This window comes from Podarcis cretensis (genome assembly GCF_951804945.1).
Source record: "Podarcis cretensis genome assembly, chromosome: 6".
NCBI classification, from domain to species: domain Eukaryota; kingdom Metazoa; phylum Chordata; class Lepidosauria; order Squamata; family Lacertidae; genus Podarcis; species Podarcis cretensis.
This window is the reverse complement of record NC_137175.1, coordinates 37133307-37261199: the sequence shown is the minus strand read 5'-3', so window position 1 is coordinate 37261199 and position 127893 is coordinate 37133307. Positions and strand designations below refer to the sequence as shown.

The following is a 127893-nucleotide window of genomic DNA, read 5'->3' as shown; positions in this document are numbered from 1 at the left end:
ATTCTGCAAAATGCAGTCAGGGTGAAGATTAGATTCCAAAGGCACAAGAGCTCAGGGCATGCCTGCTGTTGATTTTGAAAAGCTAAGGTTGTAGTTCTGTATACACTTAGCTGGGAATAAGATGTTTCAGCTAAGATAAGCAAGATCTGTTGAACTCAATAGGGCTTCTAGGATTTGTCCTGTGAAATGCTGGTGTGCTTGCTGCTCCACTCAAATTGTGGTTAAGGTCCTGACGTACATGGTGATAGTTTGCTTGTGTATGTATCCCTTCTTGTGTTGCTGTCAGATTGCAGCAAGGCTGCACATGACCCCATACCCCGGGAAGAAGGGAGTAGGATGGAGAAAGGTAGCCATCACCCTAAGCTTTCTTATGGTTCTGGAGAAATACTGTGCTAGTGTTTTAAAATGTGTCTGTCTCCCTTCACAGAGAACCTCTTTGAAGGGTTTTGTTTTGTTTTGTTTTTTAAATCATTTTAGTTTGTGCTTCCTCAATTGCCATTAATCACGCTGTAAAGGACACTGTGAATGACTCAATTCTTTGCCAGACCTGAGAGGAAATAGTACATTCAAGGTGAGAAGACTACTGGACATATTCTCTTTTCATATTCAGCTCTGGTTTCTGGCCAATTGCTTTGAACTGGTGCCTGTTAGGTGTGAAACAGGCATACAAAGTTTTTATTGAACAAATTGGCATCCTTCTTGCGAGTGCAGGCAAGAAAAATGATGAGGCGTTTGTTTCCCCACCAAGCCCAGTTCTGATCCTTCAGCATTTTGTGCTGCTTATGCCCTTGCTGTACCTGCCCAGAGATAAATGTGCTAAAGCAGCACCTTTCTTGGATTGAAAACCCTGCAGAACAACAAAACAATGATGGCTAGTCAGGGTAATGGGAGAAGGCTATGAAAATGCCTAGTTAAGAAAAGAGGTTGACAGGAAAGTTGTGGGGAACATGACGGCCAGTGTCTTCAGTAAGAAAAAGGAGAAGTCGGCTACAAAAGGGATCTGAGCTGTTGCTCCAGACCACTAAAACATTAGCCAATGAAGCGTGCATGGAATTGGCTCATTTCATTCAGTGGTCCTTCTGCAAAATAGAGAAGATGGATTTTCATAACAAGGGAAACGAGGTGGAGTTGCTTGCATATCTTAAGGAAGAAATGGCACTTGCAGATTCATTAGCACTCTGCATGTCCCAGTTCTTAGAAAAGGCTCAAGGATCACTGCTGCTCCAGTGTGCAGTATGTGTGTGCACCACAAACACACACATGATGAATGAATTGTGAAAATTGAATTTATGTGCATTTATTTAGTGTGCACAGTTCTTCTCAGTTTTACCAATGAATCTGATTTTCTTAAACAACTGAAACTAGAGAGGGAATGGCATCAAATTGAAGTTAGGGTTTTAGAGCATGTTATGTACTAAGCTTAGATTCTACAACAATAGGTAAGTAGGATCCTAGAATGCAACAACTGATTGGCTTGCAGGAGAAGACCAATCAGGCTCCAGGAGGAAGTTAATCAGCCAATCAGATGGGACTCATTGTGTAAATAATGTATATAAAAGCCTGAGGTTTGGGGGGGCAATTAAATCACTGTTTTACAAGCTGCAATAAAGAGCATGAAATCACTACCGGACTCCGAGTATATTTCAGAGCAGAAAGTCTGGATTCTCTGGGTGCTTAATAGGGTGTCCGTTTAACATCCCACGATTACAAGGGAAGCCTCTGGAAAGCACACACCCTCAGACCAGGAAAAGGGCATGTTCATCCTCATTGGTGATCCTTCCTGACGGACAGACAGTATGACCAAACATTGCTAAGGGACAGCAGCAGTAAAAATAATAAAAATCCCAATGCCCAGAGGGCTACTTCTTCTTACAGCTGTGTTACTACTGCAGACAACTCATCATCTTCTCAGTAGCGATTTATTGCAACAGCAATGATAATCATAATTACTTGAACATCCTTTGATCTATGATAACTATCAGACTAATAGTACTACAACTGTCAGTTATGCAACCCTCTTCTGGCATCCTTCATTGAAGATGATAGATGATTCTATTCATTGCAGCAAGTACACATTCAGTTCCATTAAAAAAAGATGAAGATGGCAGCAATCCTATGCTTCCTAGGAGTAAGCTCTTTTGAAGCAAATGGGACTTAGCTCTGTGTGGATATGAATATGATTCTGCTGCTATACTACCATTCCAAACACACTTGCTAGGAAGTAAGCCCCACTGAAAACAGTGCATCTTGCTTCTGAGTTGTGAATGCTTAGGGATGGCCAACATGTATTCTCAAGAGCTGCTTTGTATTTTGCCTTGTAAATTGCCCCTTGTGTGTAATGAAAAAGTTGGTGCAGATACACTTCACATGTCATATATTATCTAGTCTGCCTGTCAGTCTTCCACCACTTTTAAGACCTGGGAGCTAACTTTTTGCACCCATCCACACCCCACACCACCTGCATTCTGGGATTCACTTTTAATTATTTTATTTATTTAGAAAATACTAAAGCGGCTTGCAACCATTATCATACAATTATAAAACTACACAAAAATTAAAAATTACAACCAATAATTAAAAATATCAAACCTAATTTCTGAAATAGCTATCCAAGAGTCTTTGATGGTATCCAGCTAGTTTCCTCTATTCGCAGGGTCAATAATAAAGGTAAAGGTAAAGGTACCCCTGCCCGTACGGGCCAGTCTTGACAGACTCTGGGGTTGTGCGCCCATCTCACTTAAGAGGCCAGGGGCCAGCGCTGTCCGGAGACACTTCCGGGTCACGTGGCCAGCGTGACATCGCTGCTCTGGCCAGAGCCAGAGCCACAGCCGCACACGGAAACGCCGTTTACCTTCCCGCTGGTAAGCGGTCCCTATTTATCTACTTGCACCCGGAGGTGCTTTCGAACTGCTAGGTTGGCAGGCGCTGGGACCGAGCAGCGGGAGCGCACCCCGCCGCAGGGATTCGAACCGCCGACCTTTCGATCGGCAAGCCCTAGGCGCTGAGGCTTTAACCCACAGCGCCACCTGCGTCCCAGGGGGTCAATAATAGGGTGCCATTTATTCTCCAGGTCTATAAGCATATGTAAACTGCCCTGTGATGTTCAGATGAAGGGCGATATATAAATTTATTAAATAATAAAAATATATCCTCATTTCTAGCTTTTCACATTTGCACAGTTACTCTTTTTAAATAACGAGATGCTTTCAAATCTCCACTTTCAAACAGTGCTCTTCTGGCTGCCACCTTTTTGCCACTATCTGTTGAGCAGCTATGACCAAAAAAGCAGTAATTGTGGGTCTTTAGTACTACTTTGGTTCATTATTTTTATATTCTTCCATAACACAATCCCAGAATGTACCCACAACAGTACATTCCCACCCCTTATGAAAAAGCGTTCTGTTCCTTCCACAACCCCACCTTATAATTCCTCATCTTTTGTGTTGTTGTTTTTTTTTTGGGGGGGGGGAACACACCCAAATAAAGAAAGTCCAAAATAAAATGGTGGTGCTCCTGGTGCGTGGATCCATCCTCACTCAGGGTGCAACTCACTCAACAAAGAGCCATGCTCATGAAATTCATAAGTGTAAGAGAAATGCCTGTCCTGGGAGAGGTGATTTCATTTGCTTTGTTGCCTGTTTGTTGTTACAGCACGTTTATTTTGAATTTATGGATGCTCAAATGTGTGTGTTATGGCAATGAATTACAAATCAGATTTATAGCTTTTAATCGGCAAGGTCACTGCAGTATCATGCGTATGCAAGATTAAAACAAGACAATAACGATAAAAGCAGAAGCTACTGTATAACTCCTTCCAGCCAAACGGCAGACATAAATAAAATGATGTAAATGGACGTGCTGGCAATTTATAACAGATATTTCAACACACTTCCTTTTTGGCTTCTGTGCAACTGCTGCAAATTTAGCACCCTTATGCATATAATGTATTTCTTTTTGTTTTATAGGAGATAGATGGTTTCAGAGAGATCACTAGCATTTAGCACACCAGTTAACAATTCTGCTGTAAATTTCTTCCTTACAGGCCACAAGGAAATGACCATTAATTTGTCATTTCATTGCCACACCTGTGTGTGTGTGTGTGTGTGTGTGTGTGCGCGCGTGTGCCGTAAGCCCCACTCCCTTGGGTTAAATATTGTCAGTGTTATCTGTGTGACACTTGTATCTCTCTCTCTCTCTTCAAGGCATGAGTTACATTTTTTAAAAAGCAGTAGTGATATTTTCCCAATGGACATTTCACTGTGCATAACTGGGAGTTTCTTCCAATGTTCCTGCAAAAGACGCTTTTGTGTCTAGGACCTGTGTGAAGATCTGGGTTTCCATGACAACACTGAGCAGTGCATGAAACACCTTCTGCATCTTCACTTTGGAGGTGTGGTTTATAATTAGAAGTCAGGGAGACGGAGAGTAGTGTCAGAGAACCAGCCTCACATAACCAACATGATTAAGTCTGAATGGGTTAATACTATATACTAAGTTGTCCTGCCAGGCTTACTTATGTCCACTTCCCCCCACCCTGGAAGGATATAGGAAATCAAGCCAATTGTTCACCCCTCCCCTGTCTCCATGAGGTGTTCAGTGTGTGAAGAGGTTTTCAGCTAGTTGCTCCAGCTCTGACCGCATGGCTGTTGCCAACCACTCTTGTGTTCCTATACCAATAATTTAGGAACTTTCACCACTTTGGAACTAAACTACGTTTTACTGACTTTGTGACTTATCTGACCGATGTATGGAGCACCACATGAACCTAACCTTTGAAGAGTTTCTACGTAAACCAATTTTTCACTTAACGAAAGTGTGGTCTTTTCCTATGCTGGGAGAAGGGGGAGGTATATTTTAAAGGTCTAACAGCCTATATTTCCACACTTTACTTGGCTGCATATTTTATGATTTTAAGTCTCTTCTGGGGTTCTCTCACCAAAATCTACTTGGATCATGCCACTCAGGAATTATCCTTTTTATACCTATTTTTCCTTGAACCAACATGGGCTTATCTTGCACCACATGAAATTCCTCTTCTGGAAACTGCTAGGAGCATGTTGTGTGATTCTGACCCTCCCAAAAGCATGTGGGGAGATACAGCAGCCACTGCAATATACAGTGGTACCTCGGGTTAAGTACTTAATTCGTTCTGGAGGTCTGTTCTTAACCTGAAGCTGTTCTTAACCTGAAGCACCACTGTAGCTAATGGGGCTTCCTGCTGCCGCTGTGCCACTGCTGCACGATTTCTGTTCTCATCCTGAAGCAAAGTTCTTAACCCGAGGTAATATTTCTGGGTTAGCAGAGTCTGTAGCCTGAAGTGTATGCAACCTGAAGCGTATGTAACCCGAGGTACCACTGTATCTACAAAATAGACTGCCCAGCAATTGAACCACACATACACTTTTTAAACTTTGACATGGAAGAGTATCTAACGTGTGTCACGTGTGTGTGCTTGGCATGTTACATGTACCCAAGGGGAGTCGTCACAAATTAGATTCCATAACAGAAGAGACTTATGTTTGGCTATGCTCCAGGGATCAACGGATACAAAGTGATGAACTTGAAGACAGGGAAAGTCAGCACAAGATGTGTGGTACATTTTGATGAACACAGGAAAGCTAACGAGAGGAACTGCGATAGGCTTTTCTGATGACTCAGAGGAGGAAACACAAGCCCTCGTGAACTTTCCTGAATTGATGTATAACAGTCCAGATCTACTGTCACACCACCTAGCACAGAAGCTGAACAGGAAGGAGAAGCAGGAGAGCAGATTCCAAGAAGCAGCAGAGCCAGAGGGGAGCAGACTGATGATGAGATGCTTGCCTTGGAGACTGATGAGACTCCAGAGTGAGGCGCCAGATGCTCAGCAAAGGTGCTCCAGCCCCACAATTGCCCCACCTCACAAAGTCAGTGCAGTCCTGAGAACTTTCCATTTGGGAAGAGACTGAGCAGATTCCAGCTGCTGAGGCTTGCCTGCAGAGGGATGCAGCACAGGAAGGGATTGATGCACTGCATCAGAAGCAGACCGGTACCCTCACCACCAAGCTGCCTCCTGGCAGGCAGGCAATTGGAAGCCAGTGGGTGTTTAAGGTAAAGCAGCATGCAGAAGGGGAAATTGGGTGCTACAAAGCAAGACTTGTGGCAAACGGTTACTCACAAAAGTGCATATAGGGAAGATGTTATGTACTGAGTTGAATAGGATCCAAAATGCAGTCTGGTTGGTCCTAGAACAATAGGATTCAGAGTGCAGCAGTCTGATTGGTCCTAGAACAATGCAGCAGTATGATTCGTCTGCAGGAGCCACCCAATCCAGCTCCAGATGGAAGTGAATCCACAACCTGATTGGCCTACAGGAGAATCCTGGAATTAGCCAATCATGTGCAGCCCATTGTGTAAATAATGTATATAAAGCAGATACTTTGGGGGAACTTTCATCCCTCCTCACCACTATGAGCTGAATAAAGAGCATGAAATCCATTCTCGACTCCGAGTATATTTCAGAAGACTATAATGAAACTTTTGCAGTTACACCACCATTAGGCTGCTTTTGAGCATAGCAGCTTCCAAGCAAATGGACATTAAAACCACATTTTTCCATGGCCAGATCTCAAAAGAGATTTATATGGAACAGCCCAAAGGTTTTATCAAACCAAAGGAAGGACATCCAGTATGCGAACTTCAGAAGTGTACTTGCCTCAAACGTGGATCTTGACATCTAGGAATTCTCCTTTCATGCCATTTTTTTCCTTGAACCGACAAGCAGGATATAAAGCAGGATCGGTTCCTTCACCATTGGCCATGCTAGATGGGGTCGAATTGTTGGAGTCCACTATGAATACAAATTATTGTGAATGCACAATGAAAATGATGTCTGCAGGGACCCTCTCGTTGTTAATCTACATCAGAGGTGATTTTAGGGTAGCATGACCAGTTTGGCTGCACTGGGCACCACACTGCAGGGAACACTATAACAATGCTATAGAATGGAGCATGAGAGGCAGGGGATCAAGCCAAACTGTCTGCATGTTCTTGTCCTTGCAGTCCTTAGACTTAGAACACAAGGTATCCTGCTTCCTTATTAAGTGTGTGCTTAAGCTAGTAGTAGAGGCTGTTCAACAGCACATAATATTGTTGATCTCACAGCCACTGCCTAGATGGCACAATCAGGTTTCTACAGCCTTACGATAGTGTGTTGTTTTGGGAGCTTTACCTCCAGTCTTGCTGTATGCTACCATCTAGCGGCCAGAAGAAGGAATGCCACTGTTTCTGGTGTGATACTGTCTACCTAACTAACTGGAGAGTATATTCCTAGGACAGAAATAAATTCTGAGTGGGTTCTTAGATGATCTCAGTAATACAGTATTTTCTCCACTCCAGGACTAAAATCAGGTAGGTGTGCGTGTGGATCTTCAAGTTGAAGAAATGCCAAGAGGAGTAGATAACCTGTCTCCCCCAATGCTGTGTTCTCAATCTATTTCTTCCTGCTTTGTTCAGTCTGTTTCTAAATGATCTTGAAAATGTCTTCAATGACCCAGAAGGGCACATTTCAAAACTAGGAGATCAAAAAATCTGTATCCTAATGTATGCCGATGATGCAGTTATTTATTTCACTCTAGACCTGGGTCAAGCACAGTTGTCTAAAAATTGATTATGGGGAATCAAAGATTTCAGTTTTTGAAAAGAAGTTTTCCCAGCATAAATGGGTTTTGGATAACTAAATTCTGGAGCAGGTTAAAAGCTCCTAATACACACACACACACACACACACACACATTTGGGGGGTAGTATTCAAAGCAATACTACCTTCCCAACTCCCTTTCTGAAGCTACTTCTCTCTGCTATTCTGCAGCCCTGCTTTGCCCTCCTGTTCTCACCTTCACGTCCATGCCTCCTCCTCTCCTTTTGTGCAGCTCCCCTTGCACACAACTCCTCCCCATGATAACCCAAATCTCACCCCCCCCCATTGCAAAAAAATACCCTCACCATCCCTTCCCATTCTTCAAGCCCTTTCGTGGCCCTGCTTTCACCTTCCACCCCATTCCCATGCCTCCCATTGCCTCCTTTTTTTGCAAGCCCCTTTGAGTCAGCTCCAATTTCCTAGTTCCCTTCAAATGTCTTACATGGGTCAGCACTCTTGCGTCAGTCTCATCCCCAGTTCTTCCAGAACTAATCTTCATACTTCCCCCATTCCTCTGTCCTGCCTCCGTCCTCCCCAGAGGAATTGGATTTTGCATTGAAATCAAATCGCAGGGTTTTTTATTACAGTAAAAAGCTAGAATTCCTGTACGTTTGCTAACAGTGCCTCATGCAAGTGAAGTGGTGCATAGCTGGACTTCTATTCTCCTTATTTTAAGGAACCACAAAAGAAGTTTTGTTGAATATGGACCCAGGGATAAGACATTTCAACATACGGCCCTGACGTTTTGTAGAACATGACATGGAGGTTAATTTTTCTCATGGGCACAAATGAACCCATGTATTAGATAAGGCAACAGGGGTAGGGGGAGCTGAGCCAGTAGCTATGGCAACAGCCCAGTGCTATCTATATAAGTGAATGAATCATGTCAGCTCATCAGTCAGTCACTGAGTTTTGTGAAGTGAGTCAAAGTCCGTGTTATGTCTTGGAATTGCTGGAACAGAAATACTTTGTGCTTTGTATATATTTGTATCAGCAAAGGCTACAAGCTCTATGTATATATCAATGTCTGGAACTTTATTGCTGAAGCTTTTATCTCCTGCAACAGTAAACTTGTTGGACCTTAAGCTACCTCCGTGTGGTGACTAGAACTTCTGCTGCCTGGGTATCTCACCTCAGATTCCCAACGTTTATTTTTTTGTGGAGGGGGAACAATCTGATTCTTAAGTGGTTCCAGTGTTATAGATAACACTTTTTTTTTTTTTTTTTTTGCAGAGTGTGCAGATCTTCATGTAGGTTTTTTATTTTATTTTTTTAAAAAACAGCTTCCCCACTAATTTGAGGAAAATTCACCCAGTGAGGAGAGCCAAAGAAGAACAGGAACACTAGAGAATGCCAAAACACTTGATATAACTATTGAAGCCAAAATTATATTTTCTGCATGTGTTTCTTTGACTTTCAAGCAAGCAGCTATCACAGAGTGAACCCTAACCCCTTTCCTCCTTAAAAACAAAACAAAAAACAACACCGGAAACTCATTTGTCAAGGCCAATTCTTTCCATGGCAAGGAAGCTTCTCTTTATCCACAACACATGAATGTTGCTGTTGCATGTTGAATGTTGCATGTTGCTGTTGCTTGAAGAGACAGTCTGGCAAGCGAGAAGGGAGAAGCCACAGCTTTACAGCTTTGCCAGAGATTTCCCCAGCCTAGCCAAGTGCTAAGTACTGTTTCCTGCTTACATGCCAGACTGAGTGAACCCCTTTGCCTGTGCTCTGAGAACTCAGCTTGAAAAAAGAGTTTGGGAAGAGCATTTCTCTCTCTCCTTCTGCCCGACTATTTCTCTCTGGAACTAAAACAAAATAAAAAAATTCCTTCCAGTAGCACCTTAAAGACCAACTAAGTTAGTTCTTGGTATGAGCTTTCGTGTGCATGCACACTTCTTCAGATACACTGAAATAGAAGTCACCAGACCCTTCTATATAGTGAGAAGGTGGGGAGGGGTATTACTCAGAAGGGTGGTGGGATTGGGTGATTGGCAGATAGCTGTGATGAGCCTGTTGGCGACTCTTAACGACTGCAATAGGTCTTACAGGAAAAAACAAGGGGTGAGAAGGTGAAAAATGGCTTTGTCATGTATAATGAGATAAGAATCCAATGTCTTTGTTCAGACCAGGTCTCTCCATGGTTTTAAGTTTGGTGATAAGTTGCAATTCAGCAGCTTCTCTTTCCAGTCTATTTCTGAAATTCCTTTGTAATAGAACAGCTACTTTGAGATCTTGTATAGAATGTATAGAATGTATAGAATGATCTTGTATAGAATGTCCTGGGAGATTGAAGTGATTGAAGAGATCTTGTATAGAATGTCCTGGGAGATTGAAGTGTTCTCCTACTGGTTTCTCTGTCTCTCTGGAACTGATACCCATGCCTGTTAGAAGAATGCTGTCCATCACTCAGGTGCTGAAAAAAGAACCAACTATAATATGAGCCTATTTCTTTCTCCTGTTTAGTGAAAGAAAATTCTTAAAATCAGAAGGCTGAAGTTCATGGCCTTGGGCACCATGGCACAGATTTGTAAAGTGAGGACCATGGAAGTAACAGAATTAGACTCCAGCTGGTGGTGAGGAGGAATTATTTGAAGAAGATCACTTCCTTGCACTTGAAGTACCCAGCAACGTCAAAATACCTCTAGCTTCAAAACTAGGGAGATCTTGAGGTAGTGGAAGTAACAACAAAACTGGGATGTATGGTCACAACCACATCACACTTCAAAGCTCGCAGCTTCCCCCAAAGAATGCTGGGAATATATAGTATGCATATTAGTACTGGGAATAAGTTGCAATTCCCAGGATTCTTGGGTGGAAGCCAAGCGCTTCAAAGGTATAACGGGATGTGTCTGATGTTTTCAGAGTGCGCACCTCCCACTCTCACAGGGGCAATGCAGAGCAGACCTCTGTGTACTGACCAGTGTCCACCCTGTGTGCTCTAATGGCTGCTTCCTGTTTGGGCCAAAGCGTTCACCAGACCCATTTGCCACAAGCAAAATAGGCAGTTCCTTTCAGATCCACTCAATCCACGCTGTGGTAGGTGCCCCAGACTGCCTGTGGCAAGTCCACCCCTCACAGGCAAGGAACCCTTGGCCTGTAACTAGCAAGAGGTTTTTGCACACCAACTCTGAAACAGCTAACTCATTTTTCCCCTTCCAGGCTGCCTCCTCCAAAGTACGTGAAGCTTTCATTCTCTCAAAAGGGGAAGAACGGAGTCAAAGGGCCTCAAGGAGCTCATTTTTTCCTTTTTTATGTTCTTTTTGGGCAGATGTCTCTCCATTTTCATCTGTATTTAATGGCTGTGCCCCCCCCTTTTCTTCCCACCACCTGCAAACGGCTTGCACAGAGGAGTGATTCCTCGCAAGCTAGGTGATTCATGCTCCATTAAAGTGTGGAGGGAGGGGAGGGGGGAGAAAATGGCCTCCATGCATCAAGCATGTTATAAGAAGGGAAGCCCCTTCTACCTCCAAGCCCAATTTTAGGCTGACTTGGAAAGGCAGACTATTCCATTCACTGGGTACAAGGAAATGACACACAAAGCTGCCACTTCTCTGTTTTGCCCGTTTCTCTCCCTGTTGCTCTGTACCTACTTCCTGTCCCCGCCCCCCCATTAGTTGTTGGGACTGGGCAGAATAACACACAGCACAATCTTGTCAGCCATGTGTTTGTGTCCCAGGAAGCCCAGGCCATCAGGGAGAAAAGGCCATCTACTCCTGAAAAGGCCATCTACTCCCCATCCACCTGAGAGAGCTGCTACGGTGGCCCTTCTCTGGGCTCCTTCAGAAAGGCTGGTGTGCCCTGACTGAAAGGACAAGTCCACTGGGCTCAGGGCAGGGAAGCGATGCTATCAGCCCGCAAATGAGGTAATGCAGCCCTCAATGCATGAACACCACTGTAATGGTTCTAAGGGGGTTGCTCGTGCGTAAGTTGCCACCACTCCTGGCTAGGTTGCCTGGTTGAACCCTTTCTCTCCGGACAGCCTTGCACTCGTGGCTGTCTCAGTCGCTGGCAGAATCCGTCAGTGGGCGTTTCTTAAACTTCTTCCAGCAAAGAAGTTCTTTGACGCCAAGTCTCCTCCTACTCTCCCTGCACGGAAGTCTTCTGCGCAGGGAGGGTGTGGGCAGCGGAGTACCCGTGCTCTCCCCACTGGTCTCCGCTGAAGAGTCCTGGAGCCTTTTCTCCGATTCCCCCATCTGCCCCCCCGTCACCCCTGGTGTTACGCTGATTTCCTTCCCCAGCAGATGGCCTGCCTCTCTCCCTGCTGGGACCCTCTCCGGCATTGCTCTGGAGCCTTCCCTCTGCCTCTGGCTCCGATGGCAGTTCCCTGACAACCACCATCCTGGGACTCCCCCTACCCAACCTGGCCTGCCGTCTCAAATCTGGTGGGGCACTCCTGTTTTGAGATATTTTTAATTGCATGTCAATTGCACAGGGCATGAAAGTGTGATTACACTTATGACTTGGTATCACTTTTAGCTCAGTCAATATATTACTCCTAGTAAATATTCCTGAAACTTTCTATACCTACCTGAAGATGAAGGCAGGCTATTGCTTGTCCATTTAAGTGCATTTTGAGTTCTAGCTACTGCAAAGCAGTTGTGTGGGGGCATGCACGTAAAAGTTAGTATCTAATCTTGGTGATTATTTCTGCACCCAGAATTCCCGGTAGAATCATCCTTGAGCTCCATGATGTTTTGAATATGTCTTTGACAATTCTGTTCCAGAACTTTTGTAGCATCAGTGAATCGAAGTTCCCAGCAGATGGCGCCACGTTCATCAATGATTAACATGCTGGTAATTTAGGAGCGTTTGAGCCGGAAGAGTCGGCAACAAGAGATTGATTTTTAAAACCACCACCACCTAGCTCTCTAGTGCATAGCAGGGAGGAACTGTCTGATAATAGAGAAGCAATTCAGAACCTAATTTTTGTGTCCATAAAATTCCCAACTCCTTCCCCTGCCTTTCAATATACGATGTCATCTATGTGCTTAACCACCTATTTATCTTTGTAATTCGTATGAATCCTAGTGGTACAGCAATAAAACTGCTAGCACATTTGCAAAGCTAAGCAGGGTCCGGTATGATTTCAAATTGGTTGGGGGACTTGTGTTGAGATTCCTACATTGCACGGGCTTGGATTAGATTATCTTTAGCATTCCTTCCTACTCTACAATTCTATAATATTGCTTGACTGTAAATAAAATCTTGTAGGAGCAAGTATGCAGTTAAGGGGTATTCTGTATCCATTGCTGTCACTTGAGGCTCAGGTGGCCTCAGTGGCTCAGAATGCCTTCCATCAGCTTTGGCTGGTGGCCCAGCTACACTCCTGAGCAGGGATAGCCTAACTACTGTTGTCTATGCTCTGGTAACCCCTAGGTTAGATTACTGCAATGCGTTATATGCAAGGCTGTCTCTGAAGACAGTTTGGAAAGTTCAGCTGGTGTAGAATTCAATGGGCCTTTTCTGTGGTGGCTCCCCATTTGTGGGATGCTCTTTCCAGGGAGGCTCAGCTGGTGCCTTCATTACATATATTTAAGTGCCAGGCAAAACTGTTTTTCTTGAACCAGGTGTTCAGCTGATTAACATTCTATGGCTTTTTTTTGGAGAGGGTTTGTTCAGGGCTGTCTTTAGCAGATGCGGCACCAGGGTGCAAATATCCTCCCAGCGCCCCCAAATTATCACGTATTGGGGGGGGAGCGAAGCTGTGCACTGCCAACCAGTGTGGGGGGGTGCAACTCTTTCCCCATGCCACTGCGGGAGAGCATTCCTTGCAGAGGCTTGGGAGGGAAGTTGCGCCCCGCCAACCATATGGCTGGCAGGTACGCAGCTTCCATCCTAAGTCTCTGTGGGGATCACTCTCCTCCCGAGGAGGCTTGGGAGGGAAGATGCAGGCCCCCAGCCTTATGGTTGGTGGGGCACAGCTGGTGGGCGTGCAGGGAAAGGAGAGGCCACCAGCAAAGCTTTACAGCTCCCCCACTCGCTGGGCGCCCCTGAGAGGCCAGCGCCCTGGCGCGACGCACCACTAAACCCTAAGGGAAAGACAGTTCTGGGTTTGTTTGTTTTTTTATTATGCATTTTGTATTCTCATTTTGTATTTTTCTGTTGTGAACTTTCTTGGGATTTTTGGATGAAGGGCAGTATGCAAATTTTAATAATGATAATGATATAGTTCTGGTCAATCTCTATTAAGAGAGTGAGATGTCAGGGTCAGGCAGGAGTCAGAAGTGTGGGCAGAGGAGGTAAGGGGCAAGAGTGGAAGGAGCCAATGATTTGTGGGCTTCTGAGCCACCCATCAGGCAGGGGAAAGGGGACAAGTGTGGATGGTCAGAGATGGGAGACGAGGAGGTGGGGGAGAGTTACATGAAAGTGCAGAGGTAGAAGAGACAGTCCTAGAGAGAGTTGGGCAGTTCGAATCTCCTCTTTCCCCTTCCCCACTCTTCAATGACACAGAGAGGCTTAAAGTGACGGTAGCAGCTGGAGCTACCATGTAGGGGAAATCACAAGTTGCTTACATGCACTATGTCAGATGAGGGGGGGAGGGGGTTAAATGTGGTTGGGCTGTTGCTGCAACTATCTGGGTTGGAGCACAAGTCTGAAGAAGGAGGTGCCTAGCCAGGCAATTAGCAGGATTGCTGCTTCTATCCCTTGCACCTTAGGAACTGATGTAATTGAGTGCTTTGCCAGTAAAGAACTCAACTTCCAAACGCTTGTCTTCATTGGGGCTGCGTGTGCTCAGAAGATGAGCCCATTTGGATCCTCCACTAACCATGGGGGAGGAATTAGATTCAGTGCACATTTAAAAGCCAATCTACCCAGTTTGCACTTCCTGAAACAATACACAAAGTGAACACACAGCTGCCCTTCGAAATTCACACATTCCCGAATTTTGTGATGCAGGTCTCCAACCAATAATGTGTGCAAAAATGCCCATGCTGGGAGAAGGAGTGCAGAAATGCATGTATGGGTGAACATAACATGCAAAATGCATCGTATTAGGGTGGGGTGCTTGTAAAACTATTGTTATGATTTTTCCAGGGTGTCAGTCCGGCCGGAAACCTGTGCCCCCTTCTGAACCTTTAATCCTATATCTGTGAGGGCATAATGCATAAGAGGAAGCCTGGCAAACTAGCCCCTCTCTCAAGGTAATGGCTTAGCTGACCAGTTGAGTGCTCATCAGCATCTCAACAAATGAGCTAAGTGATGGTGCTCTCTAGGAAAAGGAGCAGGCATTCCTCTCTCCTTCATTCCAAGGGAACCAAACTCCACAAAAGCACCTGGAACCCCCAGAGTCTCTCAGCACTTGGAGATTGGGGTGGAGTGTTAACAATATGCACATTAGGCAAGATTGCATATAGCACTGTGTAAATTGGAGAAAACTATGCATTCCAGGGCAGACAAGTTTTGATGAGGACTTTAATAAGCCCACTAGTTATTATGGGATGCCCATAACTCTATTTGTTATTTGTTGTAACTTGCTCAGCTGCTGCCATGGTGCTCTCTAGCTAGATTTTCAGCAATGCCCACATGAAGACCAGTGGTCATTTGGCCTCTCAATATGCCACGAAGCACGGACGTAAATGCACTTTGTGATGCCTTGGGGCATTTAGTCAGCCTACATTAGACTGTTGCTATATTACCTTTACTTCCACTGACAATAGAGAGCTGTTCCTGGCAAGGTGGATATCTGAGCTATGTGATGACAGATATTTGTATTGTTTAGCTTTGTTCTGCTTTGCAATTTACTTGGATGATCCCCTGCAGACCCAAAGTGGGTCCCAGAGCAAAACAGGGCAGGATGGTTTAGATTACAGCTGTCAGAAGCAGTTATTTGGAAGTAGGATCAGACAGCCAAAGAGATCTGAAGGGAATGAAGGGTGAGGCTATTTATTCCAAATATCCTTACCTATTTGGGATTTGGGAATCATTTGATGGAGGCTAAGCAATATTCTACTATTAGACGAACAGCCTTGGGAGTATTTGCATTTGTGAATTTTTGTGCACACAATGGGAAGAAATCCGCCTGCAGCCTATTTCTGTGGATGTGTGATGAAGTTGCAAACTGAATGGGACAGAAGATCTCTCTGAAGAGTGAGGGAAAGGAGTGATAGACAAATTCAAACAATCAAAAGCTAATAATAATAATAATAATAATAATAATAATAATAATGATGATGATGACTTGGGACATTGGATGTTCTCATGATCTGAGAAGGGGCTTGTGTATGTAGTCGTCTTCTTGGAAAGTATTTTGGTGAACTGCTAGATTGAGAGTGGAAACATTATTTGACCAGAGTAGCCAAGTACAATAAGGAGCTGAAGAGCTTTTCCTGATATATGATTAAATAAATAAATGGAGAAACACAAGACAGCCTTAAGCCATCTAGCCATCTTCCCCTGCTGCAATAGGAATCACATGCTGAGAGGGATGCTTATACTGTGAAAACCAGGAATGCCTCTGACTTGTCCAAAGTACGTCTTCCACATCGCATTGTACTTTAGATGCAATACTCATCTAGATGAACAAGAAGTGCAAGGCACTGCTGGAGGAGGTAGACAGAGGGATGTCCTGTCTCCTCCCCACTTTTGTAATTTGAGGAATTGGCTGGCACCACATGTAGTGATGGCTACTAACTTGGGTGGTTTTAAAAGGGGAGTTATTAGCTGCTAGTCATGGTCATGAGATTTCTATTACCCCCAAGATCTGAATACCAGTTGCTGGGGAACTTGAGCAGGACAGTTGCTATTGTGCTTGTACTCTGCTTGTGGGCTTCCCAAATGCAACTATGGGAAACAGGACCATTGGTGTGACCCAGCAGTGCTCTCTTTAGAGCATAAGACGGATTGCATTTGTATGTACTGGTAATTTGTGTGTGTGTTGACACATTTTGGGCTGGTTTCAGCTCAATTGTTGCACTAGCAGAAGCCAGGGCAACAAGTCCTGCTAGCACAATGGAGCTTTCTCCCCCTTCTCCTCACTCCATCTCCACCCCCATCACCTCTGGGGAATCAGGGGAACCCCAAGAAACATGGGAGGGGGAAGGAGAGCAGAGATTACTCTCTGGAAAGCAGAAATGTTTGTCCTGTGGAACAATCATAATAGTGCAACATGGAATTCCACTCTTTATATTCAACCTTCACTCAAGTTCTACCCCCCCCACCTCCCACCCCTCCATTTGTCCTCCTAAAAACCCTGTGAGCCAAGCTAGGCTGAGAGGCATGCATGCATATGTATATGTATATGTATATGTATATGTATATGTATATGTATATGTATATGTATATGTTTGTGCATGTGTATTTATAGCCTGCTTTGCAACTAAAAAGCAAGTTCCCAAGGTGGAGAACAATACAATAAGAACAACGTACTGTGGAGACAGCACAGGAACAAAGTGTAAGAAAGTCTTTCCTCCTGAGTAGAAACTGTTGTGCAGAGAATCTCTTGCTAAACCATCAAGCAGTTGGTTCCCTGAGACATTTGTGCACCATTTGTACATTGTAATGATCAGTGTGGGGCAGAGAGGGAGATGAGGATGATAGTAGCAGGTAAGGCCGTCTTAGACCACAGATGGGGACCCTTTAGCTCTCCAGATATTGCTGAACTGCACCTCCCATCATCCTTGGCTGCTGGACATGCTTGCTGGGGCTGATGGAAGTTGTAGTTCAGCAACATCTGAAGGGCCAAAGGGTCCTCACACCCAGTTTAGAGGATGGAATTAAATGTGCAGGTGCCATTTTTCAGCACTCACCTGTTTAATGCAAGGTGCTTCATCCCACACAACTGCTTGTTGTTGGTGTAGCACTAGGCAAACTAGCAGGGCATGGTTACATTGTCTTATACATTTTAATATTATTAGACAAGTGGAGGGATCAAATGTCCAGTTGCCTCCCCCCCCCTTTGCTTCCAAGAGAACCCTTGCCCTTTAACAAGCACCTAACTTTCTCTCTCAGATGTTAAACCCACCTTCATGGCCTGCAGTCTCAGCTGCTGTGCTTCATGCCCTGTTCCTAAATGTTGCCAGTGATTGCAGCCTCTGATGTGGGACTGAGGTTCAGGCTCCTGGTGGGTTCTCTAATGGCAAGGCATATGCCTTGAAGTTTAATTAACCATGTGCTTTGGAATCCAAGCAGCAGTGCACTCTTCTTTGCTTCCCAATAATGATCTTTTCTCACCCCGCCCTTCCCTAAGCCAATCCGTAGATGCCTGGCACACAGGCTGTTTGAATTATAACACTAATTCTCACAAGCCCATCTCTCATAGTGAAGAGCTGCTACATCCTGTTCTGCAAAGCACCCAGGGGCTGCACGGGAATGCTGATTAAAATGCAAGACTGCAAAAGGCACCAAACCCGGTGCGTTCTCTAAATATTTTTCCTTTTTTTAACAGCCCTGCATATGTGCAAATGTAATCAGGCAGCCGGGATGACTGCTGGGCTCCGAAATGCTTTTTAATGAGGCAACCAGGAGTGAGAATTGCTCCGAGTTTGGTGAGTTGCAATCAGTGTTCCGGTACCTGCAGTGCTGGGGCCCTCTCTTGATCCCTATTTATTTGCCCTATTTAATGCCTTCTTTGCTCAGAGGCAGCATTTGCAGTTATTGTATTGTAACAACAGCAGAAATAGGAAAGGCCTGATGCCAACACATCTGTGGAAAGCCACAGTGACATGTTCACTATCAGGCTGCCTGATGCTACCCTGGCCAGAGCATTGCCAGATTCACTATTTGGCTAGGCACTCCTGCTACAACTAAGATAGATGGCAGGTATTGGTTGCTGTCATAGGTATGCCCAGCACATTTCATTAGGGTCTGCACTCAGGAATTATTCATTTCCTTACTTATTTCAATGAAGGAAGAAGGACAAGGAAGAGGTAAAGCGGTAAAAAGCTAACAAAGCAATGACAACAAGAATGGTCAACAAGCCAAAAAATGATATTTTCCCTGCAGATAAAAAGACCCATGCCAAGCTGACCTTGCCAAGCAGGGCAGATCTTGAGGGCTGAGGGTGTGCCACAAAAGCAGTCCCCCACACCCACAGATTTCTCTCCACGGAAGGTGGCCAGAGAGCTCAGACAGAGACAAAGACAGGCACAGGCAGAAGAAAAAGTCTGGAACTGACCTGCAGCTTCTGCCTGCAGAGGATGAATCCATCCTCCCTCAGTGGAGCCAGTCACCACACTACCACTTCCAGAAGATAGATGCCGGCAGAAGCTGCATCTGGTTTGGCTTTCTTCATATGACAAAACTCTAGGGACTTGGGTATTTCTGTAATACTTGCTTGGTTCACAAATATACAGATAGTACATCACTGGAGGGCATTAGCAGGCTCTCTTACAAAGCAGCAGATCTGCTGTCTGGCATCAGAAACAGAGAGAAAACCCTGCACTTACAAGGTGTCCAACTATCTCAGAGTGCTTTTTCTGCCTATTCTGAAACTATCTAATCTCTTCTAAACCTATACACATGCCTATGGAGAGACTGCTGGATTGCACCAGTGGCTCATTGAGGCCAGCCCCCGTTTTCACCATGACCAAGCAGATGCCTGTGGGAAAACTGGAAACAGGATCTGAGCACGAGAGCACTCTCCCCTCCTGTGGTTTCCAGCAACTGGTATTCGGGGCATAACCATCATGGTTAGTAACCATGCCTTCTTACCTTACCTGCCTTCCTTCCTTCGCTGCTGGTGTGTGAGGGAGAGAGGAAGCAAGAGAACTTTCACAAGTTCTGATGCCTGCATTTCCTGTACACCTCCTACAGCAAAGCAGTGTCAAAGTACTAGCATGAAAATACACAGAGGCAGATCCAGATAATTACTGCTGATACAACCCCCTGCGATGCCAGCATGAAAAGCCACAAAGTTCCAGTTTGAAAAGAACACGCAGCACAGCCGCCTTTCCTGAGTCCGAGATGCACCAAGCTTCCAGCTGTGTTGAACTAATTGAATTCTCTGCTCCTGCAACTGGCCCCAGTGATAAGGCCAAGCAAATTAGGATTTAAAAAAAAAAAATGCTTGGGGCATCAGCTTTACCAAAAACAAACAGTGCTGCTGTGAATTGATAACAATAGAGAATCTTTGCTTCAGCTGTGCATGGATGCAAAGACTGATGCTTCTGAACATCAGGGGAGAAAAGCAGGGGTGGCAGAAGCAAGCAGCGTCGTTATTGATTTCTTCTAGACCAGCATGTTGGAAATATGGAAGAACTAATGAAATTAAAACAGCCCAGCCCAGTCTGTGTTCTCAGCAACTATATATACAATCAAAGTGTGCAAGAACCTAACCTCCTTGTGTTACATTTTTGTGTGCAGATTTTGCATTGTACTATTATGGTGCAAATGGGACGTGGGTGGCGCTGTGGGTTAAACCACAGAGCCTAGGACTTGCTGATCAGAAGGTCGGTGGTTCAAATCCCTGTGATGGGGTGAGCTCCCATTGCTCGGTCCCAGCTCCTGCCCACCTAGCAGTTCGAAAGCACATCAAAGTGCAAGTAGATAAATAGGTCCCGCTCCGGCGAGAAGGTAAACGGCGTTTCTGTGCACTGCTCTGGTTTGCCAGAAGCGGCTTAGTCATGCTGGCCACATGACCCAGAATAAAGCGAGATGAGTGCCGCAACCCCAGAGTCAGTCACGACTGGACCTAATGGTCAGGGGTCCCTTTACCTTTTATTATGGTGCAATAGTTTGCTACTACAATAACTTAGCAGTGGGATGCTTTGATATGGTATTGATATGGGCGGCCACTTTAATGGCTCGAAAAGAGGATTAGACAAATTGAGAGAAACCATAATGGATGCCATTTGCCCATTCCGACATGTGACCCTGTTGAACTCCAGTTCCCATCAGCCCTGCCCCAGACAGCATGGTCAATGATGGGGGATAGTGGGAGCTGCAGTGTGACAATGTCTGGAGGGCCGTGGGTTACCTACCCCTGCTCTAGACTCTTGCCCCTTGAGCTACATGTACTTCAGCCCACCGATTTGAATGGATTTAAGGGCACTTAACTCTGTGATGAATTGTGGCCTCAGCTTAGACTTGGCTTCTGTGTCGATGCTCTACAGCCCATGTCAGTTGCGCCATCTTTTCCTATTGGCGCTGCTGTCATTTGGAGGGTTTAATTTTATTCAGGCTGCTGGGCCCACTTTCACGCATGTTGGCTCAGGGTAAATCTATCAAGGCATCCTTAGAGGGCCTCACATTCCCTCTTTATGGTTAAATAGCAGTTTAAGGAGAATTGAGAGAGCCAGCTCATTATTCCTCTTTATTTACAGCCTAGGCAAATGTGAAACAAGGGGAAAGGGCTTGCAAAAAAAAAAAAAAAAAAGGGGGGGGGGAGCTGGCACTGCGAGGCTTGCAAGGGTAGCCAGGGGGCCTCTGGCAATGGCATTCTGAAGTCACAGAGCTAGACTGAGCAGCACCAAGCATGAATTTGCATGCTTATAGCAATGTATTTGTACAGTGGTACCTCAGGTTAAGTACTTAATTCATTCTGGAGGTCCGTTCTTAACCTGAAACTGTTCTTAACCTGAAGCACCACTTTAGCTAATGGGGCCTCCTGCTGCTGCCGCGCCGCCAGAGCATGATTTCTGTTCTCATCCTGAAGCAAAGTTTAACTCGAGGTACTATTTCTGGGTTAGTGGAGTCTGTAAACTGAAGCGTATGTAACCCAAGGTACCACTGTAATGACAAATCTTTTTTAATGAAAAGAGAGAGAGAATGAGTTTTGTGCCAATGTGATTGGTTTAATAGCAGAACCAGACTACAGACTCACCACCCTTTCTTTGCATTTCATTATCAAATTAAAACAAATAAAAAGCTTTAGGAAATTGGATGAACAAATAACAAAGTGACTTAAAGATTAACACATTTAATAATGGCACAAGTTTTTGTGTAGTAGAGTGGACTGCATCAGAGGCAGCAAAGAAAGAAAGCACTCTGGAAAATGGATGAATGAGTGTGAGAAAAGACAACTAGGTTTACACACACACACACACACACACACACACACACACACACACACCAACTAACAACTTACACAACAATATGCTTTTCCAGCTTTGCATATTGGTAATGCTAATGCCAAATCATAACAAAAGGAGTCCATGTTTTGCAGAGTTGTTATAACAGACCATTTTATAGACACACTTTGTCATTATATGCATTTCCATGATCTGCAACTCCAAAATGATCCCTCTCCTAAAAGTCCAAAGACTTGCAGTGTGATCCTGCACATGATTCAGAATCCTGCAGTGTGATCCATCATCCCCCTGGATTTGTGTAGAGATTAGGCAGTGTTGCATATCCCACACTTCACGGTGCCTTTTCTAGTCACTTTTTTATTGCAAAAAGTCCAGATCCTATTAGGGAAGCAGGTTTATCTCAGAAGAGCTCCAAACCATTCTTTAATTTTGCAGTCATAATTTGCTGGGATGGGGCTGAATCCAACCTGAAAAAATAGTGGCAGCCTGGAAGCACCCATAATGTGAAGTTCCAGCTCCATTAACTACCCTTCCTCCTGAGCATCCATTGATGGCCTTTATCATTCTTGTCTGCTTTCCTACCTGCATTATATAGGTTGCTTTACTGAAGTAGCAGAGCTCTTATATGGCTGATCATAAGTGGACAAGCAGACTGAAAATATGATTAATGGCTTCCAGTTTGCCTATTCTTACAGCGCTCCTCTTCCTCTCCCCCACCCAGGTTTTTTTGTTGCTTTTTCACAAGGCTCTCCTGGGCAATTTGTAAAAGTAAACACAGAAACACCGATGCAATATCAGACACAGGTCATTTTCTTCCTGTCAGCCCTGTGTATCATTTGCTAGTTTATTGACATCCCAGGATCATGCAAGGAGGGCTGCCAGAGCTCTTAGCATTATTTATTTATTCCTGAGTTTGCTCAGACCTTTAATCAAAGTGCAAAAGCATTTCAAGAAGAAAAACGGGCTTCCCAAAACTGTTTGTATTCAGGCTTTGTTTTGAGGGGTTCACGGAACGTGCATCTGTCTGTAGATTTTTTCATGTAGGCTTTTTGGATGGGACCATTGCAAGGTCAAATCTATCCATACCTCATTTTCTCCTGACAAACAACCTGATGATACAGGCTAGGCTGATGGACATTTTGCTTTCTGGAATACAGGCATTAAGAATTGTGTTAGAAAATGCATAATAACTTTAGTGTGCGGATGTCACTGTGATTGAAGAGGAGGTTGATGGCATGCCATAATGGCAGCCCCATTGGATCTAGAATGGCACATTTTCATTGCCAGCACTAGCACCTAGGAGTCAGCCATTCTAGTCTATCAGTTTTCCTGAGAGAAAGAGACATTTGCTCTTAAGTTCCCCTGCAGTAGTGTGCCTTCACATTGGTATTAATGGCTTGTATTCAATTCACTACTAAGCAACGGTGTCATCAGCACAAAGGTTTACAGCCCCCCCCCATATACTCCCTAATTCTATTCTGGGTTCCCCTCCAAACCTCTGGATCAGATTTGAAGAGGGTGCAGGACATGCACAGGGGAAGGAGAGGGGAAAGTCCTGTTGCACAAGCATCCATCCTTGCATTGATAGGACTGTTCCTTAGTGCTGCATTGAATACAAGCCAATGTTTCTTTCCCAGAAAACAGTGTTATGCACCACCCCCTTCTCTGAGCACTGAGAAGTTACAAGGGCAGTACTACGGGGTCTAGTTTCCTTTCAATAAGACAGTGCAGGAGATTGATGCTATCTTTGTAATCTCCGCTTTAGTTACAGATCTGCACCCACTCTTGGAGGCACTGGTGCTGTGGTCTAAAGCACTGAGCCTCTTGGGCTTGCCGAGTGGAAGGTCGGCGGTTTGAATCCCCGTGATGGGGTGAGCTCTGTCCCAGCTCCTGCCAACCTAGCAGTTCGAAAGCATGCCAGCGCAAGTAGAGAAATAGGTATTACTGTGGCGGGAAGGTAAATGGCGTTTCTGTGTGCTCTGGTTTCCATCATTGTGTCCCGTTGCGCCAGAAGTGGTTTAGTCATGCTGGCCACATGACACAGAAAGCTGTCTGTGGACAAACGCCGGCTCCCTCGGCCTGAAAGCAAGATGAGCGCTGCAACCCCATAGTTGCCTTTGACTGGACTTAACTGTCCAGGGGTTCTTTACCTTTTTCTTTTTTACCTTGCTTCTGAATACCAGTTACTGAGAATCGCAAGTGGGGAGAGTGCTGCTGCACCCAGCTTCTGCTTGCAGGCTTCTCACAGGCACCAGTCACTCCAGAAACAGGACGATATGATTTGATAGGGCTTTGGCCTGATCCAGCATTGTGGACAAGTGTCCAGTTGAGCAGGGTGAGCATAATCAAGGAACACACTGGGGTGGAAAGCCAAAGTGTTTATTCAGCCATGGCAGAAGGCACAGAATAGGTTAATACCTGAAAAATCTGTTGACTCTAAGGAGCTCACGACACATATTTATACAGTTATACATCATTACACATGAAGAACGTGTGATCACAGACATGCTTTGCTAAAGTCAAGCAGGTAATACCTAGTTGGGTCTCACAGGAAACACCTTGTGGCCAGTCTTCAAGGCTTGAGGGGATTAGTTCCTAAATAAAATGTTTTAGCAGATTCGGTGGTTACGCTCTGTCACAACCTCTTCCCTCCTGGACGCTGCCTTTCCAACAACGCCAGGAACCCCCCAACCACAAAGTCTGAACATTTGTGTTTCCCAAAAGGCACCAGCACTACCAGGAAACTTCCAACCACAAAGTCTGTCGAAAGTGGACAGTTTGACTTTTCTTCTAAAAGCACCTTGTGGACAGCTAAATGGGCCATGCTAAGTAGGTCATGTCAGTTGCAAGCTATCATCATGGACACACTTAGACCAAGGGGGTCTCTCTAGCTCCTTCACCAGCAGGGCTCTTCTTTTGCTCCTGCCAGCATTTTGAGGGCCCTTGAGCAAGAAAGATATCCTCCTTGGATCCCCTTCCTCAGTTTGACTATCTCCTCTTCTCCATTATCACTTCCTGTCCCTCTTGTTCCTCATCATTGCTACCCCTTCCTTACTTCTCTGGCAGAGAGCTGATGAGCAAGCAGGTAGTGCCATCTATTGCTCTTCGTTCTTACCACCACCATCTGTCTAGGCCAGAATGAGAGGTGTGTGAACGAGTGAGCTGTCAGCGGGCCCCCTTCTGGGTATGGGCCCTCAGTAAATGCCCAGCCATGCTGATCCTCTGATGAGCAGAGCATAAACAGAGGCAAAGAGAGATGCCTACAAAGCAGATCCCTAAATTCCATTGAACTGCCTGGTGGTGCCTGTTAGGGGCTGGGATTGCTGCAAAGAATGTTGAATTACAGTGGAGCCTCAGGTTACGTCACCCTTGGCTTGAAATTGGCACAAACCCAGAAGTATTGGAATGGGTGACTTCTGGGTTCGCGCTGTTCGTGCACGTACAGAACCACTAAATCGCGTGTGTGTGGAGATGCGATGCTTTGCGTTGTGTCATTTTAGGGTTGCGGTGGGTCCTCCAGAATGGATCCCCGCTGTAACCCAAGGTTCTACTGTAGCAGATTTTAGTCTGATCTAGGAAAGTGGTTCATAAGTACAAGTGCAGACTCAGGATCCCTTAATCCAGATTAGTTATGCCTGGCTTGAGTAAGTGCCCTACTTTAGAAATGCAGCACACACTCGTGTGTGTGTGTGTGTGTGTGTGTGTTTTTAAGCAGACCATACAAAACTGAAAGTCAGTTCAAACCACGGAATAAAGAAGATGAAAGAATGTTATTTGCTCCACTTCCACACAGAAATTTTCCTGCTGCAGTGCCTTATAAAAGCTTCAAAAGGAGGAGGCTATAGCCCGATGTACAGAACGTTACCTTTGGAGTAGTAATGCACTTTCTGGCAGCTCAGAGTTTTGGAGGGTGGGGAACAGTCCTTCAGCAGTGGCCTTTCAACCAATCCATGAATAAATGAAGCCTCTAGATCACTGGAACACCAGAGGATGCTTCAAAATAGCCTCCTTGGTGCAGTGCATTAGTTGACTACATAGCTTCAGTGTGTGTAATGAGCAATATATTAATTTATAATTAGTGTAATACAGTAGAGCTCAGCAAATAGCTTGGTGCATCCTGGATAATTCATCAAGAAAAGGAGCAGCCCTTAATGGGCTCGAAGGTTTGCCTGTCCCCTGTAATCGGGAAGGGCAGAATTTATTGTGATTCCTTTTACGGGGCAATTTGATTGCAGCCACACATCTTCATTTCGTGCCTCTTTCCTCCTGCTGCTGCTGCATCCTGCACAGAGAAGGCTGCTCCAAAACTAAAGGACTCCACTGTACCTTCTGTGGTCTCATTTGCTACTACGCATTTGCAGAGTGTGCTGCTTCACATAACCTTTGACCTCAAGGACTCCCTCCAGTATAAACTCTTTGCTCCAAAATGTTGCCTTGTCACTTTCATAGCAGTTTCCCAGAAGTGTGCTTTCTCTCTCTCTCTCACTCTCACACACTCTTCTATTTCACTTGCATCCGCCCCACCTATTCTGTTTTATAGGATTTTATAGGATTTTGCCTGGTGGCTCCGATCTTTTTATGATCTGATCATAGGGACAGTAAAAGGCTGAAACTGAGACCACAGGGGAAACGCTATGCAACTGTAGTAACAGTCATGATTCCCGCCACTGATAGATCCACTAATGGAAATTTTCTAAGCATTCTCTCTGCAAGAAGTGAAGTTACAAGGAACCAGGCAGAGGGCCTTCTCAGTAGTGGCGGAATGCCCTTCCACCAGATGTCAAGGAGATAAACAACGACACAACTTTCCAAAGACATCTGCAGGCAGCCCTGTGTCAGGAAGTTTTTAATGTTTGATACTTCACTGTGTTTATTTTATATTATGTTGGACACCACCCAGACTGGCTGGGGCAAACAGTTGAATGGGTGGGGTATAAGTAATAAATCATCGTCATCCAAGGGAGGAGCAGTAGTAGCAAAGCATTTGTTTTGCATGCAGAAGGCCTCTGGGTCAGTCCCTGCTATTTTCTGCTAAGGGACACTGGATTTAAGTTCTGAGAAAGACAGAGTAGCTGGCACTGGCAAAGATGGACCAATGGTTCAAGTTGGGGGATGATTTGCCTCCAAGACCTTTTTAGGGTTAAATCTTAAACAATCTTACAAGTGGCTGCAAACCTCCTTTGGCCCAGTCATGTCTTTACCTGTACCACAGTTGACATCATGCATGACATCAGGAGTAGGGCAGGTGGGTGTGGCCAAAACAATATTGTGGGCAAAATGGGGAGGCCTGGAGGGTCTAATTATGCTCCCGCCCTTTTCCCCTAAAATGGCTATGTCAATCAAGCCCTGTTCTGTCCAGCAACAGGAAGCTCCCCACATAATTCTTGATTTCTGCCGCATGACAAATAGCACATAGGGGGGAATTTAGATCAGGAAAATGACACTGAAGGAACATGTTAAATAACTCCCCCTTCCGCCAGCAATGCTGTACTGATGAAAAGTGTAAGGTCCTAGAGAACAAGGAAACTGCTGAGACTTATAAAAAGCTGCGGGAGAGGGACACTGAGCGACATCATGGGAGGGGTGTTTCTAGGACTAAGCTGAAACTGTGAAGCCCCTTGTTATTTTTCCACTTGGTGGTTGTTTAAGTAATCTTCTATAATGCTTACTTGGAATGCATTTCCTTTTTTCTTTGTTGTAAGCTGCTTTGAGCATGATTTATTGATGGAAAAGTGGCATATGAATGAATGAATCAATGAATGAATGAGCTGGCAGAAGAGGGAAGTGGGATAGCGCAAAGGGACACTTCCTTGCAACCAAATATGGTCAAGGGGATGAAGCGACTCCGCTATGAAGAGAGGTTGCAGCATTTGGAACTTTTTAGTTTAAGAGAAAAGGCAAGTAAGAGGTGGCATGATACAGGTTTATAAAATGATGCCTGGCATGGAGAAAGTGGGTACAGAAATGTTTTTCACTGGTCCAGCATCTTGTTCTCGCGGTGGCCAACTAGATGCCCATGGGAAGCCTGAAATCAAGACCTGAGCACAACAGCACTCTCAGATGTATGGAGATCAGTGAAGGTAGAAAAAAGGTAGCAGATTTAGTAGCCATTGTTCCATCTCCACCAAAGACTCTGGGTAAACTTGAACAAGCCAGTTAATTTTTCTGGGCCTCTTATACAAAACCCATTGATATGGGCTCCTTCTGTACAGCATTAAATGTAAAGGTAAAGGTAAAGGTACCCCTGCCCGTACGGGCCAGTCTTGACAGACTCTGGGGTTGTGCGCCCATCTCACTTAAGAGGCCAGGGGCCAGCGCTGTCCGGAGACACTTCCGGGTCACGTGGCCAGCGCGACATCGCTGCTCTGGCGAGCCAGAGCCGCACACGGAAACGCCGTTTACCTTCCCGCTGGTAAGCGGTCCCTATTTATCTACTTGCACCCGGAGGTGCTTTCGAACTGCTAGGTTGGCAGGCGCTGGGACCGAGCAGCGGGAGCGCACCCCGCTGCAGGGATTCGAACCGCCGACCTTTCGATCGGCAAGCCCTAGGCGCTGAGGCTTTAACCCACAGCGCCACCTGCGTCCCAGCATTAAATGTAGAAGACCATACAAGCCAAACTTAAGGACTTGACCTTTCAGAACCTTAGGAGGCGGTTCTGAAATTGACAAGATCACTTAAGTACTGGTATAAAGAGCAGTGTGGTTTTTCAATAAAATCTACATACATAAAATCAGCGGTTTTGTCCTAAAAGGCCACTTTTGGAGTTTTGGATAGAACGAACTTCATTAGGATTTCATTTTCTTCCTTGCCTGGGGAGCTGTTAGTTGTGAAGAATAAAAACTACCTCGGCTCAGCATGCCTTTTTCTATACCGAAAGATCTTCGTGAAATCTTGAAAGCTGCAGGCTTCTGTGGGAAGGGGATTTCATTTTCTGTGAAATGATTTGGAAACAAACATAATTGTACTTACAGCAATGAAATTTTAATTGTGCAGGCTTCATCCGATGAACAATCTGGTCTAATTTAACAAGAATTTCAGTGATTAAAAAAAAAAGAAATTTATCTGATTTGGTTTCACTTTTGTCAACGAAAACGTTTTTATTTGGAGAGTAACACACTATTGGCTTGTTATCACAGGACTATTAAGGGGTTTCCCTCAATTATTTGATTAGTATTAAAAATGCATTCGATTTAGCTCCCTTGTTCAATAACCGTTAAATTGTTATTGTTGTCTTTTAAGCTTTATGATCTTGGCATCCTGAATAGTAAAATGTTAGAATCACCCAGGGCCCATTTTAAGTGTGTGCATTCTTGTGATATATTGCTCGGCCAAATAATGTTTAAATGTTATCTCATGCTACACATTTACTCTACAGTTGTGATTATACCAAGCATGGGGGGCATGTTACACTGTTTATCCAAATACATACTGGGAAATGGCAGGGACTAGACCACTTACCTATGTGTAGAATAAAACAGGTTTTGTGAACCGGTCCGAAGTTGCAATCCATCCTGGCCCCAGAAGCCCATCAGCTAAAGTAGACCTTGCTGTAGATACGGTTGCATCATGTCATAATGGACTGCCAGCCACTCTGCAGCAGCACCCTGCCTGCATTGACCACCACCCCACTCATTGCAACTGCAACGGGAATCCCCTTCCTGAGCTCCAAGCATCATACAGCTGCAATGGTCAGAATGGCACTGAACAGCTGGGGCTGGAAGGAGACAGAACCAGGCCCTTTATATTTTCTTCAGGCAGCAGAAGGCTGTCAGGAGGAGGAGCAAGAAAGGACACAGGGAGGGAGGCTCTTCACAGTGACCTCTGTAGAAAGCAGGGAGAGTGGTCAGCCATTATATTCTTATTTCACATTTATATCGAAATTGTGAGCAAAGAAAATATTTCACACGTATTCTTGGATTCTTTACAATAACTCTGAAAGGCAGGCCAGTGTGATGCTCCAACATTGCTGGTGGGAGGTGGGAAACAGTGAGTTCCTAATGCCATTTAATGTGTTCACTGCAGAAGCAAAATGTGAACCAGTGGCTTATTAGGCTTTGCACTATGCCAAGAAGTCCTAGCCTAGTGTCTTCTATTTTTCTGCCAGGCTGGCTCTCACTGACATACTGAGCCAATTAGTGATTCCTCTAACGCCTTCCACTAAATTCATTTTATACTTTGAAATTCAGCGCTTTGCCTTTGTTCTCCTTTAAATTTGGCACAATATGCACGCACCCCTGATCCTGTCCCGTGCTGAACCCCAACCCCAATTAAGCGCGGATGGGAGCGCAAACTTGATCGACCTCCAGCGACCCCCAAAATGCAGCTCCTCACCCAAAGGCAAGGAAGGAACTGCATCTCCTTCCTTGTAGCCTTGGAAGCGAAGGGACAACGCAGGCTCGCCACTTTTGCTCTCGAACAGCCTCGCGTCAGGCAGACAGTCACGCTGTCCTTACCTCTGCACCAGCATGCCAGAGAAAAGGCTCCACCTGTTGAATTTCTGCCTGCCACACCGCTGATGATGAAGGTGCAACGACTCTTACCTGCCGCGGGAAGAAGCGCAGCGCCGCCCCTACGCCCAGACGGAAGGGAGGAATCTAGTAAGAGGACCTCGCTAGATCCCTGGAACCTAAGACGCTCCTTCCCCTCCAAAAAAGGGAAGAATGCCCCTGTCGGCCTGTAGGGGTCGCTGCGGTCCTTCCGTGCGCCCGCCTCTGCGCGCCCAGCAGCCCCCGGAGGAGGCTGAGGCTCAGGCTGGCAGCGCGCGGAGCAAAGGCAGCCGGATGCCGTGGCGAGCGGAGCCTCCTGCAAAGGCTGCGCGCGCGTGCCGAGCGGCAGCAGGGAGACGCCGGGCAGCCCCGCCGGAGAGATTGGCCGAGGCGATGCCAGGCGGCCCCGGGCGCCAGAGCCGAGGAGGCGTGGGCACGAGGCACCGCTGCTGACTCGCGGCCGCGACGGACGGATCCCGACGGCCCTCCCGGGGCGCAGCAAGCTGGGCAGAGCGAGAGGGGCGCCAGAGCCGAGGGGGCCCGCCGCCAGGACGCGCCGCCCACCGGTAAGGGAAGCACGTCGGGGATGGCTCGGCGCGGCCGCTTCGGAGGGGGGCGAGCGCGCCAAGTTTCCCCGCGGGCTCGACGGGGCAGCGAGCCGCCTCTGGGCTCCTCTCGCGCAAGTTTGGGGGCTTGGCGGTGGTCCTGCAGCCGGCTGGACGGCGAGAGCTGCGCCGCTCCGTCGCGCCTGCTTGTGCCTGGCCGGCTACCGGGGACGCGGTGGTTTCGGCCAGCAGGCCGGTCAGGGTGCCTGCGTTGCGCGCTCTCGGGGCTGGAGCGACGGGCGAGCTAGTTTGGGAACTGAACTTCAGCGTTCTCAGCGCCGAGCGCGTTGTCGAAATCGGATCTGGGATGGGGGTCTCTTCGCTCTTGCTTCAAGGGAAACTGGAGCGCCGGCAGTCAGAAGAATGAAACGGGGTCTGCTAAGCCAGGCTCCGCTTGCAAGGGACGGCGATCAGAGTTCGCGACGGCTCCGATGCCGTCTGGGCAGGTCTGACGTGCACTCCATTTTGGCTGGGCTTTGGCAGTGCGCACGTTTGAAGACAACTGGTGTTCTTGAGAGGGGTGTGTATGTGTGTGTGTGGGAGAGAGAGAGAGAGAGAATGATTTAAAGCTTTCCGAACACGGTGGAGAGCAAAACTCCGAGTGCAAAACGAAATGACACCGGCCACTAACAAGAAATCCAGGAAATCTAACAACAGCAATTGCTCCTAATACTCCTCGGTCAGCCCTACTGTTAATTCAGCAGTCTTCCATACGTAGAATAGGAAAGCACAGTACGGGCGGGGTATCTGCAAGAGGCAGTGAATCTTTGGAGGTCTTCATACCTTCCCCAACAAGGCTTGCAGGGGGATTTGTTGAGTTCTGGTCCTTAGCATGCAAAATCAGCACCTTGCTCTCCGCAGAGGTCGATCTCGGGCCCGCATAGAACATAGGGAAGAACATTTCTGCCCCACTTGTGTCCTGCCAGTCCCAGATTCCCTTGCTGACTTGCATTCCCCTTGCAGCCTCACCCTCGTGCGATGGAGCTCCCTTAGCTGGCTCGCAGAAGCAATGGACAAGCTCGGGAAGGGTAGGATGGAGGCTGTTGGCATCAACCACAGAATGGAGAGCACCTCCTGGGTCCCATAAGGGTACAGAGGAGACGTGTTTACCTACAAGGGGAGTTGCGCTGGGGGAGGGGTGTTGGATCAAGGTAATTTCTTCTGCAGCGAGAGTGGCATTTTTTTGCATCACTTTAAAGATAACCCTGATGTCACAGTAGGTGTCAGAGAAGCAGGCTGCTGCTGAGGGCTGCAGCACAGCCACATGGAGGGCACCCCTAGCTGGGGCCTCCCTGTTTCCCCTGCTGCTACTTTCTCTCAGGACCACCCAACCTGCAGGTTAAGACACCTGCTTCACCGGATGCTGTTGCAGGGCCAACCCTACTATTAGGCAGAGGGAGGTGGCTGCCTCAGGCAGCTGATTGTGGGTGTTGTGAAAGGGTAGCGGATTCGTAATTAGGCGTGTTGTTGCATTTGTAGTTCCAGGGAGGGGAGGAAGCAGTGCGTGCTGGATTTTCTGCCTCAGATGTCGAAACAGCTTGACTTGCGTGGAGTGTTTCACTTATGATCTGCCCAGGTGGCAAAATGTCTTGGGCTGGCCTTGGAAGCATAAACCAAAATAATTTTCTTTCTCAAATTACACTCAAGGCATCTTGTTACTTTCTAGAAATGCTTTCCCCCTTTATCCTATTATGCACGTAAAGTCACCTGTTTACATGTAGGCCTGTTTTGAGTCTGGGAGCATCTAATCCTACAGTACAGGTGAACTTAGGAGGTGCTGGACCACCCATGCTTGAGTGGGAGACCCCTATGAGCCTCATGGAAAGCCACTCTGAGCTTTCTCAAGGAGGAGCAGGACATAAGTAAGATGATGATGATGATGATAACATAGGCCAACTCATGAAAATGCTGTGGCTTGTGTGCGGTCTAGTGGAGTGATGGTCTCCTCACACCACTTTACATGCCTTGGAATGTGAGTTCTGATGTGCACCATCCAAATTCATATTCCTTTGAAAGCAATGCAGTGTTGATAGACATTCTGCACTGGGATGTATATTTGAAGATGCATACTACTCTAACAGTAGAGGAAAGTTAGATTCAGAGAATGTCTGCTTAAAGCTGCGTATTTTCCAAGACTTATCTCCTTTCTCTCTCCCTCCTTCCACCAATCATTTAAGCTGTATGGGAGCAGGCCTCCTTGCAGCTTAAAACACTGTCCATTGTCTGGCGACCTCTTCTCTTGACTAGCAGAAACTGCTGGTCAAGAGGACCTCAAGAGGGCCATACTGGCCAAGACTATGTGCCCAGTTAGCCTCAGCCAGCACAATTTCCCTGCAGCATTTCAATTGCATTCCCTCTCTTTTCCCTGCCTAATTTTGTAGATGCATGAGAACACCTGGCTTAGCAAAGCAATTGATACAAGTGGCAGGTGCTCTAGGGCTTGTCAAAAGTTCGCTGCTGCTCAGAATTGACAGCAGCTTGTGGCTGCAGTGAGCTGGGCACAGACTGGTACCCTGATCTGTGCTTAAGGGCCACAGGTCTCTCCTGTGTGATTTCAGGAATTGCGAGTCCAATTCTGTGTGCACTTGTATCTGTATAAATGCAGAACATGTTTTAGTTTTTCTTTTCATTTTAATTCATGGGCAGTAGCAGATGAGCCTATGTTGAACTCCACATTTCCTTCCATAATAAATAAATAATGCTGACACCTTTCCTTGATAGGAGGGTGACATCATGGGGTAGAGACATTGCTACTACTTTTTCCTGGAGAAAATATGATGTTTGGAAGACTGCTGTAAATTCAACTCTTTGGCCTTGCAGGTAGCAGCTGAGCCCTGATGCCATCTTACTCAAAATTGTGGCTGTCTCAAATCAGGTAGTCTTGCTGAAATGAGTGGCTTGTGACCATCAGAGTATCTACAAAATTCAGAAATCTTGAGTCGTCTCCTCCTTTTGGCCACTAATCTGTTACACAAATAGAAGAGCAAATATCTTCTTTACAACTGTTTAAAATTATACATGGTCTCAGGCATGCTGAAACCAGGATGCTATGAGGTCACCAGCTGCCCACAACCAGATGATAAATATATTCAGCTGCCAAAGACTGAACCATCACAAAATTGACTGAGGGCAACTTCATGGCCAGATTCCAAAGAAAAGTGCTTGCCCCAAAATGGCTTAGCCGGTGGTTGAACCACAACACTCTCAAGCTCCTTTATCACATAGTGAAGGCAGCAATGGATCTGTAAGATGAAAGAGAGAAAATGGTGGTGGTGATTTGTTAGCATCCTCTGCTCAAGGTTTTTTTAAAATGGAATCACCTGCAGCTTAAGGAGGATACAGTTGAGAACCAGGAGCTCACTAAATTTTATAGTGTAGAAAATTGAGAAACTGATTATTTTTCATAGCGACAATACCGTTTAAGGTGCCTGACCCTCCCACTTTTACCACAAAAGTGTGCTTCTGTAGGTGGTATCCAATTCCTTCATCTCACCACTGCACAGATTTCTGCTTGCGCAGTGGGATCCCTCCCGTCTCCTCCCCCTGTGTGCCCTGTTCCCTCTCTAAATCTGCTCTGGAGATTTCGGAGAACCCCCTGAACAGATGTAGGGGGCGGGTGGAGGGAGGAGGGGAGAAAGTCTTGCGACCCAAGTGAAAAGCCTTGCCTTGACAGGACAGTTACTTACTGCTGCAACTGGATACTGTATAAGCCTATAGAGTGGTACCTTGGGTTAAGTACTTAATTCATTCCAGAGGTCCGTACTTAACCTGAAACTGTTCTTAACCTGAAGCACCACTTTAGCTAATGGGGCCTCCTGCTGCTGTTGTGCTGCCGGAGCATGATTTCTGTTCTCATCCTGAAGCAAAGTGCTTAACCTGAAGCACTATTTCTGAGTTAGCGGAGTCTGTAACCTGAAGCGTATGTAAGCCGAGGTACCACTGTATTTTTCTGTGGTTGTTTTCTATATATTCCTACATACTATTGGAATGTGGGCTAGAAAGATGGAGATGGAGCGACCGTGAACATAGCAATGAGTAGGATAGTTTCCAATCCTGAGGAGTGGAAGGGCTTTGGGAACCGTGTTTGTTAAGCTGAAAACAGAACAAAATGAGTGAGCACTCTATACTGCAACATTTTGCTACAGTCCCACTTGTCTGTAACTATTTTAAGGCATGACAACTTACAAACACAAATTTCCCTTATATTGTTTGTTTTTTTAAGGCCAGGGGAGCTGGAAACTGACACTGGGTTTCTAGTACTGCTGTCAGTATTTCCAGTATTCCATGAGTGGGAAGTGGTCCCAGTTCGTAGGCTCAACTCTCTGGCTCTCCCCTGGCTAAGGATGCCATGAGGCTATTGTGGACAGATGCTGATGGCAAAGGAAACTGTGGAGAGGGACGATGAAGCAAAAGCATAGCATGTGCTGGGAGATGTGATGGTCTAATTTCTGTAAGCCTGTCTGCTCTTGTTTTTATTATGGAATATTCCTTGCAGAAAGGCCCTGGAGTATGTGGTGTTTTCTGAGGCTCTGCTTTCTATACTGGATCCTTCCAGCAGCATTACAAAGAGACTCCCAGGTTCTCAACAGCTACCTGTATTTTGTGGAACTTGCTGCCACAGAATGGCACTGAGGTTTAGGATTCAGCTGTGGGTCCAAGTGGTCATCGGCTGGATAGCCAGTATAGGAAAGCTCATATTTTAAATATATGAGCAACCTTGCATGTAGACAGCTGTGTGGAAAATCTACTTTGTCCTGAGTGTGGACATTAAGGAAATAATGGTGTGTTTGAGGTATCTCTAATGGTTCAGATTAGGGCTGCCAAACCCTGCCTCATGGGTTCTGTATATGGGTGTAGTTTCAGCTGCTGGAGTGGCATGAGAGATTACTCTAAACCTCTGACTAGAACAGGCATGGGCAAACTCGGCCCTCCAGATGTTTTGGGACTACAATTCCCACCATCCCTGACCACTGGTCCTGTTAGCTATGGATGATGGGAGTTGTAGTCCCAAAACATCTGGAGGGCCGAGTTTGCCCATGCCTGGACTAGAGACTTTCCTCCCTCTCTTCCCTCCATGAAAACCCTAAAATTGGCTCTCGGGGCCCCACCCCCTCTCAGAGGCCCCACCAACATGTACTTTTGCTGGGCTGAAATATGTCCCTTGAACTGTATTAATACCTCTTGCTTGCCTGAAAGGAGGAAGGAGAGGTGTGTATGTAAGACCTCTGTCTTTTGCATGGCTGAGATGCAACCTACCGTACAAATGCAAGGATTACATCCATTGCTGTGTCCATTTCATGTCTGGACCCTTTGATCCCTTGTATTAGTGCCACAGAAAGCTATCCACAAGGAAATGTGGCCCCTACTTTTAATGCAATTTCTTGAATGACATTGTACGGTGGTTATTGTTCAAAAACATGTTAGTTGGTGTCTTATTGCTGGCAGTTTTGAGGGCCATTGATGGGAAAGTGCACCATTAAGTAGAATAAATGAAGAAAGCATAATGAGGAAAACATGATGTACCAAAGTGGAGAATGGTGCAGAACTGGCACTTTTTTACTTTTGTCCAAATAATGATATAACTAGCCTTGGCATAATTACCCTGGAGTCATAGTCAGTGATTCATAATTTGTGGGTTCCATTAGAGAAGGTTTCCCCTCCTAAATGTTATTGCTAAGTTTGGTATAAATTTAATGCTGGCATCATGTTTTGTGGAGTAGTGTTAAAGCCCATTATGTACCACTCATCCATTTATGTAGAAGTCCTTCCAGTTGTTCATCTGGAGTCCGTTTCTGCAAGGTGCCAGAAATGACAGAAATCATACTTGGAGATGTAGCTTGGATTGCAAAGACCACAGAATTTGAGAGTTGTTAGATGATCCCTTCTCAGAGCTACATTTCACAGAATTCCCTGGGAAGAATTGTAGCTCTGTGAGGGGACTAGGGGTCTCCTAACAACTCTCACCACCTTTAACAAACTATAGTCCCTAGGATTGTTTGGTGGAAGCCATGAATGTTTAAATAGCTTTAAATATGTAATGTAGATGGGCCTCACTTTCTCAATATTCTGTGCTACTGACACATTAGTATCTCCCACTAACACATTCAAAAACCTCAGGGTTACTTTGAGTCTGCTGGAACCTTTCTCTTGTGTGTGGGTGGTGCAGTTTTGGCTTTATAAACACAAACACGAGGCGACTTGAACTGAAATTAGAAGGAATTGTGATGAACAACATAAGATGTGATACCTGGTTGCAGAGACCATTTGTGTGGCCCAGCAAAGCTAAGCCTCTTCTGGCGAACCAGAGCAGCGCATGGAAACGCTGTTTACCTTCCCGCCGGAACGGTACCTATTTATCTACTTGCACTTTGATGTGCTTTCGAACTGCTAGGTTGGCAGGAGCTGGGACCGAGCAACGGGAGCTCACCCCATCATTGGGATTCGAACCGCCAACCTTCTGATCGCCAAGCCCTAGGCTCAGTCCCTCATTTACATCACGTACTGCCCATCAAGTAGAGTCCTATGCAGTCTGCTGGTAGGTGGAGGGTGTATGTTTTACAGCAACTTTTTTCCATCAGTGGTGGAGGGATGACTTGTTTTTAATGTTCACTCTGGACCATGTAACCTTTTAGAAATGAAATCAACACTTTAGTGCTGAGATCATAATTTCCCTTGACTCTTGGTGATTAGCCCCTGCTAACTCACTGTAGCAATTTATTTCTCGCAGTTCGACGCTGTGGCTCTTTTGAAAAAAGGACTGCATTGAAAAATTAAATAAAATGCTTTAATGATGGTGGCACAATAGGGGCTGAGTGGACCAAGGCTGGAAAATGGAATTTTTTATTATTATTATTTTAAAAAGTGTGCTCTATCGCTTAGTAATTATTAGCCTTTGCTGGAATGGGGGCACTGGATGTGGCTTCTCTTTTATCTTGATAATATAATCTCATCAGTGTCTGACAGCCTCGCTAGCAGCACCCCTGGGGTATTAAATGCTTGGGGGATGAACACATGAAAATCATAAAAGTAAGTTGGAAAGCTGTGAGGGATAGTGAACCCTAGAAGGCATTGTGCCTCTCTGTCTTTAATATTCCTGTCAGAGCCCCTTTTGGCAACTGAGCTGACAGGAGCCCGTAGTATCTTAACTGGCATTGTCACAAAATGCATTGTCTGGCTTGCAAGTCAAGGCTCCATGCCTGGCTTGCCTCATTTGCTGATTACAATAGAGCATTTTGGCAGTGGTCATGCAGGCTTGGGGCTTTGAAGATTTAGGGGGTGGGGAGAAGAGGGGGTGGGCCTGTCACTTCTCCTTCGTGTTTTGCTTTGGGCAAGGCATCTATTCCTATCTGGTTTGTAGGGAGTGAAAGTTCCCCCAGCAGGGATCACGAGAAGCATTATGCACAGTTGTGTGCGGGAAGAAGGGAGGAGGTTTTTCCCTTCCTTTTTTATATTTCTCAAAAAGGGAATCTGTAACACAGGGGCCAAAGGTATCATGTTGATATTGTCTGAAGACACAAATGGTACGCTGATAGGCCAATTTTACTGTGTAGCTCAAGAAACGGGTCTCAGGCCACAGATCCTGGCTTACCTGTGGACACTGACAAATGGATTCTGCATAACTTGAGGCATCTGTTAGAGCTGGCGGTGCCATAATTCAAAAGATGACATCCCCACAGAAACAAGTAATGCAAATGGAGTGCAGCAGTATCATTAATAACAGGGTTGTATCTTCCAATGTACCTTGTAAAAGCTCCATCACAGGTCTTTGCATTGCTGTTTCCTATGTCCACAACTCCAGGTGATGGGAATTGTCTTTGAATCTGTTGTGGAACCAGTATGGATGGATCTTGGGAGTCCTAAATATGCTTCTCCAAGCCTCCCAACAGAAAGAACAGGGTCTAATATTTTTGCCATTGTTTCATGGGGCCCACATCACATGGGAAATGTGTGCAGAAATGTGAGCCAATATTCCCTCTGTATGTCTGGGATGCAGAGGACTGTCTTTGGAAAAATATTCACTGTAATGTATAATAATAATAATAATAGTCATGTGTATTTATATCCCGCCTTTCTCCCAGAACTGGGACAAACCGGGACTCAAGGCAGCTCACAAAAATCAAAACAAACACAAATAGAACTCAGAAAGCTAAAAGCCTATAAAAGATAATGGTAAAAAAAAATTAAAGTATACATGTGTCAAATTCAGATATCCAAGAATCCCTTGCCAAACTAATTAGTGAAAACTGGCTTTTATGATGTGTTCTGCTGCTTTTCTTTTTCTACATTATCTGCTCTGTATTCAACCTTTGTGCTGCTCTTGTGTTTTGTAACTTAGATTATATTTTGCTTATATATTTGATTTTATGTTGAGGAAGAATAACAATAAAATAAAATGCTCAAAGACAGCTGCAGGTAAAGCCAAGAGGACACAAGGCACAAAAACATGTAGTAATTGGTAGGATAAGGGACGTTGGGAGGAGGTTATTTCCGCTGAGCTTGAGATTAGCCTAGGACCACTGAGCAAGCCTCCAGGACTTCTCTTGCACTTCTCTTGCTCTTCTCTTGCCTCAAACAGGTGCTCTGGTTAGCAAATGTGAAAATGGAACACAGATTGTTGTAGTCAAGTTGAAACCCCCTTCAGATCTATCAGCCGATTTCAGTTGAAGGTCTGCCTGGCCCTTAATTACAAGAAGGTGGTGATAAGGCTCCTTCTCCTCCTCCACCACCACCTCCTCCTTCTTCATATTAGTTTAAGTACTGCCTGTTGATTAACCCGATATAAACACATCTTGCAGTCCTGTGGCTGGAGCAAGAGGTCTTCCTTTCAGAAGGAATCTCTTGCTCCTGCCACATGGCTGTACCAGATGAATTTAAAATCCCTGAGTATGGTCACCATCATGCTAGGTAATGAGGCTCAACATTCACTCAGAATGGGGAGTGTCTTTAGCACATATTATTTTCCATGTATTTGGAAGGAAGGGGGTTGAGATTAAGAGTGGAGGGTCAAATAGTTGTGGCTGATGCTGGTAAGATGCTTTCAGGGTGCAGGACAGCATGTGGTGTAAGCTGCCTTGTTGCTCTGTTCTTGCAACCTGGCTATCCCTGTGAGAGAACTGAATTGGCTGCTCTATATGCAGATGCTGCTGCTCAAGTAATTCATTCATGTGATAAGCATTTCTCTGACTTGCTCAAGGACAGAGGCTCACATTTCAATTGCCTGGAGGATCTGCGAACATCTGGCTGTTATTGACTGACCTTCAGCAGATGGATGAGGCACCCAAGCAGGGAAAGGTTGGGAGTCCCTTATGAACTGTCTGCTGTTGTACCTCTTGGGGCTCAGAATAAGGAGGCAGGCTCCTTACTAGAGATGCTTTGAAAAGTGTGCCATATACGGTATATAATTTTCTGGCTACATTCTGGTATGAGGGGAAGAGAAGAAATCAACACTGTGCATCTAGGAAGGTCCACTTCTCTTCTGTCTGATAGCAGAGGACTCTGATTGCAACAGCCACATTGCCATGCTATAAGAACATATACAGTAGTTTCTGTGCCCCTTCTGCTTCTCAGCAACAATAAATGGCATATTCATGTATTTTGTTTTGGAACTGGAAGAAGGTGAAAGTGAGTTGGAGTGGCACTATTTCCCCCATCCTGCTATACAGGGCAAGAGAAGAGCCTTTGCCCATCCCATTTAAACCTGTGCCAGGTGTTTCTCTTCCAGATGCTCTCAGTCTCTTTTCTCTTGGGCCAACTTGGTATGTAGGCAGGACACTGCAGTGTGCAAGAGGATGTGGCTTTGTTCTGCCTTCAGCACCACTGGCTGCGGACAGCTGCCTGACTTCAAGTCCTATTGTAGAAGCAGGAGTGCCCCTAGCTCAGGCATGGCCAAACTTGGCCCTCCAGCTATTTTGGGACTACAATTCCCATCATCCCTGACCACTGGTCCTGTTAGCTAGGAATGATGGGAGTTATAGTCCCAAAACAACTGGAGGGCCAAGTTTGGCCATGCCTATCCCTAGCTGGTCTGATGCATTGTTACTACTTTTGCATTTACCATGTCAAATTGTGAGGGTCTTTCCAAATTATTGTTTCCCCTTCCCAGTACTCTTACAATTATACTGGCTCTAATGCTAATTCAGGCCTGTTGTGGGTGGGATAGGTGGTTAATTCAGAGGTAGAGGAAGAGATTCAGCAAGGGCAAGCAGACTTTAAAGAACCATACCATTTTCTTTTCATGGAGAGATAGGGAACAAGATTCACTTATGAGGTTGAGCACTCTTCTTCCTCTTCTTCTTAAGAGCTAGTGACTGTTTCTATGCTTGAGTGCTAGTACCATCTTCTTGCTCTTCCTTTCAGAGAAGGGATGGGTGGACACCAGGTTTTAAGGATTTACTTTTTCTTTTTAACCAGACCCCTGAGTTTTACCAACCAGAGCCTAGTGCAAAGCAGGGGTGGGCTAAAAAATAGAGAACAGGGTGCCTCTGAGCACATGCTCAGCTCAGAAATTTTGCAATCTGTTCCGGAACCAAGCCCAGAAGTCCCTTTCATGGAAATCCACTCCATTTCTTTTTTTAAATGTTCTTTTCCAGCCACCTAATTTTGGGGATAAACTTTTTAGTTGTTGCTGTTGTTAGACAATTGGCAGCTGATCTGCTGCAACTCACTCAGAGATATACTAGTAGATCTCAATCTACCTTCTGTCCATCCCAGTTTTAGAGGATGGGTCTCTTCCCCCTCCCCCCAATACCTGAGCTTGCTATCAGTTGATACTTTCACCATCCCTCTCAAGCAGGCATGCTGTTTTTTGGTTGTGGAGAGCCCCTTTCACTCGGAGTACAGTGTCTTCTTCCTGTGGCCTGCAGGCATCCAGGAGCTCTGATGGGAAGCTGATAAATCAGCTGTAACATCCCTCTTATAATGCTGAACTGTGGACGACCTTGACAGAGACAGGCATCTGATGGCAGGTTGGTAAGTGCAGCTGACAAGATGTTTAATCCTGCAGAAATAGTGCTATGGAGAAGAGGCTCTTGTGACACTTCGTTCCCCTGCCTTGGTGGATAAAATTGCTCACAGAGGTCAGGAGGTGGTGCTTCGTGAAAAAGAAAACAACTGGGATGCCTGAAAGTAGTTTGGCCACTTCCTCATTACTCTCTCTATCCTAACTGCATCTCAGTAGTGCTGAACACGGAATGCACAATGACTTCTTCACCCTTTTCACAATGGTGTTTATGTGTGAAATAGATTGTTACCCAGACAGGCTTAGATCCCTATATATATTTCACCCAGGCCTGTTTGTCACAGGAGAGATTGGAGATGCATATGGAGTAAATGTTTTGCGAGGGGCTCCCTGGTGAGTGGGTCAATTCCTTCCCAGCTACCCACAGGTCAAAGAAAGCAAATAATGAATTCTCTGCCTCCCCAGAACTGACTTCTCAATAAAGTCTTTTCCCTGCCGGGACATCTTTTGTTCATTACCTTTCTCTCAGAGAGAGCAGGAGAAGGGTGGGGAGAGAGAGAGAGATCCTTGTTCTGTGACTTTCTCTTGTTCTAATTCTCCTTTTCTAAATCTTTTCTATTTCTATTTTTTCCACCAATGATTTGGTGATACTTGGGGGTGGGGGAGAGACTGAGCAAAGGAAATAGGACATAAGGAGAAAAAGGGAATCTTGACAGGAATCCCACTGAAGTTAGATACCAGTGTATATCTACTTTTTTTTGCTTTTTGTCATTTTCAGATTTTAGGGATTCAGACACTCCTGGAATATGCATGCATATTTATTTTATAGACTTTTTCAAAGTTGGTCCTTGTACAACCAAATCTCGTGTGTTTTTGGAGAGTGGGATCAGAGTGGTAAGAGTATCTGGGGAGGCATTAGTTGAAGTTCCCATGCATCCACAAAATCCACTGTGTCTTTGAGCCAATCACTATTGGGATACCTGAGAGGGTTCTTGTCAGGATAAAGTAGGTTATTATTATTATTATTATTATTATTATTATTATTATTATTTCATTTATACACTGCCTCATTGCCAAGGTGGTTTCTAAATGGTTTGCAAGTGTAAAACCAATTACAGAAACACACATAATTAAAATGCATAATAAGACACTTTCATCAAAACATTAAAATAAGCACCTGCAATTAAAATGTACAATGAAACGATCCCACTCAAACAGCACAACAATCAGAAACTGTTTAAACAATCATTAAAACAGGAGTTTTAAGTCAGGAGATCAGAGGAATGCTAACAGGTGTGTCTTCAAGAACTGACAGAATTGCAATATCAGTGGGTGTTTTATATTTCAGTAGGGAGAGCATTCCACAACACTGGTGTCACCAGCGAAAAGCCCTGCCTTTTTGTCAGCGAAAGCCAACAATCATCAGGTCATGACAAAATGACGTGTCGGGTTTCATTTGTTTATCTTAATACCCTTGCTGTGGGTTGAAGGGGAAGACACCCTGCCTCTTTGGAATAAAAGCGGGGGGGGGGGGGGGGAACCCGACACAACAGTTTCTGATTCTTCCAATGCATGCTTGGGGTCAAGTGTGGGTCATGACTTCAGTTGAGTTCTCTGAATTCAGAACTGGGGTAATGGGGCTTAACAGTGGTTGACTGGAAAGGTGTGAGGGACCATGGTGGCTGGAGTGTCAGACTTGGATCAAGAAGACCGGGGTTCAAATGTGAGCTCTGCCGTAACACTGATTGGGCTAGCCAGGTTAGGCAGTGAGGATAAAGTAGCAGTAACCCCCATGTATGCCATCATCAGCTTCCCGTAACGTCAGGATTGTTCTTTGATGAATAAGCAGCTGGAAGGATTATTATTTAAGGGCAGCTAACCAATGCAAATGTGTTAATATCCTATTTCACATGCACTGGGGATTAAATCTAGCATTGAAAATCTATTTGGGAGCCGAGTCCTGGTGATTCAATCAAGCCTGGAGGAAAAGCTGCGTGGGGATTTCAAGTGACTGCAGCTTTCTTTGGACTTTGATGATCAGGGCCTGAAGCCCCTGTGGAATTGCAAATGGTTGCTACAAAAAAGCAGTGTAGTGGCTCTAGTTTGCTATTCCAGACTGTCCCCAGCTTTGGGTAGCTTTGTCCCCAGCCTGGCTCAAGTCTTGCTACTCTCCAGTGTCCCAGATGATTCTTTACAGCCAGGTAACTCCCAATTTATGAGGGGATTACGTTCTGAGGCACCATGCATTTCCGTGAAATTGTGTATATTTGAAAACACTATTGGAAAAGCCTGCAACCACCCTCTAAACTTCTGGAAACCCTTGAAAAACCCTTGGAGAAAAACCAGCAGCGCATACTAGATGCCAAACTTTACTGCAATTGCTCCATCCACACCTCCTTGCCCAAACTCCCAACTCTCCACAGGCCTCAATAGTCAGAACAAAGGCTCCTGGGATTGCTAAGTACTGTTTTCCCACATTTCCTGCCCTTTCTGGACTCTTTTAGGGCTGTTTTTGCCAGTCACTTTCAGTTTTGGTACAATGTGTGCGTAAATTAGAGAAAGAAGCACAGGCTTAGCTTTGAAATGTAATGAGCCCTTCCTGAGCAGTGGTCTTTCCCTGCTGCTTCCACCCAGGAATCTCCCTGGCTTAGCTGCCTCCCCTCTACAGCTCAAACCAAGTCTCTCTTTAAAAACATAAAAGCGCAGAACCCCTTTCATGGTGCATGTTTGCCCCAAACCAGCCCCCCGCTAGAACCCCACATGCACATCTCTAGGTGGACCTAGCATGGGTTGCTCCCCGGTTTCAGAGATGCTCTTGAAAATGGGTTATCTGAGGGGAAGCTCTTGTGATAAGCATTCAAGCTACAATTCTCTTTAGCTTGTCATTTGAACCTCCTGCAAAGATTGCAGTCTCTGTACATTGTAAAAAGAAGACCAGGAATCCCCAGAGGCTGGGATAATATGGAGCATGCCACGCTGGAGTAAGGAATGCAGAAAAGAACATAAAGGGCTTTTTAAAAAGAAAACTAGATCCCTTTGTCATCAGTTAAATACATCAAGCAAGAGGGGTTGGTTTTCTCTTTTGATTTTTTGGGGGAGGGTGTATGTGACTTGCTTCATTGTGTTATCATATGCAACTAAACTTCAGAAATATGGAGCCAATAGAATTTAATATGAGGTCTTCTTTGTCGCGAATTCCTCGCGGCGCTTTTTAGCGAAACATCCCAGGTTTCTTTTCAGTGCAGTCTTTTTAATGTGAGATATATACAAGTATTTACAAAAACAGTCCATACAGAGTACCTGCTCCTTAAGGCAAACAAATACTCTCCACCACAGCACCACCATACCACAGCACAACCACCCCACTTACTGTTGAACAGGCTTTCCTTTTAAAACAGGTGATAGCCAATCATATTCCTGCTGAATCACTCTGACCCAGCACTTCACAGAGTATTGTATCAGCCTGTTGAAGCCTGCAGACTTACTCATCATCCTGTGAATCCCAACATTCTTAACATGAGGAAATTCTCTAAAGTACAGAATCTTTATTGCATTGGGGAAAGAGCTGTTTGAGATAAATATGGGTTTTTAATGCATATGTGGAGAAAACAAAACTTGGGGATGGGCTATAGCTCTGTTGTAGAGCATGTTCTTTGCATGCAGGACGCCCCAAATTCAGTGCCTGACATCTTCCAAGTAGGGCTAGAAAGGAAAACCTGCCTGAAACCCTGGAAAGATGCTGCCACTCAGCATAGACAATACAGTGGTACCTCAGGTTACATACGCTTCAGGTTACACACGCTTCAGGTTACAGACTCTGCTAACCCAGAAATAGTGCTTCAGGTTAAGAACTTTGCTTCAGGATGACAACAGAAATCGTGCTCCGGCAGCACGGCAGCAGCAGGAGGCCCCATTAGCTAAAGTGGTGCTTCAGGTTAAGAACAGTTTCAGGTTAAGAATGGACCTCCAGAACGAATTAAGTACTTAACCCGAGGTACCACTGTATACAGTACTGTTTACTCACTCTCCCACTGCTGGCGTTTGAAACTGAGAACACAAAACATTCTTATTTGTAGGAACCCTCTCCCCCTTCCAGTTCTGTTCAATTAGGATTCTTTCAGCAGCAGTTGTATACAAAAAAAAATCTTTTAAGTTTCTTGCTATCTCTCTATTTACTGTTCCAAGTATAAGAAGGCCTCAGGTTTTTTGGGAAATGTTACTTTTATATTTTTTTTCAGTTCATCATATATAACATTCCAAAACTCTTTTATTTTTGGAAATCCCCACCACATGTGGAGTCTCCTTCTTTGGAGGTCTTTAAGCAGAAGCTTGACAACCATATGTCAGGAGTGCTCTGATGGTGTTTCCTGCTTGGCAGGGGGTTGGACTCGATGGCCCTTGTGGTCTCTTCCAACTCTATGATTCTATGATTCTATGATTCTATGTGGAACATGTTTCTTTCAGATACTCCACACCGTCATCATTCGTTCGAACTGTTTTTGTACATCTTAGATAATTTTGACGGTGTCAGGTACCCATCTAAACTGTATCTTCATGAGAACACATGTTAGCCGCAATCCAGATCTATCCTGTGGTTTCTTGAGAAATACTCCTGTTGGAAACTCCGTTTCCCCTTGAACCAGTTTCCATCCAATTGGAAAACTTTAGCCACATACTCACTTTGCAGTGGAAGCTGAGGTGTGTACAGTTGAGACAGCCATGGCACACATGGAGAGGATAGGCCATGTGCATGGAACAGCTCTATGGGTTGGAGTCTGATGGGGTTGCAGAGGTGGAGAAACAAATCAAGTAATACACATCAAGGGAAGACATCCCTGCCCCTTCTGTAATGTGTACAGCAGTGTGGAATTGAAACCTGAAAAGCAACAGGGCGTGTGTGGAAGCAATAATGCTGCATTTCAAGCCACTAATGTATACATACACTCCCTCCCTCTCTCCTCTCCCTCCCGTTTCAACCATATTCTGCAAGGCAGCTCACAATTTACTTTATGATATATTGTTTTCCAACAAAAACATTTTTGTTAAAGCCAAAACAAACCAGCAATGGCTACTGTCTTAGTCTCCTGAAAGACTAAAAACCCCCAAAACCTGTATGTTTCTCTAGCCTGAAAGCCATCAAATTCTATGCCAGTCCAATAGATATGGGGAGGCAGTAATTCTACACATGTTTGACTGCAGAATGAGGCTTTCACAGTTGGGGTTGTCTTCTTCCCAGGGCTGAACTGCACTGAGAAGCCTGTCCAGGTCCATCCTTGCGCTCTTTTTGCCAGCAAGTGAGTTTAAAGCTGGACTGGGGAGGAATTCAGAAAGGTTTTTCAGCATAATGCTGTTAAATAGCTTAAGTTGAGCTTGATTTTAAATGGAGATTTTATTGCTGCTGGTTCGCTAAACAGCCACTGGTTTGTTTGTTTTTTAAAGAATGCATTGTGTTAAACAGATGCATCTCCCTCCCCTTTTGCTTTGCTGTACATTGCTTCGGGTGTTTTCCAGAGAAGGAGCTAATGCCTTTTTATGAATAAAAATAAATGCTGAGAGAGTATGAATCTTAACCTTTCAGTGGAAATGGGGTACTTTGTAGCAGGGAACGGAAATTGGTTCTGGGAGTTTTGTTTGCTGCCATAATGCCTTTTGGCAGCAAGAGCTCTTGGCTGCTAAAGATGGGCAAGCCTAATCGGCCTAACAGTATAATATCTTTTATGAACACAATGGTATTGGGGTGGGTGGGAACTGGCCTTGCTACAGTAGAAAACTGTGAGGTCTATTGCATGTTTGACCTTTTCAGAACCATGTTAAAAGTGTGCTTAGCCACTTAAGTGTTTAGACAGCCGCCAGAGGCCCTGTTTCTTTCCCCCCAGGTCTTCCCCCCAAAAGTGGGGCAGACCTTGTTAGTGGCTATGCCCCAGCAACTGCCTCCTTTTTAAGGCTTTCCAGTGGAGGGGAAAGTTGCTATTTTAGAATTATCATTATCATTATTATTTCCCGCCCATTTGGCTGGTCTTTTCCCCAGTCACTCTGGGCAGCTTACAGTGCTTCTGTTGTCAAATTTCCCATTATCTGCTGGTCATAGTTTTTACGTTGCTATGTGGGTGAGTTATGTTCTTTGTTGTCATGTTAAATTTATTTGTTTGTTTATATTTTTTAAGGAGAAAATCTTACGACCTTCACATTTTTATTTATGTTTCTCTTATTTAACAAAATTTATACTTGATGGTAAGAACCTCTTAAGTGGTTTACAAAAATATAAAATAAAACATTTTAAAAATAAAAACAGTTAAAGAGGGTATCTAAAAATCTTCAAAAGATGATAAATGTCAAAAAAAGCTAAAAATAAATAAGCATGTAACTTCTACATGTCTGGATAGGCGTGCCTAAACTAAAATGTTTTTAGCAGGTGGTGAAAAGAGTACAGCGAAGGCACCAGCCTGATCTCAATAGACAAGGAATTCCAAAGTGTAAATGTTGCCACGCTAAGCAGTTTCTTACAAGTGCAGAACGAATGTCCAGTTCCACAGATTGAAGAAGTCAAGTGGGCACACATGGGTAAGGGGCTCCTGCAAGTAATTGTGCTTGGGATTTTCAATTTGTTTTTGCCACTTTGAGCATTTTCTATAGAAATATGGGAGAATTATGTTTTCGGCAAATGGAAAAGAGAGCCCACAGCCCACAATGAGGGTGATGCTGGAGATTTTTTTTTTTTTTAAAAAAACCCAACTAAAACAACTTCATGGAATTAAGGGGTAATACTTCTTTTATCTGTCAGTTTTCTCTCCTTCTGTATGTGCTTAAAAAGGTGCCTCTGGCTTAGTGCAGAACAGAGTGTTCAGCCTCTGAGAAGAAATAGGAAAAGCCCATAAAGAATTCCACATCTCAACCTTCCCCATCATCCTTCCCTCTGATGTTTTGCATAGCATGGATTGGACATCTAGCTGTTTTTCTTTTTGTAAGGATTTGAAGACTTGTCACCCTCCATCCTTAAACATGCTCTTCCTGCCTTTACTCCCCGACAGGTCATGGAATGCAGTGCATATGAAGGTTTTGATGAACTCAGGATAGGGCGAGCCATCAGGTAAATGACACTAAGGAAGTCCCAGTAGGTTGAGGCACAAGGACCTAGGGAATGTATGCAGATTATTGGTTTTTTTTTAACCTGAGGGGGACAGCAGAATCAGGCAATCACCTAGTTTTCACATCATGGTAAATCATAGCTACTTGATTATTGTGACTCTGCTGGTATCACTGACTTTGCTTTGGGGTGTGTGGAAGTAACACACCACAATCCACAATCAGCGCGATCTGGTTAATGGCGGATTCCCTCCGAGCTCCGGAGGGAATCGGCTCCACTGGAGAAGGGTTCTACCGCGACGGCGACGCGGGGACCCTCAGAAACCGCAGGTGCTGAAGCCTGCGGACTTGGTGACTCGGCGGGCACCTTAAGCGCCCCCCGACCCACGAAGAGCCTTTTTAAAGGCTGCGGAGAGGGCACGGGGAGCGGCGTGGTGCTGTGAGTGGACCGCTACTGCAGTGGAGCGAAGCCGCGAGCCATGGCCGGAGACCGCTGACTTTCTTCCCTGAAATTTGGACTTTAATTAATCCGTGAGTAGAATGGAATTTGGACTTTAAAATTTCTACCCTTGAATTCGGTACGACCGGGGGATGTGCTAAAGGGAAGTCCGCACCCCCCTGCTTACAGAAGATTTAAAGCAAGGATCGGAGAACTAAGGTGGAGAGTTTTTTCTTTTTGGTGTTTTTTAAAAGATAATATTTTCATGAATTTGACAGAAGAAGATTTGTGCTGGAGAGTAAGAGTGGAATTTTAGAAGCCTTTGTTTAAACCCCCCCAGACCCGGGAGTGTCCTGTATGTGAGCTGGAGAAAAAGGAACAAGGAGTTTGACAGCTGTCAAAGGAGCTGTCAAACGGGCAGTGAAAGTTAAAAATCTTATTATTTAACACCTTTCTGGACTAAATTTGTTACATTTAAATTAAAGTGGTTGGGAACAAAGTAGTGAAATAATAAAGTAACGGACTGTTGGGAAAAGACTATTAAGTAACTAGAATCCCCCTAGGGGAAACATTGAAACACTACAATGGCTGCAGATGGAAAATTACAGGCAGAGATAGAAAGAATGTTTTTTCTCGTGGGAAAGTTGCAGGAGCAGACTACGGCTATGAGTAAACAACTTATAACCTTGAACTCTAAAATAAGTGACTCTGCTGAATGCACAATGGACTTGACCGGGGAAAAATCTGCAGCTGAATTAGAAGAGACAACTTCGGAACAGGAGGAGAGGGAACAAGGGCCAGTACAGATGGAGAGTACCAACCAGAAGCCTACATTGTCAGAACACAAAGAAGAAGACCTTTGGATTACAAATCTGTGAAAGATGCGAAAGAGGAGGGAGGAAGCCCCTGGAACACTTGGAATATTTGAATTTAAAAGAAACAAGAAATATGATTGGGGCTTCCTCTTTGAGTATGGATTAGCTGACCTTTCGCAGCAGCTGGTACCAAGTACTTTGGATGGAAGAAAATCTGATGAGACTGAGCTAGAACTCCTTCGAGACCCGAGGACCAACAAAGAGGGCTACCAACAAAATCGGCAGAGAGAGACTGACAGAGATTTAAAGGCCTCAGATGTGAGGAATCCAGGCTAAAAACTGTTTTTGTAGACATGGGGACATTGGGAAGGGACAGAAACCGGGGCGGGGGGGGGAAAGAATTTTTTTTAAAAAATGTTTATGACCTTTGTGTTTGATTATTATGACCTATTTTTAAGATAAAAGGGAAATTCGTGGAAGGAATTCGAGTCGACCTTAGGAAAGGATTTAATATTTATAAGAAAACTGGAAAAGTAAAATTTGGCCAAGTAATAAGAATTAAGTATTTCTTTAAATATATATATATATATAATAATAATATGTAAAGGATGAGAGATATGAACTTGCTGAGCTAATTTAATTGAATTAGGATGTATGAAGGGGGGGTGGGGGGAGGTCAAGAACTGGGGTTAGGAAAGTAAGGATATGAAACTTTATATGTGTTGTCTTGGTCTGTGTGTGTGTCTGTGTCTGTGTCTATAAAATGTGAAAATTCAATAAAAATTTTATATATATATAAAAAAGTAACACACCACAATCCCTGGTTTGGCGTTCTTGTTGTTACCTTCATTACTTGCCCTTCACCAGCACAGACTTTAGTGCGAATTTCTCCAAATAAGCATTTTTTTGTATGCAGTTTAGCCTAATATACAGTTTCCCCAAGCAATGTCCCCTAATATAATGCATTTTTTAATGTTATTTTCACTAATGCATACTTTACTGTGCAGCGTTTTTGTATACCTTACTTGGCTGGAGACCTGCACTGCAAAATTCAGAAAAGTGTGACTTTCAAAGAGTGGCTGTGTTTCAGTTTGCCTGTTGTTTCAAAAAGTGTGACTTCTGTAGGTTTGCCTTTAAATGCAGACTGAACCTCATTTCTTGCCCAGCCTTTCTTGGGAAGCCTGGGCTTGTGTTATCTTATCTGAGGCATATGGCTTGTTGCCATCCAAGCCATTGGAGCATTCCCTTGTCCCTCTGTCTGCCCTAGAAATAACTCTCAGTGCCATTCTCCAAGCTTGACTGCTTTTTAAAAATAGCATTTGTTATCCCTCACTGGGGATCTTCTTTCCCCTGGTGAATCTCAGGGCGATCTTATTTGAGATGACCTTGGGGCAGGTAAAAAAAAATAAAAAATTGGGTGATTCAGATGGAATAAGCAGGGTGGTGTCGTTGATCTTCATTGGGATCCCCCAGATTCCAGAGTCTGAGTTGCCTTTTCTTTGACACTTTCCAGAGTCACCTAGTATACATTCCTCATTCATTAATATTTGCTGGGCATGGTGTATATTCCCATGCTTCCACAGTACTGTAATAAAATCATCATCTGGGAAGCAAGCAAGGTCTGTTCAGAGTGGCTCACAGTGTACATTACATTTACCACTGCAAATTACCCACACCATCACTTAGCTCTGCTTGAATCATTTATTAAGTTAGGGTGCTCTGTAGCAATGCCTGGATGCTGGAAAGGATAATGAACCCTCCAGTGGTGAGAGTGCCTGGGGGTGCAGTGTGGGGAAACTATCCAGACCTTACAGGATAAATAGAGATCCCTTTGGGACAGGATGCACTTTTTGCTTAAGGGTCTGTGTCACCCCGATCTCATTTCATCTCTCTGCAGGCATAATGACACTGTAAATGACACTGACACTTGCTCTAAGCCTCTTTACACTGACAATCCAATGCAAAGCAGCCTTTGTGTAACCGAGATCTCATCGGCACTCTGTGTATGTGTTTTTTCTTTCCAGAGGATCAATTAACCTGCATTAGTTAATGCAGTTTCACCCTCCCTCCTCTTTTTCTGGCTTTTCCTTGGAGCCTTCTCCGCACATCACATATTTATGAATTCAGAAGAACCCAGGGTCAATTTGTTATTGAATTGAGGCTGTTCAGACTTCAAGAGTTGGTTATTCTGAACTTCCCAAGTTTGGAATCTACTCTCATCACTTACAGAAAAATGTGCTGTAAGATTATGACAAATGCATGTTCAGGTTGGTTGTTAGTATTCAGCTGTCTTGAGAGACAATGGAGTGTGCCTCTGAGGGGGGAAGCCAAACCACTGTTTTAGCAGCACCCAAGTTGTAGCATCACCAAAGTCTCCCCGGGGCAAAAACCTGGGCAGTATGTATGGTGGTCCTGGGCTGCCTAGACAACACATCGCTGATGTGTTAGGGTGGCAAGAAAGGCTGCATGGCCACATCTCTGTTCTAACCTATTCGCTGTGTGGAGGATCCTCACATAATTTAGAACCCTGAGCACTCAAGAGTTCCAACTCCATGGGAAGCCCCCACATACGGAGAAGATACAGATATATCTAAATAGATAGGTGCAGATATTGGGCTCAACACAGCAGTGGAAGAATAATAGGAGTAGAAGGAATGTGGGGTTTTGGGGCCAAACACATGGCTCCACAGCCCCATTCACTTTTCTTGCCCTCTATGCGCAAGTCAAAAGTAAGCAAAGGACCCCTGCACAGTTAAGTCCAGTGAAAGGGTTAAGTCCAGTGAAAGGGGATGCGGCACTCATCTCACTTTCAGGCTGAGGGAGCCGGTGTTTGTCCACAGACAGCTTTCTGGGTCATGTGGCCAGCATGACTAAACCGCTTCTGGTGCAATGGGACACCATGACGAGTGCCAGAGTGCACATAAATGCTGTTTACCTTCCTGCTGCAGTGGTACCTATTTATCTACTCGCACTGGTGTGCTTTCAAACTGCTAGGTTGGCAAGAGCTGGGACAAAGCAATGGGAGCTCACCCTGTCGTGCGGATTCGACCCGCCAACCTTCCACTCGGCAAGCCCAAGAGGCTCAGTGGTTTAGACCACAGCACCACCCGTGTCCCTTAGGTTTGTTGTTAACTCTTTTGGACATCAGGCTTTTCCATGAATACAAACCCACACAATACAGTTGCCCCAAGTGGGATGCTGGCCAAGGCCCTCCAAGGAGTGTTAATTTGGTAGTAAGTAAGGTTTGCTGTCATGTAATGTACTGTGGAAGATGTCTCTCAAGTGAGTTCAAAAAGGCTCTGTTGGTTGCAGAGTCTTGGCATGAGACTGTATCCTTTGATCATCGTAGCCATTTCTCCAGTATGTGTTTTTTCTTCTTAAAGCAAGGGATGATTTGGCTCTTTTCTCAACCTTAATCCATTTAGGGCTGTCCAATCCACCACACACTGTAAGTCAGCACAGCAGGGGGAGGACTTGATGGTGTTGGCTGATGTGGGCTTGCTTTCGGAAGGAAGCAAATTGATGGAGATCCTCTCTTGCTCCTTCTGTGAGCAACACATAGCATGGCAGCTTCCCCATATGGATAGGGTTCTGTCTTTCTTCGGCTGCATAATATAATGGTGTGTTATGTATTACAATCTACTTAAAGGTAAAGGTAAAGGTACCCCTGCCCGTACGGGCCAGTCTTGACAGACTCTGGGGTTGTGCGCCCATCTCACTTAAGAGGCCAGGGGCCAGCGCTGTCCGGAGACACTTCCGGGTCACGTGGCCAGCGTGACATCGCTGCTCTGGCAAGCCAGAGCCGCACACGGAAACGCCGTTTACCTTCCCGCTGGTAAGCGGTCCCTATTTATCTACTTGCACCCGGAGGTGCTTTCGAACTGCTAGGTTGGCAGGCGCTGGGACCGAGCAGCGGGAGCGCACCCCGCCGCAGGGATTCGAACCGCCGACCTTTCGATCAGCAAGCCCTAGGCGCTGAGGCTTTAACCCACAGCGCCACCTGCGTCCCACAATCTACTTAGGAGATGCATATTTTGCAGTGCAAGTACCAGGTGATTTTGAGAGACTTTCAAACTAAACAGAAGTTTCACTGCAAAGAGAGAGGGACTGACCAAGTGCATGTGTGTGTGTTCATTTATCTTTCCTTCATTTAGCTCTTTCACACAATGCTGGCATTTGAGCTTTAGATCTGTAGTGTTTGTAACATGAGCAGCACGGTTCTCATGATATGTTTGCAAGGGGCATTTCTGAGCAATCGGATGCAATCTTTCAGTTCATCCGAAGGTCACAGAGTGTCCGTATTCAGTTGCCATTTGCTCTTGGTCTCTTTGCACTGTGTTAGCAGACAGTCGTGTGATTGGAGGCCTCCATATGGAGGTCTTCTCCATTTGTGGGGGTGCTGTTGACAATGAGGGTCCCGCATATTATGACTCCACAGAACCTAGTCTTATCGTCCCCTACTGACACTTCCGTATCTGTCTGTGAGGTTTAACTGAAGATTATGGGACACACTACTCCATGTTCAGAGCCCACAGGTTCTCAGAGGGTCCAGATTGTGCAGCTGCTCTTATTGTGTTGATACGTGTAAGCTGCTGTTTAATAACAGTTTTCGTGCACTTTCTAAACAGCTGCTTCACCACTTTGATGCATGACCAGATTAGCCGATCTTGTTGTTTCAACAGACATATACCACACAGCAGGGTGTGAGTAGTCCAGGCATGAGAAAATAAGCTTAGTTTTTTAAAAAAAGTTTAAAGAGCTATAATGGAGCATTTTGTATTTCTTAATTTTCTTCTGCATTTTTTTTTTGCTGGGGGGAGGAAAGAAAAGCATTTATATAAACTCACATACTGCTCATATAAACTAAGATATATATTTTTAATGCATCCTATAGGAACATTTTATTATGAAGCATTGCATTATGAAATATATTGTATGTATGTTTATGTGTGTTATAAACATCTACCATTTAGAAAAAGGGCAGCTTGCTGCATCTACTTTCTGTAGCTCTAGTGTGGTGGGTTCCAGATGGATGTATTGCTTGGGGCTGCTGTGAATTGTGGTCTGAAACATCTGGAGGCGATCACATTGGAGGAGACAGTTATAGCAAAATAAAGGGAGGGAAGGGGTCCTGGACCTTTAAAAACACTTGCACAGAAGAGTACAATTCACGAGTACTATATTTTATTATACGTGCTATGTTATTAAAATTGTCAAGGATTTCAAACACTCGATTAAAACCGCAATAAAAAATAATGCAACATTATAAATACAAAGGCTAAAATGGAAGAAGCAGCCGTAAAACAGAACAAGCGTTAAATACAGGAGCGCATTAAAGTTACTCATTCAATGCCTGGACAAATAAATAAATGAAAGTCTGCATTCCAGGTAACAAAGTGAGCCTCTGGCAAGCTACCCTGCATAGAGAGTTTTCCGAAGCTGTGATGTCGCAACCATCAGGCTCTCCACTTTCTGTGGATGCCACTTTCGAAAGGACCTTGGAGACAGGGCTGCTGATTGCAAACAATACATTTAATAAAATACCCTTCCTGTGAAGAGCTTTTTCCTGACCCACTGGTGCCAAGATGTACCCACTTGAAAGTGCAAGGACCTTAGCAATGGGCTGCCCTTGCTCCCTTGCCGCCGCCTTCCATCTTTCTTTTGTCTAAGGTTCTGCACTAGATCTTTGTGTGTGACTTTCAATCAGTCAGAGCCCTAATGGCCACAGCCTCGCAATCTCTCTTAATTTCAAGCATATTAGTACCGCATGCAATCAGCCAATCATGCTAGTTGCCCCCTCAGCAGTGCTAGGAATGTGGGAAGGGCATGTATAATGACAGGTACAGAGCAGAAAGCGCTCAGCTTGATTGCCCTTTGGCCAGTGTTAAATCATTTCAGTGCATGCAAACTGTGCACTGCAAAGCACCAAAGCCATGTGACAAGCCCTGCGCAGGATGATTCTGCCAGAACTTAGGAGCTGAGGGCACGTTTTTTAGTCTGGAGCTCCCAGCTGCTGTGAGCAGCACTGCTGAAAGGACAGTGAGTTAGGGCTACAAGTTTTCAAACAATAATCCACCAAGAGCATACAAATCAATATGGCCAACCTGATCCAAAACACCCACTCACCCCACTCACACACGAAAACAAAGATCACCACAGCCAATCACAAACAACCACACCCTAGGCCAACTCCAACCTCTCTCACCACCAAAGGAACACAAGTGAACAGCACAAGCAACACTGACACCAAACCCTACATACATTAAGCATAACAGAAACATCGCCACCCGACCCCACCCCCACCCATCTTCCCTCCCTCCACCCCTTCTTTCTTTCTTTTTTTTCTCCCCCTAATGTCTCAACAAATGAAACGGATTTGTAAAAATGTTACATGGAAAAAATACGAGAGACATTACACTTACGTCTGTAAAACAAGAAAATCTTTAATAAAAAATTAATAAATAATAATAAAGCATTTATATAAATATCATGCCTGAGACTATAAATTTCCATCCGAACCTGGTAACATTAGGTCAGGAGGTTTTAGTCTTTTAGTCTTTGGGATTTCTAGTACGTACGCCTATACGCTGTGTGGCTCCTTCTTTTCCGCAGCTGGAAACTCTTATGCACACTTCTCATTTTTGGGTCAATGGCTTGTATACTTTATGGGGCAGAGTGTGCATATATGTGTATCTACATGAAGAGTCTGACTGTGAACCTCTGCTTGGTTCAGATGTTCAGTGTTAGTGCTCAGTTAAATAGAGTTCCTCCCCTTTTCCAGCTCCAATCAGAATTAGGCAGAATAAGACTCTTCATTAAGTCAGAACTCTGGCTTAGCTCAATCAAGTTTAACACCCTCTTTAAATTGGTTAAAATTCATGCAAGCACCCCTGCGGTATTTCAGAATCAAGACATACAGAATAATCAAAATAATAAATCCTGACCAGTAGATGGAGTAATATTAAATTAGCAAATAGCTGAGGTCAAATGTGTCTTTGGGAGCAAGACACATTTCTATTCCTTTGCAAAAACTTTTTTGCCAGAGATTGCCAAGAAGAACAAGCAAATCAGCAGTGCAGATTTGCATCAGTGAGTTTGGAAAAAAACCATCCCAACAATGCTTTAAATTACTTCCAGTGGCTGTGATATCTAATACAAACAATGGAGATTTGATCACGTAGGCACTGCTGTTTTCATACATTTCATGAAGAAGAGGAGCAGGTGAAGTTCAAATGCACTCTCCGGAGAATGAAAATATCTCACAGGGCAAGTCACTATTGTGATGCTTAATTTCATCCTAGGTGGACTGGCTTAAAACTGTTGTGGAGAGGAATGCTGCCAGGTTAAAAGATGCTACCTGATAGTTTCCCTGGGTTGCCCTACCACCCACTCCTGCTCATCATGCTTTCTCTGGCATGGCATGCTCAGCACAGGATGCTCCAAGGAGCCGTTCACCTGGCTACCACCCCCATCGCCTGCTTTGCTCCTCTTGGGGTTGCAGACACAGGGAAGTGCCCCAGCTGGGACAGAGCATTGGTGGGTGGACTAGCTAGCTGGCAGCTGCCTCCTTGCTTGCTCCCGGTCTCCTTGCTTAGTGGGGTTTGGCTGTGTTCTGTGCTGCTATTGCCTGTAAAGGGATGAGATTCCTGGCTGGCTAGGCCCACTATGAGTCCACTTCAGGGTACTGGGAGGCAACAGGCTAGCAGCCTGTTGCTTAATATGAAAATGGAACTGAGAGGAAGTGGGAATGACAAATAGTTCAGAAAGACCCTGAGTTGAGCTGGGCAACCTATGAAGAGCCTCGGACTGAGGTAGGCTGTTTTCTGACATCCCAAATCAAGGTCAGAATTTATGTAAAAAGTTGGGTCTCAGTAGGTGCTCCATTAACTTTTTTGTGGTTGAGTGGGCAATGGATCTGTGTTGGTCATAGGATTACCATTGAAAAAGTACATGAAAACCACTTGTTTCAACACGCATGAATTCACAAGAACACATTTAGAAGTCATCTTGTGTACACCTGGTTCCGTGCTGGATTCGGCTGTTCCCTCTTTCCAACATTCCTCCTCATGAGATTATTGTTGCGTGAGAAGGGAGTGTGAGGCTCTGCTTCCTGGTTCCTTTCCTTCTGTTGCAATTCGCATAGCCCTCTATGTGTTGGGAGCTTTTTCTATTCTAGGCTCCCCTTGTGAGTTCTGAATAAGCTTGTAGCTAGAATCATATAAAATTGGGTCACTAAAAGGATCCCAAATGGCTGTGAGTCAACATTTTCCTTATTAGTTTGGAAATTCATGCAGGACCTTTTTATACTACCACTTTGCAAGTGGATCTCACAATTGTCTGACTAGAAAAATGCGAAGAAGGCTGTTTGAATTGAACATTAGTCTCTGTAATGTCTGTGTCATTGATTCCCATGCCATAGCATGACTTGCATGTTATGAGACCTTACAAAAAATTATCTGAGAATAGCATAGCTATAAGACAGCAGGCGCTGGGGAGTAGGGCTATAAGAAGGCAGCAAGTTCCAATCCAACCTGTATTGATCATAATCCACATGGTTTCTGCTCTGCTGCAGTTCAGTTTCTGCCAAATACTGTGTTAGCCATCTCACAATCTGCTAGTTAACATAAGTTATGCAATTTATGAAACTATTCGTGTAACTTGCATTCATTTCAATGTAAAGGAAATGTCAAAAACAATGTATTCAAAGTAATGAATTATGTATCATTTGCATATTTAAAACAACATCAATGCGAATGAATACAGATTATATTGGCTGGATTGAGTTCCGTTCCTGACCACAGGTCAGGAACCTACAACCTGCAGCCTTTCCACTTCCCTTTGCTGTTTTTGTCAGAATCCTCCAGCATCTCTACTGAGGGGATGGTGCAGTTGGTCATCAAGTAAACGGCATCCATTGAGACTCATAGCTCTTCTCATATTAAGCAACAAGCCCTCTTGCTAATGTGGCCCTAATTTTGTCCCCATGCTCCTCACAGATGAATTGAACAAGGGCAACACTGAGTCTGTGGGGGATGAAACCAGCAGGCACTGCCACACCCTGGGCTACATCTAAGTAAGAAAGCAGTCAAGGAAGGGCTCTCTGAGGGCAGGTGGGGGTTGGTAGGGCAATGCCTCATCCACTGTAATGGATCGGCCCCCCACTACTGGCCTTGCTTAACAAATACAACTCAGTAACATGGTGCATACACAAACTATGCTCCCCCTTCTGTGCATTCGCTACAGCCGTTTCAGAGTTTGGAAGGAGATTAGTTCTCATCCAAGAAGCCTTTCAGGCAGCCTCATAGCAAATACTGTACTATGATTCCTGAAGAACAAGCAAATTAGAATAGTGGGCCACAATAAAACAAGAGTTTAAGAATTGCTGTCATAGAATGACAGATTAAAATGCTTACAGATAAATCATTAGAGATCCAATGTTATGTTTTGACAAGGAACAGTTGTGAGCTGGCCCTGTGCCCAGGAAGGGCTCTCCATCACCACAAACAACATACACTCGCTCTCCAGCTCCCTGTTAATAAATTCTGATTGGGCACTAAAGTTTTACAGCTTCTGTGGTTGTTCACTCTGGACCCCGTTAAATCGCAGCAGGTGATATACAAGGCTGTGAATTGTCGTTTCCCCCCCATCCCTGGTAAATGGAGACTGCACAGGCAAGAAGACTATGCTCTGCAACTGCTTGCTGTCCCTTAACATTTCTACATCCTCATTCATGGGACTGAAACTGCATGGGTCACGCTGGCTGATGATCTCCGGTGGGCTAGGGACAAAGGTGAAAGCTGTTTTCTATTGCTGGTGGATCTCTCAGTGGCCTTTGATACCATTGACCATGAAATCCTTCTGGACCGCCTAGAGGAGCTGGGGGCACTGTTATACAGTGGTTCCGCTCCTTCCTCCTGGGCCTTGTCCAGAAAATGGTGTTGGAGGATGAGTGTTCAGACCCCTGAGTGTTCAGACTTGTGGGGTGCCTCAGGGTTTCGCCCTCTCCCCCATGCTTTTTAACATCTATATAAAGCTACTGGGAGAGATCATCAGGGGGTTTGGCCTGGGTGTTCATCAGTATGCGGATGATACCCAGCTCTACCTCTCTTTTAAATCTGAAACAGTGAAAGCGGTGGATGTCCTGTGTGAGTGTCTGGATGTGGTTGGAGGATGGATGGCAGCTATAGGCTTGCCGTAGGGTCTGGCGCTCTGGACAGCAGACAAAAAAAGAAAGGAAACAAAATGCAAGAACTTTAGGTGCTAGAAATGCACTTTACAATAAGCGCAACCTGTTTTGGGAAAAATCACTTCCGCAAGGGCCCATTTTTAACAACATTTCTCACATCCAAGGTATAGAGCAGTTTGACTGTGATCCCCATATAGATGTATTCCAGCTGGAGTTACATGAATGGACACGCCCCTTTCACCTATTGCCCTTTAGCTGCTGCTCTCAGCCAGTCATTTTGTAGAGTCCAGAAAGAACTGGAAAATGTTCCTAGCAGCAAGCTGCCTGGTGCATCCTCTTCTCCCCAATCTGCCTCACAGAACGTGACACAGTGCAAATGTCCCATTTATCCTATGAGTGGGCTACCCTGGCAAAAATAGCTGCCACCACTGTCCTCAAGGGAAGAAGGGAAGAATAATACCTGACAGTCTTGCAGCTAAGGAGGACAGAGTGCTGGACTAGGCAGGTCTTTGGTTTCCTTCAGCAGCGATCTTGTGCCCTTTTATCACTTTCCTGCCTTCCCAGATTTCTGTTCAGGTGTTCTATTCAACCCTTCAAAGAGAGGACTGTCCTCTGTAAAATAAGCACCCATGATGTTAGTTTAAATATGAGGAGGGCAGGAGAAAGACTAATAATAATAATAATAATAATAATAATAATAATAATAATAAACAACCCACTGTTTCTGCAAAGAGGATTAGCCTCTGTTTACAAGCTACTGTATGTGTTATTCTAGAGTTTTGTCTTGGGCAGTATGATTCACTGGTGCTTTTAGGCAGACGCTGTCCACTGTAAATTTAAGTAGCTGTTTGTTTGTTTGTTTTCATTTTTTAGATGTCCTGATGTTTGCCCTTCTTTGCAAATACCGAGTCTATATGAGATTGGCCAATGCACAGACAATAGCTGTGAAGCCCCAGTAGGAGGTAAGTATCATTATTCAAATACTTATTTCTATTATTTCACAAGAAAGCTTGTTGTTAAAAGGCTGAATGAATCTTGGCAAAATGGTGTTTTTTTTAAAGTGGCAGGAATCTATTTGGAACACACAGATCTTCCTTTATGCCACCAATTCCCTTTTCCTGGGCTGAATTTTGGACCAACTTATTTTGGCACCAAAAAGAAGCTCATTTTGCTCCGAAGTTATTTGGACTATATTTGTACAACTACTTGTGAAAAGAGAAAATACAAACATAGTCGTTGTGTGCTATGGACTACTGCAATGCGCTCTATGTGGGGCTACCTTTGAAGGTGACCTGGAAACTACAACTAATCCAGAATGCGGCAGCTAGACTGGTGACTGGGGGCGGCCGCCGAGACCACATAACACCAGTCTTGAAAGACCTACATTGGCTCCCAGTACGTTTCCGAACACAATTCAAAGTGTTGGTGTTGACCTTTAAAGTCCTAAACGGCCTCGGCCCAGTATACCTGAAGGAGCGTCTCCACCCCCATCGTTCTGCCTGGACGCTGAGGTCCAGCACTGAGGGCCTTCTGGCGGTTCCCTCATTGCGAGAAGTGAGGCTACAGGGAACCAGGCAGAGGGCCTTCTCGGTAGTGGCGCCCGCCCTGTGGAACGCCCTCCCATCAGATGTCAAAGAGAAAAACAACTACCTGACATTCAGAAGACATCTTAAGGCAGCCCTGTTCAGTGAAGTTTTTAATGTGTGACATTTTAGTGTATTTTTGGTCTCTGTGGAAGCCACCCAGAGTGGCTGGGGAAACCCAGCCAGATGGGTGGGGTACAAATAATAAATTATGATGATGATGATGATGATGATGATGATGATGATGGCTGTGTGAGGGCATGGCCATGTTCAGGCCTGGATGCAGGCCCTGCCCCCAGCATCTCTGGACATACCTCTCCCTGTGTATGTTGGCCTGACCTTCCCACTTTCCGAGGGAAATATCTTCTGGGACTTTAATTTACATTTGCTGGAAAGTAAATCCTGGTTTATCAGGATCCCCAATTGTGCCATATGCTCCACTCATTTAGTTTTGAAATGCTGAAATATGTTAAAATAAAGCTTGTTTGTTTCAGAAACAGCAACTTGATCTAGTCTGAGATACTGGGATTTTTCTGACCTGTAGATGCCCTATCCATGACATGTGGATCTTAATGCAATTTCTTTTTCCTTGGCAGAATGAGTGAGAGGGACATCCGAAGCTTGAGCAAAGGGGTATTGGTGCTCTCTCTCTGCCTTATAACGCTATGGGGAAGGCTGACTCTAGCCTCATCACACCACAGAAGCCATTCAGGTAAGCCAAACAATCTCTCTTGAATCTGCCCTTGCTTCTTATTGCAGCGCTTTGACTAAAAGTGTGTGTGCAGGATTAGACTTCTTGCATCTCCAGACCTTCTGAGGACTTGCAAGATGCTACCAACTGGACTTCTGAAGAAGGTTCAGTTTTTTATGTTGAGAGGTTTAGAGCAGGAGTCACCCGTGTGTCCAGAAGCACCTCCTATGGCACCTGCAAGAAGTCTCCATAAATACTCCTCAGAAATCTACAGTGCAGCAGAGATTGTTTTCTCTTCCAGTTCAGTTGCTGTTTACACTGGTTTGGCTTCTCCTATACACAGCATCCATTTTGTGACTGGTGCCCTTGGTACTTTCTCAGAATTTCAAGTCTGTTCAAAATTCCAGGTGTGAGGGATGTACTCAGATGTACTCTAGAGACAGAACACCACCATTATTTTAGAATTCTTTCTCAGAGCATGCTCTCTCAATGCTCTTAGCAGCTGCATAAAGCCAGCAGGTATTTGACACTGGGCACAGAGGGAGGGGGAAGCCAGCCACTTACTGAACTCAGTAAAAATGAACCTCAGACCCTCATCCCTTCCTCCTCTCTGCAAAAGGCCATTTTAATGATTGGAGAAGGTGGAAGAAACGACATTACATAGGTTCTTGCCTCAACACTGTCTCCTGCTGGGTGGAGTTCACATGAGCACATGAGGTTTGGCACCTGCCAAGTCTCAAAGAAGAGCCTGGCTGCAGGGTGATTTCCTGGCTGCCCAAGCCAAGAAAGGCTTGGGCAAATTGCGAGTGTACCTTAGGAAAAAAGATGCACAAACTTCAGAACCCTTGAGTTTTTCCTCAACATAAACCTCCTTTCTGAGACAGACTCAAGCCCCTTTCACACCTATAATGTGCATTGTGGAGAATGGTGAGCAGCATTGCAGCAGCAGGCTTAGTCCCTGAATGACAGACATTCATTGTAATATTTGAAATGACTTCCTCATATGTGATTGTACACATGGGCAGCTTTTCTCTGCTCGCTTGGTAGTCCTGTTTTTTCAGGGTTTCTAAATGCATGGACAGAGTTATCTGTGTCTGCAGTTGTTCTCATAGTAGTGTTTTCAGAAACTACAACGAATGTGCATGGGGTGGCTGGGTAGAACTTGCTGGAATGCTGCAGGCACTCTCCCATTTGTGCTTATTGTACCTGAAATAGCCTCTGAAAATGACACCAGGCAAATGCAACTCCCAAGTGGACATCTCTGCAACAGAGCTCAATGTTCCATGTGCAGAGAAGGGTCTTCTCCCTGCAAGAAGTGCAGTCGCTTTGCTGGAATAGGTATCTGGTTGACCACTGTGAAAACAGGCTGGTGGATGAGATGAGTCTTTGGGATGGTCTAGCGGGGCTCTTCTTATGCTATTATTGTGTTTTAAATGGAATGCAAAACTCAACAGAATCTGATTCAGCTAATGATTTATCATGGATGTGCAGGTGATTCCTGCTTTGCTTCTCCCTTGCTGTCGGTGGGAACAGTAAACATGACCTCTGGCTTAGCTTTATGTTCAAACCAGGGTTGCTCCAAACAAACCATGGTGTGTAGCCAAGGTGTGTTATTGAGAGTTAAGAGTTTGAGCAAAATAAACCACTATTCCTGGTTCAGATGTCAGGATACTCCAGGCATTGTGTATTATTGCTTGTGCTAGGCGAGGAGCAAAGCAGGAGTCATCTCTGCTCTTGTGGTGTACCATCTGACACACTCAGATGTGTCAACTGGGCAATAACAAACTATGGAGAACTTCTGCTCACTAAGGTATAAAACTATTGTCTGTCCCCCACCCCCCAAGCTTAGGGCTTTCAGCTGAAGCTTAGCCTTATGATATTTACATTTTGACCTGTTCATTGTGTCAAGTGGGAATACTGTAGCGACATGCCTTTTTGCCAGAACAAGTAGTAAATAAACCTCAGAAATCGATGAATGTTCCCATGATTCTTGTATTTTAGTTTTTGGATTTTAAAACTGATTCTTAGGTTTTAATTCTAAGGAACTGGAAGTGTTCTTTAGTTGGGTTATTCTTTATTTGTGTTAGTCATAGGGCTGACTCAAGTTGCAAATCCCACAAATTTTCTTATCGTGGGTAGCCATTTGGTCATCGCTGGTATTTTCCTCGGCTGTTGACTCAGTTTTGCAGCCTGTAATTTCTGTTGCATTTCTGGCCTGGTGCTGTATATGCAGGTGGCAGTTCTTGTCAAGAGTGCTTTCTGCCTGTTCCAGCGAAGCTTGGTTAAGATTAGAAGTCATATTATGGCTTTATTCCTTGAAACTTCATCTGATGGAGAATGTGAGGAGCTTTGGTATCTGGCACTTCCACAAACTGTACCTAGTTACAAATTTATTTTTCTGTCTATTTGAAGGTACAGTTCTAATGCTTAAAGCTGTAAACAGCTTTGAATCAGACTCCCCCCCCCCAAATCACTAAACAATCTATCTCTCCTTGCCTTACTTGCCTTACTATCGCTAGATTTGGCCCCAAACTCTACCCTCAAATCTAAAGAATTAATGTCCTTCCTGTTCGGAGCAGCTAAACTAGTTATTGCCCAACGATGGAAGAAAGCCTCTAATATACCAATAAAGGCTTGGATTATAATAACACCTGGAGCATTGCTTTATTAGAATGCCTCACATACCATTGGCAACTAATCAAAGGCATCTCCAAGAAAGATACCTTTGGCATGATTTGATCTCCTTTTTTCTCTTTTATTGAAAAAGAACAGGATATTTTAATGCCACCATTATCACAGAGGTGCTGTGGAGGGGATATATTAATTTAAAATGTCCAGTAAACCAGATTGAGAGTATTTGGTGAGCCAACATGACAGTGACATGGGATTGAGGAATGGAGTGATCATTCTGTGATATTATGGTGATATTATGGCAGTGGATGAAGCTGTGTTGTAACTTTTGAATAAATGTGTTTTAATAAAGAGGGGGGAGAGAGAGCTTTTCCTGGAGGCTTTAAAATGAGTGGCATTGGCAATTTGTGGGACGCAGGTGGCGCTGTGGTCTAAACCACTGAGCCTCTTGGGTTTGCCGATCAGAAGGTTGGCTGTTCGAATCCCCGCGACGGGGTGAGCTCCTGTTGTTCGGTCTCAGCTCCTGCCAACCTAGCAGTTCAAAAGCACGTCAAAGTGCAAGTAGATAAATAGGTACCACTCTGGCAGGAAGGTAAATGGTGTTTCTGTGTGCTCCTCTGGTTTCGCCAGAAGTGGCTTAGTCATGTGGGCCACATGACCCGGAAAAACAGTCTGCGGACAAACGCCGGCTCCCTCAACCTGTAAAGCGAGATGAGCGCCGCAACCCCAGAGTCTTCTGCAACTGGACATAACTGTCAGGGGTCCCTTTGCCAATTTTTATTGGCAATTTAGGCATGTTTTATAGGCGCTGCTATGCAATTATGCCAAATAAGGCAAAGGGGTCACTTGATGTTCTTTCAGACTGGGACCTGCATACAAAGAACAACAAGAATAAAGTCTTGAAATGTATTCAGCCTTAAAAAGCAGCAGTACAATGTGTGTGCTTTTTCTGTTAGGAATATGCATCTGGGAATATGAATCTATACCTGACCTACTTGCTTCTGTCATTGTCAGCATGGGTCATTCCCAAGTATGCCGTTGGGTGGAGGATGAGCTTCTGCTACACACAGAGTCATCTAAACATGGCAATGTAGAATTTAGATTTTTCAGAGGTGGGCAGTCGTGAACATAGTTAGCACACAACGGCATTAATGTGTCGTGCATGCCAAAAACCTGTCCCACTGTTTTCTGCTGTATCTGAACCGAGAGCTATGGAGCTGCAGGCAGTTGGAGTTCAGGATATGAGGACTTCAAAGGATTTCTGCCTGAGAGTTGCTTCCCTAATTGCTCCATGCTACAGGGAGCAATTAAAAGTGAGTAGCTGCTCTGGTGCTCTTCCTATTCACAGGCTTGGGGGAGCCTCTTTAGTTTACCGCAGGTGCCTAAATCCCATTTCTGCTGTCTAGCATGTGTCTCGAAGTGTGGTTGGAATTTAGAGAAAGAGAGATGCATAATAAACACCTGTCTGCGGGGAATAAAGGCAAATGATGCTCCCGTCTCAGAGGTATGCTTGCATTGCAGCCATCCAATTTGTTCGGGTCCTGCCTTCTGGAGCAGGAGAAAACAAGCCTGCTCCATCTTTCATTTCCTTTAAAAGTTGCAATACTCCTGGTTTTGCTCCACCTCGCTTAGGGCTATATTAATGAGTCCATACGTAGGAATTACTGTATTTTTTGCTCTATAAGACGCACCAGACCACAAGACGCACCTAGTTTTTGGAGGAGAAAAACAAGAAAAAAAAATATATTCTGAATCTCAGAAGCCAGAACAGCAAGAGGGATCATCCGCTGCACAGCGAAAGCAGCAATCCCTCTTGCTGCTCTAGCTTCTGGGATAGCTGCGCAGCCTGCATTTGCTCCATAAGACACACACACATTTCCCCTTACTTTTTAGGAGGGAAAAAGTGAGTCTTATAGAGCAAAAAATATGTACTTACAGAAGTACTCCCATGTGTGGTGATTATTTATTTATCTATGTATTTATTTATCAAGTTCTCTGTACTACTTCTGTGGAAAATGTGGTACATAATAAACCAATAATGCACTGCATTCAGTTTTACATATGAGCACAGAAAATTGCTTTAGGCCTTCTCAGTCTGTAGATTCTTTTCAAAATCCCGTCTGCATCCAGAAGCTGCTGATTTTACCATCTGTGGGACATATTTGGGCCACACATTGATGTTTTTCAATTTAATTTTAGCAATGTAAATTTGTGCATCAAGTATATGAGGGAAGATGCAGAAGAGTTAGACTGCAGCTGCATTTGCTAATGTATGACCTTACGTAGACCCCTATTCCACTTCTGCCATTCCCCGCTATAGATAAAACAATTCTAATCCTATAATCCCTGATATCACTGCTCACAACTAACCTATATCTCCCAGTGTGACTATTCCAAACAATCAATGAGCATTCAGCCCCTTTATCATCTTGCTAACCTGCAGCCAGGTACATATGAAGATAAACGTAACAATAATAATATCATTTTTGGAGAGAATGCAGAACTTGCCTACAATAGCTGCAGTTTCCGCAAGTGATCTCATGGGTGCGATCCATCAGGGGATTCCTAGGAAGGAGAATAGTTGCTGTAAATGAAGATAGCCCCAGTTTTGGGAAGATTTTGCATAGGGGGAGCTGGCATTCTGTGGATAGGAAAGGCTTGCAGTATTTAGATATTCATCATATTTGCATGTCACAGCAAGCCATAAGACATAGCTTACTGTGTGATTTGCTTCCTGACGCTCCCTGCCCTTGCTAGAAGGAAACAAACCATGACTGCTGACTCAGAATCATATCAGGAAAAAAGGGATTGAGGTTTGGTTTGCTCTGTAGGTAAGGGTTGGTTTTTTTGGCTTATTGATTGCAGTTTGTTTGTATTTTGAGCAAAGCCATGATCCCTGATTTGGGCAAGGTACTGAGCTTTGTTTCCGCTTTGTATCATCATGACACTAGGTGACTTAACTTCAAAGGAAGCGCCAAATGTTGGAGGGATTAGCTCTGAAGGAGAAGTGATCCTAGTATGTAATGGATCTGATCTTTTGCTACCCTGTACAGATCTGGCCTCAAAACTCTGTGAACCACCCTGACGTCTTATGATGAATGGCAGTATATAAGTCTAATAAATAAAATAAAATCAGAAGTAAAAATTAATTTGGTGGCCAATTCAGAAGGCAAACCCTTTTCATGAGTCCCATTGAGACTTCTTTGCAGGGCTTTTCTGAAGCAGGAGGAGGACTGGGATGAGAATGCAGAGCTTGGATCTAGGGGAAGGGCCCTGTGGTTTGGGAGGTGCTGATCTGGATGCTAGGGAGAGGCTCGGTGAGTTGCCTGGCGACAGTCACAACTCAGTGTCATTAGATGCCCCAAATGTCATGGTAGATTCTCCTGATGTGATTGCGCTTCCTGAAGCTAAATTGGATAGTGAGCTGGCTATGCTGACTCCTTCTCGAAGAATGTTGTGATGGCTGAGACCATGCAAGTAGACCATGCAACCTACTTGCAGGAATGCCTGCTTGCTTGCCCAGTCCTGTGGCTCAGGACAACCACCACATGGATGGCTGCTCTTCCAAAGGGAAGCTCTTAGCATGCATCTAGCTTGTTCCTTAGAGCTCTGCTATGAACTTCTGAACCATGTAACCCAGGCTTCCTCAAACTCAGCCCTCCAGATGTTTTGAGACTACAGTTCCCACCATCCCTGACCACTGGTCCTGCTAGCTAGGGATTATGGGAGTTGTAGACCAAAAACATCTGGAGGGCCGAGTTTGAGGAAGCCTGGTGTTGCCTGTAGCCTGATCAATGTTTGGGCATTGTAGTGATTTTTGGAATAAAGCAACAACTGAGCTGTGAGTCCAAGACAGGCAAAAACACCCAAGCAGGCTGCAATGCAGGGCCAGGGAGGGGTGTGGCTTGGAGAAAGGGGGTGGAGTCTGGGGAGAGTTCCGAGCACCAGGTTAAGAAGCTGGGAGGGCTGCATTTGGCCCTGAGCCTGAGATTCTCCGCTCCTGCTGGTAAATAGCTTGATTGCTTTGTGAATTTATCCACTAGATTTCCTGCTGCTGAACAGAGCACCTGTTAAAGATCTACCCACTCACCCACTCCCCACTCCTCATCGACAGTGATAGATTTTTATTAAAGTAAGAATGGTATTATGATGAGGACTAATGATCGCAAGCCAAAGCTGCTTGACTGCATCCATTTAGGCAACTTAGGCTGGAAATTCATTGCCTTGCTGAGCCTAATGCCACCCCTATTTCATGTGGAAATACCTTAATCGCATTGTTTGATGTATGCATCTATTTAAATGCAGCTGCTTGTTGAAAGCAGCTCTGTGGTGCCTTCTCATCGTGCGCTGCTTGGGCCTGACTGATTGGATTCAGTTTCAGAAAACCGATTTTAGAAAAATGATTGTTCTTGAACAAGCACATGCTAAACAGGAAGGTGGTGATTAGACAAGGCGACAGATCTAAAAGCCCTAAACAGTCATCTCGTTTCCAGATTCCTAAGTAAAGAAATCTATTTTGTTGAAATGCCATAGAATTACTGAGGGCATCTCCCTCTCTTAGCTCACATTGGATTGGACTGGAAAATAAGTAATGTTTGTTTTTTGTTTTTTGTTTTTTTTAAAGGAGGGGGACATAATAGCTGACTTTTGGAGCCATAGCTTTGGATATCAAATTTGGAATTGCTGTGGAAATGGGAAAAGTTGCATGTCTTAAGTAGCTCTTTTTTCCTCGTGCACTAACAGCCTGATGGAAAGGAGAGGATAGTGAATGTTGGATATGATAGTTTGGCTGCCGCCACACCTGGGTAAATGTTGTGGGAGGGGGAAGTGTTTGGAGGCGTTGGAAATGGTAGGTGAGTACACTGGAAATTCTTCTTCAGGTTGGATGTTAATCCGAGACAGGTAAGAATTTTGGGGGCCTCTCATAAATTCATAGAATTGCAAAATTGGAAGGGCCCCCAAGGGTCATCTAATCTAACCCCCTGAAATGCAGGAATCTCAACTAGTTTATACATGACAGATGGCCATCCAACCTCTCCTTTTGAAGTGACAATTATAAACCCCTGAATCTTGTAATTCTCACCTCTCCTTTGAGCAATGAGGTCAGTATCTAAGCTGGTGAACTTCACTAGCAGTTTTACTTGGAGTCAACAAAACTATTGTTATTTTGCTGTGTAGATTTTGTACAGTGGCTCTGCAGAGCCTCTAGTAGTATGTTTAAGCTGGGAACCATTGATTATGTTTATTGTAATAGGTTTTAGTATTTCTGGTCGGTTCGTAAGTAGCTTTGAGTAATTTCTATGAGTAAAGTGTCATTTCTGCCTCTGGCAGGGAACAGTGCAGCTGCTCCCTTTGAGGGTCTGGATCTGGGCAAGAGTCTGTCAGTTTCAGGACCTCTACCACAGAATTTTCTAGAGGGGTCTGGGTAGCTATCCTCTACGGATGATGGCAAAGAACAGAGAAATCACTCTGGTTGGAACCTGTAAGTCTAGAAAGAAACCCTTCTCCTGGAATAGAAGCTGTTGGGTTTGAAACTGTTTCAGAGAATCTTTGTACTGTGTGGCCACCCAATTCAACCAGTCCACATTTATTTATATATTTAAAATACGTTTATATTGCCTGTGGTCATACTGGATTACTGGAAAGCTGTGATTGGCAGAGAGTTTTCAGTATCTATATGTGAGATAAGATGGAATTTATGCTTACAGTCCTCACCAAGGATGGTTGATATGGTTTAGCTGCAACCATTTTGCCAGCCCGATGGCAGACATTCATGTGCATACTTCATATAAATGGTGGCATAAAAGCTGAGTGCATGTATCATCCCCATGCAGATTATTTTTGCAATATGCTCTGCAGTTGATGTGACAAGATGATAAAAATATGTTTCCCCCCCCTCTGTGCTCAGTTAAGGTGTTAGTAGTAATGAGCAGTAAAAACAGGTCTAGTTCTCTCTAGTAGCCATTTAATAATACATGTGTGAAAGGCAGAAGTGAGTTTAAAAACTTTAATTATTCATTGAATATTAGTAGTAGCGATGTGCTGTGCCGAGCACGGAATACAGATTTCTCACTTGGCCTCTAACTGGGATGGAAATGAGTGTGGGATCCTTCTATGGTAGAATTCATTATTTGATTTGATGTTTGGCTGTCAGAGAGCTAAGGAGCAGACGTTTACCACATCTCAGGTCAGTAGCCTGAAAAGCTTAGAATCATTAGCAGTGTGGTGGTAGTGCCAAAAGAAAAATGGGGGCCCCTCCAACCATATACTGAAAAGCACTGATTCTACTCTGGAATGCATAAATCATGGCAAAAATAGCATAGCCCCCATTCAGTTTGGGACCTGAATTTTGAGGTGGTCCCAATCTGACTCAGGATGATCCAGCAATGACCCAACCTGTATCCATGTCCTGAATCAAATAAAGGGGGCTTGCACAATGTTTATTTAGGGCTTTAAGCCACAATTAAGCATGTGGCTGAGAGTGGAGAGGGGAGGAGACACAGGCATCTTGTGTTTCCTTCATTACCCCATTTCCTCATCACCCAACTTTTGGCCATCCTGGCTTGTTCCAGGTGGATCTGATCCAACCTGGTGCAATTCAGGGCTACTTCAACCTCCTCCGGTTGAATTTCAGGTTGACATGAATTGGACTGATTTGGTTTGGGATCTGAGTTTTGGCTGCAACAGTTCCACAGCCCTAAAAAGCAGCCTATTGTTTGATCTAGAGCAGGGGCCCAGGGTGGCCTGGGCCTGTTTTGCTGTGGTTGGCAGAATCCAGCCTATTTTGCTGCTTGCACTGCCACTGGCCCCACCACCACAACTGCACCTCACCTGCAGCTGCGCCTCTTCTGCTGCCACAATGCAGTGCAAGCCATGATAGTGCCGTGTTAGCAGCGACTGCAAAGGTGCTGTGGCGCCAGTGGCAGTGGCGCAACAGCAGGAAGGGGGAGGCAGTCAGATCACCCCATGGAAGTGCCAGCCTTGGCAGGGACAGACAAACTTCATGCTTGTTGAATCTAATTCATATCTTACTAGGATTCCAAGGGGTACCAGCCACTTTTTTAAAATGAATGAATGAATGAATGAATGAATAAAAAAATACTAGAATTGCAAGTTTTAGATGTGTGTGTGTGTATTTTAACAAGAAACCCAAGATTTACCTAGCAGAGCCAGATGGAAAAGAGGCATATTTTGAAGAAGAGGGTTCCTTTGAGCATATTATGAGTCAAGGGAGTTGTTTTCAGTAGCAGAACTGAACTGAGATCAAAAAGTCCACTCCTATTTATTTATTTCAGCAGCCTATTTTCAGCGGGCAAAGTAGTTTTATTGATGTTATTGCCATCATGGCAGACAATCTTCCCCCTTCTCTCGAGAAGGACCAGTGACAGAGTACCAGCTTTGCATGGAAGAAGGTCCCATGTTCAGTCTCTCGCATCTCCCCTGCCTGACACCTTGGAGAGCTGCTCCGAGTCCTGATGTAGGCAATACTGAACTAGATGGAAGAATGGTCTGACTCGGTATAAGGCTGAAGCAAGCAGAGGGTTCTTGCTTTGGTTGCTTATGATGTTTATGAGGAATGAACATGTAATTCCTCCTGATGCTCAGCCTTGCTTCCAGTCCTAGCCCTTCTCTTCTGGGACTAGGGATGGAAACAGGCTACTGATCCTGTTTAAAGCAGCAGATAAAAGTGAACTAGTTGCTCCCACCTTGATCAGGCTTGCAATTGAGAGCAGGGGCAGGGGTTGCAGAGAGAAGGAAAGGCTGCTCTGCCTTCCCCCCCTTTTTCCTTTGACCCAGAAAGGCATCAATAAAACTGCTAGCACAGTTGCAAAGCTAGGCAGTGTCCAGTATGGTTTCAGATAGATAAATTAGATAAGATGGGGAACTGCATGTTGAAATTCCTGCATTGCGGGGGTTGGACTAAGATGATTCTCAGGATCCCTTCCAAATCTACAATTCTACGATTCTATGAGTAGTGTTCTGGAAGTGAAATTATCCCACACTGTATGTCAAAGGCAGAAGTGGTATTTCACACCCACTACAGACATCAGATATTTAGGGCCACCCCCAGCAAATGTTTCCATTGTTCATGCCTCAGATTCGCCAAGCATTGAATAAGTAAAACTTTTTTTCAAATCAGAATGAGGCTGGCTTGTGGGAAACCACATGAAAACACAGGGGGGTGGTTGTTTTCTGAGAAACTCTGCCTGTAGGTGCCTGTGGATCCTTGCTAACATCATGTGTTCAGGACAGAAGTGGGAACACACTGGATCCAGATGAACCACTGAGATTAACCACTGATGTATACAGAGCCAAAGACTATGTATCACACATGGGAGACAGAATTCCCCACTGTGAGTTAAGTCTGGCAACACAGTAATTGTCTGTGAATTTCTTAAAACAATTTGTGGATGATGCTGTTTCTGTCTGTCTGTATTTGTGTGACAAGTGATATGAGGAGCAATTGCAGATCTCTGGAGAAAGACTTTGTCCTTCTAAGTAATGGCACAAAGAACGTGTTTGGCTGCTCAGTTAAAGGTCAGTCAGAATCGGGCATGGTTTTAATTTTATTTTGTACATCCAGGCTTCAAAAGCTCTGTGCTTTTACAATGCATATATGCTCCTGCAAAGTTCTGGAGGGAAAATAACAGCTAAACTGGAGTGAAAAGCATTGCATACAGTGCAGGAAATTGCCCCAGGCTCTCAAAGGGTTTCCTGCTGCTCAGCATTAAACACTCTCTGATTTGCCTTCTCAGATAGAACTGATAGGAGGTTTCTTCCAGCTCAGCAAGAAACGGAAAGGGGGGCAGTTGCAGGAGAAGAAAAAACTATTACTCTCATTATACATGCTCTCTAGAGCAGGATCCTCTCTTTGCACAGATGCATAATATGAAATGAAAGCCGCATGCAGATCACTGGAGTTTTGTGGCAATGTTAGCTGCCACTAACAAGATAGACCCATTCCCATTGTCATCTGGCCATTACCATCTATGCCCCAATGTGTGACCATGAATATACTCCCCCTGACTAGGGATGTTTCAATAATTTGTTTTTTGCAAATATGAACCACTTGATCTGCATCTCTTCTTTATCTTATTTATTTATTAACTTTCTATACTGTCCTTCATCCAAAGATTGCAGGGCAGTTTACAATATAATAACACAAAAGCACATACAATTATAACAAACGAAAACAATATTCCCCACCACAGTTTGTTTAATTAGCCAAAGGCCTGGAAGAAGAAGAATGCTTTTTCTGGGTACCTAAAGATATGTAACAAAGGCACAGAAAAGGCCCGTTCTGTGTTGCCATTCTCTGAACTTTTCTGGGCACACAAAGAAGGCCCTTAGATTATAGTTGCAGGGTCTGGGTCAGATACATCCTTGAGGAATTGCGGTCCTGAGCTGTTTAAGGCTTTATAGGTCAAAACAAGCACTTTTAATTGTGCCTGGAGATGAATTGGCAGCCAGTGCAGTTGGGCCAGGATTATAGAATTTTGAGGCTGCAAAATGATCTCTTGAGGCTGATTCAATTTAAGCACATGGGATCCCACAACTGGATATTCTATATAATTTAAAGTCATGGCATTCCAAATTAGAGGATCAATTTGCTTGTTAATTGTACCCATTGTTATGGTATGAGGTTCCATTACATTATGCTTTTCAATTCTGGCATCATAGCCTACAGATTTAAGCTGAATATATCCTTTTTCAAATCACAGTATGTTTCTTTCAAAGGGAACAGCCAATATGGGGGTCCCGCAGTACCTATTTTACTTGTTTTAACAAACCCCCTAAAGTTCTTCCAATTAAAAGGAGTTATTGAGTACTTTTGTCTCATAGAAGAAGCCATGGTTAAAGATAAACTGTCGGCAGATCTCCACTCTCTCTTAGTTAACACAACAATTTGGAACTGTACTGGAGAATTAGGTTCCCAGGTAACTGCAGAAACTACCATGATGTTGCAGAATGGTTCCTCAAAAATATAATATCCATGGGTAACATTAAATTGAGGGTGACAGAGAAGCTTGGAATTCCAGGTATCATCCTTCTCCACAAAGCAATAGTTTACAGATAACGCTTCCTCTACAAAAGTCTACTTAATCAGCAGGGTGTCATCACACTGAGTGGTAGACACAATTGAAAATGGATGTGGGGGGACCAGGAACTTTTCCTTTCATGGATTCTCTCATTGGGTCTGTCAGTTCGCATTTCAGCTTCACATCACTCTTCCATCCTCAAAGCACTTCCAAAAATTAGTAATCTCCCACATCTCAAGCGTCACTTGTATTGGTCTAGGTATTATGCATTTGGGGGCATAATCTGTCCTTAAGGTGAAAAATGTGTTGGTTCCTTGAGAGTGTTGATTAATTCTCTTGGACTACTAATATGCAGATCAGGATGCAGCTTATCCTTCAGATTTCACACTTCTCTGGATTTTGCAAAGCACTTCTTGACTCAGATCCCCCCATCAAAATGTAACTTATTTCAATACGCATATGTCATGAGATATGCATTTGAAAACCCTTTGATTAGGTTATCCCCCCCCTTTTCCTCCCTGCATGTGCCCCAGGTGAATGAAGAAAGGAGTGGTTATTGCCATCTTGGTATGCACCCACCCAAGACATCACTGGGCAAGTGCGGCTACATGGCCTCCATTGCTGGGGGGCTCTACAGCTGTTTTCAAATGGACACACTGAAGGGTAGTGCAGAATCAGTCTGCAATGAGCTTTTATTTTTTGGAATGAAACCAGTTTCCCAAAAAGCTCTTTTCAGGGGTAAGAAATATGCAATAAATTTAGACTGTGTGCCGATTATGTAGGAAAAAAGTACTTGGCCACCAGTGATTGCAGAATAAAACATTGTGTGTATGCAGCCCAAGTCATCTTATGATGCTGAAGCAGAGCTGGCATTTCTAAGGAGCTGATGTCAGTGGGTCTGGTCTGAGCATGACTTCGTCAAATACCACGCATTAATTATACAACTAGCGAATAACACAAAGAGCAGATGAAAACCAGCACATGATTTTTTAAAAAGTTAAGCTTCTACTTTTATCACATTCCACTCACCTATCTGCCAAATAATTCTTTAAATTGTCATAGTGCTGTGTAACAGCTTATCTTCCATTGTGAATCGAAACACCTCTTTATGCTGGTTATGTGTACTTTTCATAATGTTCCTTGCAAAACTACAGCAGACTATCTGCGCAATAAAGTTTGCACAGGGAAATAAAGTTTTCATGATTTTATGGATCCATGTTGTTATGTCTGCGGGAGCTGGAGTAAACGTGGTCTCGAGCTGCCCAAAATTAGCATGCTAGCTCTCCAGGAATAAATTTTGCTGACTGCTTAACTTCCCTTCCCTGGGAAAAGGCCTCTGCTCCACTGTCATGCCAGGTGCCTAATTTTCTTATGCCACTGCTGACCCACTTTTTTCTTTTATTTTTATCCTGGTGTGGCTTGGGGCTCTTTGGTTTTTTATGGCTCCTTGCCGGAGATCTGGAGCTCATTAGCAGGTGGGAAAATGCAATTAGCCACAGAAGAATGATCTGGCAGCAGGATAAATAGCGTGCCCTGACAGCACCCACTCCAGCATAGGGAATCAGAGCAGTTTCATACCTATTCTTTATGGCCTAATCTCCTCTCTGTGTCACCTGTTTACACTGCCTATCGATTCTGTGCTCTGCACAGCCTGTTCTCCGATTGTTATTACAGCTACAGATGAAGCATGGTCTATGTATCTTTCAGAGAAGGTAGCCTGGAACAAGCCCAATTTGCTGCAGGAAGAGAAGCTTGCAGTGATGGCAGATTGCTTAAATTTCAAATGCCTCTCGCTTTCTAAGAAATTCTCTTCCCTGTTTCAGTCTTAGACCAAGACATTAACTAACACAAAATAGCTGTTTATGACCACTTAGTTTAACAGAATGAGAAGGTTCCTGCAATCTTCAGAAATCCCTCACCGTGAAGTACAAGTATTACTGAGATGGAGATGTGCACCGATTGGCTAGTGCCTGTGTTGTCACTGATGATGGACCCTTTGCAGACTTACCAAAAAAAAGTACAACATGGAAAGAGGCTTATTGTTTTCCACATTGTTACCCATATAGACCTTTTTTAAAAAAGTGCTGCCTTCTCTCTCCAGAGCAGCAGTAATTTCCTTTAGTTTCAAGAACCATAGTTAATTCTTTCCTTCTTTTCTCTCTCTGAAGGATACATGCTTTCCCCCACCAGTATAAATTTCCCTCAAAGTCTGTTTCTTCACATGCATGCTAAATAAGTGAAAAGAATCAGATGGGAAAATATTCATTTCATCCTGAGATTCAAATATCATCTTACCTGTCTGCTATGACACACTTAAAAATAGTAGAAATTCCTACAAAATTAGGAATTGTAAATGAGAAATTCTCATCTCATTGTGTATTGAAATTTGATTTGTAACATTGTTTTTCTTTCTTTACAAGTTGTTCATTGAACTTCTTAGTAATTTAATAACAGCCATGTGTTTTTGGAGCTTTTAAAATAAATCTTAATAATCGAGAAGAATGAGTTCAAATCATAACAATGATTATTGTAAAGCAAACAGCTATTTTCCCTGTGAAACTCTCCCAGCAAAATGTTACTACCGAGAAAACATGTTGGGGTTATCAACATCCCTTCTGATGTTAGACACAGTTAGTTTCAGCTCCCAACCCTGCAAATTGTTTTCTCTTCCATGTTTCTAAAGTGCCTTGAGATAAATGGATTTAGACTAGAGTTGTCTTTTCCCCCAGACAGAGACTTTATGCATTTTTTTTTTGTATATTTATATTTATTTTCAAGGATAATATTTAGGTACAGAATAATAAAAATGCATTCAGCAGTACAGATATTTGTCATTTTTAGTCAATAACAGTTATTGCAAAGGTTGATGAATTCAACACACCAACTGACAATAGAACAGATAACTATTAACTCTGACTTCCAAAACGTTCGGAAACCAAAGTGTGGCTTCCGATTGGCTGCAGGAGCATCCTGCAGCTAATCGGAAGCCGCGCCAGATGTTTGGCTTCTGAAAATCATTTTAAAACCGGAGCGCTCACTTCTGGGTTTTGATCGTTCAGGAGCTGATTTGTTTGGCAGCCAAGATGTTTGGGATCCAAGGTACGACTGTACTCATTTATACTAAATCTAATGATCCTAAGGTCCATATAGTTAAAGCTATGGTTTTCCCAGTAGTGATGTATAGAATTGAGAGCTGGAGCATAAAGAAGGCTGATCGTCGAAGAATTGATGCCTTTGAATTATGGTGCTGGAGGAGACTCTTGAGAGTCCCATGGACTGCAAGAAGATCAAACCTATCCATTCTTAAGGAAATCAGCCCTGAGTGCTCACTGGAAGGATAGATCGTGAAGCTTAGGCTCCAATACTTTGGCCACCTCATGAGAAGAGAAGACTCCCTGGAAAAGAGCCTGATGTTGGGAAAGATTGAGGGCACAAGGAGAAGGGGACGACAGAGGACGAGATGGTTGGATAGTGTTCTCGAAGCTACCAGCATGAGTTTGACCAAACTGCGGGAGGCAGTGGAAGACAGGAGTGCCTGGCGTGTTCTGGTCCATGGGGTCACGAAGAGTCGGACACGACTAAATGACTAAACAACAACAAATGATCCTAAATTGCTACCATTCACTTGATCTTAATCCCCAGGCCTGTCAACAAATTTGAGGGGCCCTTGGGCAAGGTATGCTGCCCCTGCAGTGCTACTTAGACAGAGGTTGCTCCCCCCCCCATGTTAATATCTGTCCAACCAATCTTGGCAGATGGACCCAGGTGGTGCCTTGGGGATTGGAGCAGTGCTTCCCTCTGTTTTAAGGGGTGGGGAGGGAGCTGACCCTAAGAATCATATATCAAACAGCATGCATTAACATTTTAACAAAGCCTCCCCAAAAGCAAAAATAGGGACAGTAATTTACTCGGGTCAAGGAAAAGAAAATAAGGGCTCTTGCTGGAAGTTGAAGATAGCTTGAGAATTGAGGTATGTCGCATTAACATTTGCTAAACCACGGTTTAGTCCAACGTGAACAAGCCAGAGTAATTCTTGGATACACGCACCCCCTCTCCTACAAAGCCACAAGAAGCCTTCATTTCCACTTTAATTAGCCACAGTTAATTAAACCATAGGAATGACTTTCTATCTCATTGTTCACAGTTACTCTCCTGATGTATAACGCCTACCTGTTCACATTGACAACTGTTTGTTTGAGTGGATTTCTGGAGAAAAAAAATCTGTGTTATGATATCTCATAAGTTTTATCATACACCCTTTACCTTTGAGTGTTGCTCTAACCTTTCATTATCGAGTCATTTCATACTCCTCTGCCTCCCTTATTAAGTGGAGGTGGGGGAGAGATAAGATGTCTGCAAATGGAGCCTTTCTTAGCCATCTTCATCAAAAGTTAAGTCTCCATATGCAGAAACTTTCAAGAGAACCTTCGGATTCAGTTACACTAAGCTGTTTGAGGTTAAAAGCCCTCTTCAGCTTAAGCTCTAAAAAGTGAGGAAATGCACAGTTCAGCTAATCTTAACCTTAAGTTGTTATGACTGACAGTTTGTTTTTTGTTCCTGTCAGCTACTATTTTCAGACCTTCAGATTTGCAGCAGGTACTGCTAGGAAAGTTACTACTTAGGTCTTCCATCTTAACTTATGGAAGACTTTGGCCTATCCCTCCGCATTTCATTCATTGGGGAAGAATCATAGAACTGTAAAGTATCATGGCTGACATGTTGTGTTATTTGTGGGATGCTTTAGATGCTTTAAGCAGAGAGCTTTACCGAAGCTGTATGAATTTAGTTCTATAATGGTGCAATGTGGGAATGGGAAATGTCAAGGTTTCTAGCTCTAGCAATTTCAGCCACTGTTGGGTTCCTGCCAAATTTCCCAGCATTGACACTCACCCCTTTGGGCCTCCCTGTGTGGCTAGGAGAGTCATTGGTTCATCCTGGATCAGGAGTGTGGAACCCTTTTGACCCAATGGGCCAGGTCTTTATCTCCCCCCTCCACCCCACCCCTTGCACCAGCTTTGATACAAGGGTGGGGCTATGCACCTGTCATTGTATAAGAACATAAGAAGAGCCTGCTGGATCAGACCAATGGCCCATCTTCTAGTCCAGCGTTGTTTTTTTCACAGGGGTCAACCAGATGTCTGTAGGAAGCTTGCAAGCAGGTCTTGAGCAGAAAAGAACTCTCCCCTTCTGTGGTTTTCTGAAACTAGTATTTAGAAGCTCTGCACTGTATTAGAATATTTTCTTTGCTAATAATAATAATAATAGTAATAATAATAATAATAATAATAATAATAATAATAATAATAATTTTTTATTTATACCCCGCCCATCTGGCTGGGTTTCCCCAGCCACTCATATAGTTTTGCTAGGTTATAGGTCAGTATACTTACCCATTTAAAACAGCCATGGACATCTGCACAGATATATATCTGTCCAATTTGATTTGTGCGTGTGTTTTGTTTTTCATTATTGATTTTTTGTGTGTGGCTGAATTTGTTGAACTGCATGAACTATTAAGGATAAGAGAAAACCAACTTTACTTAGCTAAATTCAACTGCACTTTAAAAAACAATACAAAAACAAGCCATCCAGTTAAATTATTGGGTTGAACATGTGCAATTGTACAAAATTGAAACAATTTCTCTCTCTCTCTGTTCCTGCTCCCTGCAAAAGCAAAATTTTTTTTTAAAAAAATCCTGTATGTGTTCTGTGTCATTACCACTTGGATAAAGCACACAACAATAACTCATTTTAGTCAGATTCCTGCGTGGAAGCAACCAGCGCCAGAAGTCAGTGAAGGATTAGTTTCACATAGTACATCATTAAACAATGGAACTCACTCCTACATGAGGCAGTGATGGCTACAAACATAGGTAAACGGACCCCTGACCATTAGGTCCAGTCGTGGCCGACACTGGGGTTGCGGCACTCATCTCGCTCTATTGTCCGAGGGAGCCGGCGTACAGCTTCCGGGTCATGTGGCCAGCATGACTAAGCCGCTTCTGGTGAACCAGAGCAGTGCACGGAAATGCCGTTTACCTTCCCACTGGAGCGGTACCTATTTATCTACTTGTACTTTTATGTGCTTTTGAACTGCTAGGTTGGCAGGACTTCAAAAGAGAATTAGGCTTATCCTCCATGAATATGTCTATCAGTGGCTACTAGCTCTGTCCCCCTAGTTGACCACAGTAATGATTCTGAATATTAATTGCTGGAAACCACAGGAGAGTGCTCAGGGCCTGCCTGAGGGCTTCCCACAGGCATCTGGGTGGCCACCGTGAGAACACTGGCCTGATCCCGCAGACTCTTCTTATGGGGATGGACTAACAAATTTCAAATTTAATCCAAACAGACTTCTACACATTTGGACATTCAGCACGGCTGGAAGAAGACTGCTCTCCCACTGCTAGAGCAGGTTCACAGCTTGGGATATATGTGCAGCAATGCAATGTCTCTTGTTAGTTTCCTACGACAAAGGAAAGGATAGATTTTCACTTATTTCTCCCATTCATTTCTGTAGGTTCATTTGTTCTTCATGAATTTTCATGAACGTTCATTCATTTTAGAAATTGCATTTGAAAAGATTTTGAAGGGGAAAGGAAATTCTGGTGCATTTCTGCTGGGTGGGATGCAATGTTTTTATCGTGTTCACCTTACTTTCAAGGTGGCCAAGTTGTGTTTGTGGTTTTTTTCCTTTCATTCCGTGATTCATCTCTCCAGTAGTCTTTACTTTGCAGCCTTCCTGGGTGCTGGCATGTCCTGAAAACGCCATGATGTTCTCAGCTGGGCTTTCCTGTAAGCATGGAAAGTTGGAGATACTGCATTTAACTGAGCACTATAGATGTTTTGTGATTTATTTATTTTTTAAAAAGCAAAGTCTTTTTTAGTTTGTGTTTTTTCATAGACTTCAAAAACAATAAGTAAAGATTAAGAAGGGGAAAAATGCAAACCAAACCATGACCAAATAAGGAACACAACACAAAACACCTAAGGACTTCCCTTCTTCTCCTACTCTGGTGTCCTTTCTTTTCTCTCTCTTCCGTGTATTCTAAGTTACCAAGTTCTATCCTTCTTACTGATTATCTCCACTTCCTTTTATACTGCTAAATTTATTCAAGTCGTGCTAATCTGTTCGCAAAGCAAAGTCTTCTTTAAAGCGAAGTCCCTACTTGCCAGACATAGATTTTACCATCCCAGTGGGAACCTAAAACTGTGTGTTAACTGTATACTGACTAAATCCTTTCTATACACCAAACTTCACTTGCTGTTCAGAATTTGTCTGCCATGGAGACGGGAAGATCAGTTCTAAGGAGTTTTCATTAGCTTGAATTTGTGGGATTCGGAAACAAAATAGATGCATTCTTTTTTAAAAAAATGATTTCAATGGTAGAGTTATATTTCTGACATCTTTTGGAAGTTTTTGTTGTCAGGGTGCCTCAACATGATAAAAATCTAATTCATTCTCTACTGCCAAATTAAAAGCCTGCTAGAGCCTCTTGAAGAGCCCCTGATCAAAGGAGTTTTGTCACTTCACTAAATGTAAAAGCTCTTCAGTGCTATCTTAAAGTAAAAGAGAAAGGGAAGGATTGCCATTCTTTGCCTGGCTAAGAGTCTTGGCTAAAAAGCTCTGCTAAAAAAATAAATAAATTCTAGTAAAAAAACAAAAACAAACCCTAGTGTTTTCAGCTGCATGAGTAAGCCTAGAGCATAAAGCAGGCCGTGCAACTGTATTAACCTTGGCAAATTTGTATACATTCTTACAGCCTCTTTTAAAAGACTGTACCCTCGAGAGGATGGGAAAGAAAGAACTGAAGAGTTGTCTAGCATGTGGCTAGGAATGTGGTGTGGGGTCATTTCTGAGCATGATGTAGTTGGTTAGATGTCTCAATAATTGCATTCTGGAGTATGGAAAGAATCCTTGGTTCAGGGTTTAGGGAGGGAGACAGGCCTGGAAATGGGAAATTGGCAGAATTGGTATGTGTCCTCCAGTGTAATTTTTGGGAGTGAATGAGATGAGTTTCCAGCGCATTCTACTTTCCCAAGATGCTGTTTGAAATTCATGGCCCTTAGCAGCCTCCTGAATAGTGTGTGGAAGTCTTATCTTTTGCTACCCAGATCGAGTCTCTAAACTTCATTGTAACATTTCTGGTTACAATATACAGTGGTACCTCTGGTTACAAACACTTCAGTTTACAAACTCCGCTAACCTGGAAGTAGTACTTCGGGTTGAGAACTTTGCCACAGGATGAGAACGGAAATCGCATGGCAGTGGCAGTGGGAGGCCCCATTAGCGAATATGTGCCTCAGGTTAAGAACAGTTTTGGGTTAAGAACGGACCTCCAGAATGAATTAAGTTCACAACTTGAGGTACCACTGTAGTGCCAAGTGAATGCTCTGTCAGTGCAAAGATTTCCTCCAGCACCCCGAATCAGATCTGAGGAGGGTGTGAAGCATGCACGGGGGGGGGGGGGGGGGAGGAGTCCAGCTGTACAAGAGGAAATCCTTGTGCATATGGGGCATGTTAGTTGCGTACCGCCCAAGATCTTCCTAAGCGTTGCCTCACACACATAGTAAATCAAGGCTTTGGTTTTCTTCTATAGTTTTTGCTGGTCATTTGCCAGTAGACAACCCCTGAAAGAGTAGCAAATATGAAAATGGGTGTGAATGGAAAAAGAAAATTGCAGGAACAGAAGTGAGATGGTATAAACTTGCTACTCTCAGTCACTTTTCCTCCTGAGAATCAGCTAATGCTCCACTGTCCTCAGGCACTGCTCCCTTCAAAAAATACTTGGTGGCTGCTCCCAGCAACCCCTGAGGCAGTCGTCCACATCCCCCAGGCTACTTACTTAGGAGCCTCAAACATGATTGAGCTGCTTGTGGAACATGAATGATAAGCACGCTCTGCTCATCTGGAGACTGTCAATTTGTAAGGGGAGAGAGGGTTGTTATTCTTGTGCAGCAGACCATCAAAGAAAAAGACACCCACTCTTCTCCATTTTCATCGTCATGCTGAGTGGTACTTAGGGGAAAACATAAGATAAATGGACTCCATTGTGTTGCTTGTGTAAACATAATAAGAGAAAGAATGTGCTCCAAAAGAACTTTAATAACCCACAAAGGCCAGGTGAGAGATGAAGTTTCTCATCATAACCCATGTTTATGAAGCTTCTCCACTGATATGCTGGTTTATTATTCTGGTTTGTTAATGGATGTTAGCCTGAGTCCCCTGGTTTGAATGTAACAGGAAACCAACTCAGACTTAATACAAGCTTGGCATGAAGCTCCAAGTGAGATTATACAATGCAGGAATGCTCAACTCTGATGTTCATGCATGGTTCATAAACCATTTCTTTCTTCATTTATATTAATTGCTTGTATCCTGCCTTCCACCAAAAGGCCACAGGGTGGGAGGCAACACATTAAAACCATACAATGTTGTTGTTTAGTCGTTTAGTCGTGTCCGACTCTTCGTGACCCCATGGACCAGAGCATGCCAGGCACTCCTGTCTTCCACTGCCTCCCGCAGTTTGGTCAGACTCATGTTTGTAGCTTCGAGAACACTGTCCATACAATAGCAAAGCACAAAAAAGACATAGCGAAAATCCTTTAGTTCATTCAATTACAGTGCCTACCATATCTGAAAACAATATTAGGGGTTTCATACTCCTACAAACCAAAGGTCTGGGAAAGCTAAAATGCTTCGGTTTGCCACTGGAACCCACTTAACATGGCTAAAATGTGAGAGGCGAAATAGAGATAAGCAGTTGTAGCTTGCATTGAATGTGCCTTCGAATACCGTTTAGCACTTAAAGTAGTTGGGTTTTTTAAAAACAAAATTTGTATACTGCATCTAACTCATCAGTAAATAAGAGCAGGATTAGGAACTATTACAGAATTAATGGAAGATTACACCTAAAGAGCTGTGTCAATTTAATAAAGCTGTAACAACAGCATTAGGTGTTATTCCCCCTCCCCCAAGACAAAAGTGTGAGTTGGATGGGAAAACAGAAAGGATGCTTGTTAATTTGCAGAGGGTAAAAAAAAAAAAAAAAACCCTGGAAGGATTGCAAGCAATAAAAAATATAGGCTAAGAATTCAGAATAATCTTTGCCAAATGGGAAATGGGAAATTTGGTCACATTTGAAAAATATGAACTACATTGTATCCATCTAGGAGAAAACCTAGGTTTTCTGAAAAGCAGTCTGGTACTATTCTCAGTGGATATGTTGTTGCTCTTTTCCCTGTGTGCCTTAGGTACCCAGCCACCTCGCTCATACAACCAGTTCTTCTTCTAAGTCTCTGACTGTCATTCTGCAGGGCAGCTGCTCTGCTGAGGCAGCTGTGTGGTTCCTGCATGGATTTCTGAAGCTCTTTCTGGCTCATTGAGCACCTGAGACTCTTCAGCATTTTGCACATCTCTGAGCACCTGCTATTATCTCGAGCTCTTTTTTGCTTCCTAGCCTGGTTGCCAGATCTAATGAACAAATTGAGCTAAGTTGGCCAGAATCCTTTACTGAGACCTGTAAGAGGCTGGCAGAACTTGACAGAATGATGCAAAGGAGACAAGCAGCATTTAGCAGGCTCATTTGTGAATTGAGGAGAGAGAGAGAGCCACAGTCTTCTAAATGGGCTTTGTGTGGTGGCCAAGAACACTTTCCTGGCCTGTGTGGTTTGTCCTTACGGAACTATGGTATGCAAGCTCATGGGTTGCCACCCAAGTTTCAGTGTTTCAGTTGGTAGCCTATTAGACTCACCCATAAACTTATTTTGTGTGTTTGGATGGATGTTCTCTTTCTTCATATAGTTCCAGAAGCTGATTAGGGATGGGAATAGCCACTCAGAGTAGATATGCAAATAGATAAATAATAATAATATCAGTAATGCTTACAAGTTACACTAAGGGAAGCTTGCCTGGTGCTTTCATTATATATCTTTAAGCACCAGGGGAAAACATGCTTCTTAACCCAGGCCTTGGCTAATTAAATTATCTATGGCTAAATAAAATGTCTGTCATTAGGCTATGTATTTTTGTTTCTTTATACAGTGGTATCTCGGGTTGCATACGCTTCAGGTTACATACGCTTCAGGTTACAGACTCCGCTAACCCAGAAATAGTGCTTCAGGTTAAGAACTTTGCTTCAGGATAAGAACAGAAATCGGGCTCCGGCGGCGCAGCAGCAGCAGGAGGCCCCATTAGCCTTCAGGTTAAGAACAGTTTCAGGATAAGAATGGACCTCCGGAACGAATTAAGTACTTAACCCGAGGTACCACTGTACTGTAAACTGCCCTGTGATCCTTTGTTGAAGGATAATAAATAAATACTTGCAGAGGCTGTGCTCATGACACTTGCCAAACATATATATAGAGAGATTCTGTTGTGGGGAAACATTTTCCCAGCTGCTTTCTGAAGGGAAGTGGATAGTTTCAACTTTACCATATGCTCTTAGATTAGAGATTCAGAAAAACCCTGTTCAGGCTTACAAAACTGCATAAAGTGAACATGTGAGAGAGGGCCGCCATGATCAGGGTTCTGACATTGTTTTTGTCACTTTCTGCAACTTTTAGAAACAAGGAGCCTCCTCAGCTCCCCTGTGCCTTCTAAAAACCTGGCTTTCCACTTGTCTCTACACCCCCATCTGTTTGTTCTGGAGGGCTGAAGTTACAAAGGAAAGATATTCTTAAGACTCGTATAGATTGTACTGTACTTTGAAAAAACCATAGTTGGCAGATGGGAGGCTCGGTTTCTTTCTTTTTAATCTTCAATTTACTGCTCCTTTTTTAAAGGGAGTATACGATCAAGGCAAGACAGGGGGAAATGAAAACAAATACATATATGTTGCGAAGAGATTCCACAGAGGCAATAAATGGGAACCAGAGTTAGATTCTGCCCCCCCCAAAGGTGGAAGATTTATTGGGACTAAGCCAAATTGTTCTGCTAGTTTGTGTACTCAGATTGTGAGTTTTCTAAAAGAGATGGTGTAGCTTATACTAGTTTACACACAGGTAAGAACCCTTCTCTTCCCTTGGAGGCCTGTCCCTTGCCCAGTGTGGCTTCAATTTGGTGCCAGGTTAAGGCCTGATCAGGGCATTGGGCCAGCTGAGAGTCATTGATTGCCACTCAGTTTTTGTGATCTGCTCGCTGTCTTATAATTCATTGCTGATTATTAGTGGTTTTATTGAGCTTTCATATGTTGAATTATTGCTTTTAAGAAGTGTACCCTTCCTAGATATTGATTGATTTGGGCATTATAAAATTAAATGAATACTGAAAAAACAGTGTGTAGGATCTTTTGGCCTTCAGCACACAAGATTAAATATTATTTATATGATTGCTTTGCCTCGCTCAAGTAAGATGATCCTCCAGCACATGATCTGCATTTGTGTACATCTTCTCTTTCAATTTGGTTGTTGTTTAGTGCTAACCATAGATTGTCATTATGTGCATATTAGCAAACCATGGTCATTAGTTGTCCTTTACACCAAAATCAGAAATCCACTCCAAATCATGGCCGGAAATGGTTATAAATTCACATGTAGAATCTTGTGGATGATGTATAGCCAAGTCATGCTCTGAGTAGACCTATTGATTTCAGTGGATCTACTCTGAGCATGACTAATGTTGGATAGCACACTGTATATCTGGTATCAGCTAATTTCTAGGCAATCTTGTCAATGAAATATAGAGGAAGGAGCCAATGAAGTCAGCACTTTCTCATAATTGATTCCAGATCAGCATGAAAGTAAGCAGTTCGTTAAAGAAGCACTAAACTTCCTAAGTCTTGCTTAGGTTTGAACAAGTGCATTGACCACCATCTTTGCCACTTGTCTTGAAGCCTATTTCCTTTGTTTTTAAATTAAATTATCAGTCAATCAGCACATGACCTCACAACCACCACCTTCCTTGTCACAGGATTTTTTCTTTCTTTTATACTTAGGGAAGAAAACCCTGAATATGGACACAACACCCATTCACCACTTTGACTATCCATTCAGTTCATTTTCATTTGAGGGAAGAGGAGAGAGGTTAAGTTTTAATCTTGCATACACCCCACTTACTGAACCTGCAAAGACACCACTGTATTCTCTTCCCTCTTATCACATTGAATAAAAATGATTTGGTTTGCATATGGGAGCAACTGCACACACACTTAGCATTATTAAACATAATACATCCTTCAAGTGCGGAAGAAGAAGCAACACACATGAATACAGAGGAAAATGCACAAAGGTCCATGAATTGAGGGGCAGCTTGGAATAAACTAGTGTGGAGATATTTACAGTGGTACCTCGGGTTAAGTACTTAATTCATTCCGGAGGTCTGTTCTTAACCTGAAACTGTTCTTAACCTGAAGCACCACTTTAGCTAATGGGGCCTCCTGCTGCCGCCGTGCCGCCGGAGCACAATTTCTGTTCTCATCCTGAAGCAAAGTTCTTAACCCGAGATACTACTTCTGGGTTAGCGGAGTCTGTAACCTGAAGCATATGTAACCCGAGGTACCACTGTACTATATAATTATAGAATCGTAGAATTGTAGAGTTGGAAAGGACCACGAGTGTCATCACGTCCAACCCTCTGTAATGCAGGAAATGTTTGCCCAACATGGGGCTCAAATCCACTACAGAATGAAACAGAGAGAGCTGCCTTATACCAGTGTTCCATCTAGCTCAGTATTGTCTACTCTGACTGCCAGCAGATCTCCAGGGTTTCAGGTTGGAGACAATTCCCAGCCTTACCTGGAGAAGCGGGGTGTGTGTGTGTGTGTGTCAAAACTAGGACCCTTTGTGTATAAAGAAGATGCTTTACTGCTGATGTTTTAGGGCCCTTCCCAGAAACAGATAATATTAAGCATCAGTTATGTTCAGACTTTCATAGGGAAATGTTTCAAAATACTTGAGAAATACCCAAGTTCCCACCACCATCTTCAGCCTTTGCAGTTATCCTCTTCTTCCCATTCATGCTAACTGTCTTTTAATCCTCTTCCTCTTTGTCTCTTGTTCTTGATTGCTGTCAGCCAATCTAGAACCCTTCTTGATGGAAGAGTGGGATGAAATTCTTTCAAATAAACAAGCAAGCAAGCAGACAAACAAACAAACAAACAAATATTATTGGGAGATTTTTGTCTTAGGGTGTTTTTTATATAAAACCCCCAACACTTTTGACTATCTGAATGAATGAATGAATTTTCATTTGCGTCAGCCATCGGTCATAGCAATAAAACCATAATGCAACATACAAAGAATAGAAATAAAAAGTCAATTATGTAAAATACATTTTAGGGTTTTGAATCAATAGTCAAATAGTAGATCTTATTCTGCCCCAGCTAAAAACCTTGCAGCCTTTGCTGTCACCTGCTCATCTTGATCTGCCAAGATCTGTGGCGGTGGTTGGGCGACCCGGAATGGACAATAAAAGAGGGGTGATAATCTCATTCTTCAAGTTTTTATAAAGAGTGCAAGCCAGAAGGGCATGTACCACCAATTTGGTACTGCCATCTCCACAGGGATATAAGCGTTTTTCATGTGGAATCTGTTGGAATCGTCCCTCAAGTACAGCTGAGGGCAATACATTCAATCTTGCCTCATTTCATAGAATCCTAGAGTTGGAGAATCATCTAGTCCAGCCCCTTGCAATGCAGGAATATGCAGCTGAACCTGCAACCTTGGCATTAGCAAAACCATGCACTGGCCAACTGAGCTATAAGACACATTAAACAGCTCTCTCTGCCAGAACAAGGCTATTCTCTATCCTAACTCACCCTGCCCCATCCCATCCTGCAATTATCCTATTGTCACTGAAAAAAGTCACCTGGTGGATTATCAAGCTGTGACTAAAATGTAAGATGCCGTTTCACAGAAAGGTCTGAAACAGCACCAGAATTAACAGAATGCATCAAGGTAGTTATAACATTGTGATCTTCAGTGAACACCCCTCCATTCACGAGGCGTGCTTTCAGTTAGGGTCACATTTCAAAACTGCATTTTGAATTGTTAGTTAATGAATTAGGCTATTTGCACATGCGGTGCTTTAAATTGGATTTTTCATTTTCCTCCTATTGAAAATGGAAAACGTACATCAAGGAGTTGGTATATATGATTTTAAAATAGCTTCCTACTGCCTTGTTTATACTGTACACTACATTTAGAAGTGACATGTTCTGGGCAAAACAATGCTTTCAGTGATATTTGTGAAAATGCAAATTTTCTAGAATAGGTCCCTGGAACCATTTTTTAAAGAGGAAAGTCAAATTTCGCATTGTGGAACACCTTCTCCTTAACTTATCATCTGTTTCCACTCTTGCCATTTATATACCAGGTGAAAACTATTATTTTAATCTCTGCATTTTGTGGCATCTGTTGTTATTTATTCAATGTATCAGCCAAGTACTGTACTAACATAAGGAATTTCTAACTGACTTGCAACATTTTAAGAGAGTATAAGCATAACATAAACTATAAAAGAACAATACATTACAATAACCCCACATACCTACTGTAATAAAACAGAAGCAAAAACATCAGTAGAAAAAAATTAATAATAATCATAACGTAAACCACAAAATCAGGCTTTTATTAACTTGTACCTGTTGTTGCGCTGTAGTTCCTGCAGCTGGGTTGAAGTTATTATATTTTATGTGAGTCTTATGGCTGTGTTTTGCTAGGTTTTAATGTTGATTTTTTAATGATGTTTTTGTTTTAAATGAATGCTGTAAGCTACCTCTCAGACTACAGTGTTAACTATAAACATAGGTTAGAGATGTTTAAAATAAATAGCATATATATATATGGAACTTTTAATATAAAGGTGCAATCAGATCTGTGATTCCACATTCTGACGTGGGGGAGTCCTGAATACCTACATCCTTGGTGACTTAAATTCATGGTGACAGCAGAAGCTACTAAGGCACCACCTCCAACATCAAATGCTCCTTGCTGCTGTATTAGTAAATAATTAGCACGCTGGTAGAGGAATGGCATCAAATAGTCTAATCCCAGATGCTTATTTAAATTGAGCAGCTGTCAAACTGCAGATTATAGAGGCATGTAGGCTGACTGGAAGAGTTTTCACATCATCAAAACGCCTTTTCCTAGACAATCTAATGTAATCTGCATTAAAGAGTGACTGCACAGTGCTGCAATCTCAAAAGTGGGGGATGTTTAATGAATCTTTTGTGCTCTCTCACATGACTGGGAATGGCATCCACCTCTTAGTGGTCATGTTCACCTAAACAGGGTGGCATTAAATAATTTTTACTCAGAGTAGGGTTGCAATCAAAGTACCACTTTGCGAGAATGACTTCCACTGAGCAAGGGGATTTCCCCCCACTATCCTTCCCTGCAGGCCCCCTCAATCAAATATGAGTCCCCCCCCCCCCGATAACCTGGAGCAGATTTTGGGATGGTACACTCAGGGAGAGGGGGGGGGGAGAAATCCTGCTGTGTGAGTGGGAGTCATTCCTCACATACATTTAATAAGTTGGATACCACCCACTGAAATTAATGAGCATGACTGTCATGGACTGGCTGGACACAGAGGAATGTTAGAAGGCATCAGCTGGGGAACCTCTAAGGAAAGAAGAATGGTGGTGGGATAATGATGAGTGGTCAGAGGGAGGAGAGGGAGAAGCCAGGGATGGGGAGGAGTCAGAAGCTGAAGAGGTAGCAGGGTTTAATGAGCAGGGACAGAGGGAGGCAGAGGGAAGTCTAGAATCTGAAGCTGAAGCAAGAGAGGAGGAAGGCCAAGAAGCAGAGATGAGTCAGGCTGGTGAAGAAGCCAGGGTGTCTCCCCATCCTGCTATGGCAAGCTCCCATTCCCCCTGGTCTCCCAGGACCAAAAGAGGTATGAAACAGGAGGACATGCTGGTGAAGTCTCAGGTTGATTGGGAAAGACCTGGGAGAGGTGGAGACTTAGGTAGCTGTGAGAAGGCAAGGACCTTCAATCTCTAGAACTGGCTCAGAGGAGCAAGACCTATTGAAGAAGAGTTTCTCATTAGATCTGGCACTCCTGAGCAGATCCAGTTTTATTCTAATAAAGAGTTAACTTACTTCATGTGATTTATTGCTGACTTGCTCCTAACAAAGACTAAGTTAGATTAGTTAGTTAGATAACTAAGTTAGATAACTTAGTTGAATGTCACCCTTGTAGATCTCTTATGATCTTAGTTGAGGCAGGTATTAGGAAATGATGAACAGCATCAGAAAACCCCCCAAAAATGCATCTGGGGTATTGTAGAGTAACCCTAACCATCATATCTACCAGCTGGAGGTGGTAAGAGTGGGGTGGAGGAGCCCAATAGCAGAGAGCTGCTCTGCTTCATTGGGGGACACACATCCATTCAGTAGCACCCACTATGCTTGCAGAAAGCTCTGTGGCCATCGATCTACCACAGCCCGATTATCCACCAATGGTAGCCTATGAAGGCCCAGAAACAGGGTGTTCCAGCAATGGAGAAGAGGCAGATTGGATCCACTAGAGCCAAAGTGCCTCTGTTTCCCTGAGAAGGTTTGTAGGGGTTCACAGGGATTTAGTGGTAGGGATTATCAGATAGTGGAGACTCAGCTGCCCTACCTTGCCAGTCAGTTGTGCAATAAAGGATGTAAGCAGTCTCTTCTAGCCTGCCCCTTTCTTTACATGCTCCACCCTCCAAAGCAGATTTGGGGTGGGGAGGAGAGGGTATCCTGTTATGCTCATGGGCATTATCGCACCAGCTCCTGCTAGCACTGCAAATTAATTGAATACAGCCCTATGCTCCTAATTTCTAACGTGCTAAGTATTCCTAAAAGCTGCTCCTTTCATTAAATGCTTAAATAATTGACCACTTTAAAAGCAGCTTGCTAGGTTTCTTGAAATGGCATGAGTAGTTAAACCTTCTTGTAGGGCAAAACAGAACAAATGCACCACTCTTTTTTTTGGTCTCTAATCTTTAATAAAAGATCGCACTGCACTTTAGAGTATTCACTTGATCTTGTTAATTTCAAAGCATTCTTAACGTTCATTTTTAAATGCTTGTCAAAAGTACAGCTTAATTGCTCATGAAATGCCTTTTAAGTGGGTATTATGAAAAGTTTTTTAAATGACAATTTTGCTTGAAGAATGAGCAAATTCTTAAAATAAATTGTTAGTTAATTACAAACCTGGATTTATCTGCCCCTCAAAATCATTGCTGATAAGATCTGGACAGAACCAATAGCTTGGCAGCAATACTGAGTCATAATGGGTTGTATCCAGGGTTTGTTTGTTTGTTTTTTCTTTATTATTATTATTATTTTTTACACTCATGTAAGGTGGAACACCCCATTTTTGCTCCCCCCTCCCCACAGCTGTTACTTAGGATGTGGGGAGCCTTCCAGAACAATGTGGAATATGATATACACAGCAGTAGAAGGCAGGAGAGATTATGACAAACTGGATTCACCATCTTGCATGGGTTTAAGTTTTTTATGTTAGCATAAAACCGTAATTGGAGAGGAAGAACCCCATGAGTCAAGGCTCTGTCTGATTAGCTATTTGCATGAATTGCATTTTTTTATTATTTCTGAATAACAGTTAACTGTATGATGGAGAAGAGAGGCTGTAGTTTAAAAATAACAAGGACAGGAAAGGGAATTTTGAACTCAGTGAAAGCAAAATAGCTTCCAAGATAGACAGAGAAGTTCTATCCAGGGTAGGAACTCTTCACCATGTTTAAAGGGTGTCAGATAGACTTTGCTTTAAGAGTGTGCATGCAGATCTTAGTAGCTGTCATAGAGCCATGATAACTACCTAACTGGGAATATGCAGCCATCTGTGTGTTTGAGTAGCAGGAGGAAGAAAAGCATCCCAGCCAGTGAGTGAAGCATGCAGAATAGACAGCCATTCCCTGAGCACTTATTTTTTGGCTTTGCAATCCTTACCTGTGAAGTAGGTATTTGCTTAAGGCCTAGGATTCTTGGGTCCAAGCTCTCAATATCCAATGATGCTATAAAGGCTCACATTGAAATATCTTTATCAATCTCTTGTTATCCTTAGGATCTTCCTTCATCTCCTTTAGTTGCCTTCATCTTCCCTCAATTTACTAAATTGAGATTGCAAGCTCTTCTAGGCAAGGACTCGCCTATTGCTTATGCTACTTTGTAAAGTGCCATGCACAGCGATGGAAGTGCTAAAAATAGCTTGTAAATTATATTCTAGTCAATTAATTAATGAAAGCAACAGACTGCATTGTCTCAAAAGCAGATTGGCTGACAGCCCTCTAGCTAAAACTCATGAACTTGGGGAAGGCGCATTAGACACAAGGGCTAGATCAGTGTTTCCCAACCTTGTGCCTCCAGCTGTTTTTGAACTACAACTCCCATCATCCCTGACTAGCAAGACCAGTGGCAAGGGATGATGGGAATTGTAGTCCAAAAACAGCTGGAGGCACAAGGTTGGGAAACACTGGGCTAGATAAATGTTGGACTAGGCAAATGGGCTTACTTCTTTTAACCTCAAACTATTGAGGATGCATCAGGTTGTACCGGTAATATGACCCATTGATGTACTTCCTGAAGAATGCTGTGAAAAAGGAGAATTCTTCCCGAAGAATGCTGTGGAAAATTAACTAGCAGGAAGGACATTTCCAAAAAGTACAAAGTGACTCAGAAAATAGAGGTAGTTTGAGAGAATGAACAGAACTTTTCAGCCAAACTTGTCCGTCATCTGAACAATGGCCCCAAATATTCCAAAGAAGCCTCTGAAGAGCTTTCCCCCAAAGTCTGCAGGGGAATGAGGTGGGGAAATTGGATGCATTTATCTTCTTCACTGATCAGCCAGTGGGCAGCAGAGAGTGCAGGAAGAAAAGAGGTTGGAAGGTGCACGTAATCACCGCTGATGAGAGGCTGAACAATTGTCTGGCTTTAGCTTTAATACAGAATAGGGCTACCAAGTCTATAAAAGGTATTTCCTTTGTACCTATTGCACAATGGTGCAGAATCTCCTTCATTAACAACTTTGGACAAGATTGCTTTGATGGCATTTGCAATCTCCTTCTTTTAAACCCTTAGGACTGTGTTCTTGATGAGGGGGTGTAACACTTCAGAAGTTTGAGAGTTTACTGAAAGTCCCTCCTGCAGTATTGCACCTCGCACCCCAACATGCTGCTTATTAGATTAGATAAGGCTGATAAGCAGCAGCATACACAGAGTGCCTTACAAGGAAGCATCCAACTGGTACAGTAAACAAACTGATTTGGGGAAGGCCCAGAACTCATTTATTTTGAGGACAAACAGGGGCCTTTTCTGCAAACAGAACTTGCAAACAGAAGGCCTCAGGTTTAATTTCTGACAACTCTGGGCAGCGCTGGAAATGGCCCCTGTCTCAGATTCTGGAGGGCACTGCCCACCAGTATTGACAATACTGAGCTAGATAGACCAGTTGTCTGACTCAGTGCAGCTTCCTATGTATTTTTAAATTGTTAGATTGATAGGCTTGGTTGTGGCCTACAACACCAGTGCTTACCTAACCTCCCATCACCGGCATTGATGCAGCTTACTAGAAGGGAAAGGAGCTAGGCAGCAGAGAGGTTGGCACAGTGCACCACATTGACCTCATTACCTTCTTTCATCCCTCAAAACTGGCCATGGTGACTGGGACTCGGAGTCCAGCAACATCTGGAGGGCCACAGGTTCTCCATCCCTAACATAAAGTGTCTCTGGTTTGTTTAAGGTGTCCTACAAGTATTTCAGGAAGCTGTTGGGCTCCATGTCAGCCCCGTTAGCTTGCAAGGGTTAAAGAATATCCCATTACAAGTATCAGCCAGCGTTTGAAATCTGCAAGCCCAGGGAAGCCCTTGGCTGAGAGCCAATGAAGGCTCTGCATTACTACCATTTCCATTTAGCTTTATTTATTATTATTTCATGGACGTTTTCTACTAATGAACCATCATTTTCATTTCTGCCCGTCATAATTACACAATTACCTATCCTGGAAGTATTTAGTAATAACATTCCTGACCATAAATTTGACTCACTCTTTTAAATACCGTCATAATTCAGTTTTAATGAAAGCTTGAGTATGCAAAAGAAAATGGGCTTTAGTGGAAGTATAGACAGCAAAGCACCATGTTACAGAGTAACCAACCCCATACTCCTTTCTCCGTGGTTAATGAGTTGTAGTGTGTAATTTGAATAAGCAATGACCCCTTGGATTTGTTTAATTATGAACGTTGGGAAAGGCTCTAACTGAATGGGTGCTCCAGGGAATTATATGAAATTGTATGGAAGTCACTAAAAGGCATGGTTTTCCAAAATGGTATGTCTTGTCATTTGAGGGTTTTGTGGTGTGGTGTTGCAAAGAGTGGTGAAACTATGGAGGGAATTGCAACTGATTATTGCACCATGAAGCTGACTGAAAAGACTTGTCATCAATTTAGACTAGGCATGAGAAACAATTTTGATTTTGTTTGCACTTTTAGGGGGAAATGTGGATTAAATTGTGTGTGTGTGTGCGTGCATTATTCTGTGCAAAAATATGTATAATAGTTAAAACTGCATACAAAGAAGTGTTCATTAGAAGAAAGGAGTGCTAAAATGCGGGTGAATTTTCAAGAGGGTGATTTTTTTTAAAAAAAAGAATCCAAATTGCTGTGGAAATTTGGAGAACTTAATTTAAGATTGGGAAACTGGGAAACTGACATATTTCTCCATCTCTAATTCTTCAATAATAGTTGGAGGATTGGAGTTGAGCCATGGGCTGCTCTGTTCACCCTCTCCCTTAACTAATCCCCCCCCTTTCTTTCTCATATGAATAATAATCTTTGGAAATTTAAGGAACTGATTTGAATCACTCATTCTTTGTTTGCTTACATAATGTTTGAACATTGGAAGAAAATGTCAAAGGGGATGTAATATTGAGCTCACTGATCCTGTTGTTTAATGTGGGTAGTAATCTTCCTGTACTTCTGTTAATTCTCTGTTGTCCATATGATGTTGTCTTCCAAAGCACAGCCAGCCCACACTTCCCCTTCCCTCAATCTAGATTTTCTCATACTCTCTCACTTTCACAGTATCCCAAGTATAAGAAAGTCCAAACTGAGGGAGGGAGAAAAGTTGGGAAGGTAGTAATTTGGAGGAAAACATCATATGGACAATAGAGAATCAGTGGAGGTACAGAAAGCTTACTGTTCATGTTAAACAGCAGTATGGATGAGCCCAATGTATCTGTTTTTTAAAGATCCCACCACTGTGGGATCAAATGAGTGGTTTTATGTGCAAAGGCTCATGCCCTAAGCTCTGCCTTGCACTTTGTCTCTTGGGCAAGTTACTTGTCATTTGTGACTAGCCAGGCCCCAACAGCAGCCATTTTGTGGCGGTGCCTGCATCGATTTTTTGAATTTCCAGATATGGCCACAAATTCCAAAAAGATAGCTGCTCCTTTTATGCAAATGACTACTCAAAGGCAGTTACATCTAAGCAATCTCTTTCTGAGGCAAGTGAAATACAGTTAAATCCACCGTATTTGCACCTTTACAAAATGTTGGATACCATATTGTGAGGGAAATTACTACTTAAATGGGAACAGATAGCCCTTGAATGATATCTGTATTGTGAGACAGAAAAGTAACTGCTCAAATGAAAGACTCTCTGATGGTAATAAAAGGCAAATCTTTGAGCTGAAGAAAGGGTTCCCAGTTGAGTTTCCAAAGTCAGTCTCAAGGCTGTTTCGTTTGGTATGTTTGTTGACAACTTTAGTGAGAAAAGGAAGAATGTGTCAATGAAATGGCAATTAGATGGAGAGAACAGTCAATTCAGCTGAGAATTGGGAAAGTATACATAATGTATTGGATGATTCATGAACTGCACAGCAAAAATTTAGTAGGGCAAAGTGCAAAGTCATGAGCTTCAGAGCACTCTTGGTACCTGCCAGAAATGACGTATTGACCTGAGCCGAGGGTCTTGGGTCAACATGCATGACATCTATGAACCACTGATGTGATGCATTATAAGGAAAATAAATACACTGCTAGATGTAATACAGGATCCTGTTTTAGTCATCCATCTCAAAAAGGATTTTTAAACAATGGAACATTTCCTGAAGCTGCTAGGTCAAACTACTTGATTTAGCTTCCATTAATCTTTTTTTAAAAAAAACATTGCACACTGCCTAAATTTTACCTCCAGCTCTGTTAACACAGAAATGGCCTGACATCTCTTTCGTCTTGTTTCCTACCTACCAAAGAGCCTGTGTCTTTTGCCTAAGGTTGGAGACATGGCTGGGTAACAGCTGGATTTTCTATTCCTGAAGATAAGGTTTCAGCCATTGCATTCCCTTCTTACCATGAGCAGAAGTGGCTGGAAGGGCAGAGCAGCACCATGCAACAGCTTCCTAGCAGAGGGATCAATGCCACTTACCAGAGTGGAGGGGTGGAAGGACAGGGTGGCACTGAGTCCAGGGTGGCATGGACACACTAGTGCATCTGCATTGCCCAGCCTGGCTGTTGTCCTGCCCTACCCTTCCTGCTAAGTGGCACCACAACCCTAAGAGCCACAACCCTCAGCACCACCTTGCTCTGCTAATAGCTGCTACCCAGCAGGCCTAGGTGCAACATACATGGGACCTATGGGAGACTCATTTGAATGTCTGCTACATCCTTCCACATCCCACTGGTGGCTGCACTAGCAGAGCCAATCTGGCATTCCCATCTTCCATTGCTCCTGGTCAGAGGCAGTGATGTTGCTACTGGGAGGCTGTTTCTGCAGTGCCACCCTGCCCTGCCAGCTGCTTCTGCCCAGCAACTTAGGTACAACCTGATCAGCGTCTCACAAAGCTTTCCTTGAATGTTTGCTGCCTCCTCCCATAGTCCACTCTGTATCCATGGCTTCACTACCTGCCAGGTTTTTCCTTTCCATTGCTTGCCTATTTTACCATCTAACCTAGGAGTGTTCAGTGTGGTGACTTTCCAGCTGTTGTTGGATTACAACTCCCAACAGGCCTAGCCAGTATGACACAATAGCCAGGGAAGATGCGAACTGAGGTCCGACAGCATATGAAAGGCACTGTGTTGGATTTCCCTGACTGAGCCTGTTGAAAGGTTTTGGAGAACCTGAAAGTGTGAACAGTTTTCTGATACATAGGTTGGTCTAATAAACTGTTGTCTTAAAATGGATTTTGGAATGAAAGGAACAGGAATGTATGACAAGAATGGGATAGCTTTGTTGGTGAGTGAATGGTGTGCACTAGTTCCTCTCATCCAGCCGGGCTTCCCTAACTAGTTGGACTCCAACATCTAGAAGTCATTAGAACATAAGAAGAGCCTGCTGGATGAGGCCAACAGCCCACCTAGACAAGCATTCTGTTCTCACAGTGGTCATCCGGATGCCCAAAACAGGATCTGAGTGCAACAGCACTCTTTCACAGTTGCAATTCTCTGGCATTCAGAAACATGCTGCTTGACAGTAGAGGCATAACATAGCCACTATGTCTAGTCACTGCAGGCAGCAACCATTTTAGGCACATCTGATATGTGTGCAGCTACACACACACATCATGCCAAACATAGAAGTGGCCCAAAAATGTCAACAAAAGGCCACAAAGAGGGGCAGGGCAGGGGTGGAAGAGGGTGTTTGCATGCTTTTTTCAGTGGTGTTTCAAATATATGTGGTTCCCCACTTCTAATCTACAAGATGTGACCCATCTGGAATGGGTGTGTACATTTTTGTGGTTTGTAACACATTCGATCCATGCAGCTAGATACAATCTAGAAATTATGTCAAGGGCATCATACAAATGAGCTCTTTCCAATCAAAACCTTTTGCAGAGAGGTCTTTTAATGGGCATGGGTGCCACCTTTAGAATTAAATTTTTTATACACATCCTAACAAGTTATCTCCCTTGAGTACATTTTACCTTGCCTGGATTTATTATTATTATTATTGCAAGTGCCAGCTGTTCTTTCACAGTCAACAGAGCTCCAGCTGTCCAGTGGCAATCTGTGAACGGTGCGATTAGATTTCTGTACTGCTTCTAACTTGTTGCTGAGAAATGACAACCTTTTCCTTGGATCTTGTATACAGTAGCATCTTTGAACAGACAGGACGGGTCCAGCTTGGCATTTTGTACTCTGTGGCCTGATCATTCCTCTAAAATGTATCACCATATGTTCAGCATTGTATGGCCCATTTGCTGCTGCTGTAACACAAACACACAATCCCCTTTGACTACCACATCCCTGTGTAATTTGCTGTGCCTTTCTTCCTTGCAGTGCACATAGAGCCTGGCACGTGCGAAGTCATCGCTGCTCACAGGTGCTGCAATAAGAACAAGATTGAAGAGCGCTCACAAACAGTGAAATGTTCCTGCTTTCCAGGTCAGGTGGCTGGGACGACGCACGCTGCTCCTTCATGTGTAGATGGTAAGTGAGCAGGTCTCTCTGTAAAGTGTGCATTTGCGTTTGGAAATTGCTGTTGAATGGATTAAGAGTCCCACCCCTAGCTCTGGAGCCTTAATTCTAGTTAGGTGTGCCTGCTGGGAGATTTACATTGGATACTTCTGGCTTCGCAGTTTAAGCAAAATCAGCTGTATATTTAACTGCAATCAGAAATAATCTCCTGCTCTTACCGGGTTCTTTATGAAAGCACAACACACTTTTCAAATGGGTAGAATTTATTATTATCATTTGACAGCTGATGGATGTGCATTTGAGAAACCAGCCCCGACAGCTTGATTCACTTTGAATAAAGTCACATTCAAATAAACGTAAATATCTTCAGGATCAAGAAGTTAGTAATTCAGCCATCGTCACCAAGCAAGCCATGTCAATCCAGGTTTGCACAGCTTCAAATCACTTTGTACAGTAGTCAGCAATACTGCCTAAGTGGCGCTCCTATTTCTTACCCTGGTTTTGAATTTGTGCCAGCACCAAAACATCTGTGTGGGGTGCAGACACCACTTAGGGGCAGAGTGAGATAGTTAAGGCTAACACAGCAATCATGACCCACTTCAGTGGGACTTACTTCTGAGTACACATTGTTAGGATTGCAACCTAACAGATCAAAATGGTTGAGGTCTTGGGCTGAGCTGCATGTTCTTCAAGTGAACATTTTTGGTGCAGAAAGGGGGGCACAACAACAACAACTTATTGATTCCACGTTCCCTTCAAGGAACTTAAGGTGGCATGCATGGTTCTCCCCCTTTCCCTTTTGTCCTCACTACACCCCTGTGTGGTAGGCTAGGCTGAGAGACAGTGACTGGCTTAAGATCACCTAGTGAGATTCATGGGTGAGTTAGCATTTGAACCCTGGTTTCCCAGGTCCCAGCCTGAGACATTGACCACTACACCGTCTCCAAAGGCTTTTTTCTTTCACACTAGTTTTCTACTCTTCACATCTGGAGTTGGCTTCTCCCTATTTAAGCTGCATGTTTTTGAACTAGTAACAAAAGCCACAACACCATTGCAAGAGCAGAGACTGAAGGCAGACTGGCAGAACGTGGGGAACTATGCATGCTGTCCCAGGGGAACAGAGTCATAGGGCCCATCATTACTGTTTGCTAGGATTTGGAATTCGTTCACTCTCAAAAATGTCCCGTTGAAGTAACTCGTTAGTTGTTTCATTTTCACAGTCTGGGTACAGAACTCAGTTTGCCTCATCCAGATCTAAGGCTCTATCCACTGGCTGCACATGGGGACATTCTTGGAGCGATGTGTTTTCAGGCATATCTTTGCAACCATTCTTTAAACTTCTCAGGATAATTCATTGTTAGGTAATTGATTTGGGATTCAGTACTTGTGAAATTCTAGACTAGTGGACTACCTCTGTTTTTGACTGCGATGGATATTGGCATCGGCCAGACATGCTCGAAAACTAGAAAACTGAGACTCCTGCTCTTCCTGGAAAACCGAGACCACCAACACTTTTGCTGCTAAAGGGAAGGGAGTCACATGCGGGACAGAAGTCAACAAAACAAAATAAAAAAATTCCTTCCAGTAGCACCTTAAAGACCAACTAAGTTAGTTCTAGGTATGAGCTTTCGTGTGCATGCACACTTCTTCAGATACCACCATTTTGTTTTGACTATGGCAGACCAACACAGCTACCTAACTATAACTAGAAGTCAACAAGACTGACCTTTCCCATCATTTTTGTCAATAGTACAGTAGGCTATAGACAGCCCTCCCATGGGTCCCATAGATCCTTACTCATATCCAAAATGCTTTTTTAAAAAATAAAGGAAATTGGTATATAATTTCAAGTGCTCTTCTTCCCTTCTCCCTGGCAAAACAAGGCCTACATTGCTGGAGAATACAGATCATGGAACTCCAGCATATATGATAGGTAGGGGATGTGGCACAGAAGGAACCACTGGGTGGTATTTCAGAATTCTGTAGCTCCAAAGGTTTTTAACACAATCGTGGCTCGGTTAATTGGTTATACAGTATGTGCCACTGTTGTCAATTTATTTAGTTTGCATTTCGCCCCTCAACACGAAGGTTCCATACTTATTCTGAAAGATAAATCACTATGACTACTTAGAAATAAATGACCTGTGGGTTGATTTGCTCAGTTTCAAACTCTGAACCAATATTTAATGCTCTTGTATGAATGTTCCTTAGTTTAATTCTGAAAGGGGCTCACTTTACAGGGCTCTGTTTCCTTTATATTATTTTTTAGTCAGCAACCAAGTAACCAAGGCTGGTTCTAGGGTCTATTGTTGATTTATTTTTATTTTTATTTTACTTAGAAAAGCCTGTTTCTGCAATGTAAGTGCTACCAGCATGAATAAGAACATGCCATCTAATCACCTGTGCAAAGCACTAACCCACCCACCCCCATCTATATTTTATTGAGCTGTGTCATTCTGGATCTATCTGAAGTGGCTGGAAGCCTCTGCTGGTGCATTATTGATCGGCTTGGCAGCTTGGCTGGTGCAAATGGATTTGTACATGATGCCAAGAAACTACTTAAAAAGCACAGGATACAATTCCCATGAAAGGCTGCATCCCCAAGCAGCCTCACAAGGGTGCTTCTTATTTTGTGAACAAAGCAGTTTCCCTGAAATTATCCACTGGAATTTCACAGAAATTATTGTGCCTGCATCAGTTGCAGCCCAGACATAAAGTTCTTATGGATGCTCTACATACCTCAGCAATTAAAAGTGCTAAGAAAGCAGAAAAAGATTTCTAATACAATATATAATATGGTTCATATCTCCCAGTCACCTCATCCTTCAAACCATTGGTTGAGCTATTACTTCTGGGAATGATCAGAATCATTTTAACTGCTTAGGTGAAAGCTGTCACCAGTACAGGTTCTAGGAAGGAAGTGGAAGTCTAGCTTGGGTTAACAATGAACTTCTCCTATGGCCAGCCCCCCCCCCCCCGCCCCAAACCCTGCACACTAAAGACTTTCCCTGGCTAAAGGTGAATTTTTCGTTATAACAATCAAACAATACCCTATCTTGAAAAAACAGTCTCTAGTGTAACATGACCATGGAAAAGTCAGTTATTAGTACAGTGGTACCTCGGGTTACATACACTTCAGGTTACAGACTCCGCTAACCCAGAAATATTACCTCGGGTTAAGAACTTTGCTTCAGGATGAGAACAGAAATCATGCTCCGGCGGCACGGTGGCAGCAGGAGGCCCCATTAGCTAAAGTGGTGCTTCAGGTTAAGAACAGTTTCAGGTTAAGAACGGACCTCCAGAACGAATTAAGTACTTAACCTGAGGTACCACTGCATCTTGTATTGTGGGCCACAGTTAGACTCCACCCCTTGGACTTTGCTCTGCTTTTCAGTTTCAGTTTCAGTTTTGTTCTCTACACAGCCTGCAAAAAAGAGAAGCATATTTGTTTGCCTGCAGTAAGATATAAGTTTGTTTATTTTATGGTTATGATGAGCAGGGGAGTATTGGTTCTCATCGCTGAAAAAGTGAACTTACCGTCCAAAAGCTTTCACAGATGTTTATCAAGCGTTTTATAAGTTTACAAAAGGAAGCATATTGCGCAGTAAATACAGTATACTACAGAGTTAAGGACTTAGACTCATGGACTTCAACAAGAAATTTAGGCATATTATTCTGAAGCTCTGCTCTCCCTAACGTTGCACTGCAGTATGCTCTTGCTTGATACTAAACCTGGTTTTATTCTTTTCGCATTGCAGTTTTAAAACTTTTTTTAAACAATAACAAAAACATGCTCCATACTTGTTTATAGTTTCTTAGTTATAGCACAAACTTTTGCTTGCATTGCATTTTCTGGTGTTCGTTTGGCAGTCATCCTGGTGTTCTTACTAAATTTTCTGTTAACTTGGCCTTTACACAGCCCATTATGTGAATTAACACACTCTGCATAGATGAGTGTGAGAGGAGGTCATTGCCTCTCCCTTCCCGTGGCCTGGCCCTCCCAACCTCCACCAGTGAATATGGGCATAGGGTTGACTGGTGCTATATGTGCCTCCACGGTCCAATAAATGCCCTGCCTAGAAATGTGGGTGCCCCACCTAGCAACAGGACCACCTCTTCCTAGAGAAATCTGGAAGTTGTAGCTCTATGAGATGAATGGGCATCTCAACAGCACCTCAGCACTCTTCACAAACTTTGGTTCCCGTGATTCTTTAGGGAAAGCAATGCGTGTTTAAAGTGGCATGATACTGCTTTAAATGTATTGTACATAGGGGGCCCAAATGACATCATTACTTCCTTCCATACTGTCTCAGAATAGCAGAAGGACTATTCACTTGACCTGAAATGTTCCCATTACATAGGAAGCTGTCTTATATTGAGTCAGACCAGTGGTCCATCTAGCGCAGTATAGTTGACACTTACTAGATCTGGCTGTGAAACATTTCAAAGATGTGTCTTTCTAGCCCTGCCTTGAGACGCCAGATACTGAACTTGGGACCTTCTCTGTGTAAAACAGACCCTTTGTCTCACAGAGCTATGGCCGCTTTCCTCAGTTAGTTAGATCACCTTCCAAATAACCTGGGATAGTGGTTCTACCACATAATTTGTAATGCAAGTAGCTCTGTTGTAAACATTAAAAAAAAAAGACAAAAACAATTATTCGGATTACAGAGAGTTCTCTGTCAAGAGAGTCTTCTTTTCACTTTGCTTTAGGGCCCTTTTCAGTTGATTTATATCAACAGCTGGTTCTTGCAGGGCGGTGCGGGTAGATGGAAGAGGAGTTCCCTTCACTCACCACAGAAGAGAGGTTCTGAATTACCAATGGATCTGGCACAACAAACTCTGGCTATTGCTGGATTTGGGGGGTGGGAAAGTAATTGGCTCAGAGAACAAAAACTTCATCCCCTCAGTGAAACGGGCCTTCTCTTTTCCCTGTAGTGGAAACCTGCTGTTTGATTGGCAACCCCCAGCCTCTGAACAAGTGAGATCTCTTCTTCTATGCATCCTGAAGAATTAATGTGCAGAACTAGGAGGTTTTTTCATCTCCCGAAATACAGCCCTACTCCTGCATGATTTTTAGATCGGCCTCAAAATCCCTGCTCCCAATTTCTCCACCATCTGAAACAAGGCAGGGGTTTGGGTCTTTTCAGCTGAGGCACCACACCTTTACAATCCCTTACCAGGAAAGTTCACTTGGTGCCATTTTAATATTCATTGCAGGCTTTCTTTCAGTGCCAGCTGAAAACCTGTTTCTTGTCCCAGGATTTTGCAGTTTTTATCTGTTTTTAGTCTACTGTTATTTAACTTCATGAAAAAAATGAATTATTGTTTTATTTCTTCTTGGTAATTTTGTTTTATCTGTTTTATAAACTGCCTTGAAGCTTTTTTTAACAACCAAGTCGTATATAAAGTTTATGAAACAAAAAATATATCAGCACTATATATAATTTAACTGCTTGCTGTGAATTCATTTTGATTGTTATTTGCTGTGTACTTACAGTTTTGTAAGCTGCTCAGAGAGCTTTGGCTGAATGGTAGCTGACAAATAGGTTAAATAAAATTAATTAATTAATCAGTCTTGTGTACTTGAGCTGTGAACTAGAATTGTATCAACATTCGCAGAAGTATTTACCCAAATTGCACCTGTTACTCACTCTGGACAAGTTCCAGGACCCAGTACAGTCTTTCAAATGTAATGTTAACCCAAGGATGGAGAACTTAAGGCCCTGCAAATGTTAGACTCCAACTCCCATCATCCCTGACCATTCATCATGCTGGCTGCAGCTGATGGGAGGTAGGGATCCAAGAACACCTGCAGGGCCATGTGTTTCCCATGCATCATTTCCATGGATATTCCTGTCCTGTTGTGAGAATGTATGGTGGCACCTGGGCATCCTAGCTGCTTTGATTTCCTCTTACTTTTTCTTTTTTTTAATGGATGAAAAGCTCTTGGATCACCTTGTGTAGTTGTAAGTTTACTAAGTACACTAATCCTGAAAGTTGTTCTCCTTTGTCCCAAAGGCCTCCTGAAACCACCAAAACATTTTGGCTGGATGTAAATATTTGAAACAAATCTAGTCTTAACTATGGTTGGTTTAAACAATTCAGGAGCAAACCATGGCTTATGATCCAGGTTTGTTAGACAAACCAGAATTTAAACAGTGTTCTCCCAGCTGGGATGTAATGCTAGTTTAAAACTGGAAGCTAAAGTGACTGTGCTGGGAGAAGAAAGTGGAGAATGTGAACCTGAGGCTCACAGCTGCCTGTGCATGTCTAGGCCAGTCTCTCCCTTCTTCCAAGTCTTTCCATTTCTTTTTTCTTAGCCTTTCTCTTGTCCTGAGTTGAGAAGAAGATGACAGACCAAGCAAAATCAGGCTCTGCAGTTTTGGTCTCCTACAATGCCACCTTTGACTTTAGCCCAATGTCTAAGGTCAGAAAGAACTTGAGAGTACAGACCTCGCTCTGATTTTAAATTAGGGCCCTGGCACCATTAGGTACAACATCTCTGTTTCAGTTAGCCTCTCAAGGTTGCTTTCTCTTGCCCATTTGTCATTAACATGTATTTTGTCTTTGAAACTGTCAGGAGCCAGGGAAGCCCTAATTCACCAAGACAACTCTTCCCACCAATTCTGTCATGGTGTGCACTTCCTGCCAAGCTCATTCAGTCCCCACACCTCCCTTTTGAACGGAACACTGCTGCTCTTTCATTACATTTCTTCCTCTCTGGCCCTGAAGGATTTACCTGATGATCCTTCTGACTTTGGTCATGTTTGTGGCAGAACTTGGGTTGATAATGACATGAGTTTTTCTTATGACCTGTGCCTTCAGATTATTCCAGTGTTCCACTGCAGGTTGGCATGGCGGATGGCCCCTATAATGGGTAGAGAAACAAGTATTAAAATATGCTTTGGGGCTGCTTGGTTCAATTGTAGTACTAGCCAGCACTCCATCCTTGGGATGTGTGAAGATGCAGTGATGCTCCTGCACAGTTTTTTTTTTTTTAATGTGTTTAAGAGGTTATTTTGTTTTCCTGCTAACCATGCTGCCTTAAATGTGCATCTTGCATTTGATCTTAGTTAGTATTGTCTTATTTTCATATTTTGCACTGTTGTGTTTGATGCTTTATGTTTGATTGTAGACTGCTTGGAATTTTTTGGATATTAAGTGGTATAGAAATTCATAATCATAACAACAGCAATGACAACATGAATGAATGAATTAAAGGGAATTGACTTGAGTGTTCATATTGGTCCACTCTGGAGCTGACCTGATAACATTTAAGATTATGGTCAACGTTTCTTTCAGTTTCTGTTTATATTGGGGCCTTTTGCTGCCACAAAGAGATGATCCACTTCACTGACTGCATACACTTTCTCCTGAGGAGTAAATAACTGTAGTGTCCAGTCTGGTGTCATTGCTTTGCTTTGCTTTGCTTTTAAAGTCCTATGCCTTTCGTTTTCTCCTAGCCTCAATAGTGCTTCAGAAGTGGTGGTGCCAAATGCAACCATGTGTAGAAGGAGAAGAGTGTAAAGTGCTACCAGATTTGTCCGGATGGAGCTGCAGTACTGGAAACAAAGTAAAGACCACCAAGGTATTCCTAATCCAAGATGGGGGAGAGAAGGCCGAGTCAAATAATGCTCCCCCTCTCACACACCCCCAAAGGGCATTGTTGTGATCCTTTTTATGAGATCCACTTAGTGCATAATTTTGTGAATGACAATTGTGATGCTTTGAATCTATTTCAAATAGTTGACTCTGTTTTGTAATATCTGGCAGGCCAAGTAAACAACAGTATGTCTGGGGCATATAGTGGCTCAAGAGCCCCACAATGCATCTTGTTCATTCCTGACCACCTATCATAAAGATCTCAGTTCAAAGTCATTTCAGAAAAGTGACAATGGATATCTGACTTCTTTGTGTATTTGTTAGGCAGTTGCTATATACCTAAAAAAGGATCGCCATGGCCAGTGCAATGGCAGGAGGTTTGGGAAGGGAAGAAGAGAAAAGCAGCTGTATGTCAGGAAGGCAGTGGAGATCCACAGCTTACACTGCAGCACGTTTTAAGAGATCTCAATACAGTTTCATGTGACAAAAAAATCAAATTAGAGTACATGGAGACAGGAACCACAAGACTCTTCATACACCTACCCGAGATCCTTGTCCATCAAGCCTGAAGCTACTCTGAGAAACTTTAGAGTGCCATTGTTGCTTCAGTTACTGGGTTGTTTAGTTCCTTATATTTCCTTTTTTATTTTAAATGTAATCAAAACATGTAATCGGAACTGCTTTTTCTAATGCTCGGACACATATTCTGAACAAAGCCATTTTTGTTCAAAATGGGAATTTTTCTGTTTATTGCTCAAAAGTGGGATGTGCAACACAATGTAGTGTGGATTGCTCCAGCAGTGTGAAGTTCCAGCCGGTCAGCCCATCTTCCAGGATACTCCATTCTATTCTCTCCCCACCCCTGATTTTCTATTCTACCCCCACCCCCAACAGATGCTCAGCATTATGTGGTTACTGAGCAGGATCGGTCCTTCTTGTGCTGTTCGGGGGTGGGGGGTGACCCCTTCTTAGTACTGTTACACCACATTCCAATCTGAGTGGTGTGAGATTCCAGAGATGCCAGGCAAGCCCCCCAGAGGGTCTGCTGCTTCTCCCATAGGCGCAGCAGTCTTGGATCCAAAATAGCAAAAAGCCATGCTCTCTGTCCCTTTTTCTGCCTGTCAGCCCACGTGGTGCTCTGATTCCACTTTCTCCGCAGCTTGCAAACTCCAAACTGATCTTCCTGCTCGCTTATGTCAGGCCAAACTGAAATCTTAAAACTTTTTCAATCCCTTTTGTCTCTGCCCTCTGACACACAGCTGGAGGAGAAGCTTCCTTCTCCTTGCTGTCTGGCACTGAATTTCCTGATGGCCCATCTTTTGTAAGGTTTAAGACTTGGCCATCGTCAGCTTTGTTCCGCCAGTGACCCACACTCAGCTAGCTATGCCAGGCTGGACTGGCTAGTTAGTTCATGCTGAACCCAGCAGTGCTTGGCACAGTTTAATCAAACCTTGATTAATTCCAACCTTTACTAAATCCAGGAATTATGGGGAGGATCTGGCGCCTAGGAATTTAATAATAATAATAATAATAATAATAATAATAATAATAATTTATTTATACCCCGCCCATCTGGCTGGGCCTCCCCAGCCACTCTGGGCGGCTTCCATAAAAACCAAAAATACAGTAAAATCACACGTTAAAAACTTCCCTGAACAGGGCTGCCTTAAGATGTCTTCTGAATTTCAGGTAGTTGTTTATCGCTTTGACATCTGCTGAAAGGGCGTTCCACAGGGCGGGCGCCACTACCGAGAAGGCCCTCTGCCTGGTTCCCTGTAGCTTTGCTTCTCGCAATGAGGGAACCGCCAGAAGGCCCTCGGCGCTGGACCTCAGCATCCGGGCAGAGGGGATGCTTGCCATCCCAAAAAACTTACAACAGTACTTCTTGTGGTTCTTCAAACCTTGGGGAATCCTGAATACACACTGATACCACATTCTTGTTTCTATGGGGCCCCATTTTTGTGCAGTCCTGTTGGCAGATTTTATTTGCTATTAGGAGTGATTTGAAAGTGCAACTCTCATCAGAATTTACACAGCAGTAGAAAAGAAAATTTAGGAGAGAATTGGGTGAAGTGCGCTCTTTAAAAATGAACCTTCTCACTTCATCTGAGTTAAATATCATTTCCCCAGAAACTCAAAACCTTTTATTTTTATCCGCTGGAGATGACTTCATTCAAACAAGTTTCTTTCCAGATTAATCCTATATATCTTGAATAGCATTCAATAGCAGAGTGACAAAATAAGAAGTGGATGAGTAGAGTGAGTCATCAGTTGCAGAGTCAAAGCAAACGTGAACCGGTAGATGGAAATGGGTTTGGGGCTTCCCTTCTAATGGGTGTTTAGCAACAGCATCTTATGCAAGAGCGGTTAAGTGTGTAGATGAAACTCCTCCCAGCATCCCAAGAAATACAAAAGTGGAGGATGGTTTGCCTGTAAGACGCCTGCCAGCCTTGGCTTGTTGCAGCCACTTCCCTCTGCTTTGCATCACGTTCCAGCCAAGGACTTTCCAGCCTGTCACAGCTCCTCCAGTTGGAGCAATCATCTGTGACAGAGAGCTACATGATTATTATTTTCATGGCTTGCTGAATACCCTGAAGAACAAGGTATAATTAAAATTTTATCAAACTCATTAGTAATTACATGTATGTCATGGTTAATCAGTTGCATAATTTTGTAATCATTGTTCATACAGTGGAGCATAATTATTCTTCAGGCTTTGCTTGCTTCGTGCTTCCATCTCCTTTCCACGCAAACACCCCATAAAATTATCCTGCAAAATAGCAGCCTGTTGTTCCTTCCTTATCTTTTACTCGACAAATAGCATGTTCACACTGAAGAGCTTTTAAAAGAAGAAGAAGAGAGGGAGAAAGTATCAGAGCAGCCTCTGTTGGCTCAGGAATCAAAATGCTGCTGAGTAATCAATCACAGCAACTCCGCACCACCAACCTTTCTTTATCTGTTTCCCCTTTGCTTGCTCCCCACTTTTCCTGGCAGTGTTACAATTTGACATTATTCACGCACCCTTTGTGCTCTCAGAATGTGGAGCACTTGGCAGTAACCCATTTGGCCCACAGCCAGGCTCTCATTCTGGCTTCCCTCTCCAACAGGAAACAACACACTTTCCTTCTTGTAGCATTCCCCCCCCCCAGCTCTAATGCCTTGATTCATCTTTCACATTCCAGAGACATACTGCAGAAACCTAACCCAACCCTAGTCTTTATTGTGTGGGGCAACCCATGCTCTTGCAACCATGGTGTGTGTGGGGGGGGGGGAAGGGCTTTGGTGCTTATGTGCCTGCTGCACAGAAATAGCAGTCTGTAGTCTGATGAGACTGCAGGGAGGCGGGAAAACATCAAGTTCTGAGTAGGCTGAAGAAGAGGACAGGTGATGTATTCTCTTAGGGCTGAATGTGATTTGCAGTGACAAGGAAGAAACCAGTCATCACGAAGGCACTGCTCAGTTGAACCTGTTGACACTCCTGCCACCTTCAGCAGTTCCTGGAGAACTGCTTCCCATATTACTTCTTTAAAGACACAAGCAATATTTGTCTGCACTAAGCATTTGGATACCATAGAGCAGGAATGGGGAACCTGTGGTGCTCCAGATGTTGTTGGACTCCACTTCCCATCATCCCTGCCCATTGGCAATATTTCCTGGGGCTGCTGGGAGCTGGAGTCCATCAAAGGGCCCCAGGCTCTGTATCCCCGCCATAGAACATGGGTACTACCAGATTGGGGATTATTTGGGACTGGTGTTCTGTTGTTGTTGTTGTTGTTGTTGTTGCTGCTGCTGCTGCTGCTGCTGCTGCTGCTGCTGCTGCTGCTGCTGCTGCTGTTTTTTGCAACATCCACACAAGGTCTAATTTAATCTGGATTTACCCTTTCTGGGGGATAGCTGGTGAACATTTTTTTAAAAAATACCCTCTGATGCCAATGTCTGGTTTGTAGTATCTCAGTGACCTGCTTGCAAAGTAAGCAACTGTCTGGAAGCACCCTGTGACTTTTGTCTGGGAAATGAATGAGGGTTTGCCCTCCCTTATCTCTATGTTCCTTCAAAGAGCAACCTGTGAGTTGCTTTTCTCAATCTGGTCATCTCAGCCTCTGCATTAAAGCAAACCGCCTCTGTTTGTTCTGTTCACTTTGAAGCCTGGTATCTAACCGCTATAGTATTACTGGATGGGCAGTTAAATAATAAGCATATCTTCCCCCCCTTAGCTGTGGGTCTCTGCTGCGTACAAATTGAGCTTCTCTCTCTCTCTCTCTCTGATGCTCTCAGTTTGATCTCCTTGCCATTTTTGCAATGGATTTGCTAAATTGTTCCTGCTGAAATGTGTCTCTTGTTTGGCATGCACACAAGGGCAGGGATAGAATTTAAATAGCAAAATTTCAAATGCATCCACAGCTCTGATGGCTGCCTTGACAGAAATCGCTAGTCCTACTGTGAAATCCATAAGAAAGGACATTGTAATGGGTAAATAGGGCTCGGTACATCTGAAGACTATGAAATCATCCACAGCCATTGGAATAACCCAGCATCTCAAAGCCGAGACACAATTTTCAGGCTGCTGTTTAAGAATTTGTTTAGACTATTTACCGTGCACATAGGACACATGGAAGCAAAGAAAAGCAGGCTCTGGGCTTAATATAAATTATTGCCTGCATGCCAGGCACACCTTTCTCTTTTACCCCCTCCCGAGAGCCAGTGTGGTGTAGTGGTTAAGAGCGGTAGTCTCATAATCTGGGGAACCGGGTTCGCGTCTCCGCTCCTCCACATGCAGCTGCTGGGTGACCTTGGGCCAGTCACACTTCTCTGAAGTCTCTCAGCCTCATTCACCTCACAGAGTGTTTGTTGTGGGGGAGGAAGGGAAAGGAGAATGTTAGCCGCTTTGAGACTCCTTAAAGGGAGTGAAAGGCGGGATATCAAATCCAAAACTCTTCTTCTCTTCTTCTTCTCTCCCCTCCTCAGAGCTTCTCTTAATGATTTCTCTTGTAAAATGCAGACACTTGCTTTAAATTCTTTTGGAAGGCTTACACACTCTATGTTTTCTCTGCAGGCAGAGTCATGTAAATGTAGCTATGTTAGATGAATGCTAAAGAATGCTTAATAATAATAATAATAATAATAATAATAATAATAAATACCTAGCACCTCTGCTGCTAAAAAGGTCACTTAAGGTAATCTTGGAACTGGAAGCCTTGAGGTACTTGAAAGAATTAACATGTTAAGTTACGCATTTTTGATCAGATTCCATTTTGGCCTGCCCCGAACAAATCTTCCCCCCACTCCCCCCAAATATCCTTAGCTGTTGCTCTTCAATCTTAGGTGCACAGTAGGCATTTTAGATTTGAAAGATTTGGCTGTCTTTCACTGCCCCTCTTTGTCTATATGCATGCAAGAAAAAAATGCATGGCTTGAGGGTATGGAGCAGAGGCCAAGCAGACAAGCACAGGAGTAGACTATTTTGCACCCATTTGCAAACCCACTATAAGATCATGTTCATTTGGTGGATGGAGGATCCTGCCTTAAGAGACGCAGTTGCATCAGGTTGGATTTGTGTGCCTTTCCAATGCTGAGAGTGATTCTGCAGGCTGCTGTTACGGGGCTGAACTTGTCACTTTCAAATGTCAATGATATTTTTCCAGGGCTGGCTTTTTATTGATCCTTACATTGATCTCTGGGATTTGGTGACTGATTCCCCTTCATAAAGATAATAAGCCACTGAGAGTCTGAGGCGCTTTAAAGGTTAACAAAGTTATTGTGGCCCAAGTTTTCATAGACTGGAACCTACCTCTCAGCAGACAGTGGCAGAGCTGGCAGGACCGGAATAAAAAGTGGGTGGACCAAGAGGTGATTCTTACATCCAGTGGGTTACACTCCAGCAACGCAGAAACTAGAGGTCCCAGCGCGCGCACACACACCCCACATCTCTCCATCCAGGCAGGCAAGAGGCATGATCACAGTCAAAGGATATATTCCAGCCAGTCAAGAGGACATGACGATGTCATGGCAGAGGGCCATCCCACAGAGGGGTCTGGCCTAAGCAAGGGATATGGCCCTGGAGAGACCCGAGGGCCAGTTAGAGATGTCTGGAGGGTCATGTTTCTTTCCCCATCCCTGATTTCATAGAATTGTAGAGTTGGAAGGGACCCCAACCCTTGTGGTCAAACTTTGGAATTTGCTACCGCTTTGCACCAGCTTTCAAAGCAGACGGACAGGTTTGTGGAGGATAAGGCTGTCTGTGACTGCTAGTCATGATGGCTGCGTACTGTTGTAGGTGGTGTGCCTCTGAAAACCAGTTGCTGGGGAATGCAGCTGGAGAAAGTGCTGTTCCACTCATGCCCTGCTTGTGGGCTCCCTATGGGCATCTGCTTGGCTGGCCACTGTAAGAATAGGATGCTAACCTAGATGGGCCTATGAAGTGATCTGACAAGGTTGTTCTCTTTAAGTGCAACATATTAATATGGCTATGTATTTTGTGGTTTTATTTGGTCTTTTTATGCTGTGAACTGCCTTAAGATCTATGGATGAAGGACGGTACACAAATTTAATCATCATCATCATCAAATAATTCTGATGTACCGCAACCTTCCCACGTGGACTGAAATTCATGTCAGAATGCAACCATATGCTTGCTTAAATAACTTTGATATGATTTTCCTACGTAAACATTTTGGCTTGTCTCCTCCCTCCCCGCCCCTCTGTTTGCTTCCAGAATGGTTGACTTCTGAAAATTACATGTTTCAGTCAGCTCACTACTATGGAATGTTTTCTTCTCCCCACAAAATGAAAGAAAACGTTTGGGGGATCGGTTATCTTATGAGGAACAGGTCTGCAAAATCTTGTTAGACGTCTTCTGAATGCTGAATAGGAATGGTTGACTTATCCTCTCTATTCCTGCAAACTCTCAGTGCATCTTTTTCAATGCAGAGCAACTTCACCTGCAAGGAAAGCCCATTCATGCAAGAACTCTGTGCATGCACTGGAAATGCACAGGAGGTTCTGGATCAGAGATAATTCCTTAGATTACCAGATATCTGTCTAATGCATTTTCCTTTATTCCCAGGTGACAAGGTAGATTTGAGAAGATCTGCTCTCATCTGATATGCATCTGTGTTGACATGGCTGGCACTGCAGAAATGGCACAACGTGGCTTTTCTCCAGGTGCAAGATATTCCTTCTACGTTCTGAAGACTTGGAAACAGAAGGACCTCATTGGCACAGGATAGAATGCAACTGTGGTATAGGATGCCTATTTTTCATGGGCACTTTATTGTTCTTCCTCGTGTACACCTGCCAAGGGAGTGGTGCTGCAGTTTGCTCCCTCCTGGAAGAACAGCACCAAGGATTACAGGAAAGGGGTGACGTACCTGTCTGGGCAGAGAACTTGGGAAATTTCCCTTGTTTTTGAAGATAAAATACTGCATCAACCACTGATTCAGTGCAGCCTCTAAGGTATTTAACCATCAGCTGCTACTAAGTCTACAATTATGGGTCTTGAATGCAGTTACAAGAACTGCTCCACATTCTCCTTCCATACCATGGATATGATATACCTGCAAAAGAGAAGAATGTATTTCTTCCCCTAGTGCTCAATTAAATATTGGAGTTGCATAGAATCTGTTGATAACTACAAAGTGGGGGAAAGCAATTTTCCTTCCTTTGAATTCTCCTGTGTCTGTAGGCTGGCTCTGACGATCACTAAAGAGAATCAAGGTGTCGAGTGGGTGTCAAGTTCACAATTCAAAATAAAATTCGTGTTTTTACAAAATCTTCCCAATTCATGTTTTTGTCGCTTTCATAGAAGACAGGCTTCGAGTTCTGGAAACAAGGAACCAAATTGTGAAACTAGAGGAACTACAAGAAAGACCATGCAGTTGCTCCAACATTTACCCAGTTACCAGCTTCAGATTCTGTACCTGGACGGATGGAAGAATCTACAGTACAGACAGAAGTTCATTACACTTTGTTGGAAGCACAAGAGATGAGAACAAGTATTCATAATGCTTTCTCTTTCTTTTTCATGAGTCACCAAAAATGTTCTCTCCTGGTCTTTCCCTCTCCTGTTCAGTAATTAATCAGGCTTATACTCTCATCTCTTCTGTTCCTTCAAAGTCACACAAATTACTGTTATTGTCAGAATTCTATTGCAAATATTAGAAATTGCGAGGGGGGAAGGTGTGTTCTTCTCTTTGCTATGTTGTGTCTGCTACAGTCTTAAATTTTACTCAGAGAACTGAGAGAGCTTAGTTACATTTAGTATTAAATAAAGACTTGTACTTGGCAACTGTAATGAGTGCAGATCCCTCTCAGGGACCAATTGATTGCTCTTATACCTCCTCACAAGAAAATATTATGAGAACTAAGTTAAACTTCCCAGCTTATGATGCCATTGCTGCTTTTGCTGATATAAATGGAGGAGATGATCCACTTTAATTCAGTGGGATTCAGCAAGGTTTTAGGAAAGGGTAGGAGAAGACAATAGACAGAGAGAAACGACATAGCTTTGGTGAAGTTCTCTCATTGTTTCTGGATGCACAGGACATCTAAACCCTAAAGTGAAAATGCTTATTCAAAGCTTACTTAGCATTTTTCATAGCAAATTAGAACAACAGGCATATAACAGAAAGATTAGGGTTTCTTAAAGACAAGTCATTGCTGATCTTTCCTATTGGAATGTTGAGATCCACTCCCAGCTAATTGGCATCCATGAACATGTTCCATGTCTGTGTCTCATTATGTCTACCTTGATCATGAAGGTTCATTGGTTTGACTTGGGGGAGGGTGGTGGCTGAGGCTGAGAATGATTGCTTACCCTTGCTAAGTATAACCCAAAGTGAACACCTGACTCCAACTCAACCAAGATGGATGTCAGGAGCTCCCGGAGAGAATGGGCAAACAGCTGCACCTTCAAAACTCTGCCTTGACCTGTCCAACTTGGCACTGGCCTGGCCTCCATGCTGTGACTGTATGACCTGCTGACTTTGTTATCTAAACGTTTTTTTGTAACAGACAATGTTATACCTGCTTCGGATGCGATGTAAATACCAGGCTGTGAAATATTAAAGTTCGTTTTAATCTCTGCAGGATGGATTTGTTCATTTAAATATGAGCTTGTTTTTGAGGCCAAGTGGGGGAGGAGAAGCTGTGGGCTTTCTGAAATCATCTTCAAGTAATCGAAAAAGCAATTGAGCAGTTCACAACAGGGGGGTTGTTCTGATGGAGGAAAGAGAAGAACCTCATTATGTGTACCTGCTTAAACCATGTCAATCTATTACCTTACCTTTTTGGCAAAGTGGTGTAACTCTTTCTTGACTACAAAAAGCCTGTCAAAATGTTGCTGGCTCCCCAAGGGTTTGTAACGACTCGGATAAGGTTCAGTCCAATTCACTGCCAGTGACTTGTCAGTGGGCAGAAGTAACTCTGTAAAGCAGGGGTGAGAAACCTGTGGCCCAGCAGATGTTGTTGGACTTCCATGAGTCTTGGCCCATAACCAATGGCCATGGTCAGGCATGATGGGAGTTGTAGTCCAACAAGATCTGGAGGTTCTCTATCCCTGTTATTCAGCAAAACAGCCTTGTTTCCTAGCACAGATGCAGGCACACAATCGATCCACTCAGGGAATTGGAGGCTGGTGCGCTCCTGCCATATAACCATCTGGCCTCTTCCCTTCCCCTGTGTCAAGGAACACAAGCTCCAAGCAGAGGGGCAAGTTGCATATGAGATATTTGCATAGGCCTCCTTACCCTGTAATGACCTGGAATAGTGTCTGTACTCATGTCATAGAGGGGAGGCTTATGGTTCCAACTCATATATATGCTTGAACAGACAGTGGTAATTTAGTGAATGTGTTTGACACAGGAATCTCTATTTGCATCATTTTGTATTTATTGAACCTCACCTGCTGTTCAGTTAACTCATTTATTATTTTGAAGCTCCTCCATATGTTTGGAGCTTTGCTCTCCTGAATAACTTGGTGTAGTCCAGTTCTGATTCCAGGTCACGTATGCATCTTAAATAGCATTGCCCTTTATACTGATCCATGGCAGACTCTTCCCGGCACTGTTTACTTCTTAGCATTGTCAAAACTGTCATGAGTTTTAACACACTGTGCATGTTTTTCCCAAATCAGTTACTGATCCATAAGAAGGCCCCATGCTCATATGCTCAGACTGCAAAGTATTCTTGGGACTTTATCAAACATCTCTCGAGAGTTCTAAAATATACACTATCCATGAGATCGTATTTATCCATTTGCAGATATTCTCACAAGATTCTAAGAGCCTGATGAGGCATGACTTCTCTTTGTAGAAATCTGATTCTTCTTCAGCAAGGCTTGTCCTCCTTGGTGCATGGCTTAAAAATGTTGACAACAATTTTTCTGGGATCGGTATTTGACTGACTCTCTTGGAGTCCTGGATCCCCCCCCCCCATTTTAAAAATTGGCATTACCCTGCCTACTATCCCCAAAGAGCTTCCTTCACCTTGTGTGTTTTACATCAGGATGTTACTGTGTCTCTGCTCTTTGCATTCTGCTCTTTGCATTACAGTGGAAGCCATGACTGTAGCTTCAGCATTAAAGAGTTGGTTTTCCTGGACAAAGCAGCAGGGCAAAACAAGAACAAAAATCCCTTCGACCCAGAGCTTTAAAGCACAGACCTGTGCCTAGAAAGTGCAGGGCAAAAGGTGAGTGTGACTGAGCCCTGAGTGACAGCAGCTCTCCATGATTTCAGGCAAGAAGACTCACCCAACTGTACCTTGACATGATGGAGATTAGACCTGGGACTCTCTGCATGCAAACCAAATACTCTCCCACTGAGTTGTAGCCCTTCCTCCTCCTCATGTCTAGTTTAGTCCCAAGATAACAAAAGTTTATCTCCAACAGCTCAGAAAGGAGTAAACTGTGGTTATACTTAATCTGATCATTATAGTTGAAGCGAGACAAATCAGTTCACCTCTTTGCTCTTCTGGATTTCACTCCTAGCTTCCCTCTGGATTCTAGACTCTGGCCTGTGTTCATTATGTAGGGAAACCAAAGCAAATTTCATATGCTGGAAATTCCAGCATCCTACTGAAGCACTTGGTAAAAGATGTTGCTGCCGTTGGGAGATTTGGCAAAAGCGTTAGCCTTGTGTTATTCATTAATCTTTAAGGCAGTTTTTAAACTGAGTTAACAGAGCAGCAAATAATCAGGGCTTTGCCAAGCCTTGAGATGTACAAATGCACATAGAAAGTGTGTGGATTTACAATGCATCCATTCATATAGGTGCGTTTTGTTTGAAATATTTCTTGAGAAAGCAAGAGTTTAAAGCAATTGGGCTGGGGAAGCAATAGACAGAAAGTCTCTTATTTGCCACCAGCAGCTGTATTTCCACATGTGTAAGGAGGGTAGAGGAGTTACTGGTGGCGGAATGATTAAATTGTTGCCCTGGGAATTCTGATTAGTTAGAAGGAAATGTAGTTAAGACCAGCAGACTAGAGTATTGATGACAGTACCCCGAAGGAAGCAGGGAAAAAATGGAAGGCAGAGACTAGAGAGACAGGCATCAGAGTCTCACATGAGGCTTGTTCCTATGCTACACTGAACACAGATAGAAGCTGTTTGTGTGAAAGAGCAAACAGCTGTTGATTTGTACAGCTCAGCTGTTGAAGGCACAGGTACACAGACTCTACATTTGTTGAACCATGTCATTTAAATAACTACAAATGTAGAATCAGCTATTGCAGACAACTACACTGATTGTACTGTACGTATCTGAAGAAGTGTGCATGCACACGAAAGCTCATACCAAGAACTAACTTAGTTGGTCTTTAAGGTGCTACTGGAAGGAATTTTTTTATTTTGTTTTGACTGGGATTTCTAAGTTGGAATTGACATCTGGGGGGGGGTATTTGAAAGGCAGTGGATATTTGGCATGTCATATTTTTTCCGCTCAACAACTTTTGGGGGGTCCTAAATAATGTAATAGGAACGTGGGTGGTGCTGTGGTCTAAACCACTGAGCCTAGGGCCTGCTGATTGGAAGGTTGGCGGTTCGAATCCCCACGATGGGGTGAGCTCCCATTGCTCGCAGCATCACTGTGAGGAAGCCAGATAAACAGTGCAGCCCCTCCTAGCTAGCCCCTCCTGGCAGCAGCTGTCCCAGGTTTTAGTCAGGAATCTTCCCAAACCCCGAGTGCCAGGGATTGAACTGGGGTTTCCTGCATACTGAATTATCAACTAAAAAGGTAAAGGTAAAGGACTCCTGACAGTTAAGTCCAGTTGCAGATGACTCTGGGGTTGCGGCGCTCATCTCGCTTTATAGGCCGAGGGAGCCGGGGTTTCCTGCATACTGAATTATCAACTAAAAAGGTAAAGGTAAAGGACTCCTGACAGTTAAGTCCAGTTGCAGATGACTCTGGGGTTGCGGCGCTCATCTCGCTTTATAGGCCGAGGGAGCTGGAGTTTGTCCGCGGACAGTTTTTCCAGGTCATGTGGCCAGCATGACTAAGCTGTTTCTGGCGAAACCAGAGCAGCACATGGAAACACCATTTACCTTCCCGCCGGAGCAGTACCTATTGATCGATTTGTACTTTGACGTGCTTTCAAACTGCTAGGCGGGCAGGAACAGGGACCGAGCAATGGGAGCTCACCCCGTTGGGGGGATTTGAACCACCGACCTTCTGATCGGCAAGCCCAAGAGGCTTAGTGGTTTAGACCACAGCACCACCCGCATCCCTAAATTATCAACTACTGAGCTCTAAAAAAGATGTAGTTTTGAAGAAAGTCACATGAGTTCCAAGGATGTGTTTTATTAGCAGAAGTAAGAAGAATTACAGACCAGAGAAGAGCTACACTTCTGGCGAAGAACAGAGTTGCAAGGTTTTCTGAACTTTTAATTTACACTTTTGAACTATGCATTTCTCTGGTGTCTAAATCAATCTTCCCAGATGAGCAATGAAATGGAATAAGAACAGTCTTGCCAGCCTGGTTTAGAGAGAAAATTAAAAATGATGTGGGAAGAATGAATGCTTGGTTACAGACAGTGAATCTTTTCCATAAATGATGCTTATTTTATATGTAGATGAGTGATTAATGTGACTTTTTGGTTTGGTACTTACTTTTTGAATGTGGAGCAGAATACTTATATAAAAAATGAGCTGAGCAATCTAGATTCCTGAGGGGGGGGGGGCTGATGAAGTGCATGTTCGTTTTCACAGGGCTGTTATTGTTGCCATTAAAGCCTTCCTGCCTAGGAGATCAAGGTCATTGAGATGGATTTGTTCCATCATGCATTTTGGAGCAGATTTTTCATTACATATTTCACAGCTGAGTGTAGTGTTTGCACCTTCAACTATATATTCTCATGTAGAATACCCTTCTTATTTGTCCTACTCTGTGGCCAAATGTAGCACTTAAAACCTGGGCTTCTCTTTGTCTCTGTAGTTGATTGGTGCATTCACTGGGTTTGATAATCCCACAAACACCTGGTTAAGTGCATGCTTCTGTATGTGACAAGTTTTTGAGCAAATCCCCAGCACTGCAGCCTTGACATCAAAGAGTGCCTACTTCTGACTTTTCCTTTTGCTTTGCAAGTAGTGGTCAAAATGTAATTCAGGTTTCGTTGCTGAGAGCTTCATGCTGGCTTTAGAAGAGGGAAGTATTTTTCAACTACGACAAAATCCATTGGACAAAAAGGTGGATTTTGAAGGAAGAAGAAGGCTCATGGGCGTAGCTGGGGGACCCAGAGGGACAACCCCCCCCCCATAGATCAAGCAAAACAATAGAAATACTTAACTAACTAACCAATTACATTGGTCCTGCCCCCAAACAAAGTCTTGCCTCCCCCCCAACAAAAATCCTAGCTACACCCATGAGCAAGCAGATTTTTATTTATTCAAATACATAGCTTGGCTTGCTTCTAGGTTTGGAAGTGTGGAACGCTGTATTGAACAGTAATTGTAGAATATTATTATTATTTAATTCATTTCCATACTGCTTTGTATTTTAAAGGGAAAAAATCTCAAAGCAGTTTACAATACATTTAAACATCAAATAAAACAATCAAGAGAGGGACGCAGGTGGTGCTGTGGGTTAAACCACAGAGCCTAGGACTTGCCAATCGGAAGGTCGGCAGTTCGAATCCCCGCGATAGGGTGAGCTCCTGTTGTTCAGTCCCAGCTCCTTCCAACCTAGCAGTTTGAAAGCATGTCAAAGTGCAAGTAGATAAATAGGTACTGCTCCGGCGGGAAGGTAAATGGCATTTCCGTGCGCTGCTTTGGTTCACCAGAAGCGGCTTAGACATGCTGGCCACATGACCTGGAAGCTGTACGCCGGCTCCCTCGGCCAATAAAGCGAGATGAGCGTCGCAACCCCAGAGCCGGTCACGACTGGACCTAGTGGTCAGGGGTCCCTTTACCTTTACCTTTAAAACAATCAAGAATAAAACATTACTGAAGAAAGACAAATATACATTCAAAGCAAGAAATAAAAATATTATCTTAAAACATTTCAAAAGAAAACATTACTAAAGGAAGTTAAATATAAGGAGCATATTTAAAGCAGTATAATTAGCATGAGAATAAGATAGCATCTTAAGCATAGACCATTGCTGCTGCTATCGCTGCCAGTCCTGCCACTGGTGGTTCATGGCAGGCTGCGGCTGTAGGAGCTCAGGCTTGATGACCTGGGTCTGCAGTAAGAGACAGCCAAGATGTTGTTAAATCAATCAAAATGACGGGCTGTCATGTTCAAGTCCAATTTAAAGAACTTCAACTTGATGTAGAGATTGTTTAAAAATAGTTCAAGTAATAAATTACAAAACTACAGCTCCAAGGTTCATTCAGGTAAAGGAAACGATAGGGAATTAAATATTCTGATTGCAAATTTTGGAGCCTTTCGTAAATCAAGCAATAGGTTCTTCTTTCTAACTCATGCCCTGTGCTTGTCACTATCCTGTTTTCTCAGGGTGGCCAGATAGAAAACTTGATGGGGCTTCTAACACCTTTAATAGATTTGTAGAAGGAAGAATTTCAGCAGTTGTAGCTTACATGACAAATTGCACTTGCTGAAATCCCTTCTCCTACACAACTATTAAGGGTGGAAGATTTTCACATCTGGTCACTCTCAACACTACCCTTTGCGGTTATAGCAGTCTTTGGAAATAGTAGGAAATGTTTTAAAACACTGGCAGAAAAAATGGAAACATGAAATGTTTTAACTTTAAGCAATGAGATTTGATTTTTGATTTATTTTTTTTACAATAGTTCCCTAGTGTAACATATCCCACTGTTACAATTATGGAACATTAATGTCACCTTTGTTTCAATAAGAGGTTAAGTAGTTAAAAAACAAACCCAGTGTTTTTAAATCTATGGATACTGATTCTGTAGCTGCAATTGTGCAGCTTCATCTTTTTTTGTATAGAACAGGCATGGAGCTGCTTCAGAATAATTCCTACACTAAATTACACTCTTTGCCTGCTGCTTCCAGCTGCACTGAAATTGCACAGAGGGACAAAGACAAGGTGGAACATCAGGAAGAACTTGCGAACCATGCAATCTAGACAAGGCAGAGGTGCTGCAAGTGCACTTGGCCCACGAATCACTAGTAGATGTTGCCTTCCCCCTGAAAGAGCAATGTGGGGTTGTATTTAGTTCCAGTCTTGCAGATGGACAACCAAATTAGGGTGTGTGTGGCTACTTGGACCTGCAGCCAATGAGTTGATGCGTCACCAGCTTCCTAGTGAAGCACGTTTCAGCCACAGTTATCCATGCCCTGTTAATATTCAGACTTGACTAGTATAATGAATTATTTGGCTGCCAATGAAGACTTTTCAGTAACCAACTGGAAAAAAATAAAACAGCTGGGCTGTTAACTGCAACACTGAACCGCATATATTTCACCATTGATTACATTTATGCACTGGCTATCAGTTTGCTTCTAGGTACAGTCCCACACAATAGTTAAGGATACTTTGCCATATAAAGCATTATATGGCCTGGGACCTGACTATCTGATGTTCCACCTGCTTGCTTATGATTTGTTGAGGGAAACACTGGCTTCATTGCCTCCAGGTGGGATGGGTGGTTAGCAGAGATAGCATGATGTGCCCTACTTCTCCCCTAACACCCCATATACCCCACCCATACAAAAATAAAACAAAACTTCACAACACTATTCACAGTGGCTACCTGTAGAAGATAGCCCCTGTGAATAGCGGTATGAGGGGTTTTTTTGGTAGAGGGAGGTTGACTGTATGCCTGAATCCCTTCTAATTCCTGGGTCCAACAATAGCAATAGTTTCTTGATAATAGCCTAAGTATGGGCCCTTAAGGTAACAAAGTAGCCTCAACTGTCTGTTAGAAATACAAAATCCAGAGTTGAGGATTGTGTGCATGAGCTAGAAGCTAGAAATAGATTGCAGGCTGGGCAGCTGGGAGACAGAGCCATGCCTGATTTTCTGCAGGAATCCAAGGCTGTGATTATGGAAGCAGCAAGACCTTATTAGGGTGTTAATGCTGTGAGCCCCTCCAATGTAGGCTCAGGTTGGATGTATGTGTAAATAAACCATATATCATAAGGACAGCACAGTCTCCGCTGTCCCTCATTCTGAGGAAACCAAACCCTGGGTATACAACTGGATCCCCTGGAATCTCACACTGCTTTGAAATGCAGCAATATTGCCATGCAGCAATATCATAATTGGTCATTTGGGAACAGAGAGAGAGAGAGAGAGCAAGTGAATGTGCAGATCAGCATTTGAAACTTGTTGGGTTGACACCCTGCTACGTTCATAATAGTTTTTTGTTGTTAAGGTATTTTCTCCATTAACGAAGCTTAAAAATACAACAATTAGCATGTGGGGAGACTGAAAAAAAACATGTGGTAAAACAGGGGTCCATGTATTCATAAAGGTTTGTAACGGCTGTATAGAGCTTCTGAGCTAGAGTCCTCAGAGTCCAACAAGGGCAATGAAACCACCTTGGGAGGGGAAGTGGAATCATTTTGGTGGTTCTAGTTTGTATGTACAATGGGGGCTGACCATTAGAAAAATCATCCCTCCAAATGTATAGCCTTTCCCCCCAAAGTAAGAGAGTCTGACCCCAGGGTCAGAACCACCACTACCCCATGAAATAGGCATAAGGTTATCCATTGAGCTTCATAGGTAAGGAGAGATTTGAACATGTGCTTTTTCCTATATGTAAACTGAACATTCTATTCATTATAAATAGGGCTGGTCATACGGGTTTGGGAGCCTCTAACTTTGGACAAGCAACTGCATCAATAAAACCTGTATATGAACAAATAATTTGACTGCAGAATTGCATCTGATTGCAGAATTTCCCCAGGGAAAGAAAAAGCCATAAACCAAATTCACTGGCACAAGAGATGGGGAATTGTGAAATCCAATCTTCATCTCAGCAATTCAAGAAGCAAGAGCATATGCCTGTCTATTCCTAGGGCTAGGTTAATAATAATAATAATAATAATAATAATAATAATAATAATAAAATTTATTTATATCCCGCCCTCCCCAGCCGAAGCCGGGCTCAGGGCAGCTAACAACAATAAAACAGTACAAAAGTACAGCACAAACAACACTCTAAAATCATTCATTATAAAATTAATTAAATTAATTAATTAAATTAATTAAATGGATGGAGAACCTGTGGCCCTCTAGATCCGGCATAGGCAAACTTGGCCCTCCAGATGTTTTGAGACTACAATTCCCATTATCCCTGACCACTGGTCCTGTTAGCTAGGGATGATGGGAGTTGTAGTCCCAAAACATCTGGAGGGCCGAGTCTGGCCATGCCTGCTCTAGATGTTGTTGAACTCCACTTTTCATCAGATGGTCAGGGATGATGGAAATTAGATAACACCTTGACGGCCCCAGGTTCCCTGCTGCTGCTTTAGGGAGAACCTTAAATTTCATTACAGCTATAAAATGTGAAGAGCGGGCAGTCAACGGGAAATACGTTTTTTCATACGGGTACCTTCTTTTCCTAGCAAAAACTCTCTGTTCATTGTTGTGGCTTGTTAGACAGAAAGCAAGTCGGTACAACCTTTTCCTAGCATGATAAGATCTCTGCTGCTGAACTGCCATTATTGTTAAAAGAACACCCTGCCTTGCAAAACAGGTGGCAGTGCTAGCTCTAAAGTTACTTATTTGATGTTAATGGTCACAGGAAACTGCCTTATTGTAAGTCAGAGCACTGGCTCATCTAGTGTTGTCTACATTGACTAGCAATGGCTCTCTAGGGTTTCAGACAGGAGACTTTCAGAGCCCTACCTGGAGCTGCCAGGGATTCAACCTGAGACCTTTTGCATGCAAAGTATATATTCTGCCACTGAGCTATAGTCCCGGAGCCCCTAAGTGCCTTGCTGGATTATGGCCATGGGCAGAGAAATGGGATGTTACTGTTGTTTTGTATGAGGCTGGCAGTTTGAAAAGATGTAGCCTTGCCCAGGGAGTGACCTCTGTCTGGCTTTTGCATTGATCAGTTGTTTGTAAGTGTAAATAATTTATTTAACTGCTTTTCAGACTATTTGATGCGGTAGAGAAAAGGAATTAGCAGGTATAGTAAACAAGGCATATATATATATATATATATATATATATATATATATATATGTGGATTGTGTACTTCTGAAAGTCTCTTCTCTCTAGACTTTGGAACTTACAGTTTAACTCATCCACCTGTTGTTCCCTTAAAGCCAGCAGTTTAACCAAAGAATTAAGCTACCCTGATTGGATGTTAATATTAGGACTAGCTCCTCTTTGTCTTTTTGCATCTTTGTAGCATTTACCGGTAGTTTGAGGTTTACTTTTAACTCTGTGCATTAACGAAGGCTTTTGCCAGTGAATTTGTTTTTGGCTTATTCTTTGTGCATAATCCCTTCATAAAATAAACGAGCCTTGAACTAAAAGGTAAAAAACAACTTCAACGAGAGAACAAACATTAGCTCAAGTACTAACTTTTTAATGATGTTTTGAAAAAGTCTCCGTGAATGGGGATGGGCTCTGAGTGAACATCACCACAGGGACTGCAGACATGTGGGTGCTTTGATAGACACAGACATATTACTAGCTACTGCTCGCAAGAACAAATTCAAGGACAAAGAAAGCCCCATTGTTGATTCAGAGAGCTGAAAATCTAGAGTAGTCCTCAAACCAAATGGTGGGAAAGTGTGTGGAAATATGGCCATTAGAATGAGGTAAAGCTGCTTGTATGAGCAGGTATCAGGTCACCTTTCATCCCCACTGTTCTTTGGCTGACTCCAGACTCACAGTGTTTTATGGGAGGGATTTAAGTGCATACTGGAAAGTTAGGTGCACACCATTAAAGTAGATTAAAGCCAGAAGTGGCTTGCCAAATGGGGCAGAGCTGCTATGTTCCCATCAGGGGAGTTGCTGTTGCTTAACAGGAGGGAGAAGGGGAGAGGGGAGGCAGTAGAGAAAAACGTGCAGGGCAAACACACCAGCAAGGATGCTGGTTTGGGTCTGCCAGTGCATTTGTACCATATGAATCTCCCTTCTGCATTGCTCCTCATTCTCCTCTCCATAAGCAGCAGTGATGCACCAGTTGGGAAGCAGTTGCAAGTAAGCCTTTTCTGATTAAAGTCCTCTGTTGCAACAGACCCACATCTTAAAACAAAAACAAAAAAACAAGCCTGTTTTGGTTTTTTGAGGTTTGGAAAGTGACAGGGAAATGCACTGAAAAGTGTGGGATAAGCAAGTGATTAACCACTCAAATAAATTAGGACAAGTATTTATTTTATTTTATCTATA

At 43.6% G+C, this 127893-nt stretch overlaps 1 protein-coding gene across 2 annotated transcripts; it reads left to right on the top strand.

Moving 5' to 3' along the window:
* Positions 1 to 30437: 30437 nt before the first annotated feature.
* TAFA3 (TAFA chemokine like family member 3) lies at positions 30438 to 117205 on the top strand. Of its 2 annotated transcripts, none has more exons than XM_079980127.1 (6): positions 30438 to 30701; positions 61094 to 61182; positions 62400 to 62515; positions 100380 to 100529; positions 107984 to 108108; positions 115186 to 117205. In XM_079980127.1, the coding sequence occupies exons 3-6, from the start codon at positions 62401 to 62403 to the stop codon at positions 115195 to 115197; spliced, it is 402 nt and encodes a 133-aa protein (XP_079836253.1). In that variant the 5' UTR covers positions 30438 to 30701; positions 61094 to 61182; position 62400; the 3' UTR covers positions 115198 to 117205. The 2 variants fall into 2 exon arrangements, with proteins under 2 accessions (XP_079836253.1, XP_079836254.1); XM_079980128.1 differs by lacking the exon at positions 30438 to 30701 and adding an exon at positions 31166 to 31186.
* Positions 117206 to 127893: the final 10688 nt, after the last annotated feature.

Excerpts from the sequence above, each read along its gene's own strand:
- TAFA3 (XM_079980127.1), top strand. The coding sequence starts at position 62,401 with ATGAGTGAGAGGGACATCCGAAGCTTGAGCAAAGGGGTATTGGTGCTC. Across the intron at positions 62,516-100,379 it reads ACACCACAGAAGCCATTCAG|TGCACATAGAGCCTGGCACG; the intron begins GTAAGCCAAACA and ends TCTTCCTTGCAG. Across the intron at positions 100,530-107,983 it reads TGCTCCTTCATGTGTAGATG|CCTCAATAGTGCTTCAGAAG; the intron begins GTAAGTGAGCAG and ends GTTTTCTCCTAG.